The sequence below is a fragment of the Leiobunum rupestre genome, chromosome 1 (assembly GCF_980474605.1).
Source record: "Leiobunum rupestre chromosome 1, qqLeiRupe1.1.hap1, whole genome shotgun sequence".
NCBI classification, from domain to species: domain Eukaryota; kingdom Metazoa; phylum Arthropoda; class Arachnida; order Opiliones; family Sclerosomatidae; genus Leiobunum; species Leiobunum rupestre.
This window is the reverse complement of record NC_143384.1, coordinates 75457244-75564122: the sequence shown is the minus strand read 5'-3', so window position 1 is coordinate 75564122 and position 106879 is coordinate 75457244. Positions and strand designations below refer to the sequence as shown.

Here is a 106879-nt window from a genome sequence, read left to right as displayed (position 1 = left end):
GTAGTGTAACTTTATGAAAGTCAGAAATTTGTTAATTTGCATTAAACACCGCTGAAAAATCGAGGAGACAATGACGAAGAAGGTATTACACGATTTAATTTCACAGGATGAAAAATGCGTATTTTTTGAAAAACAAAGACATTTTATTTATCTACTTACAAACAAAATTTACAAGTACATTTCGAAAATACCAACTTCGGCTGCGATGCAGGCTTGGGCGCGAACAATCATATTGTCGAAGGCGGCTTGAATCATTTCCGGGGTTACTTCCCGGCAAGCGCTTACAATTCGTTGACGCAGCTCTTCCAGGGTTTCAACCGGAGTGGCGTACACCTTGTCCTTCACGAAGCCCCAAAGAAAAAAATCCAACGGAGTCAGATCGGGCGACCTTGCTGGCCAGTATACGGGACCGTTTCTCCCTATCCATCGTTGTGGAAATTCGTTGTTTAGGTTATCTCTCACGGCTCTGTGGTAATGAGGCGGGGCACCGTCTTGCTGAAACCACAGTCTAGCTCGTTGTTGTTCTAGCTCATTTATCAAGAAATCTAAATAACTCTGGCCATTTAGATTTTGCGGTAAGAATACTGGACCAATTAACCGGTTTCCAACAAGACCAATCCAAACATTCAAGCGCCCAAATTAAAATTGGTGACGGTGTTCATATCCCCAGTGTGGATTTGTGTCTTCCCAAAACATGATTATTTTGGTGATTGTAATTAGGCCCGTCTCTTGCAAACGAGGATTCATCCGAGAAAAGCATATGTTGCGGAGGAATTGTGGGTCGTCGTGCACGGAATTTAGCACCCATTTGCAAAAATCCAGCCGTTGTTGACCGTCTCCATCTCGTAAACCGTTGGGAAGCGTTGCTCTGTAAGGATGGTACTTATGCCTATGTAAAACTTCCCAAATGCGAGTTTTACTATAAGCCTATAACCTCTAAGTTTGAAACGCGCATAGCACCCTTTGTACCACCACTGGACGGGCGAAAAAGAAGAAATCTGGCGATAGTATCAGCATGGAAGAAGTAGAGATAAATTGAAGCTTCTTCCTTCCCCCTTTCTCTCTCTACGCACCTCTCTCTTACCAAGGCAGCTGGCATCATGCATTGCGGGACGCGTTACGTTTCTCTTTTCCGCCACCCGGTGGATTTAGCGCTGTACTTTCGCCAGTCGTTTGCTTGAACCAACACTGCCTTCGATTCAAACTTAGGGTTGATAGGCTTATGGTTTTTTGAAAGCCAAATCTTTACTCGCCGCGGCACAACTACTACGTGGGTATGCGGTAAAATAGGCTAAAACGGTGTTTTCAAAGTCCAAATACCGCTGACCAGGCCCACGAAATTGAGGTTGCACGTTACCATACTGGTGAAAGTCATTTACAGCTCGCCTTACAGTAGTTATGGATGTTCTTCTATCCGGATGTCGTTGCTCAAAGATCTCACTCACTCGTCGTAGATTTCTTCCACCTTCCGCGTAGTAAATGGCCACTATTTCCGGAAGATCAGCTGATTCAGCTCTGGAATATTGAGGCATGATTGTTAAGATTGATTACGACAATTATGTTACACAGTTTGTATTACAGTTATTTAAATACTAAATAAATTTAAGGTTTTTACTGACCTTTAAACCTGTGGTCTATTTATCTTCTCGCCTATCAGAGTTAAAATAGGTTTCGAATACGACTAGATGCAAACACAGGCCTATTAGATTAATAAACTAATAGGAAAAGTCAATAGCTAAATGAGCCAGATTGTGGTTCAAAAAGAGTGAAACTACTCATGACCCCCGAAATGTGAAATACTGTATTTCAAAAAGATGAATAGGGTGAAACGGTTCGGCACATTGGCCAGCAAGGTCGCCAGATCTTACGTAATTTAAATTGCCATTAATAATTTAATTAATTTAATTTCTTCGCCAATGCCTCCTCGATTTTTCAGCGTTGTTTATTGCATTAAACACCAGATTATCAAATTTCTGACTTTCTTAAAGTTACACTACTCTCCCAATGGAATTCAAAAAAAGTTATTTTAGCTTGCCCAACTTGTCACTTTTTCAAGTCGTATTTTGTCAGTGTAAAAGACGTCTATTTTTTTGGCGCCAACGCTATTTGTACGTTTTCGGTGACGCTCTACAATTTTGTCATTGACAATTTTCTTATAGCACCTAGCGGTTGAAATTTTAATTTTCACAAAACGTGAAAATAATTTGCGATTTAGATGCAATTTTGGTAGAAAGTGTCCCCCGGCACGTATAATGTACAGTACAAATTTCAACTTTCTGGAAAACATAGTTTTTGAAAATCATCACTTTTTCGAGCAAAGAAACACCCTGTATATATATATCATGTGGAACTAAAATGGTTAGAGTATTTTTTTAGAAGGCGACATGGAATCTGGTCAAGACCTAAAGCGTACTGAACGTCCTAGTACTTAAAGACTGACTGAGTCACCTTGACAGAGATATAGAGTTTGTCGATGATAAAATCAAAGATAAGTAAATTAAAGTAATGAATATCGAGATTTGTAGAAGAAGAATTTAAAATTAAAATTAAATTAGAGAAAGCGGTATTGGGACAGTTAGCAGATCCGAAGCTTGATTCCGTATTCGACCATTACCAAAGGTCCGGCTTAGGTTAGAAGGGGAGACATAATTTTACTTCTAAAACATGATGGACCTCATTGTTTTCAATGAAAGACATGATGGACGTCATGGTTTTCAATAATAAACATAAATTCTGTAAATTATGATCTTCCGCGGTTTTACGGGAAAATCACGGCCATCGACTACGTAATTGAGCCTTCCTTCGAAGATATGTACATGTATTATTTTCATGACCTTGACGGTTACTGTTTTCTTAAGATATAAACTAAATACTTCGGACAGGAATCCATACCTCTACTTGGAATGCTTATCGCAGCAGATTTTCGTCACGATGTGGCTGACGATTTTTTTTGACGTCACTATGTTAACTTAACAAACAACAACGTAAGAGGGGAGTGCGCGCAAAGGGGATTTTGTTTCTCGTAGGCGGGGCCAAAGCCGTCAGATTAATCATACCATACGCGATACGGCAGGATAAGCATTCCAAGTAAAAGTATGGATTCCTGCTTCTAATAATACTAATAAAAACAAGTCATTTACAAACAAGCTACCGTTGTAAAACCATTACGGAGGTGTCTAAACACTATACTGCTCATTTAAATCATTTTGGACATTTTATTAAGTTTGCCAAAGGACATATTATTTGCTTACTTTTACTTTTGGGTTGTTCTCTCAACTAATAAAATAAATGAAAGCAAACACACATTGATAATATCTTAGTTTAATATCATTGGTTAATAAAGGTAATTGGCCAATTGAAATCAATTCTTTCAAATTTGAAGCACATAATATTCCTTTACAATTTTGTTCATATTCCACGAGTTCTAAATATTTACAGAGATAACTTAACCATACACAAAAACAAACTAAGCTCCATCTAATTTTGGCGGTTCGTTTTCTTGGCCTTCATCTAGGACCTTTGCAGTCATGAACTTTTCTATTCTCTTGTACATGAATCTATCACGTGACCAGCAATATCTGCAGTAACACCAATAACCAAAGGTCACGGCTGTAAACGTGTACACTCCAATGTTGGCAGAATGTTTGACTCTGCTTGAAAACATGAAGCGAGCCAGACCAGTTACAAGGCCACTAGTTATTCCAATCATAAAAGAAGACTTAAAGCAAGGAATTTCATCCAATTTTCGAGAGAAGATTGACAGTGAGGATCTAGAGTTGTCATCCATTGATTACTTTAAATTTCTAGTAAAAAATTATAATTACGAAGGATTTAATCGGTGGATCTTGAAATTAATTTTACGCGTGAAAGTGCGTCTTTTTGTTTGCTCAAAGTTGTAAGTTTTTAATTTTCTACAAATTTGTTTAGGGTTTAGCTTTTTTATCCCTTTTCATAATGGACTAATCTACTTATTCGCTATTTTTTTGTTTTAAACCACCTTCGACCACATAAGCAATGTTGCTTGTGCGTGCTCAAGTAACAGGTGGCCGGGTTACAATGCGTAGGAGGGTGGTGGCAAGCCGTTCATGCCACGCGAGCCAACAGCTCCCTACACTAAATATTACCGTTAACCTCAGCAAGTTTTTTTGGGAAGGGGAAACCGAAGATCTCGGTGGAAAACCCCTTAAACCAGTGGGGAGATAACTTACAAACTCTACGCAGAAGGAGTGGTTCCGGATTTTCACCCAGTGCCACTAGCTGGGATCGAACCCGGCTCCTCTTGCTGCGAGGCTAAAGTGCTAACCACTCAGCCACCCCACCTTTATATTGAGGTAAGTCTAATACATGGATTAATTATGCGCAGGAATATTTCAGCTCATCTACAACGTCTGCGGCAAAGAAAACACTATAAAAATAGGTGTTTCTATAAAATCCGGGAGGTCACGTGTTTCTACGTCACAAGCTATACACTCTTTTTCGCGGTCTTTTCGACCCCTCTTTTTGGCCGCCCGCTAGTCGGCCAATACCTGGAACCACCGGTGGGGGTCTAGGCTCCGGTCTTTGGTCCCTGGATATGGAGAATAGGGGTTAAGGGGGGTAAACTCAACATGAACGCGCCCAGCAAAATTCCAAAAAAAAGTCTACAGTTATTGAAGATGGACATCACGCGCTCGAGTCGATCAAGATTTCGGAATTTGAAGTCCACGTTTGTATATTTGGGGTTATGTAATTTTTTTTTTTTTATACTTTGTATATTCGTTTCTATGCGAACGATTCTTTACCTTCCTGTAAGTGCCTGCGCAAAAGCCGGACTCGGCTTGGTAAGCCAAGTTCCAATTAGTGAAATAAATTAATTTTTCATAAAAATAAAAAATAATCCTTGTTATAAACTAGGCGGACTTGTTTCAAATATCCTTGGAGCAAAATTATTTGTTGGCAAAATAGCCGAAAGATGATCTAGGTGCTGAATTGTTTGCGCGTTAACTGTATTCCGTATTTCAATATTTAAAAGTAGTTATTAAAACTAATTACAAACGAAAAATGTCATCTGTATGCTTACCGTTAAAACAGTTTTTGAAATTTGGAATGAAGTTTACTTCAGATATTAGTAAGTTTACAAAGATAACTCTGGTAGTCTGGTTTAAGTAGCCAAGCAACTGCATACAGTCTTGACTTTCTACTAGTACAATTTAGATTTCATTTCACTCTTGATATGTAGTAGAACTCGTGATGGAGAGATAAATAATGCAAGCAATTGGCGCGTCTCGTAATCTGTCCTAAAAAGGATCTAGCGCCAAATTTTAAATTTTGAGGTTGGACTTTTTCCTGTAATTTTGTGGCGCGCTGAATTAGAATAAGAATTTGAAATCTGTTTCATTATATCTCATTTCTGTCATGAGATATAGCAACCTGCAAAACGTTAAAAATTGATAGCACAAAAGCATTTTTTTTATTTTCGGCTTTTGTCATTCATTTTCCTGCTAGATCAATTATGAAAACAGCTTGTTTCTAAATACTTTTGTACTTTGCATTCTCGGTTAAAGCACCAAATAATTATTTAAATAAAAAATGTCAAATATCTAGAAAACTACTCATTGTATGATTTTTTGCCAAAAAAACTTGTCAGAAGTCATGTGAGTAGGGACCCGCATTAACAGGGATGCACCTTCGTGGTAGTCCACCAGTGTGCTCATATTTACGTTTAAAATTTTTGCTTAAAAATCAATGATGTCTTCATAAATGTTTTAGGAGCAAGACGAGGTATGAGGCATTTTCCCAGATTTTATTACTACGATAAGATATACAAAAGAAAAAGCTGGGAAAGAGAAGATGGTGATGAAGTTTTACAAGGTCAAGAAATTAAAAGACAAAAGCAATTAAATTACCATCCTGGTTTAAATGTAAGTAATTTAAATTATAAATAGTTGACATAGTGACATTTAGTTTTGCGATCAGTTCCAAATAACTATGAAAGTAGATAACTAGGGGTCTTTTACAAAATGTTGAATTATTCCATAAATTGATTTTGTTAAGAGCATATTTCATTGAATGATAGTCTAGTCTAATGAGTATGTCTCTAGTAAAGTTGGATTGCGATAATTCAATTACTGTAATGAGAACATCTGGTCTGTGCTCGTTGATCTATAAATTACTCAAAAGCTTTTAAAGTGGTTCAAAAGGACTTAGATGATATTTTGTCAATAATATATCAAAAGTTTCTTCTTTTTTTTTGTTCCTATTTCAGTAAGAGCTAGGGCTATATAGCCTTAACCGCTCTGATCACATAACAGTGAGTAAAGTCACGATCAGGGTGTACAACAAATAACAATGATACAGTGATATGAATTCCAGAATTAGGTCAAGATAGGATATACAATTAAGAGGAGATAAGAACTAGTAAATTACAAAATAGTGAAGAGAGTTGCCAATTTTATAACTAAGAGTTTTCTAAATTTGACCTGGAAGTGGAGATAAGACCAACTCATCAGGAAGGGCATTCCATTCAGGTATAACCCTCCTAAAGAAAGAGTTTCGTAGTGTTTCTGTATTGGAATGTTTGACAAATAATTTTCGAGAATTACCACGGGTACAAGAATTAGCAAAGGAAAAATAGGATTGATTGGGATCAATTAGAATTTTGAATAGACAAGTCAGGTCTAGGTAAGTATGGCGCAAGGTCAGAGGGGACCATTTTAGTTTGGCGATATGTTGGTCGCGAGGTAAACAAGAAGATAATGAGGGATACGTGAAGCCCTAGCCTGTACATCATACAGTAATTTAACTTCTTGTGCTAAGTATGGATTCCAACCTGACTGGAAATTCCAATGGGGATCTAACATAACAGTCATAGAGTCAGGTTAACATTTCTGGACTAATACTAAACTTAGCTTTTATAGTGGCTAGAAGACTGGAAGCCTGACCACAGACCCGTGAGATGTGCTTGTGAAAGCTTAAGTCATTAGAAATTTGAACACTAAGGTCACAAGCCTCATTGACACGTTGAATATTGTGATTGAATAAAGTAAGGTGATGGCAAACTGTACGCCAGATTAGGCTCTTTGAATAGATAGGACAACAGATTTTGAATCATTAAATACAAGGCCATTAATATCCAATGACCTTAGGTCAGATTGTAGTAATAAAATATCTTTGTGTGATTTGATAGTATTAAAGATTTTAAGGTCATCCACAAACAAACAAAGGTGAGAGGAAATGTTATGGGGGATATCATTGATATAAAGAACAAAAAGTAGTGGTCCCAGAACACTACCCTGCAGTACACCACTGGTTACTGGTAAGGAATCACTGTCCCCAACTCTCACACGCTGAGAGCAATACAGTAGGTAGTTTTTCAGCCACAATATATATTATTATTTATACCAAAGGACTGTTGCAATTTGGCTAGCAAACTGTTATGGGGAACTGAATCAAATGCTTTTGCTATGTTCAAATGGACCACGTCTCGACGTTGATTGTTGTCAAATGCCACCATCCAAATATCTAGGGATGAGAGTAAGTTGGACTCAACTGATTTACCCAGGAGAAAGCCATGTTGAAATTCGCTGAGATAAGGGCTAACATGAGTTAACAGGGCTGCGCGGATGCATTTTTCTAAAACTGTCGATGTAAGACTAATTGGCCTATAACTTGCGGCATGAGATTTCTTGCCACGACCTTTATATATGTGAGTAATGTTAGCTCCATGGTCCATTCGCTTGGAAGAATACGCGTTTCTAAGGACAATGAAAATAAGTGTTGGCACATTTTTTTAGTTAACTATTAGGGAAACCATCCGGACCAAAAGCACTTTTGGTATCCATGGCCTTAAGGGCTTTATGAACATCAGTAAGAGTTGGTATAAAGTCCTTCATTTCGGAGGCATTGTAGTTTGGTAAGTTTGAAAGATCATTATGCATAGAATTAAAGCTTTTAGAGTTTCATTAGGACACCATTGGTGAGTTAATATTAAGTTTAGAAGGGGGAAAGGTAAATTTGTCGCTTGACAAATCTATAGAAAGCTTTTGGAGTTTTTTTAATGTTTTTGAATTTCCTGTGATGAGACTTAGCTATGGCACGCGATATCACCTTTTCTTTTTAAACGGGCTGAATACGATCGAATAGGCCAGAGTTGCTAGATCGTATTGCATGCTGTAATTTCTTCCATAGCCGCTCCTTTTTTCGAATGACTCGCTCTGTTGGTAAAGAAATCCACGGGAGATTAGTGTTATTGGTTTTGGTAGGAGAGTAAAGGGAAACAGTTTCAGAAACACATTTGAAAAGAGTGTCTATGAAGAACAGCCTAGCATCTACCAAGAGATTTTTCGTAGTAGTAGTCCAGTCCACCTTTGCAAGGTGGGCATTTAATAGTTCAAAATAGGCACATGTATAGTCAAAATCTCTATCAAAATTCTTGATAAGTAGTGGTATGAAGGTGGTAAAGAGAGTTGGGTTTGTGATTTCTAGTGTCACATGATCGCTGCTGCCAATAGGGGGCAGTGCCATGACCTCAGGTTAGACGTGTGCACGAGTAAGAACCACATCTAGAGTAATTGAGCTTAAGTTACTTGATTGCGAAAAATGAGGGGGAAAAAGTACATGCTGTTGCAGAAAATTGTCACTAAAAGCAGCTAGGAACATTTTTTCAGCACTTGAGTTAGGCGGTTTAAATGACAAGGTTGGCCAATCAATACCTAGAAGGTTATAGTCACCAAGAAGAATCACATCTCTGTGCCCTGAAGTTTTAATCATGGCAGAAATGTTATTAATTAATTGGAGGTCTTTTTCCTCAGAGTTACTGGGGGGGGTCGATACACACATAACAGCAGAATCCAAGTAGCACAGTCTTTAGGCTTAAAATCAATCCAGATTGACTCATCAAATATATTAGTTGGAAAAAGCTCATGAAAAATAGTTCCATCATGGAAATAAACAAGTACACTCCCACCATCCTGGCGCGAAAAATTCAGCACAATTTTGTTTATTTCCGTGATGGAACTATTTTTATTGATTTTTTTATTTTATGAACGTTTAATGTATTATTTTACTATATTTTAAATTAGTCTAAATTAAGATTTATTAATAGAAGGTAGACGATCCCTACGCATTATACTAATATTAAAAAATAAAAACCATTTTTGTTTAGTTAAAAGTAGTATTTGATTATTGTTATTGCTAAAGAGCCTACTTTTGTACATTTTCATAAATACATAAGGGATTTAAATGGTTTATTCAGACAACCCTGATATTTGCCACAGACCTCGACTGTTACACTGTTTACTTCATGTATGGTGCTTTTTTCTAGGTGAAGTTACAAAAAGATTTATCACTACGTGCTATGGTTAAGGGAAAAGTACTTGTTTCATGTGAGAAAGTAAATCCACGAAGAGATAATCCTTATGTAGAAAGATTTTATAATGAAAAGGAAACCGCGGTTCTATATAAAATGTACTACAATGTAATACCTAAGCCACAAGAAAAAAAATTTAAGTTGGTTGAATTAATTTAATTTGGAAATGTTCTTATTGTATTAAATATATTCATATTTAAATAAAAATTCTTAAAATAGTATTGCGTCAATGTAATATTTTTATAGTAATTTAAGTAACAAAAGTTAATGCATTAAGAGCAACTTAAGTCATATCAAGCACAGAGGATAAGTGGAAAAACATTTCTGGCAAGGGAGTGTTTTACAATGCAAAGAATTTTTTTAGTGGGGTTATTTTACAAGAAATACTTCAATCTATCATTGAAGGTGGAAGAAACTGGAAATTGAGCTATGGTGTAATGAGTGTAGAAATTTGTTTCTATCAACATTTTCTTGCCTACCTGTGTCATCAACCACTTGTATTGCTTTTTAACCCCAAGACCCATGTCCCAATAAAATATTTGACAAGGAATCCATTTGTGCACACCATTGTTTAATATTTTTTTAAATATTCTTATGAAAATGAGAAACCTGGTAACAGCATATTTTTATTCAAATCAGTTCATTAAGGTAACCTTTTTGAAAATCATCTTTACTGGAAATTTTTTGTGAACTAATACATTTGATAATGGTTTAGCTTTCATATTTGAATGATATGTATTAGATATTTATTGACAACTATAACGAATCTAACTTTTCGGGGTTGAAAATGTGTATTTGTGTATTTTTTTAAAGTTCTACCTTCAACAGTTGGGACTTAAAAAATATTTGAATTTGAAATGAAGCCGCAAATTTGGAAGGGCATTCAGGAGAGAAAGAGATGACGCTTTCTGATGGTTTGATGTCCGAGTACGCGAGGGTCAAGTGAAGACATATGTCGAGTCAAGTCCGGGCAGAGGTGTCAAGGAAAGTAGTAAGATTTCGGGATGTTTTTAATTTTAGTGCTTATGCGCAAAGTATATGCGGAAGAATGTTGTGGTTTTAATTAAATAAACCCATGTCCTATTAAATAAGTTATATGAAATAAAACGTTTTAACTATTTACCTACAAGAAAAACGAGCTAATTAAAGACTAGCCATCTGATTGAGCTGACAGGAAAAACTAGCCCTGACAGGATACTAACAAGTTTAGTACTATTACGCCACCTAGTGACAACTATGTTAAATTTTGGTTACATATGCCAAAGCTGTTATCACATACCAACAAAGAAATTAAAAACAAGGGCTCCTGCGAGTGCAGTAACTATTTTAATGTTATCTTTCAAGTGTATTGGTATTATTTGAACTTTGTATTTCTCATATTGCTCTATCCCCTTAGCTTATGTTAATTCTCTTAAACTTAAATACAATTAAAATTAAAATATTTTTTCCCCTGAAGAGCCTCATTTAAACAGATTAATGACTCCCAAATCCTAATCTATTCCCTGAAATTGGTGATCCCTCAGTTCCGAATTTGTTTCCGTCAATTCAATCCTTTAGCTCCCCATTTAATAGGGTACCAATAAGTTTCATATATTCACATATACTTGGGTAATTCTATCTAATATAAATATGATTCAACCTAAATCATTTTCCTAGTAGAAATCAGTACATTCTTGATAGGCTCGTGATAACAAAAGGGCCCATAGATGATATCTTTGGATGATACATTCTGTTGGACACATTTCTCATGATTGAAAATGTCACTAAGTGAGAATATGGATATTAAAGCGAGAAAGTGTTATTTGCATCCCCTGGGAATATGGAATAAACAGTAGTGAAAGTAACTAAACATTGCTAATTTGAATGACAAAGTAACTTCTTAATTCATAAAACTGTTAGCTACTGATATGACTAGTTTAATAAATTTGTCTTGCATTTTTTCAAATATTTTTATTTAAATAAAAAATTACAACTAATAAATTTTGATACAGGCACTATGATAAAAAAGCTATAGCTTATATAATATTTCAAACTTGAGATGTAATTTTGTGACTGATTTCAGTGTATTTAGTTAAAAGAACCTCCTGTTCTCAATCTTTGTTTAGCATCTTCTGTTAGCCGAGCTAAGAGGAATTGTTTATCCTTTCCTTCCAAAATTAGTTGATCCTTCAAAACATTTATCATATCTTTGTGAGCAGATGACACAGTTAAGTAGTAATATATCAGCAAACTGAAAACAAATTATGAATAAATTTTTTTTTAGTTTTCGGGTCAAATTCTATCGTATCCGCCAAAATAGACTGCTGTACTTTAATTTTGCCATTTGATACTTTATGGTGACAAAGAAGCTTAGTTGAGATAGGTTTTAAGCTGGATTAAGTTTGTACATTAATTAATATTAAATTTATTTTATATTGGCCTACTAAATGTACTTTAATTTTCACTCATAAAAGCGAGGCTTTTTCAAATCAAATAAATTTCATATATTAAGGTAATTGAACACGCATTTTCAGAAAGAATTATTACCATAATACAATTATAAGAGGAACTGCAAAGCTTGCACTTGCTATGAAGTTTAAGACATCCTTAACATGGGGATCATTAATAGATTCTACAGCTGCAGATACTGGCTCCCACATATTGTCATTATAGTTTCGAAATGGCCCACATCCTTTAGATGGTGAAAACCTAAAATATAATTTTTTTTGTAAAACTTTAAAAAAGCAGTAAACGTTATCGGTTGAAATTTTCATAATGAAAGGTTTTTCAACTATAATAAACCTACTTGGCTATGGTGTATCCAACTGGAATCACACTTGATACAAATGATAACATTAGTACTATCATGAAGAATGTGTTTGACCTAGACGCTCTGTAAGGAATTTGTGACGGAGAGCAATTCACCAAAAGCGTTAACTGAAATTAAAAAAAAGGTATTTTTTAAATTATTAATTGATTGAACATTTATACATAGTTTAACAAGCCATAGCCAACTAAATTGTACAAAGCCCTAGCTCGCTTAAATTTATCCTATTTATTTTGGACCCTTAAGATATCCCAATGAAGTCACAGCATCTGCTGCACTTCTCTAAAGCGCAGTTCATGGAGTTAAACAAGTATTGAAGAATCATAAATTTTTAAGCAAGTTTAAATTATTCTAAATGATATTATTGTAAATGACAATCATTGATATGTGAAGAATTCATGTTTCTTTATTATTATAAAAATAGTTGGTTTGATTATTAGTATATTAGCAAGAAGCAGGAAATAAAGTTAGGCATAGGAATCTGTAGTATTTTTTATTTTGTATTTTGAACAAAATTGGTTTTATTTCTAGCAATGGTACATTGCATAGCACCTAATTGCAATAGATCATACAAAACTGAAAAAAAGAAAGGAAATTTAGAAACCAGCTTCCATAAACTGCCAATTAAGGAAGATCTCAAAATATGTGTGGAATTATAATTAAATGTTATTAGGGAAGTTAAATTATTGGTTTCGTTGTCTAGGGGTTAAGGTTATATAATAATGGTTAAATTTAAATTGTTACATTGAAGAAATAAAATATATAGTTATAGAAGTAATTTAATTAATGATAATAAAAACATAAAGGCTGGTCAGGCCACAATTTAAAATATACACAAACAAAATAATTATATACAATGAAAAGAATATATTTACAACCGATAAAGGTCCATGGTGTTGCCCTTAATGTTGTTATCTATGTACTTTACCCTAAACTATGTCATGATCAAAAAAGGAGGGAGAACAAACAATAAACCACGCTTGGAATATGCTCAACAAGATCTAATCATTTATTCATTCTCATCCATACAAAACCAAAAACCTAAGTAAAGCAGACGACGCTTTCGTCCGACTGCCAGAAACAAAACTAAACGGCCAACTATGTGAAGTACCATATGATAATATTTAACACATGGCGTCCCAACGTCCACCGGCCGAAACAGTTGGCCCACACTACGGCAGTCCCGACGCGCACAAAAACTACTCCTAAGACATGGCGTCTTTTTAGTTCGGCGATTTTATCAATTCTGCCTTTTCCCTCGCTCGGGTCGGAGGTCTTAATCTCTACGAAGGTTATTGCAAAATTAGGTGAAACCTTCCCGGCGGGGAAAGTTTTGGACAACGGAAAACCCGCAAGGCAACGTCATAGTTAAGGGAGAGTAAAATCCGTTACAATTCTCCCCGACTTAATGTTGAACGTCCTGTGAAAATGTTGCTAGTCTACGAACAATGGAAGTTGAAGTCGCAACTTTATCTAGTGAAAACATTGACAACAAAGTTCTATTGACAAGTACGCCATTAATTACACACCCAATAAGAAAGGTCTTGTTTCCTGATAACAATGGAATTCTAATTTCATTTCTAAGGCAAGGTAGCACAGTTCATGATGAAAATATTGCAACTCCAGTTAAATTCAAGTCTGCATTCAACCAAAAAAGACAGGGTTAGAATAGAACCAACCATACCGGTTATAGCCACCTGGTTAAAACCGGTTTTAGCCACTTGAAAAAAATAGATTTTTTTGGCTTTTTTTTAAAACAAATTACAATATGAATATTTTAGTAAATTAATAGTTTTTATTTAGAAATTTAGTTTATTTTTTGTTTCATATTTAGAAACCGACCGGTTTACTTTTACCAGTTTTTCGGCGGGTTTAAAGTTCCAAAGTCCGCTGCCTCGCTTCTGTCGACGCGTCATACACAAAAACTAGGGGGAATTTCCCGAGGAAATCAAAAGAATTCAGTTATTTTATATAGTTATTTCGCTTTATTTGTTTAGTTTCTTATTTACGACAATAACTGCAGACAATTTCTACTTACATAAGTAAAAGGTACTGTTTAAATTTTAGCCGGTTATAACTGAAAAAACCGGTTATAGTCACTTAAAACCACTGGTCTGGATTTTTTCAAAAAAAGCCGGCTTTTTTCCAACCCTGAAAAAAGAATACCGCTGTCACCAATTAATGTGAGAGGATCAATCAGTAATGAAGACACCAACTTCGAAGTTGATATGATCCTGACTGAGGAGAACCCAGACAAGAGTCAAAATGAATCTTTTACTCAACTTCTATTGAATCCGAGGGCAGGTCACTTCTTAATCATAGTAAAATGATTAAATCAGGGTAATCAAGATTAAAAAATCTAATCATGATTTAAACAAGATTAATCATTCTAATCATGATCTAATCTTTTTAATCAGGATTTAATCATTTAAACGAGATTTAATCATTTTAATCACGATTTAATCATTTTAATCAATATAATCGGTCAAATCGCGAATTTATCATTAAAATCAAAACTAAAGTACGATTTAATCATACTAATCACGATATAAGTTTTTAATCCGGATTTAATCATTTCAAACAAATTTAATCATTTTAATCAGATTTAATCATGATTAAATCAGATTTAAACATTCTATACATGATTAAACGTGATTTAATCAACTTAATCGTGATTAAATTGGATTTAATCTTTTGAGGGGTGTGTCGTTAATCAAGGAAGTGACCTGCCCCTCGATTGAATCCAAGTATTTGTGTAAATCAAGATGCATCCATTGTACCTTCTGAGAAAACGTATTCTGACCAACTAAACTGAAGGCATTGTTCCAGCATGTTAACATGCAAACTACATTCTGTGATAAAGTTATGCTTTTAAAGTATTTTAAAATGTAAATGTAGTTCCTATTTTGCAAAATATGCAAAAAACGTACATCAATAATATTGCGCCTCAAAATATTATCTAACTACACAAAATAATATCTCAAAATTATTTTGTGTTTTATAGTTTATCCCCCAAGAAAAGAAACTTCCTTATTATTTCAAAACTTTATGGTTAATCCCTTACTCGGGACAAGTAGCTGCGCCATCTATTGGGAGAAAAACTAACTAGTAGAATATTTCTTAATGCCGCCTCTCCTTTGGGGAGTGCGCACGGGCTTTGCATAATTTAGTTGGCTATGAACTAAGGCACAGGTCATGATTCATTTATAGCATCTGGAAACTATACATGTATACACTTGGAATGTCTAAGGAAGATTATGGTGGCCCTGATGAAATGGGCGAGGTTAACAGAGAAGATTTCGCTTGTGGTGTGCTAAGCTAGACTTTGCTACTAGTATCAACTTTCAGCCTTTAAATTTTAACTGACAGCCTTTCTTCTTTTTTTAATAATAATAATTATGATAATAATGAAGGCTTTTTATTGTCTGAGAATTATTACATCAGACAGGGATATTCCCTTCAACAAAGCTGGTTTCCAAGAGGGTCCCAGTATTACATTATATTATTATATTATAACCATCTAATTACGCAAATTCTCCAAGATTGAGTTTCTTTTAATTGTCTGGCAAATCTGTTTTCCGAGTAAGTGCCTCTCATTTCCTTTCCGCAGTAGTTTCTTAGCAACAGCAGCCAGCGAATGAATTAGGAAAAACGCATAATGTTGTTCATTCTATGTAGTTTAAGCCAAGCGTATACAGATATAGTTTCCTGGTGCATTTATGAGATTTTATAGTGCAGTATGATGTGAAATAAAATGGTACATAGATGATATCACAAGCAATGAAAAAATTGTTTAAATATTTAAAAAATTAATCTGCAAGTGCAGTAAAAACCAAAATAACAAACCTTTTTCAAGTAAAAGAAAATGAGGTATTTTAGAACACAAATAGCAGGCAATAAGGGACTATAAAATGTTCCAAGCCTAAAAAAGTAAAAGAAACTATATACACCGTATTACTTTGGAATGGCACTAATGCATAAATAAAAATACATAAAAAAAAATTGCACATTGTAGAATTCTGGGGACATTGCTACGCAAAAGTTGCATTTTTAAAAAGTAACCCTTTGCACTCAAATAACTATATTAAAATACATACCAGCACAAGGTCTGAGAGTAAACTAAATCCAAAACATGTTTTGGAATGTCAAATTCCAATGGACCAACGACCTTCGCTAATTTGCATGAACATTTTGAGTACACCAATCTTTTAAAATAATAAAACATAAATGTATTATTGTTGTGTAGCTCTAGTAATTGAAAAATTTGATTTCACTTACCTTCTTGGATAATCAATTAGAAATATGGTAACAAAAACCACAATAAAATCAAGAATAACAAGTTTGTAGATTTGTTGACCAACGTATGTTTCCCAACACTTAATATTTTTGTTCTATTAAGTTAAATAAATGAGTGAAATCATTATAAAAATGGTAGTAAAAAAAATTACAATATCAAAATTAGAACTTTTATGTTTATTCCAAATTATTTGGTGGCTAATTAAATCTAAGTTATTCTTATTTCATGTTCTGACAAAGGCTTTTGGGCCGAAAGCTCAGTTTTTAGGTCCCTTTACAACCTAATTAAAATAGTTAAATCCATGCGTGTCTCTTCATTTTATAAAAGAATTATTTATTTCATAAAAATTACATAACATAAACTGTATAGCCACCATGTTAGATTACAAATTGATTGGAAAGTCATTTACCTCATTTTTATTGCATGGTACACACATTTCGGAATCCAAGTCATCACTGTCACAGCTAAATAATTGCTGATAGAATGACCACACTAATACACCCACTGAAGCAAGCTTCACAAAAACTGTCCTAAAAGTGTGAATTATGGTGGAAGAGCCCAAATATACAATATTCTTTTAACACTTTAACTAGCTAAGTGTGCGGAAAACTCACCTGACTAGTGTTATTTTTATCGTGAAGGAGACAGAATACTTCTCAAGTTTCGTAACAATATTGAAAATCATTGGAAGAAGGATATTTAACAAAGTTATTGTAATGGATGGCAAAAACTCCAGAAAAAAAATTAGTCTATCACTCTGAAAAAAAAACATGTAATCTTTTATGTTTTGCAGAGGTGGTATGTTCCTATCACAAGTAAGATTAAAGTAAAAGATACATAGGCAAATTTTATCAATTAAAACATAATTAACATTCTAACACTGACTCATGTATAAAACTTGCTATATTTGTCACCTCGAAGATATATAGTAACATAATAACAATAAGTATGACACTTGCTATTGCTTTAATGCTAATATTCTAACCGAACCTTTTTTGGCACTGATACTCTCTTCAAGCTGTGACTTGGACTCGCGACTTACCATTTTGGATGATTACTTTTTGATAAAAAATTTAAGCCTAATATCGGAGAGCACGTTCTGGAGTCGCGAGGTTCTTTGGCTTTGTTTTGAAGCCTGCGTGCGAATCATGCGTGATAAAAAACATGAGCTCGTGGCGCCGATAATTTTTTTTATTTTTTTCCATTTTAGCCTAAAATTCCGCCTATCTATCGGAAACCAGATATTTTGGCTTAGCGGAAGTCTCGCATATTTAGGACACTAGAGGGCTCGTGCTGAGAAAACAACTTGATTACGCAATAACAATGAAAATCAGTTTGGTTGTAAATCTCGTTAATTGTCATACTTATTGTTATTATGTTACTTAAGGTAATACTGAAGAAAACAAATTCTGAACTAAAAAATATAGCTTTTTGTCACTTTAAGCATTATTATAACTGGCTACCCTTTGGTTTTGATAATTAGATCAGAGGCAGCTGAAGGAGTGCAATTTGAACCAAGTGTCACTCTAAATGGGGTTACAAAAAGTGCTGGGCAACCACTTGGACACATCACAGCCCTGGTACCACACTGAATTACTCCTTTGCGGATAATATATTATTTTACCTGACCAGCTGAATTAAGCATTTCTGTGGATTTAATGCACACAAAATAGATGAGATAGCCAGCCCCTCCAAGTACGGCAACCACAATTGTGTGAACAAGGCAACGAGTAAGAAACACGAAAATTTTGGTTCTTTTTGACCACCGTGAAACTTCATCTTTTCTTCGTTTTTCAAATAGCGAACTCTAAAAATTAAACAATTGATATACTACTATATTTCTTATAGCAAATTTTTAAAGCTTATTATTATAAAGTTAAGAATTGCTTACCGTATTCTAAAAACAATTTAAATGTAATAAAAAAAGTTTTTATAGAATACCTCGTGTTGTTTTATTTCATCAAGAATGTTTTTTTTTTCTAATTACGGAAAGTGACTATCTTGAAATGATTTTTAGCATTACTCGCAATCCCACTCATGCTACCCTTCTTCTGAACTTGAAGCACACACTACCTTTTCCTTCCCCCCACTCATGCCAGGGGGAAAACTCGACCATTGCGCTTTGGATCGTGTCAACATAGTCAATCTCCAAAAGTATAAATAAATACATTCTTGGTTTCATATTACTTAAAGAAATTTCTTTCAGCATACTAACTTTAAGTTCTTGAGCAATACTTTGATGCTTCCTTGTGGCTGTTTTCCTTTCTTCAATACAGTAATCCCATCCACCAAAAACCAAATTACAATACTTCTGGATCTGACTTTCTGAAGTTTTAAGAGCTTCGTGAACACCTTCAGATGTGCTAAAAACATTTAAATTATCAGCTACATAATTAACCAAATTTGTAGCGCACATCTCAATGGTATTAGAATGAGATGTAGGTTAATACTTCCTAGGTTGGCTTTATTGATATTTTCAGGGTTCATACAACTAATGGCAACCCGATTTCCCTGATATTTCCCAGGTGCAAGATAACCACAATTATAACTAAGACTTATACAGTAGCTTATTTCATGATGGTCAATTAAGCTAAATTTCTTCCATATTATAAGTCACAAAAGAAGTAATAAAGTCAAGTATTATTATTTGTGCCAAAAGGTAGATACATTTTGTACAAGAAAACTTAATTTATTGATATAAATTTGTACTGAACCCTCATAAATTTCAATTATTTTCACAAAAAGATGGGAATTTACGTAATATTTCCCTGACTTTTCTATTTTCGACAATCTATTTCCCTGATATTTCCAGACTTTCAATGTTTTCCAGGTGTGTATGCTGAACCCTGTAATTTATTTTCTAAATAAATTAGGAGACTAATACACATTTTGGATGTCTTCAAATGATCTTTTTATGCAATGGTAAAATAACAATTTGCATCGATTAAGAGATGAGAAATAAATACAAAATGATGTTCACTACTTTCAATAAATTAAATTAAATTTTCAATTAATTTAAATCTTTTCCCAAAAGCAAGCTTGACTGTTCATCATGGTTTGTTTATTTTATTAGGTACTTATCTCAAATCTGACAGAAAAAAATTGTTAAGATAAAGACAGCTTGGTCTAGAGCAGAACAAAATTTAAGGATTTTAAATCCCTGACTTATCAGGTTACCCCTGACCTTTTTGGTAATATTCCTGTTAATTTGAATCATTTCATGTTTTCATAGGGAAAGGTACTAACTAAGTACTACTACTGTAAGTGAAACAATATTTTTTAAATATCACAAACTAAATTATATTTGATAAGAGCATACTGAGATCGTTTCTCCTCTCTCTGGAAAAGGTGCCAGGCATGAGCACACAAGAGCAGAGACTTCATTTTCTATGCGATGTAAAGTTTGTTGACTAAGAAAATCCTTGACTTACTTCCCTGACTTTTTACGATATTATTTAAATCCCTGAACTATCCCTTAATTTTTTCACCAAATTGTAAATCCCTGACTTGTGTTAAAATTTGTTTGTAAATTGTAAATAATAACTTTCAGACTATTCCAGCTTTAGACAATAAATAACTGAATAATTTCGCACTGCATGATATAGTTCTAGGTATAATACTTCCAACAGCACAAATTTTAGGCAGCAGTAATTGTTGCATTAGTTAGTTGAAAGATTAAATGATACTGCTAATTGTGTTTATACATAGAATTAAATACTCAAGAACGAATGGGAATAGGGGAGAGATCAATCGCAGCTTGCAGCACTAGGTGAAAACTAGGAATAACTTCATAAGTGTAATAGTGAGTGTAGAGCTGTTGGGTTGAGGGGCATGAAGGGCTTTGCCAGCACCTTTTGATACCATATGACTCAGCCACCTGAATTAAATGCATTATACGTTGCTAGCCTGTATCAGTGCCTTCAGCTTATTATATATTATTATTATTCTAAATGTGTTAAAATCTGAGTCACGTACGATTTACACTAAAGCACAATCATAAAAAAAAGCTTAAAGGAGTATGAAGTTCCATTTTTTTGCCACTAGGCTTAGCACAAACTAGGGGTGATTAGCGCTGGTCACGTTAAAAAGCTGACTTAAGAGTGTGTTAGTAGATGATTTTTCAATTTAATTTTATTCCCTTTAAATAGATTTAAATAAAAATACATACTAGATCACCATCATGACCAAGCAGACAAGGAAATATGTCAAAGTGACTAATATATAGGCAAGTGATAAATTGTAGCGTTTCAAAAAAAGCAGTGATGGAATTTTGTCTGAATAAAACCCAGGAAAAAGTGCTGTAATTTCTAGAAAACCCTATAAAAATGAAATTTAGGGATCATTATTAATAAATTTGCTAAAAATTTTGGCAAAATTGCACTACAGCCGCCTCATGTAATTTCGTGTTTTTTTTTGGTGGAGAATGTAGCACTTGACGCGTAGATTACGAAACTATTTTTTTTGGGCCGCAAATGATAATTAATTTAATTAACTTAATTTTAAAAATTTAGTAATTTTATTCAATTACCGTGTTTTTGTATTTTTTTGTGGCGGAGAATGTAGCACTTGACGCGTAGATTACGAAACTATTTTTTTTCGGGCCGCAAATGATAATTTAATTAATTAACTTAATTTTTAAAATTTAGAAATTTTGGCAAAATTGCACTACAGCCGCCTCATGTAATTTCGTGTTTTTTTTGGTGGAGAATGTAGCACTTGACGCGTAGATTACGAAACTATTTTTTTTGGGCCGCAAATGATAATTAATTTAATTAACTTAATTTTAAAAATTTAGTAATTTTATTCAATTACCGTGTTTTTGTATTTTTTTGTGGCGGAGAATGTAGCACTTGACGCGTAGATTACGAAACTATTTTTTTTCGGGCCGCAAATGATAATTTAATTAATTAACTTAATTTTTAAAATTTAGAAATTTTAGGGAATTACCGTGTGATTACTTCCAAAACACGTAAAAGACGTTACTAAACTCCCCGTATTGGCGCCTGACGCACTTTGAGATTCCCCGTATTGGCGCCTGACGGCGCCGCGCACTCACTTTGCTTAAGCGCTGGGGGCGCGCAGCGCCTCCTCAACCCCTTACTAAAAAAAGCGATGGGCCATCTATAACGCGACCTAGAGGACAGTACCAAGCCTTACGCATCAAGTATATACTTTTAATCTCAACCAGAAACAAAGTGGCCCAAAAATAGAAAACCCCTAGAAAATGAACAAAAACTGTAAAAGATTTGATAAAGTACGGGAATATCACTTTGTGGCCCAAAAATACAAAACACCGAGAAAATGAACAACAACTGTAATTGATTTTATACAAAAAGGGAATATCACGTGGAATTCATTAGGACACCGAAACTGTGGTGTTGGCGAACACACGACGGAAATAAGTGCAACGAAACACGTGAAAATGCCCAAAAATTAAAAATTTAAAATTACATTAAAAAATTAAATAATCATTTGCGGCCAAAATAAAAATTACCCTCGGCATCTACGTGACAAGGTCTATCAGGCGCAACCAAAATTAATATAAAATTCAATGAAAATGTGAAATTTTTAAAATTAAAAAAATTAAATTAAACAATTAAATGCTCATTTGCGGCCAAAATAAAAAATACCCTCGGCATCTACGTGACAAGGTCTATCAGGCGCAACCAAAATTAATATAAAATTCAATGAAAATGAGAAATTTTTAAAATTAAAAAATTAAATTAAACAATTAAATAATCATTTGCGGCCAAAATAAAAAATACCCTCGACATCTACGTGACAAGGTCTATCAGGCGCAACCAAAATTAATATCAAATTCAATGAGGCCGCTGTAGTACACTTCACCCAAAATGGGCAAGCAGTACTAAAACTGATTGAATTATCAGAATAAAAGCGTCTTCTATAAACAGAAATACATGAACAAAACTATCAGACCAATTTCTCTAACACAAGAGAAATAAAGTATTCTGTGTTCGAGCTGTGAGTGATTTGACACATGGTTAAAGTTTTACCCTTACTTGGTGGGGAACTGTTCCACCCATGATGCACTACTAGATTATATTGCTTACTGAGGAAGGGGGTCTGAAATTTTAATCGATTTTAAAAGCCCTCGCAGTATGGCTCAGAGTAAATCCCACAAAAAAGCAGTCAATTTTTTTGTTCATGTTATTTCTACTATTTATGTGTTGTCATAGATTTCAGTGCATATTTATATTAAGTATCCGTGCTATTTAAAAAAAATTCAAATAGCTCAGTTACAGTTATGCTAAAAACAACTAACCACAAAAATGTTATTATACTAAAGAAACCATGATTATGAAACATGTATTTGACAAAAATAAGGCATTTACATTTGAAAGGGCTAATTTTGTAAAACAATTTAAAAAAATTGCGAGGTGGCATCAAAGCTTTTAATTTGGCAGCTGGCATCCGGAGTAAAAAACCACCTACTGATAATTAACATCCTTTTTTTATTGGCTGACATCACGCTGACACATTAAAATTGTTTTAAAGCACCTCTCTGGGCCTTTTCTCTGTGCTTATAACTATTAACAATAATACTTTTGTCTTGTTCATTTATTTAGGTAAATGACTTACTGTTCCTTGTAAGAGGTCCTGAATTGTCTCTATAATAGTTGTACTATTTCTCACAGAAATTCTGTACAGTTCAGCGCATTCGTTGATACTATTATTGGAAATTGCGAGTATGTCAACAATTTCCCCAGTGACAGTCAAATCACTTTCATAATTTAATGGCGTCTCCAATTCATTTAAATTAACAATTTGTGGTAATACGATAAATGAGAGGACTAGTATACAAATGAATATATTTAAAAGTAGCAGCCATCTCAGGAAGATGAAGTATGAAACTACACCAGTTCCGTAACGGCCTAAAAATAAATAAATTTTAGTACTATGAAGTTCAGTTACCACAAGTGTGTGCATGAAAGATTCTCACCATACATAATTTCATATAAATACAAATTATAATTTATATGGATCTTTATTTACATATTTGATACAGCTAAATAGCTGATATTATAAATCCATAACAAACAATAATAATAGTCAGTTAGGCTAATACCCCAGGCACCTCCTTAGGCCCAAGTCATCGAATGACTTTTAATGCCATTATACTTGAAGTGGACAGGTTACAATGCTTAGGAGGGTGGTGGAAAGCCCTTCATGCCACTAGAGCCAACAGCTCCCTACACTCACTATTACTATCTAGACCAAGTTTTATGGAAAGGAGAGATCAAAGAACTCTGAGAAAACCCCTTTAACCAGGGGGAAAGAACTTGCAAACTTAACACAGCGGGATAACTTATCTCTCAGTAGCATAGAATAACTTAAATTTTAATCATCATCAACCTAAACAAAAACAATGGTGTTACTACAATCCACTTTAAAGGAATTAACAAAAAATCCAGGAGTAGATAGTTCTACATGGATATTGAAATTCTAACTGAAAGGGGCTCCAAAGTTCGGTGGCAAAAAAAAAAGAAAATTGAGCATGCTTTTCATTCCCCCAACCCCTCACTCGGCCTTGGCAGAGGCGGGCAGAGTCAACCGTAAATTTTGACCTTACTGAATTTACACAGATTTTGCCACCGAACTTTAGAGCCCCTTGAATAGAGCCTGAAAATCTTTACTGTTTGAGGGTAACAAATCTGCTTCCACCTAATTTAAGTTTTATATTTGCACATTGGTATGTTCTGTATGCAAATTGAACATTAGATTCTAGAAGTATCTCTACAAAATTGAAACTCATTTTAAACTATATATTTGAGCAGTCTATTTAGCTTTGGGGGTTAATTATATTAAAGAATTTACTGGTACCTTCTATAGTTTTCATCGATTGTGACCATATGAAAATCCTGCTTGTAAAATTTTTCCAAGTGTCATTTAATCTTCGTCGAGCCTGCAAATAAATTATAAATAAAAATCTAATTCTGGTAGTAATTATCAATGACATTACATTGAAACAGCTCTCATTAAATTAACAAACACCATGGAAATGATTATACACTACCAACTAGGACAAAATAGGATAAAATGAGTAGTTTACTAATTCCGAGTACCACTAAACTGTAGTCTGCTAACCTTTGTGTAAGTTGGGAACTAATATTATGTTTAGTTATACAGGGTGTCCCTAAAAAACGATCCCGAGCTATTTTTCCTAGGGATTTGATTATTTCAGATCCTATAGCATGCTTAGGCGGTCATTAGACAAAATGTCATCAAGGACATACAAAATCTATCGTGAGAACTGTTGGGTTTAGAGAATCTGGTTCCAATTAGAAAGGTGTGCGCCATCACATTTTATGTCCAAGTGGCTCTGAACCAATGTAAATTGAACGATAGAAAGCCAAGAACATAAACACCAAAACCAGAGGGTCATAAAAATGTCCAAGAGATCATGCTTAGGTAATAATCATTTAAAAAGTACTTGTGCTACAGCATCGACATTTTCGGGATAAATTCACTCTGATAAGATTATATGCTATTAAAATTTGGTTTACCTTGAACCATGTCTTTAAGGTCATTCAAAATTCGAAAACTGTTAAGTTTGGAAGGTTGGTTCCAATTAAAAGAGTGTTCGTCATAACTTTTTAGATCCAAATTAATTTTAATCGATCTAATCTGAGTTTAATTGAAATAAATTTTTATGTCAATAATTAGTTATTGAACATTTTTATTTATGATCTTGTTTATTGTTAATTTTCTGAGCTTTCTGTTGACCAATTTACATTGGTTTAGACTTTCGAGCTATTTGGGCATAAAATGCGAAGGCACACACCTGTTTAATTGGAACAGAGTCCCTAAGCCCAACGGTTCTCGAGATAGATTTTAAATGACCTGGAGGACATGGTTCAAGGTTATTGAGTTTTCTTTCATCTAATGACCCCCTGCTTGTGCTATTTGATCTGAAAATACCAATTCCTAGGAAAAATAGCTTTTCAATTATTAGCTTTGGATCGTTTTATTGGACACCCTGTATAGATTACCATTTACAATGTACAAATACCTTTTGCTTGTTCAATTCCAATGCAGATAATCCAGTGGCAGGGCTAACAGGAGTTTGCTGTAATCGAGTTCTGAAACAAACAAATGATAAAATTGAAAGATAAATTGGAAAAATTTAAAAATTATGGTTTGATTATCCTACAAATAAATGCATAGCCGAACTATGAATAAAGACACACTGGCTAACTGTTAGGTCAAAAGAAAAAGAATACATTGTTGGCATACTTAAACATACAGAAAAATTCAGTAAAACGCTTCATTATTATTTCTCCTATTCAACAGGTTACAGCTTCATTTAGTGTGGGTTTTAAATATATACATTATAACGGAGTGACACATTTGAATAAACATTTTTGAAAAGCTTTGGTATTTGTGGTAAGAGCGCTATAATAGATACTCATTTCAATTTTCAACAAACCTAGTTGCATGAGAGTGAAAATCTCTGCTCCAACAGCTTCGACTCCAACACTTACGCTTTACTGTTCTGTCATAAACAGAACTGCTAATCTGTGGTATATTGCCTTCATTATTAGGTTTACCAAGCAGGGCTGCTATTTGCTTGGCACTTTTCATTGTGAAAAATTTTGCTGCTCTTTTTTTGTCATTCCAAGCTTCTCTTGGCATCATATCACTCTGACCATTATTTCTGAAGTCATGATTATCTTCCTGGAAATTATGTGTATATTTCGAATTTAGATCCTCAGGTGCTGGTGTTCCATCTGGATATTTATTGTTGCAGCTGTTATCCAGTTCATTCAATGGGGATATGAAGTTGTCATTTTCAACTTCTTCATTTGATATAAAAGGATAATAATCATTGACTCCAAAAGATTTGTAAGTATTTTCCACACTTTTTCTTTTTTCTTTCCCTCTGTCTACTTGATCAATATTTCTATAATCATTTGAAGGAAGCCCAAATAATTTATTTCTGTTAGCACTAGAAGTTGAATTTCGTTCTGAATGATGGTGATTTTGGTAGTGAAGGTTATCATTTTGGCCATAATTTTGATCATTACCAGTATATGAAACAAATCCTGGAATATCTTCATTCTTGTCACCATCTGGGTAATTTATATTAGTGTTTCTGTCAACATAACTAAGGTCATCTGCACAGTCAACTCTGTATCCTGCATTTTGGTAAGATGAATGAGCTTTGTGGTTTGATTCCATATTTAGATCTTAAGGCTTTAAATTAAACAACATTAAAAGTGTAGCTTCTGCCTATTAGACTGCAACAAGAAATTAAGCCTAGCTGCCAAGTTCGTTTGAAAACACCCTATCAGATAACCCATAAAAAGTATATAACCACAAACAAGAAAGATAAATGGTGCAAGACACATATCAGTAAAATTAAATTTGACCTTTAAGCATAAGCTATTTGAAAATGAATATAAATTACCTAGGTGATAAGAAAAACAAGTAGTCTAATGGTTAAAGTACCAGATAAAAAATATCTTATCAGGTACAAAGAATAATATATTACACACATATATACTTATAGATATTATTTAAAATTTGACAGTTTAGTTCTAAAGGATAGCTTGGCAAAAGAAGATTGAAATAAATAACGGTAGGTCTTCGCTTCAAATAATGTTGTGCTATTTATCTCTTCATAAGAAGGTAGTTAGCTAGCAGCTTGCATCTGCTTATCTTGCTAAAATTGAAAACATTTGTTTAAGGATTTTGGCAAAAATAGCTTTCTGAAAACCAACCTTTAGGTAAAAAATCAGGTTTTACAATTTGTTTAAATTCAATTAGACATTAATTTAACAACTATCCCACATTGAGAGAATTAGTAATAATGTAAATATCAGGGATAAATGCAAACTCTGGCATTAAATATTCATGTACATACTCCGAAAATAAATATTCATACTCCCTGTATATTGTTAGAGTGTTTCAGGGAGGTAAGGCCTGATCCAAGGGGCAATGCAACTCTTGTATCTTGCTGATAATATCGATAATCTAAACAAATTTATGGTGTGACAATACAAACATTTTATAGGAAACCCATTGCCAAATTCGTTGAAATAATTACACAACTTGAATGGCATTACGGGAAATACTTTCTAGCACCAACCTCCTTTGACCTTTGAGATTATAATTGATATATTTTGAAAAATGCATTAAATTTATACATTATATTAATCATTTAATTTTTACAATTTTGTCCTAGTTTCTACAACTAAATCAAAGAGTATAAAAACTACGTAACCTAGAGATATAATGACGGTCGAAAGCAGTAAAGGAAGTTGTAGAGACCGGGGGGGAAGGCACTCAGTGAATTTGCACTTCAAATTTCGGTACCGCAGCGCCACTACGGCAGTATTTAGTACAATAAATAATAAAACCGGAGACAAATGGCAGTTACGGTGTTGCGGAGATGCTAAATTTGGCATTTTGGATATTTAATTGTCTAATATCTGTCAATTCAAAAAAGTGACAGTAATTGGTTACTGTTTCGTGATTTTTTTAGTTAGAATTTGTGGATTCGTTGTTTCGGTGTTTATTTTCAAAAAGTGAAGAATAAGGCGTTTGTTCTCTAACGTTGCCAAGTCTTAAAGGTAACCAATTCCTTAAGGAATTTTCAAGAATGTTGAACTAAATCAAAATGATTGCCACTTGAAACTGCCGTAGTGGCGCTGCGGTACCGAAATTTGAAGTGCAAATTCACTGAGTGACTTCCCCCCCGGTCGCTACAACTTCCTTTACTGCTTTCGACCGTCATTATATCTCTAGGTTACGTAGTTTTTATTCTCTTTGACTAAATGACCATAGAATATATGCGAGACTAAAAGATAGACCAAGTGTTAATCACTAATTTTTTTTGTAAAAAAATCAAAACCTATTTGATTTATATTTTATAAATGAACTACTTAGACCTTAAACTTGATGACTTAGGCCTAAGGTGGTGCCTTGGGTATTAGCCTAGCTGATTATTATTATTATTATTATTATTACTTTTATTAAATAACTAGTACTGTAAGTTATGTAATATTACTAAACAGACAGTTATAGAAATTTCCTACTCCTTACAAACTTGTATTTACGTATTATCGACTGCAAACAGATAATTAAAAGTAAAGTTCTTCTCTGTTGGGTCCCTGGCCATAAGGGGTATCAGGGCAATGAGAATGCTGACGCCTTGGCTAGGGAGGGTGCAAGGTCTGGGCTAATTGGACCGGAACCTGCAATCCCCATTTCCCCGGGTTAGACGAGTGACTTGGTTTCCAAGCATATGGCTGGTCGCCAACTCAAGCTTTGGCTTGAGATGAGTGGTCAAAGGCAGGCCAACTCAACAGACACTTAAGTCCCATAGGGGTTAACGATAACCCAATCTGTAGGGCATGCTCTACAGAGGAGGAAACCGAATCTCATGTACTCTGCAGCTGCGACTATTACGTCGCGCAGAAATTCGAGCATCTGGGTATGCATTGCTTGGAGACACAGGATGTCTCCAACATTTCAGCCAAGCAAATCCTTGACTTTGTCTCGGCAATAGGACTCTTTTAGAATCAGGGCTCTGGGGATGCACAATGGACCTTAGGTCGAAGTGCTTGGTTTAGCCACCCCGTTCAATAATAATAATAATAAAGCTGGATAAATTCATATGCTCTTTAGTGAAAGAACTGGTGGACACATTGCGGAAGAGAGCCTCAACCAAGAAGGCCACTACGCCATAGAAAGGCATATCGCGCTAGCATAAAATTTATATTATGCATTACCTAATTCTTCTTTTCTCAGCCATGGCAACAGGCATACTTGGAATAGCTAATAAATGTTGCCATTTATCTTGCTCACCACTGACACTATCAGTTTCATCACCAGCATCTGATGGTACCTAAGTAGTGAAAAAATAAGAAATTTCTTTATGACATTACTAAGAATACATTTATTTCTATTTTGAGAAAATAACAATACTGAGGCAATCTGCGGGCAAAGCTCCCACCCCCCGCATGAGAGGGGGGAGTAAAAAAGTTATTGGTGAGTGCTTCACTAGCGGCATAAGACATTGGTTTTAGGCCGATTTGATTTTTAGAGGGGGTATTCATGGTCTTACACTTTGAGCATGAGGGTTTAATCATCTAAGCGTAGTCATTATCCCCAAGTTAAAATAAATACATTCTTGACAATACCTTATTAAATAAATTATACTTACAGATATGTAATCTTCTGTTTCAGTTTGGTTAAAATCAGCTCCCGTTCTCTTTGTTAAGTACCTAAATGAATGAGAAGGCCTGACTGGTCTTGTGGATTTGGGTCGAACTTGTTTGCGATGACTAGCATTTGAAAGTTGCCTTCTGAGATTAATAACAATATGGTCCTTAGGATCCATACCAGGTCTTCGAGGTAATGTAACCGTATGCGCGATGGAAGGTGAAAGTGAAGACCATAAGTAACTAGAATCCGAATTGTCTCCTCTATTACTAGGCAATAATGTGCACACTGCTCTAATCCATTCCTTTTCCGTGTCACATTTTAACCTCAGAGTGTGACCCTTTTGAGCTTCTTCATAAGGTTCAGCAAAATGAACCTCAGCTTTTGGCTTTCGCCTTCTGCTTTCAGTCCCTAAACATAAAATATTAAATTACATTTACATCACAGTAAAGCACCCAGTTAAAAGATAAGCTAGAGCACATTTGGTTGTGGATCATTTCATGTTTCACACTGAACTAATGAAAATAAAATCGTTAGTCATACTGCAAGCTAGCCTTAGAGGGTCAGAAATATATATTAAATCCCCTAGAAATGCTGCTATAAGTCACCAGAATACAGCCTTTAAAGAGTCAAAATTTTAAATAAAACTGATTTATCTTTATTCGTTTATAGATAATACATATAGGTGATACCACAAAACATGAACCTGACCCTTACCAAAAAAAAAGTTGGATTTTAGTTGATATTAACTTGGTTTTAAGTTGGATCAAGTTGTCAGTATATTTCAATAAACTAGTTAAAGGGGTAATAAGTTGTTATAAAGTTGGCAGGAAAATCTTTTTCTTTAAGTTTGTAATTAGTTCGTTTTTAGTTGTCAGAAAGTTTGGTTTTAATTAATATTTAGTTTGTATTAACTTAAAACCAAGTTTAAGTAGTTCATAGGCAACTTATTTTTAGGCGAATAATTCCAAATTATAAAAGATCATATCTTTCTGTAGCATGTTTGAATATTTGGGACAGGGAAGGAGAGGTATTTGTTCAGTTTGGTGAAAACCACAGCGAATTATGCCGCTACTGTGTTGCCAAATGTTTTGGAGGTTAAATCCATTTTGACAATTTTTTTAAAAATTTTTACAAAGTTAAATATTTTATGATTTTCACTCTCTTGAGGTTAACGTTACGATGTAACTAAGATAACACGATAGGATTACAGTAAGCAAACAGTGGTTAATGAAAAAAGCAGTGGAGGGGGGTGTTCCCTGTCTTGAAAACGGTCCCCTAAAAGACAAAAACTTAGTTTTCTATAGTGTTGTCGTCTGAAACCCTGCGACGTCACCATTGTAATTTTCCTATTGATAAAAAACGGTAACTGTCATGGCGGCCACTATTAACACTACAGCTGTGACGTTACAAGTTTTCAAAATCGTATCAGACGACAACACTCTACAAGTTTTTCCAAGTTTCTTGCAGTTTTAATAATTTTTTAACTTATTTCTTATTTTTACTATTAGGAATGAAATTCTCAGATTCAATAACTTCTTTCTAACCAAAATATGGCTTGACAAACATAGTTAAATGACTTGATATTAACAAAAATTTGCACAATTTATGAGCCTAAGCCATTAATTTATTTATGTTAAAATATATTGTTGGCACCAAAAAATGGGTTGTCTTAAGACATGATATAGACTACCAAAAGGCGATGCCCATCACGCCAGGGTGGCATGAAAAATTAAGGGCAATTAACTTAGAACTGGCCAAGATGTAGTTAGTTCACAGGATAATTTTGCACGGTTTGGGAGGCACTTTAGAAATCCAGTCAGGGACTGAGGAGCGGACATAGGAATAAGACAACATGTAGGATAGAAAGCAAAATTTTTAAAACTGAAAAGTATGTATGGATCATGAATGAATTATTATTATTATTATTATTATTATTGAGTGGGGTGGCAAGCCAAACACTTCGACCTAAGGTCCATTGTGCATCCCCAAACTGGGTGACTTAAATAAGTCCTATTGCTGACATAAAGCTTAAAATCTGCCCGGCCGTGATATTAGAGACGTCATACGTCTCCAACCGATGCATACCCAAATGCTCAAACCTCTGGGCTGCATAGTAATCGCAGCTACAGAGTACATGTGAGGCAGTTTCCTCCTCAGCTAGACAAGATCTGCAAATCGGGTCATCACTGACCCCAATAAGGAATAGTAGGGAGGGAATTGCGAGGCGGCGTTAAATCCAACACCGTAGTGACAACTCGCCACTGCCGGGAGGGGGGCCATTGAAGAAAAGGGGGATGGTCGTGGTAGACTTTTTTACACTCGATCGGTAGATCGCGTCCTCTATTAATAAGAATATACATTTAAAATCGTTGGAAATCACGTGGTAAGTTTGTTCTGATTTTGTAATTGTTTCTGTCCTTGCCAAATTTTGTATTGTATTACATTGTGTTTTGTACCATTTCACCTGTACAAGATTGGAAGCATGCATATAATTCTATTACGGCTTTGTAGGCACAACATGTGATAATAAATAAATAAATAAATAAAGTTTGAATCTTTCATGATAATGGATCACACTTATTGTAAAATAAAAGTTAAGAAAATAACTAAGACCCAACAGAGAAAGAAAGATAAAGGTACCTTCCCATATCAGATTAATTTAATTAAAAAACCACTTGTTAAGGCGCTAAAACAATTTACATATTTCTACAAATAAATTATTTATACTTTGTTAAGTTTTCACGTTTTCTTCTATTTAATATTTATACATAAGTCTTGTCTTAATTTTCTCCTGGCTCTCCCGCGTTTTTCCAGAATCAGAATAAACACCGTCCAATAGATGGCTACACTGAATTCAGTTTTCCGTGTCACGTGTTAAAAGTCTACCACGATATCCCCCTTTATTTTAACGGCCCCCACAGGGAAGAGGAATTACACTGCCTAGCCAGTTCAGACCATTAATTTCCCCTCCTTACTATTCCTTCATGTATGGATAAACATTTGTATTAATGAAGATATCAATTCAGTTATAAATTTACTTGGGTTATTGAGTTCATAGGTAATATACAGTACTATTTTGAAGATAAAATATCCAGTAAATGTCAATGATCTCAAATTATCTATTGGTTAAATGAACAGAACTATTTAATGAAAAAAGTAGAGAGATGAATTTAGTTATGATGTTGTAAATATTTTTCACAAAACAGATATGGATTTTAAGGGTTGGGGAGAACCTTTAAAAGCAATTTGAGCCCACTAAAATAAGTAATTTTAATTTTAGGATTTTAAAGCAAGGTAGCTAAATCAATGAGAAACACGTGTTCTTAAGAATATTTAGAAAGTCGATTTGAGTTAAAATTAATTATAATAACATCTCCAAGGCTATGAAACTGATGTTAACTGTATGGCTAGTTACAGCATTATAGCCCTTCAGCTCCAATAAGAATTACATTGTAGGCCAACAGATTCAATAAAATAGTTTATTTACCCATATTATATATTTTATTCTGAAGAATGGACAATCGAATTTAAATAAAATATTATGAGCAGTTCAACCTTGATACTTATATAAATGTATTATATGTTATAAATATATTTTGTTTTAAGAGATGACGTGTTTTTAAAAAGAACTTGATAAATAACTACACAGTTAAAAGTTGCACACCACAAGATTTCGAAATATTCTCGGTATGCTCGCAACTCCAAGTGCCAGTGTGCCACAATGGTGCAACATTTCATAATAGATAAACTCGAAATTAGTATTATTTCATAGAAAATAGCTACTGCGTATCGTAGTTTAGCTACTACATATTTGAATGTTTTCAATTATTTGAAGTCACTTGTTGTAAAGTAGGACTCATGAAGGAAAATTTAAAAATACGATCTTTTGTCATAAATCTTACTGGAGGACTTAAATATAATGATCACTTTTAATTTGTAATTTTAAAACTAATGGCGTATTTGTATTTAAAGGTTTGTTCACTACAATTCTTATTTACTAATGTACGAAGTTATTTACGAATATATTTAGAGCAGTCTTAAACCGTTGAATATTTTTATCTTTACAGTATGAAACCTCTACAATGGAATCTTATTTCCTTATCTATAATTCTACTGTATCAGTGTATCTTAGGCCTATATGTCATGTCATTAAATGGGGAAAGTTAGACGTTTTAACTGAAGTTTTAATGTTTTGAGTGTTACCAAGTGGAATTTTTTAAGGTAATTATTGTTTATGAATATAAAGGAATAGCTCCTGTATTTAGCTATAGGTAATCCGAAAAGTTAAGGACCATTTGTTGTAAATGAATTGAAGAAGTGGAAAGTTTTTCGAATTTAAATGTAAATAGGTTCTGGGCTTGTTATTCTGTTCTTGATAACATGTAGAGGTATTGTTGTGCTCAAAAACCATAATTTATAGATATCTCAATTGATCTTAAGAAAGCTTAAGAATTGAATACTAGTATATTACTGGAATTAATGAATTCGTAAAAAAGCATAGCCAGAATACTTTCTTTAAAAGCCATTCCGGCTATTTTGAAGAATAGGTCCCTCTCCTATATATTTGTGTTGATTGTGCTACAATATAGTATTTTTCGCAAGGAATCTATTGCCGTTAAAATTATTTGTCGGAAATGAATACTTAAGAAGATATAGTTATTTCAAAATTATATGTAATTGGTCGCGTGCCTAGCGCCGGTGTGATCGGCAGAGATAAAACATTCATTCGCAAGCGCCTTCCCAACCTGCTAGCTCAGTTGCAAGAGCGCTGGATTGCGAGTTAAAAATTATTTATAATTAAGTAATAAATTTTTTCCCCTTATGTTACCTAATTGCTTGGAAATTTGCGTTGATTTAGGCAAAATTAATGCTGCAATCACTAAAACATTTCTTATAAATGTTTTGTTAACACTGTTTTATTTTAGGAGGTTTAGAGCAAAATTGTTAGTGGTTTGGTTGGGTTAATATCGGGTTGGACAATTCTTTAAGCGTAAGACTTGGTACTGTCCTCTAGGTTGCGTTATAGGCGGCCCATCGTGATAGCAAGAATGGGGTTGTGGTGGCGCCGTCAGGCGCCAATACGGGAAACACTTGAATACTCGGTGCAATGCTCAGAAACATAGGGAACAAAGGCTTAACTTTGAATTTTCATATTTTCACGAATAGTTGTTTCCGACAAAGAATTTTTGCACCATTGAATCCCTAGCATCTTAACCTTTTTCTTAAAAATAGAAAAATAAAAATTGGGTTCAGGGACCTATAATTAAAAAATCCCGGAGTAATTCTCTCAAGTAGCTAAACCCTCTGCTAACACTTCCCGATCCAGACTCAAAATGTTAGCTTTACAATAAATGGAATTATCTACCCCAGAGCAGATATAAGCACGCTCTGCTCTTCAAAGAGCTCCTGTAGTATCGGCTGACATTCAAAATGAGAGGAGCGTGAGCTCTAAATATGGTTTTCATCCATCTCTACCCCAGAGTAACTTTATACAGAAATATTATGCTAAGTTTCACTTTTCTCTAGTTCATCCTAAAAGCTTATCCCTTTTGGTCAAAGATTTTCTTTTTCTTTAAAATATTATTTAGCACTTTCGCCTCGCAGCAAGAGGAGCCGGGTTCGATCCCAGCTTGTGGCACTGGGTGAAAACTCGGAACAACTCCTTCTGCGTTGAGTTTGCAAATTCTTTCCCCACTGGTTTAAGGGGTTTTCCCCCGAGCTCTTCGGTTTCCCCTTCCATAAAAACTTGTTGAGGTTAACGGTAATAGTTAGTGTAGGGAGCTGTTGGCTCGATCGCGTGGCATGCAGGGCTTGCCACCACCCTCCTACGCATTGTAACCCGGCCACCTGAATTAAAGGCTTCAAAAGTCGCTTGATGACTTAGGCCTAAGGTGGTGCCTTGGGTATTAGCCTAGCTGATTATCCTTCTTTTGGTTAGCATTTTGGTATTATTTCTTGTACTCTGTAATTTTGTATGCAAGCTGAAAAAAGTCAAAAGTGAAATTGCATGGTTTTGTAGTTTTGTCTAATTATACGTCTGCTCAAAACGTTTCTGTTATCTTGTGAGATATATTCTATTTCGTAGCGTTGCTTCTAGAAAAGCTATAGCGGGCTTCATGAGCAGTTTTTCCATAGTGAATAAATAAGTACCAAAGAAACCGTGGCACCAGTTTAAAAATGTTAAATGCTATAGAAGTGCCATATTTAACGTAATTGTAAAAATTAAACCCCCTTTGTTTACTTTCCCAATGAAAAAAACTAATTGATAGTTGAAAGACCATCACTATTATTGTTTCAGTCAGGCCCAACAATTAGTATATTCAGAGGAAGAACTAGTGAGATCGTATTTCATTTCTTTCTCCAATAATGTTTAACTGCCCTAATACATGCATCTTCTGGTTTTCTTACCTCATTTTAGATAATCAGTGAACTACTTCCTCAGCATGTCTTGAACTTCCAGAAGTCAACATCAACAAAGTAGAACATGGCTTCAAATTATGATAATAATCCTAAATATTCCAAACGTTAGTGTACTTTCAATATATTCCCTGTTAAGTCTTATATTTAAACAGTGATCATGTACTGCGCAGTAAAATGCTGAAAAGGTAATTTACAGTGTATGTATGGAAATTGGTCTAATGTTGCTTTCTTATCTGTAAGGAAAAATCGTAATATTATATGGCAGTGAGCCCAGTTTGTTGACACAAAAAAGCTTCAAAATTGGTGGTTAAAAATAACCCTCTTCTCCCTCCATGTACTAGTACTAAGGGTTCATCTCCCTCTTTAAGATTTTTTTCCCTTAAGGAATCTGTCTTAAATATACTTTTCGAAATCTTTTCTTATGACTGAGATCCATCGATAGACAGTTCTTTAGCGGTTATGTTATTCAAAATATAGTTGAGCTTATAATTAATCTCCAATTTTTATTAATAATTGCAAGTTCAATCCTGTTGGTTGTTAGAAATATTTTTGTGTTTAGTCTATCTGCATCTCTATAAATAAACACCATTGGGTGTGCATAAATATGTGATGGTACAGTATGGTGGGTTTTATATTTATTTTCTAAATGATGGTTAGATATGCTATATATATATATATATATATATAGAACACTTCTTTCCTTCATATGTTTGACTATTATTTTACTTTAATCTGTGCCAAAATACCTTTCAAAAGAGAGTATTAGCATTAAATTTGACCATTCAAACTAATTTTCCAAATTACTTATACTGAGAATGTGCTCTGGTACCATCATCTCATATTTTATAGGGAAAGTGTGTTTGCTTTTTTGTCACACACCACATGTACACATGGTTAGTGTTAATGTAAAAAAAACAAATGAAAGTGAATAAAAAGAATGCAGGGATGGGTTTAAAATCGCGGCCTTCCCTTGTGTTTTTGCTTTTTTCTGAAATCTGAAATGTATGGTATTTTATTCATTATAGGTAATGATGGATATGATAACAGTGATGAATCTGATGGGTCTCATCACTCTTACATTGATCCAAGAGAATGGCACCAAGAAGAGAAGTATAATGTACCTGAACAAATTGAATTACCACTTGATGAAGCTTTCTCACTAAAAGAGAAATTCAGAGACAATGATCAAAAGCCCCAAATTCCAATGGACTTGGTTAAAGAGCTTCCGAGTAGAAATTTTGGTAAGAATTTAGAATTTTATATTACTAACAGAAACTCCCAAGGGACAAACCAACCATATCGGCCTCTGTGCTGAGCCGAACCTTTTTACACCCTCGGCCTCAGCCTTAGGGAATTATTGGAGCCTGGTTCGATCCTTGAGAAACACATTGATTTACTGTTTTAAATATTGTATATAATTGCACACTTACGTTGTCGTTAATAATTAATACGGTTATTAAAATTTTATGAATTAATTCGTCTTATACTTCAACACTCAAGCTTGTTACTGAAAGTAAACAGATAAATTTACTTAGACAAATTATTGAAAAAATTAAAAAAATAATATTTGTACGTATGTCCATGTTTCACGGGGGCATGTTCCCCTTTGCCCCCCCTGGCTACGCCACTGAGTTGTTTATTGAAAACATTTAGCATATAATAAAGCTATATTGATGGTAGTGTCTACTTGAATGTTAACGAGTTTTCAATATTCTAAAAGTTGAGTCTAAAGTCGTACGTACGTAATTGTCAATTTGGTCTGAAACTCATTTTATTCAGAAGTATATATAACTTCATTGAAGCGAAGCCAGCTAAGGTAACTTTCTGTCAACTTTAAAAGAGCTTTGAATGTGATGTAGTTTCTCAATAATTATTATGTTAAGTGTTAAAAATTTTCTCTTTTTCTATTGGCAAGTATACTTTAAATAACCGGTGGGCTGCATTCTTACTATCTAACACTAATACCATGTGTAACATACGTATGCCCAAAAAGCATTTTCATTAATGAAACCATGTTCATGGGATATGTTGTATATTACTTCACTTCTGGTGCATTTCTAACTCAAACAATATATTGTTGTTTAGCTTGTGCCTCGCGATCACATGATTTTTCAATTTCACAAGGAGATTAATCATTTTCTGTTTTGGGGCCCACTTGTTTTATGTTCCATGTGAAACAAGGCCTCATTGAAATTTTGTCTTTGGTAATGTTACAAAGAGGCACACTTATGTGTAATTATGTTACATATGCTTATACTAATTAATTGAAATCGCCGAGCAATGTAGCCTTTGTTTTCAGTGCTTTATCTTGGTATTCAGCAGTTATGTGCTCTTTTTTTTTTATAAGTAAAATGTTATAATGAAATAAATTTAGTCTGTAGATCATTACACCATTGATTTTCATGTTTAATTTTTAATACTGATTCTCGCTGGTAATTTCCAATTAGTATATGGTGTCACCTATCCTTGTGCTTGGATTTGAGTACCAAGCGGCATGTCCGTAATTCATGGCTAAGCTCTCTTATGCCCTTCTGGAAGTTCTGGTGGCTCAAAATAAATACTGATTTATTCTTTGAAATATTGCTCAAATTCACATTGTAAGTTTTTTTTAAATAGGTTTAACAGGTAATAATGCAACTGGTAACCCAAGAAATACCCTTTCAAGTGATCAGACCATTGGGACATTAAGAATAAAATCTGGCAACATAGCTTTGAGGCAGTCCCATGTCAATGAAGACCAGCTTTATAATGCAAGTGAACATTTTATATTAGCTCTTTATGTTATGACATCCACCTGATTTTGTTCACTAGTTTCATTCAGTTGAAGCAATGTAGGCTAGGAATGCAATTAAATTAATAAAATTTACTTAGCACATCTTTATCTTGAAAACTAAAAACGAAACCCATTTAGAACATGAAGTAAAAAAATTAAAGAAATTGGATTCATTTAAATGAAATAAGGCAATAGAGAGTAACCAGTTAAGAGCTTTTAAGAAATTTAGTTCCACAAAGAAATTTGAACAATGACGTAGACTGGAACCCTAGGATAAGTATGTGTGGAACTAGAACTCACCACAGGGTATCAAATTCATTCTTCGGTTTAAGCCAGGATACTAGAATTTGAGCTACTACACCTCATTTCCTGAGCTAACGTTTAACCATGGAGAAAAGAGGTTAGGGAGATGAATGGATTTTCGAAACTACCCGGCTTTTGATGCCGAACTCCCCCATACGGGTGGATGGGGCTTGAAAAAAAGAGGGAGTGCATCCAGGTAAAACTTTTTTCACGTGATATGGTTAGTTACCTGGCTATCTCTAGGCCATGCCATGGCCATGCTCTAACAGTTTGGGTTTTTGAAAACTCAGAGATTTCACAAACTACCATCTTTGTGCAAATATGCAGCATATTACCATGATATTACTTACATTTTAGCTCATGATTTAGGTAATTTTTTTTTTAAAAATGGGAAGATATTGCGGTTATAGAAATTGTAAAAGATACAGTACATCAAATAATCCGGGTGTTAAAACAATTAAATTTTATCCCTTACCAAAACCCAAGAGAAACCTTGAAAAGTGTATGGTATGGGTTTTGTCAATTAACCAAAGGGATATAACGACCCATTATGATGTAAAAGGTCATCACTATGCCGGTTCCAAACATTTTGTTGGTGAAAATGGACCAACTGAAGAATACCCCAATCCCATAAAAATGGAAAAGGTAGCACTTAGGATGTTAACTTTAGGTTTTCAAGGTCATTCAAATTTTATCTCGAGAACCTTTATGATTAAAAGAATGGTTCCAATTAGAAATGTGCTCTACGTTTAATTTTAAGTCTAACCAGCTTTGACCCGTCCTTATTTGACCAATGGAAAGCCGAGAAATGTTAGACCAAAAGCCATAAGGTCATGTGTGGTATTCTAATCAAGACACGACATTTAAGGGTTTATAAATTGAAAACTAACAGATCTAATGGATCAAAATTGTCGTGAAACTCTAAACTGTGTGGGGGAGTTTTATTTTGTGACATTAGTTCAAGGTCATTCAAAATTTAACTCGAGAACCATTAGGATTATGATTAGGAGAATGGGTCCAATTAGAAAAATACCCGCCAAGGTTTTTTAAGTCAAATTACCCTTTACCCGAGGTAAATAAACCAATAAAACTCCAAAATAAATGTTAAATAATTGATTTAAAGCGTACCATGTATTTTTATTAACTTTTTTTAGTTAAAATGTTTTAAACACAAAAGAAACTAAATAAGTAATTGAAATAAATAAGCAGCTAATAAACGAGTGCAAGCATGTGTAGTAGCCAATGGAGATTATTTTTGAACACTTCATAAAATAAGTCTAGAATTTAAGGAAGCTTGAAACATTACATTATCATTGTTATGTTCATTATTATTTGAAAGTTAATTTTCAATCTTCAGTTTTTTCATTATTTATTTAAATTATTTGTAAATAATTCTTACGTTTATTAGTTGCTTTTCTATTTCAATTACTTATTTAGTTTCTTTTGTGTTTAAAACATTTAAACTAAAAAAATCTATAATTAAATTAACGTTTATTTTGGAGTTTTTTATTGGTTTATTTACCTCGGGGAAAAGGTAATTTGACTTTAAAAACCTTGGCGGGCATTTTTCTAATTGGAACCATTCTCCTAATCCTAATGGTTCTCGAGATAAATTTTGAATGACCTTGAACTAATGTTTCAAGTTCATCATAAGTTAGAAATTTCGAACTCTTCCACTCAGTTTGGAGTGTCACGACAATTTTGATCCATTAGATCTGGTAGTTCTCGATTTATAAACCCTTAAATATTGTCTTGATTAGAATACCACACACGACCTTATGGTTTTTGGTCTAACATTTCTCGGCTTCCCATTGGTCAAATAAGGTCGGGTCAAAGCTGGTTAGACTTAAAATTAAACGTAGAACACATTTCTAATTGGAACCATTCTTTTAATCATAAAGGTTCTCGAGATAAAATTTGTATTCAAGGTCATTGAAATTTTCATAGTCATTTGTCCCCCTCCACCCTCTCTAACCTGCAAATTTCAAATTCTTACATAAAACACATTTTGAGTAATTGGTTTTGTATTGTTTTTTCAGTTAACACCCTGTATATATTAGAATCATGTAGCACCTATTCAAACTGTACCTTTTTTACAAACCTAACCCTATTTTTTTGGACCATACTTATTCACAAGGAGTAGATTACAACGATCAGCCAGTTATTGGTAATACACAACCCAATGTTACTGAAACTATTGAATGTCTCAAGGCTTCTCCTTTACTAGCCACCATAACTGAAACTTTGGGAACACTCCAGGCTTCCCCTTCGATATCCACCGCTGGTAGCGAAACTTTGGAAATATCGCAGGCTTCCCCTTCATAATCCTCTGCTATTGAAACTTCTGAAATACTACAGACTTCGCCTTTGATATGCAATGATGCTATTGAAACTGTAGTTATATCGCAAGCTTCGCCTTCGCTAGCATTTGCAATTGGACAAACTCCAAACCAAAAACTTTGTGCACCATTTAATTCACCTCCGGCAGTAATAGATGACTATACCACCGCTTATAACTACATCCCCTAAAAAGATTAGCCAAAGAATTTTTAGTTTCTAAATTAAATCATTTAGATGTGACTTGAAGTCGTCTCCAATACTCGCTAGTATACTTACAATTACTTTTTTGGGTCTCCTAATTTACGTTACCTTATATAGGTTAGAAGAATTACTAAGTATAGTGGGTAAGTTATCAATTAGAAATTTTTTGTCAAAACCAATACCTAAAAAGAAAAGTTATTATGAGTTAGTGAACGTATTTTTAGTTTTTTTTTTACCTTTTTCAATGTTATTTAGTTGTGTGTCTTTGACTGATTTTTAAAGTTACGTGTTTTATAAGTATGATCTATAATTATATTGAAATTAATAATAATAACTTCAATTGAGAGGAAATAAAAACATACTCAAATAGAAAAATACTCTGAACGCATGGCCTTGTAGATGTATATTGTTATATGGAAAGAGGGCGCGATGTAACTGCTACTGTTCATGTGACAAATATTTTACCTGGATACCCCTTTTTGCCGTCCCCCAATTCTCCCATCTTTGGGTGGAGAGCAGCATGGATGGGGAGCGAAGCACCCCACTTATTTCATCTCCCTACCCTCTTTTCTCCATGGTTTAACTAATAGCTTCCCAAGCGCATTTGCTTCATCTCACTTGTGTATCACTCATTGTTATTGTATATTCAGCCTTCATTCTAAATTAGATACTCAATCGCAATTGTAAAATCAAATACAATATCATGTCATGTCTAGATCCATGTAAAGTCTCAATTTGAGAAATAAATTCTTAAAAACACTTTGGTAAGCTTGAAGGTTAACTTACCAGTAAAAATATGAATTTGTTGATGTTTATGGCACTTATTACCATTATCCCATTGAGTGCTCTTCTCTAATTGTTCAGTTATACACATGTATATCAATTAATTTGTTTTTAAATATTTCTTAATAGGCACTGAAGAACGATGTTGAGGCTACACCAGAAGAAATTAAGGAAACTTTACGGAATATAAATCAGAGCTTAACATTAAAGAGAAATGTGAAAGCTCGGCTAAGTCGTGATTTGGATCAACGCAAACGTCACAATTTGTCATGTATGAAGAGATTGAAATACCGAATGGCCATGGTGAATTATTTATTTATTCTATTTATTGCCTCCCTTTACTTTTTCTTTCTTGTTGTGTATCCTCTTGTTTTTATGGCATTTTACTTGTCTAGCTGTTTAACTCATGTTGGAAGTAACCTTATGTATAAGCATAGAAATATAGTAATTTTGCTGATTACACCTGGTATTTCCAATTATTATAAACTATTTGCAACCATGGAAAATGTGTATTTTTATGTGAAAAAGGATTGAGTAATTTAATAGAAATATATGTTCCTATTTAGAAATTTCCTTTTTATTTGTCACTGTTCGGTCCCCTAAAGAGTCGCGTTGAGGTGGCTATCACCTTAAACCTGTCCAATAAAGATCATTTCTAATGAACTAGTGTTTAGGGTTTTTACCTCTCCGAGGGTACAACCCTAGGAGGGGTTTTACAATCACTGTGTCTGTCTGTGGGTCCGTTCGCCTGTCTGTCTGGCCTGCAAATGCGTACGCATTTTGGAGGGAAAGTGTAATCACTGCATACGCAGTTTCTTGAAATTACTGCTTTCAGTTTTTTGGAATTAGGGAAATGGTTTTTCCAAAAGAGCCCCCTTTTTGTCATTGGGTGTAGTAGAATTTTCTTTTGCAAATTGCCATTGTATGTGATGAATTTTTGACTTATGGGATGGAACGAGTGCTGAGGGTTACGGTATACATCTCAACGTCCAAATGGCTGGGTTTCCACCAAATATTCACAGTATACGTGTTTTAATCAATTTGAAGATACGCATTCGGTTTGTTGGGTAGAAGATGACGAATTGGTTCCAATGGTTGTACCAACAAAACTGAATGACGAACCAGATCAAAGGGATGTCCAACCTGAGTATCAGACAGAGTGGAGCCACGATAGGGTGTGTCAATATATATTATTACCACAATAACAAGCATTTACGTTCAAGAGCAGAAGTTGAAAATTACTTAAAAGACAATAATATTGCTGCAGATATTAATGCATTTGATTTTTCAAGAAAGTCTGTTGCAGAATCTTTAATGACAATCATGTCTGTAGAAGGTGAAGATGAACCGTTTGAAGCATATTGTACTGAGGTAGTACTTCCCAAGACTTTTGAAGAAGCCATTAACTCAAAGCAGGAGAATGAATGGCGAGCAGCTATGCAAGAGGAGGTCAATACGTTAACAGAACGTGAAGTTGCTGAGGTAGTTGAAAAACCACACCATCAGAAGATAGTAGGCTGTCGTTGGGTCTACGCTATCAAGAGAAACAGCTGGAATAAAATAATTAGATACAAGGCAAGACTGGTCGCTCAAGGATGTACCCAGATAGAGGGGATAGATTATGATGAAACTTTCTCCCCAGTAGTAAGCTTTAGTCTCGTACGTTTCTTTATCGCTGTCTTCGTCGTAACCCTTGGTTGGGTGCATCAACACTGGGATGTTAAGAACGCTTACGTATATGGGACCCTTGATCGAGATGTCTACATGAAGTTAATGCCTTAAGTTGAAGAGGTCTCTGTATGGTCTTTCACAGAGTGGCTGAATGTGGTATTTAGAGCTTGATAGAAGTTTCAGAGAACTGGGCCTTAGTAAATTGATGGGTACAAATTTTATCTATTATTTACCTTTAAAGGCATTGGTGTTGGAACGTTGGTTTTTATCTATTACATTTTTAAGCGTATTTACTACTTTCACGAAATGAGTCATTTTTGGTGGAACCTTTAAATTGTATAGGTCGTATTCTGTAGCTTATCCGGTTTGATTATAAATACCTCGAAATTTAGTTAACGGGTTTTCTTATCTACTTAAAATGTGTTATATAGTTGTATTTATGAGGTGGCATTGGTTTGACGTTTATTGATATATTTAGTCAAGTTGTTTTTTTTGTGCTTTGTTAATGGTAAGGTGGGTTTCGCTTCTTGCTTTTCTATTGGTGTTAGTGTTTTGATTGACTCTTGCTTGATTTCTAAAAATGTATTAATTTGTTGCCTGATTGCGTTATTATATTTTTCTATTGGTTATTTTTTGCTATGAAGCCTGATTTATTGGGATACTATTGTATATTTTCTATTCGTTAATTTTGCTCTGAAATCTGATCGATTGGGGTATCATTATATATTTTTTATTGGTATTTTTGCTTGAAAGCCTGATTGATTGGGTTATTATTATATATTTTTCTATTCGTTAAAATATTTTTTCACCGGTTGAAATTTCCAACTTAATCTGAGAGGCTAAATTGGGTTTTTAAGGAACATCGCTGAGATATGATTAATATAGTTTAACTATTAAATTGTTAGAATTAATCGTTTTTATTTACATTAATTACTAAATTGTTAATAAATTTAGAATTGTTTAATTTCTAATTAATATAATTTAAGTCAATATGAAAACCTGGTCTAAAGATGAATAAACTATTTTCTTTTGTGTTTTCTATATTTCCACCCTTACAAACAGTTTTCGTAATCTCGAACCAAATTAATTTTGCTGTAACACCAACGGGAATAAAGTTTAATAATTTATCGGGGGGTCTTGGTGAAATATATAAACTTTAAATTAGGTTTTATATTTTTTTTCAAAAAAGATGAAGCGCCCTCATAACAGTTTTGAATAAGCATAGTTATAGTGTTGTGAGACGACGCATGGGAAATGAACTAAATCCCCTCAGAGGAGAGGTAATATAACGGGCTTGGCCGACTTGTTTATGTTTACTTACAAGACTATATATACAAGTTAAGTGTTTATTTAATAGTGTGAAATGACCTAAAATATAATTATTTTTAGAGAACCCCTAGAGTACATACAGTAACTTGTTGGCTTGCTATCGGTTTGAACTGGTTTTGATGGAACCTCACAATGATGTCACTAGACAGTTTCAGCCCCTGTGAAACTCTAGATTACATGGGATTGTCTTAAATATAAGAACTTTCAAACATCTTAATTTCAACTGATGCCCTTTAAAAGAAAACATTGTTTATTTTTAGTTTTGGCAGAATACAAAACATGAAATTGAAGAAATGGTTCAGTCTTTGGATTTATGGCATTCACACTTAAAGACTATTCAAGGTCACTTTGGCTCTGGTGTTGCCTCTTACTTCTTCTTTTTGAGATGGCTTTTCTTCTTGAACGTTTTTGCTTTCATTATTCTACTGGCATTTGTTATTACTCCACAACTAGTTAATACTGTTTCCAGTAGTAATAGTATGAACAGTACCGCAAATGTCGCGAGATTTACGGGACAGGAGCTACTTACTGGAACAGTAAGTATTTTGAAAAGCATAGTACAAACAATAAAAACTGAACTCAGATTAGGTTAAGAAAACATGCACATTTGTTTAAATTCTTAAAACCCTCCTGTGGTAATATGATCTTCAGCAATATAAATATTTATCTTCTCGAAATCTTAAAGGGTTTTTTTGGGAAATCTCACTCAAAAATTATCCTGGAGATAATTCAGTTGTGTTCCACATTGTTCAGCCCTCTATATTTGTGACTTAAGTGAAAATTATCTAGGCATTTTTCGATTTGGATCAGCAAACCATAGCTTTGCAAATCATGTGGACCTATATAATCGTTTCTTAATGGAATGCAGTAAATTAATTAAGCCGTGTTATGTCTAAATTAATTATGTTAAAAAATGTGTTCATATAATAAAATCACTTGGAATTACATTGGGGCAGTTCTTTTTTAAAGTTATGTTCATGTACCATAGGATAAAAGGTGCAGGTTGTCCATACAATTTTGTGGGTTTCTTTGATATCACAGAGTAAAATAACTTTTTTTTGTCATTTTAAGGGATATTTTGACTACACAATTATGTATTATGGTTATTACACGAATGCAACTATAGGTGGATCCTTCAGTATGCCTGATGCTTATTTATTCGCCAACAGTGCCTATATTATATGCTGCATGGTCTTTCTTACATATAGGTAATGCCTATATCACAATTGTTTTGCATCTGTATTTGCTACGAACTTCAGGGTTTATAGAGTTACAAGGAAATATATTCTAAGTTTCAAAATGGAAAGGTAAATATCCTTCTATTTTGAAACTAAGTTTAAAATATTCCTTTATTTTATTGTATTTTTCACTGAAAATAAAAATTTCAAGTTTAAATTCACATTGCAGCCAAAAATAGTTTAAACTGTACTGTTAAAATTAAAAGCTTCAAAGGAAAACATGCTATCCTTATACTCTGTAATCCCTGTTAACTTTTGCGGAATTATTATTTTGCACCATTACCACACATTTATTGCATGAGGCAAATGAATGTCTATAGACGTGTTGAAAGTAGGTTGAGCTTCATCGTCTCTTGCCTTAAAATGAGTTTTATTTATCTCAATCTCTTACCAAAAATGTTGTACCAGTATTAACAAAAAAAGCATCAAGACTATTGAATCCGGTTAGCATTTTTGTACACCTTGCACAGTATTATAATGATATTTACATCGTTAAATTTTAGTGGTCTTAAATTATTCGGTTACATAATGCATTAAAGTGAGACACTTGGTACAATCTATTAATGAATGGCACGACATAATTGTGCTACTTATTGGCGCATTTTACGAAATACTCAAGTTCTCAATACAAAGCACACCTGTATGATTATTATTTCTTTCTTAGGTAAAGATTTATGCATTTATCATAGTTAGCCTAGGGTTCAACTTTATTGGGAGCCTGGTCATAGGGGGCATCGTGGAAATGAGGGCCAACACTCTGTCGACTGAGGGTGCAGAGGCTAGGTTCTTGGGTGCTGAACCTGCTATTCCAATTCCCAATGTCCTGGTTCATAGCCATGTGCATGGCACTATGACTGAGAGACAGGTCAAGCTTGGGCTTGAGACGGATGGTCAGAGGTAGGCCAAGGAGTTTATCCCAGGGCCTTCTAAGAAAATAGCAACTGAGTTGCTCTCACTCTCTAAGAGTAGTATCAGGGTGGTTACAGGCCTACTCTTAGGTCACTGCCAGCTAAATAGTCATCTGCATCTGATTGGCATCAGTGAGAGTCCTATGTTCAGGGCGTGCCTTGCAGAGGAGGAAACTTCCTCTCTTGTTATTTGATTATGTGGCTGAAAGGCTTGAGCATCTTGGTATGCACAGTTTGGAAATGAATGATCTCTACTCCTTTAAGGGGTTTTCCCCCGAGCTCTTCGGTTTCCCCTTCCATAAAAACTTGTTAAGGTTACGGTAATAGTTAGTGTACACAAATTGTGTTTCAGTATTTTGAGTTAAACATTAGCTTACATCTGAAAAGGTAATTTATTTCAAAACTTTCATCCAAGTTGTAAATTTTTGGTTTTGTAATGAAGTATAGTCTCAGACAACACTGACAGTGTCATAAATAGAGGGGCCCCAAAATCCTGGCTAGGTTACTGAACCTATAGTGGTGCTGCTGAAGAAATTGTCTAAAAAATCACTACTGCTTAAAATTTCTCATTTTCAGGGACTAATGTAATATCTTCCATGTATTTAATAAATTAATTTTTTTTGCCATTTTGCTTGTGTTTAACCAAACTTTACGAAATTAACAAACCAATTTATAATATTTCACTGTCATTACTATATTTTCAGCCTTGCTAAATCATACAGACTTAATTACATTGAGGCTTCTAGTGACATAAACAATAAGTTTTCAAACAAAGTTTTCTCAGCTTGGGATTACAGCATAGAACGTGAAAATGCAGCCAGACTCAAGTCACGCAGCATTTATAATGAACTAATGGTACGATGCATACATACACAATATACAATAGTTTTTTCAGTTTAAATTTATAAAATTCCATTTAGGAACTAATTGAAAGTGAAACTAAAGATAGTGATGGTAGATCTTTTGGAGAAAAATTTTATATTTATTTTTGGAGAGTATTTATAAATCTTGTTATTATTACGGCAATGGCTGGTCTTGGATATGTTGCTCATAAAATGCTCACAGAGAAGCAGTTTGACAGTGTAAGCGTAATAATGTACTCATGTTATTTAGGCTCCTAAGAACTTTGAATGGTAACATTGGCTGCTGCTGTCATGCTCTTACTTTTCAGAACATCAACAACATAAAATTTGCATGTAGCACAATCTGGAGTTTGCAAAACTAAGATATGACAGTTTTTGAAAAATACGTACTACTAAATTTGTATAATTACATTTCTATACTTAAAAGCGTTAAAATAAAAAGTTATACAATGAAAGAATATCCTAGTTTTGCAACCTCCCAGCCTTGCCTTAGTTCATGGTTCTAGGGGCTTAAATACATCCTACTAAATCATTGCGAAGGCTTTGTTGCTTTTTCTTCAAATTATGTTTTTTATTATTAGGTTACAATACCATTTTTAAAAGAAATTACTTTAGCAATTGCTATCAATACGGCACTTTTCATAGTTCCTATCATTTTTACTGTGATGTCCAGCTTTGAAAGCTACAGTTCTAAGCAAACGCAACTATACTTGAATATGGTTCGGTAAGTATATTTAGAATAGAATAAGTGTGATTTCATGAGGTTTATCATTTTAAATCCATTAGTTAGAGCCAATTTAAATATGAGCATGGAAACATAAAACAAGAACAAAAATTAATTTGTTATTTTATCCTTAAGCAAAACTGGTTTTTCAGAAGTTTTTCCTCTAAACATTATATCTTAATAATCTTATATTGCTGACATCAGCAGAGGCAAAGCATATCAGAGCTAAAAATTTAATGTTGAAAGTTAGATATTTTGAATTTAAAAAAGTTTTGGGACTTAAATTGAAAACTATGATCATTAGCTTTTACTCAAATATGAATGCAACCAATACTTAAATGAAATAAATTTATGAAAGAGATTTTACATTATTTTTAAGGTTGACCTTAAGCCTGTAGTATAATAGTCTCTAGAAGTTAGACATTTTGGGTCCAGTACACACATGACCCTTAAATTTCATTTGTGTATTTCATCACTGCTTAAAACATTTACCCTAATTTTCCCCCACCAAGAAAATTGTTATGTAAACACCACTAGTTCGGCTTTCAGGGACATATTACAAAGTTATTTTTCAACAAAATATTAATTGTTTAATTTTTTCATTAAAGGACAGTAATTATTCGAATAGTTGTGCTTGGTGTGGTTACATATGTATTGCTCGACAAAAATAATGAAAACAGAGATAAATTTAAAGTAAGTCTATCTTTACCATTATTGAATTTTTGTGCCTCACGACTTGTTTTGCCTCTAAAGAATAAATGAAGAAATTCATGAAAAATGAAATTTTATAACAATTATGTTCCATGATTTTCAATGCAAGTTTTAGTTCCAGTATAGTACAATCTAGTTGCCGACTATGGAAGAAAGTATAGGGTGGGGCTAGTGGAAGTAAACCTGTCCATAGATCAAATAAGCATTTATATAATGTGAAATATTTATTGGAACAAATTGGCACTAAAATTTTACTGTGCATTATCATGTTTCCATTCTGTTAAAGAAGTTATTTTACGAAGTTTGCATTTGGTTTGTTAAGTGTGTCAATTAAATTTTAATTACTTATTGGTTTGGTGTACTTTTATTCTAGTGTTGGGAAACAAAACTTGGACAAGAGTTGTATCGTCTTATTATTGTTGATTTAATTTGTGTATTCCTGTTTTCGACTGTGGTTATGGAACTCCTAAGAAGAATTAGTTTTGACAATGGTCTGAAATGTATTGGCAATCCAGAATTTGACATTGCTCAAAACACATTAGACCTAATATATACACAAACTCTGACATGGTAATTATATTTCTGTTTGAATAATTTTAATTAAATATCTATGCTATCAAAGAATTACAAACCTTTTTTTGTATTTTTAGGATTGGTTTTTTCTACTGTCCACTACTACCTTTAGTCACTCTAATTAAATTGGTCGTTATTTTTTATACAAAACGTTTGAGTGTGGTACAAAATTGCAGACCTTCGTTAAAACCTTGGAGAGTTGCTCATGTTCAAACTGTCTTCCTTACACTTACTTTTGTAAGTTTTGCTTTATCAGCTGCTGCAGTTGGCTACAGTATTCTAAAGTAAGTAAACAAAGAATGAAAATTTTAAGAACATTTTAGCGAATTATATTGGGCTCTCTCAGAGCTAGTACTCCAAAACATTTCAGGCCTATTCACACGAGACAAACTTTTTAGCCAAACATTGTTGGCGACTGTTGTTTTCGACTCTGGTTTGCGAAACAGATTGAGTTTTCATTAACATGCTCCATAAACTAACTGATATTTCACGCATGAACTGGTGAAGACAATGATTCAAAATAATTAAAAAAATACCTCTTTTACTACAAAGTCTGTAAATTCATATTAATAAAGGTATTTATTATTAATATCATTTAGTTTTGTGTAGTTAAGAGGATGTGTACGAAAGTTATGAATTTTTATATTTGAAGCTAAGGCTTGCTTAGAAAAAATGGCTGTTCTACAAAATTTAACCTTGGATTAAGAATATGTTATTGGGTAAAGCATTTACGCGTTTTGTAGGTTTCCAAAGATCTGAACCACACACTGTGCCATCTACTGGTTCGACTCGTTTTGGTGATACAAACAAAGCAGCGTGTTTTCCCACGTTTATGTTAAGCTTGAATATTGTACACCTACTGTAGTAGCCGAGATGCAAAAAAATGTATCAACGTTTTCCATGCAACGAAATCCTCCACTAAATTTTTTTATCCCTTCCATTACGAGGCAAAAGTATGAGGCTTATATGATTAATCCAAGATTTAACCAACAATTTAAAAAATACTTTCACCATTCACAACTTGTGTTGGCCAAAAATGTTGCCTTGTGTTATTTGACCTTTTTTTTAATTAATGAGTGAATAGATGGGTGAGAGATATGCCCATTCGTGCACTTCAACCAGTGGTGTGCATAGCTGCACGCCCCAATTTCGACTCTGGGCGAAATTGCACTACAACGGCCTCATGTAATTTCGTGTTTTTTTTTTAATTAATTAACTTAATTTTTAAAATTTAGAAATTTTAGGGAATTTCCATGTGATTACTTCCAAAACACGTAAAAGACGTTTCTAAACTCCCCGTATTGGCGCCTGACGGCGCCGCGCACTCACTTCGCTCTAGCGCTGGTTGCGCGCAGCGCCTCCCCAACCCCATACTAAAAAAAAGCGATGGGCCATCTATAACGCGACCTAGAGGACAGTACCAAGCCTTACGCATCAAGTATATACTTTTAATCTCAACCAGAAACAAAGTGGCCCAAAAATAGAAAACACCTAGAAAATGAACAAAAACTGTAAAAGATTTGATAAAGTACGGGAATATCGCTTTGTGGCCCAAAAATACAAAACACCGAGAAAATTAACAACAACTGTAATTGATTTTATACAAAAAGGGAATATCACGTGGAATTCATTGAGACACCGAAACTGTGGTGTCGGCGAACACATGACGGAAATAAGTACAACGAAACACGTGAAAATGCCCAAAAATTAGAAATTTAAAATTACATTAAAAAATTAAATAATCATTTGCGGCCAAAATAAAAATTGCCCTCGGCATCTACGCGACAAGGTCTATCAGGCGCAACCAAAATTAATATAAAATTCAAGGAAAATGAGAAATTTTTAAAATTAAAAAAATTAAATTAAACAATTAAATACTCATTTGCGGACCAAATAAAAAAATACCCTCGGCATCTACGTGACAAGGTCTATCAGGCGCAACCAAAATTAATATAAAATTCAATGAAAATGAGAAATTTTTAAAATTAAAAAATTAAGTTAAACAATTAAATAATCATTTGTGGCCAAAATAAAAAATACCCTCCAACTCTACGTGACAAGGGTCTATTAGGCGCAACCAAAATTAATATCAAATTCGATGAGGCCGCTGTAGTACACTTCACCCCGACTGGGGCTCATCTCAAAATGTTTACCAAAACGTTCAAATGCTCGTCTATCTCAATGTAAGGAAAAATATAGTACAGGCGCAGCTCAGATTCAGTTAAAACGACAGGGTTTGAAACGGTTCATCTCAGACTCGTGTTAAGTTTAATTTTTCATGTGGATTCACCTCAGTCTCATTTGTTTTTCATTTTTTTCCTCAACTCGAGCTCAATTTTCCTGAGTTAACAAATTTGGGTTCATCTTGGGCTCTTCTTACCTTAACAATTCGTTTAGGACTCGTCTCAGACTAGGGCTCAGAATAAATTTTAGGGGGCTTCTCTTTTGAGTCCTCAACCCAAATTGAAAACTTTGTTCAATAAGAAATCTTGTTTTGTCAAGATTGTAGGGTGACTAATTATCACTTCGATCAATTTTACTAAATTCGTTTCTCGGGATAGTAGTAATAAAAAATAACATTTGCAATAAACCAAACTCTTCATGAATGTATTTTAGTTAAAATAAACATTTCAACTGACCATACACATAATGCTTTTCCTTTCGTTAATAGACAAAAATGTAAATAGTTAATTTTGCATTTTTGCCCCTGTTAGGGAAAAAATAAGCGATCTCCTGAATTAAGGACATTGACTTGGGCCTAAGGTGGTGCCTTGGGTATAGTTCTCTTTATAAGTCTGTTTTTTCATGGAACTGCTCAAACATCATGTTATTCAATTCAGCTAGGAGCAACAAACACAAGGAGAGCGCAGCTAGTCTTTAAACACGCTAACGAATGGTTGTGTACGAATTTCATTGGATGAGCGTCACAAGCCTTTACGCTGAACGTTTTATGGGTGGGGGGAAGACAATTTCCGAATTTTCCCCTTCCAACGGCAGAAGGCGCTAAAGCGTCTAGCCAATGAAAAAAGTACAAAGAAAATACTCGACTTTTGATGGGTTGCGTTCTCCTTGTGTGGGGTGTTGTGTTTGTTGCTCATAGAATTCAGACAGTAACTTAGCAAGGATTTGGTTGACACATGCCATTTTTTTTTCCTGGAATGTGGAAATGTCTATCATCTTATAGCTATTAAAACTACACAATGTTAAATCTAGAAATTTTAATTCAAGGTTAAAACCTTCAGAAGATTGTGGACCTTTTCGTGGTATGGTTACTACTTACTCAGTAGTTTCAGGAATTTTAGAAGACTTAAAAGACTTTGCTATTATTGTTTCACCTGGTGCTGTTTCTGGATTGATATTATTCTTGGGGTAAGCACTATACAATATTTTGTAACTCTCTATATTTTGAGGTGAATAATTTTCTTGGCACAATTTTTTTCTGTTATAAGTTTGGAAGGGATATATTAACAGTAATTAAACTTAGTACATATCATGCATAAATTGTCATAATGCATCTACATTTTAACTTTTAAGAAAACAGTTTTTAATAAAAAAGCCAAATTATACAACAACATTAAAACCCTATGATATATATTAGACATCTACACATATTGCAATTAACTAATATTAAAATAGTTAGAGGTACTTAAAATTATTGTGATATACATTATATTCTATTCACTGTGACATCTAAATATGATAATAATATCATTATTTAAAATTTTCTGTGATTTTTTTATTTTAAGAGTTGTTGTGTACTACACACGTGCATCAGCTAAAGCACATGACGAAATGGTGAACCTATTAAGAGACCAACTTATCATGGTAAAAATGACAAAATATCTTAACATAAGGTCTCAATTAATTGTCATGTTTTTATCATTTAGGAAGGAAAAGACAAAGTGTTCCTTCTTCAACTTTTTGATACAGCCATGCAACATCGTTCAGCTTCAATTTCAGTTAATGATAACACACGTGACACAGTAACAAGTGAGTAATCAGTTTTCTCAACATTATTGAAAACATTTGAAATTCTGGTGCATTACAATTCACCCATGGGGCAAAAATTAGGTACACAGACACAAGGTTTTTTTTTATTTCTTGCGTGATAAGAAATTGAATTGCGCAAAATTCTTTTGGTGGAAATATGTATTTACTGAGATATTTAACATTTAAAATCAACGTGAAGCAAGCGTATATTACTATAAATCTGAAATATTCAACTTGTTTTGAGTGCAGTAGAACTAATGAAGGAAGGTATTAATATGAAAAACCAAATGAATGTAAAATTTAATAAATGGAACTGCCTCAGAACACACGACGACGAATATCCAGCATTCCCCTTATTGGCGGGTTTTTTTACCTTTTTTTACAGTTTGAGCAAAGTAATCAAATCTACCATGTCAGAACCCACTTATTTATAATTGTTGTTTGTTGAATATTTTAAATTGGTACCACCTCTTCCAGGCACTACACATACAATTGAATGGCCTCTGAATGGAATAATTACAGCCGTTTTTCAAAAAATAAAAGCTTAGTTAAGTCTTTACAGGCATACAAACTAGCCCTAACGCATTGTGCCTTGAAGATATTTAATGACACTTATATATAGTAACCAATACCAATGACCTGTGTTGTTGGTATTGGGTTTTCATCCTCAGTAGTTGCTCTTTCTTTCAAGCCTACAGAACCTAAATTTAGAATTTTTACCATATCTTAATTCTAGTTAAATTTACACAAACCACAAATTACTCATGAAAGCTCAATCTGCTTTTAAACTCAAAATGTATTTCTTTTATTTGATGTTTTACATAGAAGGAATCTTATTATCACCCAAGTTTGATGAAGGACCAAAGCCTGCAGACTCAGCGGTTTTTAACCAAACATACCGAGACTATCTTTTACCATCAGAAAGCAGCGCCAAAACTCCAGTAGAAAATACATCCAATTACGGTGTTAGATACATTCAAGCTGATGTTCCTGTAAATAGACGAGGATCTGCTGCTTCAAATGTTACGGAGCATCCAAACTTACCACAGCCTAAGCCTGGTTGGGGGAAAAATAGAGAAAAAACCCCTGAAGCTTGGATTATGGAAGAAAGGCGGGGCAGTGGGAAAAGCGCAAATTCAACACCAACCAGGGATGGTTCTCCATTTTCAGTGATACCGGAGCATGTACGTAGTGCAAGTCCGACTGGTTCTTGGGACCGGCGAAGGTCACAAACTCCAAGAAGAGGTCCCGTACCTGCACCATTAAACAGGCCAACACATCAACAGGGATTTCAATATTTATCACAAGACTCTCCAAGTTACAGCCCAACAAGGTCCAGAAATCCTACTCCACAAAGATTTTAATACTAATATTGGTTTATAATTGTTGTAATTTTATTTTAATTTAACATGTGTTTTTAATTTTGTACTTTTACTACTCAATGTGAAAATAATACTGATTAATAATGCAATAAAAAACTAGCATTTATAATACAAAACATTTAAAATTAATAGTTAATTTAAAGAAAATCAGACTAAGAGATTTCAAGCCAAAAATTATCCTTAAATGGAGGTATATTGTACTATCATTTTTTTGGAGCCAATGAAAATATGGAAGAGGAATAGAAACTAGCTTCCAGGAGCAAGTGCAACTTGCTTTAAAGTAACTGTTGGCTTCATAATTCTCACCTGGGGCTCGATTCTGAGCCTATCGTTAAGCTAGCGACAAAAATTATGGCGATAGGCGAAACGACAATCTGTAAGCGACAATTTCTTAACGGGAATGAAATTGGTATTCTAAGACGTGTCTCGTTACGGCAGTGTTATGAGAGAGACGCTAACGACAAATTTTTAGACACGTGCTTTCACTCTAGCTAGAGCCAATAGCGACTCGTTGTTTTATCAGTTCTTTCGTTTATCCTTCATAGCAGCAGACGGTATTAATGTTTTATTCTACAGAGTTTAGGCTTAAGCTGTAACCCTTGGTTACCACTAGCTCGCGCGACGACGCGTTTCTCGGCTTTGACACAAACCAGAGAGAATTTAGATAGGGAGATGAAGGTCCTGCCTTTAACCGTACCAAAAAACATGTCGCCCAATCAAACGGTCGCGTCGGGATTATCTGGCCAGATTAACTTCCTGTCATGTGACAGCTACGTTTTCTCCTAGATTCTTATTGGTTGCTTTTATTTTGATAACTGCAGCGCCATCTGGCAGCGGTAGAGAGAACGTTTGATCATTTTCATGTGCATTCTATGGAGCGAGCGAATTTAAATATTCTCTGAAATATATTCAAATTTACATATGAATTGGAAGATTTATTTTCTAAAGGTAAATATTCATTGCGTTTAAATATATTTCAACTTTTTCCAATTTTAATAACATAATTAAATGGTTATCTTATAGGCGAGTCAAATTTATTAAACCATCCAAGGCTTAAAAAAAGCCTTGGTGAGTTGTCTGCAAATATGGGTCTTGTAGTTCCAAACAAAACTCGACTAATAGACAGGTTAATGGAGCCCCCGGAGTCTTTTTCATAAAGTTTCCATCGGCAAAAAAGGAAACCGAAAAATGTCAAAGGTGGGTTCAGGCATGTAGTCGAGAAGACTTTACTTTATCCGATGTTTATCTATGAAAATGAAAACGACGAACGTTAGAACTTGAAGGTAAATTAAACTTAATTAAACTTAAAGCCTTATCAGGACTAGTCATAGAAGCGGTTAATGGCAATACCAGAATATCCGAAAAAATTGGTACATAATTTTATTTCAATTCAACTTGAAACATCATCACAGTTTTGAAAAATAAAAAATATATTAGTGATTATTTGTGAAACAAAATAATGCTTTCTTTTTAAGGTCGTTTTACAATACAAATTTGATTATGTAAACAAAATTATCCTAAATTAATCTTTACATAACACAAATTGTAAAATTTTTATATCACTAGAAATATCTTTTCGTTGTAACACTATTCTGATTCTTCACTCAATCATTATGAATAGGAACATTTGTTAGGAATACATATTGTAGTGGGAAATTTCATGAAGGTAAAAATTGTTGAAAAAGTTCCCAATCTGGGTCTCCATTTAAAATATTATACATTGAATTATCGTCAATTTAAATTGTGCTTTGAGATGAGCTTGAGCTGATATTTGTTTTAATTTCTGGAATGTGAATTTCATCCTTAGTTGGAGATCCTTTACTTATTTTGTTTTTCTTCAGAGGAGATTCTAGCTTTTCCTTCTGCGATTTGTCTTTCCAATATTTTCCACTACAGGCTATTTCTTTGGAGAGATGAGTTTCGTAGACTCTTTGGACTTTTCCATGATACTCTTTCATAACGCTTAATTAGCTTCGAGGGCTTCTTTGGTTTCATACTGATATTGCTCTAATATGTCCCAGACTAAACATTTTGCTCTAGTATTTACAAATGCATCCAAAATAATTGTTTCATTTAGCTTCTTGAAAGTATACTGTGGACAATGATATACAGCACCTAAATAAGTAATATCATAAAAAAAGCATTACGAAATATTTTATAATAAGAAACAAAATCAGAACCTTTTAAGATAAACACATGGCTGTTCAAGTTTGCTTAGGCCAGAGAGCCAAATTTCAAATTTGGTGCTTCTAACGTCTATCGTTTAACTCCGCCTCTTTAGGGAGGTTACAAAAGCATCATACCGGAAACCGACCTGGGGTTTGATTCTGAGGCTATCGTTAAGCTAGCGAAAAAAATTCTGGCGATAGGCGAAACGACAATCTGTAAGCGACAATTTCTTAATGGGAATGAAATTGGTATTCTAATACGCGCCTCTTTACGGCAGTGTTATGAGAGAGACGCTAACGACAGAAATTTTAAGTCCCGTGCTTTAGCTCTAGCTAGAGCCAATAGCGACGCGTCGTTTTATCAGTTGTTTCGTTCATCCTTCATAGCAGCAGACGGTACTAATGTTTTATTCTACAGAGGCATGGCCAACTTCGCGCGCTCACTACGCTCGCACCAGGCGGCCTACCCAAAAGATCAAAAATAGCGAAATTCGTTCTTTGCCGCTACGGAGGCGCGGGAGCCACCTCCGGACCTAACTATTAGCATAGAATCGAATGGAACGATTATGGTTTTTCGTTACTTTAAGGAATTTATTGAAAACTATTCGATATATTCGTCGATGTCAGAGGTAGAATAAACCTTTTTCCATGATTTACTACCCTTTTCAAAATTTTCTAATACATTTTTCCCACCGAGATCGATTATTTCCAAAAGTGCCACCGCTCAGTCGCGAGTGAAAATAACGTGTTTAGAATGGAATGTAAACAAACCGACATGTAGAATTTTTCATCAAACGTTTTGGTTTGGATTTTAAACTATTGGATGGCAAGTAGATAAACAATTAAACTGATATTTAAAGTGATGCAATTAAAATTTTAGTGTAATGAGCATAAAAAATACTTAATATTTTTATGAAATAATTTGTTTGACGTAAAAGTTAATAATTGCATTTTTTCATTAAATTTTAGACATATAGTTGGAATAATAGTGATAATGAACAAAAACATGAATGAACATTGGTAAAAAAGTATGAATACTGGTAGATATGAATGAACGCTGGTAAATATGATTATATGAATACTCGTGGATATGAATGAACACTGGTAAATATGAATACTGGTAGATATGAATGAACACTGGTAAATATGAATACTGGTAGATATGAATGAAAACTGGTAATTATGAATGGTAGATATGAAAGAATCCTGGAAAACAATGAAGTATCACTGGTGTATGGTGATCAAAATATGAAATCCATAATGAAAATGAAAGACCTTTACATTTTCAGAAGTTTTCTCGATTGAGGTTTGTAAACTAGTTCCTTTACTTTCTCAAATCAAATTGCCCTAGTTATGTTATCAACTATGGGTGGTATTATTTTGTCACAGATAAATTTGGCAGATATCGAGGCATGAGGGACATTAAAATTGCAATGCAAAATTGGACACCTGGTAAGTTTCGGCAACACGGGAGATTCAATATTTTCGCTAATTCTTGCTGATTCTCGAAAATAAGGAAATGCTGCCTCAATGAAACATTACAAAATCCTTATTTGGGTAACTTATACCTCCTCTGTCGGATGTTTTAATAAAGTCTAAAAGTTTTGAATTTGAGAAGGGTCCGGAAATGCACTCAAGACACAAGCTACAAAATTCAGCTTGCTCCATTTTCTGTACCACAAAACCAGCTACGTAAGCCAAACTTGCCAATTTTAAAGTGGTTCGTTGCTTGTCAGGCTCTGTACTCAACGCATTTGGTATCATATAAGTTTGATACTGTATAGCCACTCTACTCTAGAAGGTTGGGTAACGTGCCTTCGGAGGCCTTAGAGCGAACTATACAATAACTATCCTATTATAATAAGATACTAATATTTCTTAGATATTCCCACCAAGGGAAGAGAATGCAACCTAGCAGCCACTGGGGGAAAACTACAACTGATTAGCAGGCTAGCTGGGAGTTAACCACTCCCATACTAGTTTCTGACTGCTACTAACCACTGACTCTACAGCTCTGCCTCTATGCTCTTAAAAGCCCTATCTCTCTCTGTTACCTCCTTTTATACCAACTCTCACACTGGTGCCACCACCCGCACCCTTGGGAGTTAGGCCTAATAAGATAAGGGTTTGCCTGTTTGGCCTACTAGCAATATGACTGCCACTGACCAGGTTCGCTACAACTGTGGGAATACCGTAGGTATTGCCGTTTTTCCAGCGTTCGTAATTTAAGACCTTTACGGTAATCTGTTCCACAAAAATGTTAACTACATACAACGGTCAATTCTGATCTGTCATTTATTTGAAAAGTATCCCGAGATATTTTTTTAGCCACATGCCTCTCAACGCCCCATCAGAAGGAAACTCGTGGAAAGAAACTCCAGGTGTTTTGCCTTTTACAGATGGGTCATAGGGAACGCAACTCGAAGGCATTTTTGGGTAATTTATACAAAAATTATTGATATGTAACAACTTTAAATAATAATTGAAAAATGAAATAAATATCTTTTTACATAAATCTAATATCATTCAGCATTAAGTAATTATCAAGTGTTCGAATTTCCCGCAAAATTGTTTTAAAAGACAACAAATCTAAAATCCAATAAGGCTTAACTATTCATACAAACTATTTAAAAATTACCTAAGTAATGAAGTATTTTAGGGGTTATTTATGGAAATTGAACTTTTAAGTTATAACCTAAGTATAAAATAAATAAAATTTTCTGATATTTAAATAATTTCCAGTACTATGTACTCATTATGGTCAAGTTTCGCGCCATAGAAAACCATGTTATTTATATCGTAAAAGGAGCCGACTTTAAGGTCCGGAAGTAGCGCTCCCGACGGCCGTCGAAGACACTAAAAACCAAACTTTTATTTCGCGCCAATACATGGATTTGAAATTCTTTGGGTAGGCACGGCCAACTTTGATTTCTCGCGCATCTCTCGCGCTACAGCGGCCATCTCATTCGTTGACGTTCCTGTGTTAACCTATGAGCAAAAGATGTGTATGACGTCAGCGCCCCTAGCGGATTATTATTTTTAGTATAGTTTTTACATTGGGGACAATATAGCCACCGAGCGTGGCGCTGAACTCCTACACATTATAGTACAGTTTATAGGTGGAAAATCCTTGCTCGCGGAATTTCGACGAATGTGTTGGCCGTAGTAGCGCGAACAGCGCGTGATCAAAGTTGGCCGTGGGGTAGGCCGCCTGGTGCGAGCGTAGTGAGCGCGCGAAGTTGGCCATGACAGAGGTTAGGCTTAAGCTGTAAGCCTTGGTTACCACTAGCGCGCGCGGGATGACGCGTTTCTCGGCTTTGACACAAACATAACGTAAACCAAGCTTTAGACGTAGAAGAAGAACAAGTGTTCATTGTGAATAATATAAGAATAACTTGAGTTAATAAACGTACAAAAAATTCCTAGTTGAGTATTTGGTAAATATTTTCATCTTACTTCACCAAAATTCATTGGAACCGGAGCCGGATCCGATCAAAACGGCTCCGGCTCCGTGTTTTTTTGGGAGCCGGATCTGGAGCCGCGGCTCCGGCTCCCTAAAGTTTTAGATCGGCTCAAGCCGGCTCAATTTCTATAGAGCCGGCTCTTTCCATTTTTGCATCAAATAATGGAAATGTTTTGTAGTAGTCGTCTACTATTAGCGGTATGCTTTCCCAATTATTGCATATCAAACTGACGTGCATTTGTCTAAAATTTCAGAATGGACTGGTAAACGGTTTCAATCTAAAATTTCTGTAGGTGTTGCTATTTTTTTCTACATTTAGTCAGGGCATAAAATAAGTACAGGACACTGGACATTGTCCGATAACTTTGCAAAATCTTAGGGGGGTCATTGGACATTTGTCCGACAACTTTTTCAATAAACTTGGAATGTTCTTTTCTACAAAATTAAAATATAAACAATTATTTTGCAAAAAATATGAGGAAGTAATGAGTTACTGAAGTTGATACTTGATAGTCTATTCTGTAACTGTGAATCTGTGCTGTGGCCAGGGGCGTAGGAACCAGGGGGGCAAGGGGGGCAATGCCCCTCCCTAGAATTTTACTGGAAGTAGCAACTAATGTTATTGCCCCCTCCAACTTTTTGGTCAGTTGAAATCTTCGCAAGGCTCAAACTATCATTTTAAAAGCATATAAAGCTTATAAAACCTCAACTGTGTTAAAATTTCAGTCTTTTATGTATATAGTAGAAAAATGTACAAATGCATTCGGAGAAGCTACACTCCATTAAAAATTCAAAACCATTCTCCAGACCCCTTTTGGTTTCACTTTGCCCCCTCCAACTTCTAGAACGTTTAAAAAGTTTGTTATGGAAAGTTTAAAAGACAAAATGTTTGGTGTTTCTGCGTAATTTCATTTTTAAAAATGAGTTTTGTATTTCCTTATATTAAAATACCCATAATAAAATGATTATGGAGTATTCGTTCATTAGTTAATTTATTGTTTCAATTGTTTTTTTAACAGAATAGAGCCGGCTCCGGCTGATACGGTTGGCTCCGGCTCCGGCTCCTTAAAAATCTGGGAGCCGATGATTGGCTCCAGCTCCGGCTCTGGGTTTTTTAGGAGCCAACGTCGGCTCAAGAGCCAGAGCCGGCTCAGCTCCTTCCAAAGAGCCGGATCTGCGGAGCACTATTTCTGATAAACTCACTAAGCCTATCACAATGAGTATACGTGAGTTCTTTTTTACCGTAAATAAACGCTTAAATCTATACTCATCTTATTCAAATGCTTGAGCTCGATATCGTATTACTTTTTGATGTTATAAATCACGATTATTTTAAATTTCCTGTGCGAAATCTCAAATTTCATGTCTCAAAAATATGGCCATCTTTAAAAAATTGTCGCCCGTGGCTCTAACTACAACTTTTTTTTGTCGTTAGAATTAACGACAATTTTAGGTTTCTTCTGGCGACAATTTTCTTAACGAGAGCCTTAGAACAAGGAGGATTAAGGGAAGGGGAGTTGTATTGAGGCTCCTCTTAAGGCTGCATCCGTAGTCAGAGAGCGTGAGACCAGTGATGTCAAGTCGCTAAATTGAAATTTCCCTCACAGGGACTTAAAATTTCCCCTTTTGACCAAAATTTTCCCTAGTTTCTTTATTAGCCTTCAGAAAGTGATATTTAATACATAGCGCCTTCTAGGTAACCAATATTAAACTATACGCCCCAAATTTATCTTAAGGTTAAGATATACGTATAGCCCTAGTTCGGATTTTGGTCGCTGGGATGGCGCTACCTGTTTTGAAAATAAGAAAAACTATTTTCTATTTATCTGCCATCTATATATCTTGTATCTTGTCCCCACGAAACATAAGAAAGGCTATGAAATAGTACTTTTCTTGTAGTGAAAGTCAAAGCGTGAGTCTAATGGCAGGGGAATTTAGTTGTGGACCCCTGGTGAGACGTAAGGTCCGCCGAGAAAAACGGGGCTAATTCAAGGTGGAGGGAGGGACAAACAGTCGGGTTTTCTCTATAGAGCTCTACCACTTGTATAGGGGTCTACGTCACCAATGCTTTTTCGTATTGAGAAACCCGCTCAAAATGGCGACCATTACATTGCCAAAGCTAGGGAAAGCAGACGACGTTAAATATCTCTATTGTGATATTTTCAATATAGGACGATATTTTGAGATATTACTTTGGGTTTTTTCCTACGCTCCTATAGTTGAGTTCAAAATGATACTTTTATAAAAGTAATAATGGCTTCTAAATATTTTATAAGTCTAATCATATGTAACATAATTACTCATAAGTATGCCTCTGTATAATATTTCCATTGAAAAAAATTCAATGAGACCTTGTTTCACGCGGGACATACATTGAGCTGACCCAAAAATGCTTATAATCCTTGCGCTATTGAAAAGGTTACCATGGAAATGAAATCATGTGATCGCGAGTCACGAGCTAAACTTGACATTGGCAAAGCCAGAAACGCGCGAGGAATTCTCACTAACTTCCGTTTCCCATCAGTAAAGTTGATGACGCATATTTCGTCACTGAGTTGTAAGTGACGTAATACACGTCATATCCCGTGAACAAGGTTTCATTAACGAAAATGCTTTTATGGCATACTTATGAGTAATTATGTTACATATGGTCTAATATGCAAATATAGCCTAATAATACTGTAAAATGAAAACGGTAAAAATAAACAAGTGCGTATACTGGTAACATTTATTTAGTTGCAGAAATATATTACATTACGTTGACTACTTAGTTATTATTCAGAAAAGGAGTATGTTGAAAACCTAAAAACAAAAAAATAGTGAAGCAAATGACATTCAAGATTTACGCAGGGACGTAATTTATATAAAAATTCGGGGGGGCATAATGTCCTTGCCCCACCCCAATCACGTCCCGGTCTTTATGTCGGATTAGATATCAATAACCTTTTATACTTACCCAAAATGTTTCAGATTATCAGAAAAATATCACCAGGGCGCTTAAACAATACATTATTGTCGATGATACGTTTTGTTAAAATTTGGATGGCCCTGAAAAGGGCCGTTTTTTTTCTTTCGATCTACAAAGACTGGAATACGTCTGAAAAACTTCATTGGGAAAGTTGGCTATGTTATAAGATTACTTCTTTTTTGAGTTTTGAACCTGAGAAATTAGAACAGTTACGTCTATAAAAAATGCATTCTAGAGTTTCAATATCCGTACCTCCTGGTGCTTTCTTTTAGCTAATTTAGCGCTTTGTCCGAGCTGTTGTTTTCTAGGCGCCTCTTCTACATACGGAGCTTCTCGTATTTCCATATTTCTGGACAATCTAGGGTGCACCAATTCTGGCAGCAAGGCCTCTTTGTAAAATCGTTGCAGCTTTGGAATGACACTTTCACAGAAATTTGCGTCAAATTCGATTCTTTCTATATTGCATTGGCTTGGACTCCATAAAACGAAGTCGCAATATTTTCGGCCAGTGCAATATAATTGAAACTGAATCTACAGCAGAAACCAAATATAATTAGAAATTATTATTCTAATTAGAGAGCCGATAAATGCAATACTTGATAGAAATAGTCGTGTTTTCGTTTTAGGTGTAGCGATCCATCTGATTGTAATGATGCGCAAAACGAACTGCCTTTTGTTGGAGTAGGAGCGCCAGCATCCGAAAAACAGACCAACTAAAATATATAATCGTTATCTATTTAATTCGTAATATACTTATTTGTTTTTTATCCTATGTATATATACGGTCAAACCTTGTTTTATTATTCAGTCCAGAATAAAGAGTTCGTCATGTTAATCTAGTATTTTACTCTGACTAGTGTAAGCCTAGTAAAATCCTTCAGGTTATGGGCCCAGTTTACGGTTCAACACTGCGTCTGATTTGAGTTGTCTTTAGCTAGTTTGGTAGTTTAGTCTCCCCCCTCTCCAACTTGTTTTAAGCAACAGAATGGCTACTGGCGGAGATGCAAAACTATCAGTAACAAAGTTGAACAGTCTCAACTATCAGCTGTGGAAATTCAAAGTCAAAATGCTACTATCCCGTGATGATCTCTGGGACGTCGTTGACACAGTAAAACCCGTAAAAGAGGTTCCTGCTGACTGGGATAAGAAGGATAGACACGCCCAAGCCGTTATCGTACTAGCCGTGGAAGATGACCAATTAATCCACATCATAAACGGAAAGAGCGCCAGGGAAATGTGGAAGTCGCTTCAGAAACTTCACGAACAGTCTAATTTCACTAGCAAGTTGTTCCTGCTCCGGAGGTTGTATAAGATGCGCCTACTTGACGGCCAAGACATGCAACAACATATTACGTCTGTAATGGAGGCAGTAGAACGTCTACGTGGGATTGGAGAGACGTTACCGGATTCTAACGTTGCGGCCTTACTACTATGTGGTCTACCAGATTCCTACGACACCCTGATAACAGCTTTGGAATGTAGAGACGAAAAAGAACTCACTGTCGAGTATGTCAAAAGCAAGTTAATCGACGAATTCAATAGACGGCAGGAGAGCGCTTCAGGGCACGGGTCATCAAGGACGGAGACAGCGTTACATACTTCAGATAGTGGGAAGAGAATCGTCTTCAAACGAGAAACTGTGATTTGTAATTACTGCAAGAAACCAGGTCATTTTAAGCGTGACTGCAGAAAATTCAAGTCTGACCAGAGCAAATCGAGACCGAAAAGCGATACCCAGAAGAGTAACAGTGCTGTGCGAAATAAGGCGGAATCTTCCGTGGAAGCAAGAAGATAATACAACGCTTTCAAGGCTTCGTGCAAACCCTCTCAAGACGCTTGGTACGTGGACTCTGGTGCAACTAGTCATATGACTTGCGACCGGTCTTTTTTCGAGGAGATACAACCAAGAGAAGATATCATTCACCTTGCAGACGAATCAACTATCAAAGCTGTTGGTGTCGGAGACGGTACACTGCGGTGTATTGGACCAGAAGGGGATGTCCGGTACATTACGATCAGCAACGTTCTTCACGTCCCGGAGCTTGGTGGAAGTCTCTTATCTGTTCATCAACTTACGAAACTGGCCACAAGGTAACATTTGAAAATGATATTTGCAGTATCAGCGCGGGAGATGAAGTAGTAGCCACAGCCAGATCAGATGGGTCAATATTTCGAATCAAGATGACGAGTGTCTGCGTAGTGAAGAGCGCTGTAAGCAAGCAAAGTCTACACCTATGGCACAGACGAATGGGCCATCGCGACCCGGTAGCAGTGAAGGCTCTCTCTACGAAAGATCTCGTTGAGGGAATCAAATTAAAAGACGATCAGTTGCCTTTGATCTGTGAGTACTGCATAAAGGGGAAGATGGCGCAACTCCCGTTTCCAACATCTAAGACCAGAAGTAAACAGTCGCTTGATATAATTCACAGCGATGTGGTAGGACCGATGAAACAATCGACTCCCGGTGGCTGTCGGTACTTGGTAACTTTGATTGATGATTATTCGAGGTTTACTCAAGTCAATCTGATCAAGACTAAAGATGCAGTTACGCAGGTTTTTCTAGAGTATATAGCTGCCATGAAAAACAAATTTGGACGTAAACCCCAGGCGTTCAGAACAGACAACGGTGGCGAATATATATCAAGGGAGCTGGAAGATCATTTCCAGAAAGAAGGTATTATACAAGAAATGACTGTCCCTTACACTCCCCAGCAAAACGGTGTCGCTGAAAGAAAAAATCGTTCACTGGTCGATATGGCGAAAACAATGCTACTAGATGCCGGGCTGCACAATCGCTGGTGGGGAGAAGCTATCCTAACTGCGTGTTATCTTCAGAATCGTTTACCCAGTAGATCCATTGATAGAACCCCGTACGAGCTCTGGACTGGTTCAAAGCCACAAGTCGACCACATCCGAGTCTTTGGCAGTAAAGCGCATTCCTACGTTCCTAAAGTAAAGCGTATAAAGTGGGACGACAAGGCAGTAGAAGGAATCCTTGTAGGATACGGCCTGGCTACAAAAGGGTATAGAATATTAAATCCAAAGACTAATATGGTTCACTTTAGCAGGAGCGTCATTTTTGACGAGGGTGTGACTTCTGGAGTTGAAGACTGTGATGTAGACTTTTTGGTCCCGGTATCGTCGTCTAAACAAAAAGACGAAGTCGAAGAATTATTTGAAACTTCCCCCGGGGGTGTTCCGAATGTCATAGTACCCTCAGATGAAGTTGTCGTTCCGAACAGCGCCGCCGAAACTACAGATCGAAGATATCCAGTGAGGTCCAATCAAGGTAAACCGGCACAGAGATTTGGCTATAAAGCATCACTCGAACACATTCGAGAGCCTTCAACGTGGGAGGAAGTTGCCTGTCTACCTAGCAACGAAAAAGCCAAATGGACTGAAGCTGCCGAGGAAGAAATAAAATCTCTAAAAGAGCGTGGTACCTGGGATCTAACGGAGCTACCTCAAGGTCGTAAAGCGATTGGTTGTAAATGGGTCTTTAAAGTAAAATACAACCAAGTTGGCGAAGTAAACAAGTATAAAGCACGCCTCGTCGCTAAAGGGTATTCACAACGATACGGTGAGGACTTCGACGAGACGTATACTCCAGTCGCCAAACACGACACTTTCCGCATCCTTCTCGCTGTCGCTGCGTCCAAGGGAATGACCGTAAAGCACTTCGATGTCAAGACAGCGTTCCTGTACGGTGACATAGAAGAAGATCTCTATTTGTACCAACCACCAGGTTTCGTTACGAAGGGAGAAGAGCATTAAGTCTGTAAACTTCGGAAGAGCATATACGGACTGAAGCAGTCAGCGAGGGCGTGGAATAAAAAGGCCAACGAAAGTCTTATTCAAAAAGGTTTCGTTAGAAGTCAAGCTGATCCTGGACTTTATTGTAAGAAGGAAGACGACAATTCTTGGACTTATGTCCTCTTGTACGTTGATGATCTCCTGGTCGCAAGTACCGATGTTCAAACCATCGACGCCCTTCTCATCCAGCTGAACCACCATTTCGAGACAAAGGACCTGGGAGAAGTTACTTACTACCTGGGAGTTCAAATTGAACGTGATGTAGGCGGGAGCTTTTCTATTCATCAAACATCAAAGATCAGAAAAATGCTGAAAGATTTCGGCATGGAAGATTCAAAGTCATCAAAGACTCCAATGGATTTAGCATATCCAAAGCTGTTGGGCGACGAAGATGTTCTTCCGAGTAACAACGAGTATCCCAAAGCGATTGGCGTACTTCTGCATATAGCTACTGTATCCCGACCAGATATAGCTGCAAGCGTTTGCATGCTATGTAGAAGAGTCTCCAAGCCCCGAGAACGTGACTGGATAGCCGTCAAAAGAGTCATGCGGTATCTCAAAGGAAGCCAAGATGTACAACTACACCTACCATCGTCCGGAGAACTGGAACTTAAGGGATACGTAGATGCTGACTGGGCCGGCGACCACACAGATAGGAAGTCTACCAGTGGCTATCTATTTCAACTGGGTAAATCCACGATAGCTTGGTCAAGTCGCAAACAGACTACAGTTGCACTATCGTCAACGGAGGCTGAGTACGTGGCCGCTGCTTATGCTGCCCAGGAAGTTCTTTGGCTCCGACAGATTCTCGAAGACATGGGGTGCGGTTGTACAAGACCGACAGAGCTCTTCGAAGATAACCAGGGGTGTATTAAGATGTGCGAAAACGAGAAGTCGAGTTCCAGAACAAAACATATCGACGTGAAGTTCCACCTGTTACGAGATATGCAAGAAAGCGGAATAATCAGCGTCCACTACTGTTCAACTGATGACATGACGGCTGACGTACTGACGAAACCACTACCTAAGGAGAAACTGAAGTATCTCATGGGCAAAGCGGGAATTTCCGGACGCAGTCGAGAAGGGGTGTTGGAGTAGGAGCGCCAGCATCCGAAAAACAGACCAACTAAAATATATCATCGTTATCTATTTAATTCGTAATATACTTATTTGTTTTTTATCCTATGTATATATACGGTCAAACCTTGTTTTATTATTCAGTCCAGAATAAAGAGTTCGTCATGTTAATCTAGTATTTTACTCTGACTAGTGTAAGCCTAGTAAAATCCTTCAAGCCTAGTAAAATCCTTCAAGCCTAGTAAAATCCTTCAAGCCTAGTAAAATCCTTCAAGCCTAGTAAAATCCTTCAAGCCTAGTAAAATCCTTCAAGCCTAGTAAAATCCTTCAAGCCTAGTAAAATCCTTCAAGCCTAGTAAAATCCTTCAAGCCTAGTAAAATCCTTCAAGCCTAGTAAAATCCTTCAAGCCTAGTAAAATCCTTCAAGCCTAGTAAAATCCTTCAAGCCTAGTAAAATCTTTCAAGCCTAGTAAAATCTTTCAAGCCTAGTAAAATCCTTCAAGCCTAGTAAAATCCTTCAAGCCTAGTAAAATCCTTCAAGCCTAGTAAAATCCTTCAAGCCTAGTAAAATCCTTCAAGCCTAGTAAAATCTTTCAAGCCTAGTAAAATCTTTCAAGCCTAGTAAAATCTTTCAAGCCTAGTAAAATCTTTCAAGCCTAGTAAAATCTTTCAAGCCTAGTAAAATCCTTCACCTTTAACAGCAGCTAAAGTTTCAAAAGTGGTTTCTTCAGCTGTTTTGGGGCATTTAGCTTCCAAAAGACAATCATCTCCTACTAATCCATCGGGAGAAGCTGCGAGAAACCCATTTTGGTCAACGAAGAGACCAGACTTCTCAACAGGGTTTAAAGCTCGAAGCTTTCTATAGTTTTCGATGGCGTTTTTTTTTTTAAATGAACCATAAACTCCCTCATTCTGGGACTGCCACATAATTGCTTCTGCAGTTCTAATACTAGACCCCACTTTCCCACCGAAAACTAAAAGCCCTAAGATATGGCTATATTTCACAAAAGAAGCTTTCAGAATCGCCGGCGCCAACTACATCTGGCCAGAGAAAAAGGGTTGGGGACTTGTAATGTAAAACATGTATTGCTTTTATGATAAAACGGTTACTAATTATATGCATAAAAATTATATAAAACAAAATTAGCAGCCTCCGCCATTTGTAATATATTTAGATCGCGAAAGTAATATGACAAAGCATCCATTCATTTAGAGAATCTAGCCGGGAAGAAAGAAAAGTTAAAGGTTGCTCCCCGTCGTTTTTGGGCAAGGGGTTCAACAATGAGTGAGGTATGTCAAAGGGCTCGTCAGTCAAAGGTCGCACGAGCCGCGCGTACTGCAATTTATTTCTCATTTCCCCTCGTAAATCCCCCCCTTCGGTTCGAACGCCATCTTCACGAGCATACGTGAACTTTGAATACAATAGAGCATTGAATATATAATGAAATATAACGTAATTATAGCTTGGGGGCGAGCTGGCGTAGCCGGCGAGTCGTCCCCAAGGTATATATAGGTAACGAGCGTTTTAACATTAAAATCGATAAAACTCGATGCCTTCACGCTATGGGAAAGTTAACTTAAAAAGTAGATATTTTGGTGCTGAGGTACCCATAAGTTTAAGTAACTTTAAGACACCTGTACAGGTAAAACGGCTTGGTTTGTGATGAAACCTTTTTAAAGGGATTTTCGTTTATAGTTTAAATTAATTTCCTAGCCATATTATTTCTATTAAATTTGAAAAGAAAGGTTATAAATAATTTTTCAAGAATTTGGCTGATTTCAATTTACACCAGGTAGCGATAGCATCTAGGCTCAGAAAAAATTGACGTTGTTGCGCTAGCCTCTTTTGAAATGACTTTGGTCCATGAAAAATGAAATAAAATGGCGTCCATGCGATGCGTTAACTCGAGTTTCTTAAGCCTTGGTATTCTAGAAAATAAATGTGTCGAATAATAATAAGGGTCAGCGTGGTGAAGCGTGGTGTAGTGGTTATAGGCGTTAGTATTTTATAGCCATTACGTTCTAACGAGGTGGGTTGGATTTATTAAATATTTCCCCGGAGAATTACCTTGATAATACTCGGATAGAAGGTTTTCTAAAAACGAACAATACCTTTTTCGTCTTCTTTGTGATAGTGAAATCAAATATTTGTCGAATAGCACAAATGTTATGTTACGTATGACTGCGAGTAAATCAGTAAGTTTATTCCTGTTAATTTTTCTGTGAATCAAATGTATGGTAATAACAAAGAACTAGAAGCTAGTTAATTTGCTTACATGCAAAGTATGCGAGGTACCAAGTAACCTAGGAATTGGGTATAAACGTTTTGGCGAATCTTAAAGTATATGTTTTCAGTATGGTTTGCTACGTTGAACCCAGCAGAGTACGATTGGTTGGAACTTCATGATCATTTGCGATCTTTTTACCCGTTGAAAGAAAAATCTTTTGAAATTCCAGTTGGTGAATTACGCAATAACGATCTTGTTGCTGTAACACGAGTCGTGTTACACCAACGGGGGCCAACGCTCGATTCCAAATTTTCGATTTTTTTCTCTCCTCGCTTCCCTAAGCGCGTGACGTCAGAATCAGACCTCCGCGACTGCGGAAGATATTCACTACGTGCTACGGAATAGGAAATTAACTATTTAATACAAACGCCCCCCTTTTAAAGGATTATTAAATAATTAAAATAAAATAAATGTATTAAAGAATTAAAACAACTTTTAATGAAATGAAATAAGATAATGAAACTTTTTCTAAAATATAAAGCCTTGACTTGCACTCTCTCACTAACATGTTTGATACATATTTTACACTTCCAGATACATTTTACTTATACAACAATTACATCAACCCAAACACTTTAAATAATACACATCCGAATATTTTTATTTTAAAATTCTTTTGTACGGTATTTCGGTAAAATATATAAAAAAATGCATTTGTACATGAATTTCAGAACTTTTAAAAAAATCACTACGCAATATAATACTTGACATTTTTAGGAATAATTATTGTCATATCACAAAATTGTTATTTCAAAAAACAATCTAACATAAAAATTCGGTGGCTTTAAATTTATTTTGTACTCTACAGTATTTGGGTAAGAAGAGCAATACGTTCAAAAATTCATTTGTACATGAATTTCAGAACTTTTAAAAAAATCACTATGCAATATAACACTTGACATTTTTAGGAATAATTATCAGTCATATCACAGGATTGTTATTGCAAAAAACAATCTCACATAAAAAGTCTGTGGCTTTTAAAATTCTTTAGTACCTACTTTATAGTGTAAGAACAGAAATGCATTTAAAAGTTCATTTTTATATAAATTCGATATCTTTGTAAAAATAACTTTGCGTTTATAATACTTGAAATGTTTACGATTAATACTTAATGTCTTATCACTTAATTTTGCTATCACAAACGACAATCTCACATATAATAAGTCAGTGGCATTCAAAATTATTTTGAACTCTATTAGTATCAGTGTAAGAAGAAAAATATTTTTAAGTTTTATCCCTAAAGACAATTTCTTAAAAAATTCATAGGTAGGTCAATTTAAAAGCTGAAGTTTTAAACTCCTAAAATTTTTTCACAAATCTAATTAATTATTTTAGCCATTTTTTGGCACATTTTCTTTTTCCATCACTGGCTTCCGCATTTGTTATTTTAATTGAGCTCAAATGTTTAATTCGAATGAAAATTCTAAGTTTCACAAAGGTTTTAACAATTATTAAAGGGTATTTATTTTCAATTTCAAATATTTTATGACTAATATTTTTAACAATATTTTCTTCGTTAGACAAAGAAATGTTAGGTAATATTTTTTTAAAGGTGTCCTCGTAAATTTTGATTATTTGCATAAAGGCACTGGAAGGAATGACTAAACCTCCGTATGATAAGAAATTTGCCCAAGAGGGAATTTGATAATCATGATCTAGCTTATTTTTGTCTACTAAATCCAATTCTGGGTTGGCTTTATAATGTTTTTTTGCAACCCATCCACCAAAATATTCTAATCCATTTTCTTCACATTTCTTAAAATCACTATCATACATGTACTCTCGGGAATCAATCGTTGTGTTAATAATTTTACTTGAAGTAATTGAACATAAGGGTTTAGTTATATTTTTAGATGCTAAATTTTCATTGACTAGGACATAATTTTGTAACAAATTCGGAACGTCAGTTTCTATCTCTGCGGTTGTTAAGATATTATTTAAAAGATAAACATCATTGTGATTATTTTCTTTATCAGAAATATTTAAAACATTTGAGGCTAAATACTCCCCATGAATCTGATCTGTGGTATTGCTATGACAATTAAACACCCCTGGATTTTTTCCTAAATTAACCATTCTAATTCGGTATAATGCGTTAAGGGGTGTTGGGTGGTCATCTAGACCACCCCTTGAGCGAACTTGAGAAAAAAAAATTTCCAGACAATCCTGGTTTAATCTTTGCGTTAGGAGATATTTAATATCATAATTATATTTTAAATCATAAAATAACCCTTTGAGAGATCTACAGGAAGTTATAATACCCTTTTGAAAATTTTTAAGAAAAGACTTGGCTTTTCCATTTTTGTCTTTACATAACATATGGGTAATTAACAAAATCATTTCATCTAAAACCATTTCTTGATCTTTTATATGTATCCCAAAGCCACATTTATTAGGATTAGAACTATTTTCTACATAAGAGTTGAACACATCAAACCAATTGTTTACTTTTTACCTCTCCGAGGGGACAAAGTCCCCTAGGAGGGGTTATACAACGACCGTGTCTGTCTGTGGGTCGGTCTGTCTGTGGGTCTGTGGGTCTGTCAGGCCTGCGAACGCGTTCGCATTTTCGGTGCAAAGTGTAATCACTGCGTACGCAGTTTCTCGAGATCTCTGCGTTCGCAGTTGCTAGTAATTAGGGAACAAAGTCGAAAAACCGTGTTTGCAAAACCACCGTGGGACGGTGAGCGTTAACGGATTAATTTGCAGTCGGGGTTGGTTTGGTGGTTTTTTTTCGTCAACGCTCGCCGTCACGACAGGTTTAATTCAGTGGTTTGGATATTTCGCTATTGTAATGTTTATGTGTAGGGTGGTAATGTTGTGTTATTGTTATGACGTTTGTGGGTGTTGAGTTTGTGGTGTGTATGTACGGGTGGTATCTCTCCAACTCTTTCTTATTGACTTTTGGGACGGACCGAGTGCTGAGTGTAATGCTACCTCTCAACATCCAATGGCAGGGTTTCCACCAATTGTTCACGGTATTCGTCTTAGTATCAATTTGCGATCGCATCGGGCGGGTTTCGAACCCGAGACCGCCTGTTTGACAGGCGGACGTTCTACCACAGAACCACCGACACTTGTTACGCCTTGTTGAAAATTAGACCTTCAGCTTTATCGAAAGCGTATTTAATAGAGTATGAAATTTTGGTTTAATTGAAATAGAGCAAGATTTCGTGGAAGATTTAAATTATTGCATCGAAGAAATTCTAATTTAGCGATTCCTCATTTGATTAAAAACAAATGCGTCACCCAGGTTTCGAACCCGGGCCGTTCAGTTAGGCAGTAGAGCGCTCTACCACAGAACCAACGATAACTTCAAGCTATACTGCAAATAAGACAATCATTGTAAGCATAATAGTTAACAAAGTCTTGAATTTTTTTACGAATGAAATTGTGAAGGCCTAATGTGGTTTTTTTACGAAAAAATTATAAAGACTTAATCTTGTTTAATATAATAAGTTGCTTTATTTCAATTTGGTACTTTTGTTTAGGGTTTTTTTAATGAATGGAGTTAAAGATTTTTTTCTTCTATTATTTGACGTTTTATTTTTGCGGTTGTATATTTGTTTTATCTTTTATTCTTTTAAAATTATTTACTTCTTCCGCAAAATGGTTCATTTTTTGGAGGAACCTTTTTACTAATTTTTTGTGTATTAATGTTTTGAGAACCTTTACGTTTGGGAAAGGATAATTTTTGACGGAACCTTCAAAGTGTATACGTCGCATTTTAAAAAAATTTAATGGTCAAATCTTGTTTTAGCGCAGTCAGCAGATAAGATAAAGGGTAGAACCCGTTAGTTTTTTGTAATTTATTTAGTTTTTTCAGTCGTATATTCTTATCTATTAGGTTTAGCGTATTGGTTTTCAAGCTTAATAATTCATTTATTAACAACATATCGAGTTGGTCTGGTTTTCATCTCGTTCGTAATTTATTTTAAACGTTTTCTCGGCTGATTAAGATGTTTAATGCAGTTCATCAATTGGGTTCGTTTGTGTTTATTTATAAAGAACCCTAACTATTCCCTCTACGGTCATTTATTGATATACGTTTAGTCAAGTGGCTTTCTGTGCTTTGTGAATGGTAAGATTTTCGCTTCTTGTTAATAAGTTTTTTGGTGGTGTGGATATTTGGATATCTACGATTCCTAATGCAGTCATTGATATCCTGGGTGTGCGAGTCATTATATGATATTGGAAATTGGACGGTTTTGGTCTTTTTCATGCGGTATGTGTCACAACGTCAACAGGATGGTTCCGACAGTCTACGAGTCGTCCACTACCAGATATCTACGGTATCTTGATCGGGCGAACGTTGAAATAAAATGAGCGTTAACTATGCGGCAAGTATTTCGTAAGCGACAAAAATACAAATACCCTCTGTAGATATTTCTTTCATTAAAATTGGCTTCGTATTATATTTAACTGCTAAACTTGTACCGTAAATAGGGTTAAAGTCAATTGTGCATTGTTTTAGTACGTCTAACTCACTGTTGTAACTACTTAATTTTTAATATTCTGAATAAATTAATCTCGGTTGTTTCGTCTCAATTATTTTAATTCAAATTAAAATTTTATACCGGGCGGGATTGAACCGGGATTACGTTATTAGTAAATAACTCTGAATTGGGGAGATATAATTTAGAGGGTCATCTCGAGAAATTAATACCACTAGGGACAATGCTTCCGAGGAGAGGTATATTTTGGCTTGCCAACTTGTCCAATAAAAAAAGCGAGCTCCATGGTTTGATTTAACTCGTCAGATTCTAAATCCTCCTTAGCTTGACTTTTAATCATATAGAGAAGGGCTTTAGATACAGTGTTTGATATTAGTTGTGCAGCCAAAGAAACATTTTGCCTACCAGGCCCGACACATTCTAAATGTGACTTTTTTAACTTGGGGCACATTTTCATGTCACCTTTGTGGGCATTTAACAGCTTCTCCAATGGTTTTTTACCAATTTCGACATCTCCGCCGTCTAAAATGAACTCACCATCTAACAGCCAATTTCTAATTAATTTTAATGCGTGAGGTGCATCGGCAAAGCAATATACTTTTTTGTCAGGATTACTAGGATGATTAAAAAATGTATTGTTTATATTTATCCTTAATTCGTTCCACAAACCCATGTTGCCCCCTCCCATATCACTGACCATTGCAACTATTAAATAGCCTGCCTCGTATAGTTTAGAAATTATTTCAAACAATATTTTTTTAGTCATTTTCTGATCAAATCCAATATAAATTGGCTGCTTCCAATTAGAGAATAGACCTCTCACCATTGCCACCTGCATTTGACTCTGTAAGTTTTTCAAGTTCAGGCATATTCATCCCAGTACTTTTCATGATTCTCAAAATATCATCTAGTACTCCCTTTCCTAAATTAATTTTTGAAGCATATCCTCTTAAGGTTGACAAAGATGGCAACGGAATTTTAAGCTCTTTCCTTACAAACAAATATGCCCGTTTACTAAAATATCTCAATGTAAAAGCTTTAGTGAGATCGTCAGTGGACCAAACAACCATTTTTTTACCCATTATTTTTTTAACCTGACTTTCAGTAAACACAGTGCTAAGTATTTCGGAACATTTCCGGTTTAACAGATCTTATTTGCCTTTCTGAGTTTTCAAAAGCTTGAGTTCTTTTTTCAGTTGTTTGTTGGAAATTTCCAACATACGTTTTCCGGTTTTTAAAGAGTTAACTTCTTTGGTTTTCTTCATATATTTTTGCTTTATATTTGAATACCTTGTTTTCCAAATTTTAATTAGTTTTGTTCTTTTTCTGAAGATTCACAATCACAGCACTTGCGCTTCTTTGGTAAATTTTCAATGCGGTCAGCCAAAGGCTCAGGAACTATACCATTGTTAACAAAGTTTTCCTGCTCCGAATTTATTAAGTCAGAATTAATTGAAGTTGATGCTGAGTTTAAGACATCTACAGCAATTTTTTGTCTTTCTCGTTTTCGGGCTTGTGCTTACCTTTCATTTCTCGAAGAATCACAGTTTAAAACCTCAATGCCTAGGTTTTGGGATGGAACTGCAGTTTTCTTTAATGGCTTGCCATGTTTTTTGGTTTATAGTTTAGCAATTCTGCTTTGAGATTACGTTTATAATCTTCATCATTAAAATGAACGGAACAAATAACACTTGTAGATGGGTTAAAAACATCTTTTCTTCTACATTTGTTAATCCAAATAGTACGTCTTTCGTCTTTAGGAAAAGCATGATAAATTATGTGGCATTTTAGTGGATCCTTTTTTGTGGCAAACAAACTATTGTTGCACAGAGCTACAGCACATCTCATTCCTGGCATTGTGTTGTTTTATGCACCTCTATAACGAACCAATGAGGTTGGTGAATAATTTAATAATATAGAGTTAGGGCGGATTTAGACTATTTAATTAATAACTGCGCAATTGTTTACAAAGCCATTACTAACTAGTAGTATCACGACCCGTTAACTTTCGGGAGTGATCATCTTGCCATTTTATAACATTTTTTGATTTTCTACCCTCAGTATGACCATCTAGGGGCCGGCTAATAATATCATTTGGTATAAATGAATCGCGTCTATTCTGGCAGCCCCGTAATTCGTTTTTTCGAACCCTGAAAAGATAAGTTGTTTTTTTATTTCCGTATATAAAGCCAAGTCAGCTTTATTTTTGAGACAGTATGAAACAGAATTAGTATGAAAAAGAATTATTAGAAATATTATTGGAAAGATTAATTATTTATTTTTGAGATTATGATGTTTGTCAGATTACAGTTTAATTAATACCTTGTTATAATTTTCATTAACGTTTAGTGTTATCGATCAGTATGTTGCTATTTATTGATTTATTGAGTTATAGTTTAATGTTTAAATTATGGTGTGTGATTCGGGTTAACCAAGTTCATCTTAGTACCGTGTGTCGGACGTTGTGTGTGTTGGCGAATGCCGAGTGACTATCATAATGGTGTTGTGTTTTATGAAGAAGACTTTGTATATAGAAGATTGATAAGTACTTTCAAATTATTATTTTTAACATTAACTGATTCATCCGTATAAAATAAACCAAGTCCTCCAGCCCAAAATTAAACTCTCTTGTAAATATCCGGAAACTCAACTATCCAGAACTGTTTAATTTCAATCTGTTACCAACCCATCGGGCCTTATAGCGACAGCCATATCCTTAAGTGCCTCTGCAATATGCCATACGATGTTACCAAGTACAATAATAAAGAGTTACTATTTTTTAACTACTATTGGTTTCATTTACCTACTACGTAACAATAACGACTCTACGGATCCCGAACAAATAAATTCGATACATTCGGCACGGGGAAATAGTATTTAAATTTCCCTCGAGTTTAGTGCGTGGGTCAGATTCTCAAGGTTACATTTGGAACTTTTTGAATCTTCCCTCCCTTCCAATCTCCACGACTCCCCTAAAACCCCCCTGAAATTTATAGTGTCGTAATAGTAGGTAAAAATCCATGAAATTAGGGGCAAGAGCCAATCATTTCTTACCCATGATTAAACCAAAATCTACTTATTAAACCAAGGCTTCACAATAAATTCTTAATCCCAGGTGATACTATACAACAGTAAAAGACTAAAGAAACCTCAATGTTTAATTTTTTTCACTTTATGATAATCGTATATAGTATGAATAGCAAACATTACAGATAACAATTGGAAAATTATACGTACCAATAAAATTAATATCCACAAAAAAATATCCAAGCAAGCATACGCCGCCGCGGCCGCCGATAAAGAACTGGCAAAATACCAACGTATGGATGAACGGGACTATAGAGTTTCTGCTCGGCAGGTCGGAATATGACGTCACGAAATTTCCTCTCTTCGCCGCGAATTTTCCCGCACCGAAAAACCGGTAGCGTTGGCAAACCTATATTAGCGTAATCTCTAGCAACCTTGGTGTTACACAACATTACCATAACCAAGAACGTATATATGCATAAGAACGTTGAAAAAAAGGCATCGCTTGGGCCATGATTAAATCGGTTTCAAAATTACTCCACCCTAAAATCCGTGTGCAGCGCGCTTGAGCTAGAAATGGTTTTAACCGCACTCCGCGCGTGGTTTTTTTGGGCGGGGTTATTCTGTAACCAATTAAATCATGGCACCAGGCGCCAATTTGATCGTTCAACCAAGGATCATACATGTTAGATATACGAGTAGTAGTAAACTAAATATGAACCATTTTTTCCAAGATGGCCGCCAAGATGGCCGCCATAACCCTCCCCAAAACACCCCCAAATTTTTTTCCAAAAACCAGTTTTTCACCTTGGAAAAATTCAACAAAATATTTTTGTTTTCAATCTCAAATTTGTAGAGATAAACTAAATTTGAACATGTAAATCCAAGATGGCCGCCAATATGGCCGCCATAACCCCCCCCCCCAAACAACCCCCAAAATTTTTTCCAAAAACCAATTTTTGTCCTTGGAAAAAATCAACAAAATATTTTTGCCATTTTTTCCAAGATGCACCAGTTTTTCACCTTGGAAAAATTCAACAAAATATTTTTGTTTTCAATCTCAAATTTGTAGAGATAAACTAAATGTGAACCATTTTTTCCAAGATGGCCGCCATAACCCCCCCCAAAAACACCCCCAAAATATTTTCCAAAAACAAAATTTTTGTCCTTGGAAAAATCGAAAAACATATTTTTGTTTTCAATCTCAAATTTCACCTTGAAGATGGTCTTTGACCTCGACGCCTGACACCTGTCCACCACCCCTAAGCCTCGGTCTATCACCCCAACAAGTTGGGACACGATCGGACAAGGTCGGCCCGAGATATCGGCGGTAATATGTGACCCCCCGATTACGTCAACTTATTTACTTTTGGTGTCACTTTTTTCGTTTTTTCGCTTTTTCGCCGTTTAAAATGCTAATTAGTTATTTGCGAGATGGGGAAACCTTCGCTTTATAGCCTTGGCAACGTTTGGCCACACCCAATCACGTAATATCCAACTTACCCCTGTTGAAAATTAAACTTTATTTACTTTTGGAGATAAATAAATAATACAATAACGACATAATAAACAATCAATACATATTTTAAAAACACAACAAATTACAATGGCGCTGATTGGTCAATATTCGCCCGAGATATAGCCAATTTTGTTTATAATAAATAAAATAAAATGTATTTACTTTTGGAGATACATTGTTTTTAACATTTGCAATACAAAGGTGTAATTTTATCAGGGAAATTGGTTTTCAATAGTACTCCAATACATTCTAAAATAATATAATCAAATAAAAAATCCGAAAAACAATTATTTTAAAATAATAAATTAATTACATAAACAATCAACAAACATTTTAAAAACATTACAATGAACGTAATCGGGCGATATCCGCCAGAGATATAGTCGCTAATGTATTATGAAAAAATTCATTTTATTTAGCCATTCAAAAGTATAATGTTATCCACCTACAATAAAACGTATTACTTTACCAATATAAAAATAATTCTTACATTTTTGAAGATACAATGTTGTTTTTATTGATACTTTTTACTAGTGTTCGCAATTGTTTATTCATTATCCACAAATTTTCCGATTTATTTTAAAAAAAGATGGGAAAAAATATCATTTTAACTTATTTATGTTTTTACGCAACAAAGCTTTTATTTGAATAAAAGTGGTATTTATTTAAATAATTGGCTTATTCATTTTCAATTATTTAAACATTTTGCAATTTTTATTAAACTATTGGTTATTTAAATAAATATTGAAATATAGCCGAGCTTATTTTATTCATGGATAAAAATTAATCGACTGCCGAGCACTAACTTTTGCAACTCAAAAGACTATAATTTTACCCAAAGGGATGTCTGGTTAATTTTTAATAGTAAAATAATATATTCTAAAGTTGGAAAAACATTTTTAAGTTACGTAATCAATAAGAATTCCAAAACCCATTTATTTAAAATAAATAAAAAATAATTAACTTTTTTAAATTAAAAATAGCAACATTGTAAATAGAATTTTCTCTGACTATACACAGTAAACGAACGGGTATTTATTGGTGGCTAAATTTAAACAAAATTAAGTTTAATAATTTTAATTATTTTCAAAATTAAACATTACTTACTTTGATTGATAATTTTAACTTTATGTTGAACAGCGTTACCAGAAGCATGCTCTATGAAATTCTGCCGGATTGCGAGCGATATCTTTAAATTCATAAATAAAAACTACCTCTAGGATATAACTGGTTCAACATTCTATTGCATTAGCCTTGTAGAAGTAATTTGATACCCACCCCTTAATTATCGTCACGTGTAAACGTTATCAACTACAATTACAGCCTTGTAAAACAATTCATTCTCCTTACACAATTCTTTATTTTGTTCAGCACTCATTTTTTTCGACTGTCGTCAACAGATTTTATTCTGTTATGTGTCAAAAGTAATGAAATAGGCAAAAATCCATAAAAATCAAAATCTTTGGTATTTGTTCATAGAGTGCCGGTTTTAAATAAAATTATTTTTTTAATCATCACACTAACATCATTATCGAAAGCACGTGCCAGTTCTATTATTCCCGCCCATTATTTCGTTTTCCATGAAACCTAACGATCGTTTTGTCGTTATAAAATACCAACTAGCTTGTGAAAATGATAATTTGACTAATCTAAGTTATATATATATTATATTTGCTGTTGCCAATAACTAAGTCTTTAAATCAATCTTGTGACGTATACGCTAAAATGTAAAATAATAATAGATGGCTGTATGTATTAAAAATGCAACATACATACATACATTTTTGTAACGAAATTTTCCATTATTTAATATTTGTACCCAATTAAATTAATTATAAATATAATTAAAATGAAGCATAAGCAAGCGACAATAAAAACCATTGACTGTACGCTTAATAAAGAAACCATTCAAATTAAAAATACAGCCCTCTAGAAATTATAATAGTGGTAATAATAAATGTAATTATAAATGTATTTCATAGTTTACACATAATATAGGTTGTTTACATTAAAAGACGGGAGATAAATAACTCCATATGTCATCTTCAAAACTTATTGTAGCCTATTGAACCAGAAAACGTACAAATACAATAAACAGACTAAGATACGATCTGAACGATGTATTCTTAATTTGTTACGTTTATTCAATACACGAAGAGAAACGTTCACGAATGCAAATTTTTTCACGTGGACAAATACATGAAATTAAGTTTTAATACGCTTATAGTAGTTAAGATGCCTAAAAATTCCAGATAATAAGACGTACGTAAATTCTGGTACCTTACAATATTCATTTACCTAATTTTAAGTTTAATTTACGCTTAGATTTATCTTTGTTGTCAACTTATTTCAGAAAATTCAAACTGATCCCAGTTTTTTACAAACTCAGTGAAATATTTCATGCTTCATATTTATAATTTTTAAAGCTTTTAAATAATTTTGTGTGGCAATATAAATTTAGTTTGAGGTCGATGCTATCAATTGTTAATAAAAATTATGCGTTATTGAGTTTTTATTACTAAACTTGGAGAGACTTATTTTATCAATAATTATATTCATCAAACAATCCTAGAAGGGATGATCTGATTTAGAAAGAATTGGTCATATATACCCAGTTAATTTTTTAATCGGAATTGTATTTATACATTGTTGTTTTCTTGTAATAAAATTATATTAACTCTATTTTAACAAATTCTATATATAATCATATATACCAACATTTTTTAACTGTTGGTTAAATATTTATTTAATTATTTTACATAAATTAAATTATAAACATTAAGTTGTGTTAGTTGGTTGAACCGAACCCATGACATCCTCTTTCCGTTTCTTTAAATTTCTGTTTAATAACAAGAAATAGTATATTATGTCAAAACTTTAGGTAAAGTCTTGGTTAAACATACTTCACACTCTACTACTGATGGATAAAATATTCTCTCACAAATCAATTGCGCTATTTTATCACCTCTTAAAATTTTATAATCAACTTTCCCATGATTGATTAAAACAATACCAATTGGTACAGGATAGTCTATGTCAATAACTCCGGCTAAAACATCAATTCCGTAATGAAGGGCCAAACCACTGCGAGGAGCTTTTTAAACATGGTAAATTAAGAACTGATTTCTTAAATTTTTACAACATTATGAAAAATTTTACCAATACGACCATAGGTGTTTTCGGGAAGTAAAATTTTTAAATCTGTTTCTATTAACATCCTGTTTCCAGAAACCAATATATAATCATATGCAGATTTTAAATCTAAGCCTGCTGAAAATATGGTTGCGCGAACTGGATCGAAAGCATTCTTTGATATTTTTACAAATTTTATTTCCATTTAAATCTAGTTCACTTTTATGTAAGAAAAATGTTCAAACTCTTGTCTTATTTGAACTACGTCCCCGGAACGAAACAAATTTGTCAGTCAGTGTGCTTTCCTACCATGGAAATGTCACCTTTTTATACAGAATGTGACTGTATGTGTAATACTATTAACCGTAATTTTTTTAATCTGACAACGCCCTATTTTTATAGAAAAGAATACGCATATCTAAAAAAGATAATTAACATTTAACTATACTTAACGTATAATATATCCAAGGTTAGGTTTATAATTTAAAAATAAGTATAGTTCATTTTTGTTTTATATTTGAAATCAGTCTTTTAATATGTTTAAAGGATATGTATTTACGAGAATGATGTATTATAATTTACGTTTGATATTAAGTTAGAAGGTTACACCTATTATTTATAATTATAAGAAATTAATTATTTTTGAGACATAGTTATTTGATTAATCATTTCTAGAAATGTTTTTTAAATATGTGACAGTATTAAAAAACTGTAACTTGACACAAATTTGATCAATATTTTTAACTCTCAGCATTCTAATTTAAATTCTTTACTAATTTATATATTTATATTTATCTCACAAAATAAATAAAACGAGAATTTATCTTCAATTAGTTAATAGCAAGATATTTTTGGTTAAAACAGTTATAAGTAAATAGATATATTACCTCATTTTTTAGTCAAGAAGAAAAACTACGAAATAATGTAATTATAATTATTTTTAATTATATCGTTATAATATTTCTAGTTTTTTACAACCATTATTTTTTTCATATTCCTAATAATATCTTTATTGGATGGTTTATTTTGTACAGATTTTTGGAATTGATTAATTTTTAAAATCTTTATAAATTGTATAATGATTTTATTCGAGTAAAATTTTATTTATTTTAATCTTATTGAGTGGTTTGTACTAGGATGGTATTCGTTACCTATAGACTTTCTGTGGTCGCCTACAAATTTTGTCTTTGGCAAAGTAAATATTATTAAATATTATAAAAAATTGTATCTTCAAAAGTAAATTGTTATTGAATTTTGTTTGAAAGAAATCTTACGTAGGAAAATAATAACAGTGGATTTTATAGAAAAAAGATTTATTTACATGTTTTAAATCATTTTACAAGTTTTTTCAAGATTTTGCAATACTTCAATAGAAGTTTCCGCATTGTTGGGGATTAAAATTTGATTATTTTTACAATATTCTTCAAAATAAATAAGTGCTTCCAGCTGATTATCGCTCGGCATTTTCAAATCGTTTGTAAGCACAGGGTTAGACTCCATTAAAGAATTCAACGTTTCTTCAGCCATGTTAAGAATATTCGAATCTATACTTTCTTCTTTACTAGTTGGTTCAACATTTGAGTTCGAAGGTTGAATCTTACCGTCGATTACTAAATCATCGTACCATTCTTGATTTTTTACGTTAAACTCGTTCAAATAATCAATAATTTGATCGTCTAATAGTTCATCTTCGAGTGTGTATTTCTGGTGTTTTGAATTTAAACAATCACACACTCTTTTATTAGTGAGTGTTTTATTCGAAAAACTACATGTTAAATGGTTCATTAAATGTTGCTTAAAAATTCTCCTGTCTAGAAATAGATCTTGACAAATCCAACATTTTTCCTTAAAGGTAAATCCCTCCATACTTTTAAACGCGGGCTTTAGACATGGCATGTCAAAATAACACGAATTATCAACGAGTGAATCGCATTTAAATTCTGGTTTCCCCATAAATAACTAAATTTTTTTAACTTTTAAAGAGGGCGATTTTTGAGACATCTTGCGTTTTCCCATTTCAACTGTGATATAATAAAAAAATTTACTCGCAATTAGGTTTTACAGTGATATTATACAACTCAACAAATAACTTATATTTTGAAAAATATTAAATTCCTCAAGGTTAGCAGGTTTGTGTATTGATGGGGGAAAGCACATTCCAACGATACGAACAGCCTTTTTAATATATAAAAAGTACATGTATTTACGATAAATTTGTATTATAATTAACGTTTAATAAGGATGAAAATAATTACAAAATATAAATTATTTTTGAAACATAATTATTTGATTAATCATTTCTAAAGGTGATTTTAAATATACTATATTATGAAAAAAGATTTTACCTTGACTTATTTTTATATAAATTGAAATCTTCGGGGTTTTTAATTTATGATAATACTAATATCTACACATACAGCATTTGTATAAAAAACTTGAATTTTACCTTTAATCATTAGAAATATATTCGCCGTGTAAACGAGAGAGTTGAATATTAAGAAATACAGTTTTTCTTCAATTTTGGAGATAAAAGTATGTTATTTAGTAATTTTAATATTCTTTAATTATATTTTTTTAATTATTTCTTCATTTTATACAGTGGACGAGAGTTCTTGCAAAAATTTGTTAGAAAGAGGTTCTGTTAAAGTACAAAAAGATGGTTTTATTTGTTGTCCTTATTGTTTTGGATATACTGAGTCGTTAGAAACCTATGGTGGACTCCTATATTATTGTTGGAATAAACAATGTCCATTTTACTACCAACCTGTTGTTTTTAGACAAGGCAATTGTTTATCAATGAGAATTCCATCGGATGCATTATTAATCTTTCCTCAACATTTAATTTGTATAATATGTGGTGTAAGAGGAAATATAAGACGTTCGAGAGATACAGATTGTATTGAATCCGAATATAGTTCGGTATGTATTTATCCTCAATCTAAAACAAACACTGTGTATAAAATGAAATAAATCTTTTTTTTATAAATATTTCTTGTATTATATAGAGAAAAGTTACATAAACAACAGAGCAATACAAAATAAAATTTAATTTTTTGAAAAAAAACCGTTTTTTAATTCACATTAAATATATACAACGTTTGTTAGAGTAACCAGTTTTTTTCTCTTTATAACGGGGCTCTGTGGAATGTCTCCTGGCAAAACGTGATCTGCGTTTATAATTTTATTGATTAATTCAATCTGGCGCGGAGATGCGAAAGTTCTTACTTACTTCTACAAGGCTAATGCAATTGAACCTGTTCTATCCTAGAGGTAATTTTAATTTATGAATTTAAAGATATATAGATATTTTTTATAGTTCACAATGCGGCAGAATTTCATAGAGCGTGCTTCTGGTAACGCTGTTCAACATAAAGTTAAAATTATCAATCAAAGTAAGTAATGTTTAATTTTGAAAATAATTAAAATTATTAAACTTAATTTTGTTTAAATTTAGCCACCGTTAAACACCCGTTCGTTCACTGTGTATAGTCAGAGAAAATTCTATTTACAATGTTGCTATTTTTTAATTTAAAAAAGTTAATTATTTTTTATTTATTTTAAATAAATGGTTTTTGGAATTTTTATTGATTACGTAACTTAAAAATGTTTTTCCAACTTTAGAATATATTATTTTACTATTAAAAATTAACCAGACATCCGTTTGGGTAAAATTATAGTCTTTTGGATTGCAAAAGTTAGTGCTCGGCAGTCGATTAATTTTTATCCATGAATAAAATAAGCTCGGCTATATTTCAATATTTATTTAAATAACCAATAGTTTAATAAAAATTGCAAAATGTTTACATAATTGAAAGTGAATAAGCCTATTATTTAAATAAAAACAAACAATTACTTAAATAAATACCACTTTTATTCAAATAAAAGCTTTGTTGCGTAAAAACATAAATAAGTTAAAATGATATTTTTTTTTCCCATCTTTTTTTAAAATAAATCGGAAAATTTGTGGATAATGAATAAACAATTGCGAACACTAGTAAAAAGTATCAATAAAAACAACATTGTATCTTCAAAAATGTAAGAATTATTTTTATATTGGTAAAGTAATACGTTTTATTGTAGGTGGATAACATTATACTTTTGAATGGCTAAATAAAATGAATTTTTTTCATAATACATTAGCGACTATATCTCTGGCGGATATCGCCCGATTAAGTTCATTGTAATGTTTTTAAAATGTTTGTTGATTGTTTATGTAATTAATTTATTATTTTAAAATAATTGTTTTTCGGATTTTTTATTTGATTATATTATTTTAGAATGTATTGGAGTACTATTGAAAACCAATTTCCCTGATAAAATTACACCTTTGTATTGCAAATGTTAAAAACAATGTATCTCCAAAAGTAAATACATTTTATTTTATTTATTATAAACAAAATTGGCTATATCTCGGGCGAATATTGACCAATCAGCGCCATTGTAATTTGTTGTGTTTTTAAAATATGTATTGATTGTTTATTATGTCGTTATTGTATTATTTATTAATCTCCAAAAGTAAATAAAGTTTCATTTCAACAGGGGTAAAACATAAGTTATTGGTCGGATATTGACCAATCAGGCCTAATGCAATTTGTTGTGTTTTAAAATATGTATTTTATTTCGACAGGGTAAGTTAAATTGTATTTTATTTCGACCGGGGTTATACATAAGGGGCTATATCTCGGGCGGATATTGACCAGCCCCATTGTAATTTGTTTTAAAATGTGTATACATAGTTTGCACCGAAGGGAGGGGCCTATGGTCTCCAAGGAAACTGGGAGGGCGATCAAAAATTCAAACCATTTCGCGCGTAGCTACTAAATAGGTAGCCATTTTGTTGGTAATCTCGTCAAAGCGACAAAACGTACGAAAATTAGATTTATGCTTTCAAATGTTAAATGGGCCCTAAACAAAGTCAGATAAGATTCTAAGGCCGGGTTATTTAAATAAAATATCAAATTACGACAGAAATATCTACGAAAAGAAGTTGACAAAGCTTATCAAAGTTAGGCCTTTGCGGTCATCCTTTTTACAATTACCTTCGCTATCGAATAAAATAAACAATTTTCGCTCTCCCTTGGTAATTGAACTACTCGAACAATTTTTAACCAGGCAGATAACCATTTTTAACGTGAAACTAATTTCTTAATCATTTGAAAATAATTAAAATCCGCAAACAGACGATTGAAACTGTTAACCCTCCCGTTTTACTAAGAAATCTACACCGGCAAAATGGCGGCATAGAACCGTTCATTCTAGCTCAAATTAAATATTTATTCTTGGTTCTTATATCTATACTTGGAACTGCGTCATTGATGACGTAGGGATGCAAACTATGTATTGATTGTTTATTTATTTATTTCCAAAAAGTAAATAAAGTTTAATTTTCAACAGGGGTAAGTTGGATATTACGTGATTGGGTGTGGCCAAACGTTGCCAAGGCTATAAAGCGAAGGTTTCCCCATCTCGCAAATAACTAATTAGCATTTTAAATGGCGAAAAAACGAAAAAAGTGACACCAAAAGTAAATAAGTTGACGTAATCGGGGGGTTACATATTACCGCCCATATCTCGGGCCGACCTTGTCCGATCGTGTTTTTGGAAAATATTTTGGGGGTGTTTTTGGGGGGGTTATGGCGGCCATCTTGGCGGCCATCTTGGAAAAAATGGCAAAAATATTTTGTTGATTTTTTCCAAGGACAAAAATTGGTTTTTGGAAAAAATTTTGGGGGTTGTTTTGGGGGGGGGGGGTTATGGCGGCCATATTGGCGGCCATCTTGGATTTAGATGTTCAAATTTAGTTTATCTCTACAAATTTGAGATTGAAAACAAAAATATTTTGTTGAATTTTTCCAAGGTGAAAAACTGGTTTTTGAAAAAAAAATTGGGGGTGTTTTGGGGGGGGGGGGTTATGGCGGCCATCTTGGCGGCCATCTTGAAAAAATGGTTCATATTTAGTTTACTACTACTCATATATCTAACATGTATGATCCTTGGTTGAACGATCAAATTGGCGCCTGGTGCCATGATTTAATTGGTTACAGAATAACCCCGCCCAAAAAAACCACGCGCGGAGTGCGGTTAAAACCATTTCTAGCTCAAGCGCGCTGCACACGGATTTTAGGGTGGAGTAATTTTGAAACCGATTTAATCATGGCCCAAGCGATGCCTTTTGTTCAACGTTCTTAAGATCAGAAGCGTCAGTTCGACCACCATTATGGAGTCAGGAAACTGACGGAACTACAAGAAGGGGACAGAGTATGGATAACGGATCTACGTAGAGAAGGAGTAGTTGCGGAGAAAGCCGCCGAGCCACGTTCATACGTAGTCGAGTCGAATACACAAAACCTAAGTAGAAATCGAATACATCATTGATCCGATACCTATCATCGGGCCTCCCGTTAGACGAGCCATCAACTCTGTTCCAGTGGTCCAACCGCCGAGTCCACCAACTATCCCTCGTCGCCTTGGAGAGGTTCCAGAACGTGTCCAAGGTGACGTAATTACTCCACAGTCTCGCGACCACCTGCCTCTGGATCAAATCGACAACAGAATTCAGGGTCCACCAGAACAGACAAATCAGCGACTGTAACAAGATCGGGAAGGATCTTGAAACCGATGGTTAAACTAAACTTGTGAATTGAGGGACTTAGGAAACTTAAAAGGGGGATGTAATATTAGGGCTATAATTATCTAATATAGCCAAATAGGTTAACTAAACAATGATTATTTTTAACGTTCTTTTTTATTGACATGACGTCATACTTCTAGTATAAAAGCCGGAGAATTATTTTCAGGGCATCAGTCTCCTTATGTAAAGCCGCGTACAACTATTGTAAATAAATCTTGTTTTATTGTAATCTTCTTTGTATCATTCATACAAAACAAGAACATATGAGCCCTTGTAAAAACATTCTCTTGGTCGGAGTAGTGGCGTACTTCTTTGATATAAAGTGGCTGGAGACCAGTTTATTTCAAGTCGGTCAGTTCTCGATAACTCACTATCCAAATACGGCCAAATATTCTTCTAATATATACTGTTGTCAAAATTAAGACAGAAAAGGTTTCTTACTGCGATATTAATGGGTTTACATTGAAAAGCAGCTGTCATTGGACTAGTGCCATATATTTGTCTAACCCATGTGACTGTGGGACCGGAGAATATAAGAGCCCTTGTAAAAACATTCTCTTGGTCGGAGTAGTGGCGTACTTCTTTGATATCAAGTGGCTGGAGACCTGTTTATTTCAAGTCCGTCAGTTCTGATAATCCACTGTCCAAATACGGCCAAATATTCTTCTACTATATACTTTTGTCAAAATCAAGACAGAAAAGGTTTCTTACTGCGATATTAATGGGTTTACATTGAAAAGCAGCTGTTATTGGACTGGTGCCATATATTTGTCTAACCCATGTGACTGTGGGAACGGAGAATATAAGAGCCCTTGTAAAAACATTCTCTTGGTCGGAGTAGTGGCGTACTTCTTTGATATAAAGTGGCTGGAGACCAGTTTATTTCAAGTCGGTCAGTTCTCGATAACTCACTATCCAAATAAGGCCAAATATTCTTCTACTATATACTGTTGTCAAAATCAAGACAGAAAAGGTTTCTTACTGCGATATTAATGGGTTTACATTGAAAAGCAGCTGTCATTGGACTGGTGCCATATATTTGTTTAACCCATGTGACTGTGGGAACGGAGAATATAAGAGCCCTTGTAAAAACATTCTCTTGGTCGGAGTAGTGGCGTACTTCTTTGATATCAAGTGGCTGGAGACCTGTTTATTTCAAGTCGGTCAGTTCTCGATAATTCACTGTCCAAATACGGCCAAATATTCGTTTACTATACACCAGTTGGGTAAGCAACAGAAAAAATGTGTATAGAATTGAGCGATGGCAGAAATTAGAATTCTTATGAGCTTAAAAAATTGATACACTATTTCCTGTGAGAAAAACCTTTCTAGAAAAATTTGTGATAATTCCTTATTACAACTGTTTGTTTTGTCTTTTGACTGTCTGAATTTTTAATTCCCACCATCAGGGAAGCAAACTAAAGAAATTTATCAATTACACGGCAACATGAAAAGCGTTGTCTTTTATTTTACAGACTCTCCCATTGGAGTTTAACAGAGGCTTTTATTGGGACATATGTGCGATTTTAACAATCAAAATATGTATTTTAGTGTTCGTTTAAAATGTTACATGCCTTCCTTTAGTTATATTAATAATTCCAAGGTGCCTTTCGTTTCATTTCTAAAAATTGTTCTAATGAAAAAATCCAGTTCAAGACAATACTTTAAGTAAAGTAATAAAAATAAAATTTAGCTTAGCTAATGCTTTATGTCAACTAGCTAATTATAAAGCCTTAGTGTATAAATGCAGGATTTCCTTTTAATTCTGGCTGAAAGTCAGTGGGTTTGTTGAATAACGAGGGGGCACAAAAATATTTATTAAATCTGGTACAATGTTATAATTAAGTTTTTATTAATATATTAATAATTCTATCCCTAGTTATTCATGAATTATAGGAAAAAGCTCAGCTACGCTGAGGGAAAAGGAGATATAAAGGTAACCCTGGGCATTTTACTGCGGCTAAGAAGGGACAGGTATTAGAGAAGATAATTAAGTGGCATCGTACCAAGGGACATTGTCCTAAGTAGAATCGTACCTAGTCGCATCGCCCTAAATGGTATAGTACCTAGTGACATCGCACTAAACGGAATCGTACCTAGTGGCATCGCCCTTAAGTGGCATTGTACCTAATCGGGTACTGAAATCTGGTGTGTATTGAGAGGGGAGTTTTGCTTTTCAGCCTATATATAACGGCCTTTACATACTAAGTAGGAAAACTTTACCCGTATTTCAAAATTAAATTTTAGTTATGGTAGTGTTATTACTATTTACATGTTTCATTTAAATACAAAATATATCCCCATAAAATAAATCGAGAATTCTATATTATAACGTTAAAAATATATAGTCCCACTAGTAGTGACATTTTCAACATTGCCTTGCGTCATCACAATAGCTTTATTAGTGCATAACATTTTTAGGAAAAATTATTTCTCAGTGGTAGAGTAAAATTGGTAACGTCACCGTAAGATTATCCCTGGAACTCTAATAATAATAATAATAATAATCAGCTAGGCTAATACCCAAGGCACCACCTTAGGCCTAAGTCGTCAAGCGACTTTTGAAGCCTCTAGAGTGCCGACGTGCCATACCCATAGACATAATAAAGAAATAGACACCTTACGTGGAGTTTGATTTGCCAAAAATATACGGGAGCGATAACTAGCAGACAACCGGTATTTGTTCCGTATTCCTGTGGTACCACGTTTAAGCGACGCCTGTCGATTAGGCGAGAAAATACAAAATCATCACGTGACACGTCACATATGTTCGTGTTTGTAATCTTTTAGGTACTCTGACGTGATTCGCGAATTTTTTGGCTGTGAGAATTTAAAATAAGGTAAATTTTTATTATAATTTTTAAATAAGTCAATTAATTCTTTCAAAACCCAAATAAAAAGTAGCAGATGATCTTATAATTAAAAACAAAAAATTCTAATTGCGAAATGATATTTTGTCAAAGGCTTAAGTAACTATCCGGTTTGTTGTGGTTATGGCTTGTTATGGGAATATTCTGAGATTCTAAATTGTAAACAAAAGTAAATGGAATTTTGATGAAAAGGATGATTCTACCTTGGATTAATAATGATTCTACTAAAGGTATGTAGCTATTGCCCTTGAAATAAAATTAGCTTTGTCAATTTAAGTCTGATGGCTTGACCCTTCATTTTTAGATTTTTGTCCTTCGCTAATTTGTGGAGTCTGAGCTTGCAATATAAATTAATAACTTTCTTAATGATGATGTTCGATTCCAACTTCAGGATCAAACATGTTCGTGGTGATCTGGTAAGATGTCCATGCCAACAATATTTCGTAATACAGCAAGTTCTAACAAGACTACATTTATTTTATAGAGAGAGGAATATCTCTTCATAACAACTAAACAAAATTGGCTTAAAACCAAGGAGATCTTACTCAAATTATAATAACATAATTAAACCTACACGAAATGATCCTTGGTCAAAATTTAAAGGTGAGAAGTTAGCATCACCGGTTTTTTCTATTTCACTTTCAACTGGATGTAATTTCTTTAAATTAAATAAAAAAATTATTTAGACTTTTGTTACTTGTTTTAATTCTATGGAAACCAAACCAGAGCTGGAATGGCTTTTGGTGTGACCCACCTTTTGCCATTTACAATTTGTATATCCCGTTCTAAAAAGTGATCATTACAAATTAAATCATGATTTGAATGTGTCGCGATTTACAGCAATTGTCCATTGAGAAAGTATTGTAGGTTTCGTTATAAAAAGATTTTAAATAAGAATGAATATTCATCGAAATAATATGATAATTTAATCCTACTTATGGAATGAAACCTTTTCCGGTATTGTTTTACTTGTTATTGCAATGCGTAAAAACACTAAAATTAACCTTTTTTTACCAAATAAAAACAAGATTTTTAGTAGAAAACACTTTTTCTATAACTTTTTAATAAAAAAATCACCAAAACGAATTATGAAACATGTTAGCTAACATAAAAGTACTACCCGTTTATCAAATTCACCCCTAAAGTTTTTGCGTCTGATTTTAAACCGGATAAATATTCCTAAGCGTTAAGTACTATATTGCCTAGGCCAAGCGCTCACTACTCCTTGTAACGTCTCTGTCCTGGCTTCCACAAGCCTTTGCTTCGTAACGGAGACAATGCCTTGTGGAAGGCAGGACGGATACGAAACAGAGAGCCAGTGGGCGCCTAGTCCAAAGCGCCACTTAAGTTTAGTGGCGCTTTATAAGTAGGATTAAACTATAATATTATTTCAATGAATATTCATTCTTATTTAAAATCTTTTTATAACGAAACCTACAATACTTTCTCAATGGACAATTGCTGTAAATCGCGACACATTCAAATCATGATTTAATTTGTAATGATCACTTGTTAGAACGGGATATACAAATTGTAAATGGCAAAAGGTGGGTCACACCAAAAGCCATTCCAACTCTGGTTTGGTTTCCATAGAATTAAAACAAGTAAAAATAGTCAAAATAAGTTTTTTATTTAATTTAAAGAAATTACATCCAGTTGAAAGTGAAATAGAAAAAACCGGTGATGCTAATTTCTCACCTTTAAATTTTGACCAAGGATCATTTCGTGTAGGTTTAATTATGCAGGGCCGGCTCAAGAAATATTTTTCACCCGGGCGAGGGGGATTTTTGGCGCCCCTGTTATTTTGTAACTAAATTAAACTACCCCCCCCCCTCTAAAAACATTAAGGCCCTCAAGGGGTCGGAGTGTGCAATAACTGGTGGCTTTACCGGGGAGTCGGGGTCCGGCTCTTGTAACCCATAAGGGCGGTGGCGCACTGGGAGATGTTAGCTCTGATCAAATGGTCCTATCTCCACCTCCGACTTTGGCCAGGTTTGGCTGGAAACTGAGCTTCGACTGAGGCTAACGGAGAGGGTCCGTTTAAACTAGCCGCCTCGGCGGATTGGGTAGCCTGCTGTGGGGCGGCGGGCCTCAGTCTGAGGGCACGTTGGTCCTGTTTCCCGCCTTTTGGAGTCACACCGCGATCTCCGTGGCCAGCTGTGCCGGGTTATGTGGACCGCTGTGTCCCGTCGTTCCCCTTTAGGAGCTCTCTACAAAGGGTATGACTCTTTACCTACGTAGGTAGGGTTTCGGAAGGAGTCACTATAGCATCCACTCTTAATCGCACGGCTGTAGTGAGAATTGGTCCGCCCATTGCTGCACCTTCTGCTGGGCTGAGTGGCTTGCGTCAAAGGTCCGACCATCAGTAGTAATGTACTACTACCCGAAGGGCTATCGACTTCCCGTAATCGTTGTACACCCTAACTGTAATGATTACGTATTCTTCTGCAATCCTTTGTACTCATTTGTAATCCCGTTATCATTTGTAATCTTCGTACTCAAATGTAATCACCGTAATCATTATGAAATAACGCGTACTCATCTGTAATCACTTGTAATCATTTGTAAAGTGCGTAATAATCTGTAATCACGCTTATTCTTTGGAATTATCCCGTACTCAATTACTCATCTGTAACAATTTTAAAGTTTTGGGTTGCCTGTGTACTCATCGTAATCATTATGTTCTCATCATAATCATTCTGTACTCATCGTAATCATCTGAACTCATTAATTATTACGTAATCGGTGTACAGGCAAATTCTTACTGGCTAGACCCACGCTACTACCCATGCTGGATTTGTCACCTGTCCGGGCTTGGGGACGCTGGCGTAGGGCACTATGATGATAGGCCTCCCGTGGTATGGCCCCTGTTGCTAGGTACACCGGGCTAAAAATTCTGACACACTTCTATTCTTGTAGTATCGCCCAACCACTTTTTCTTCTTCATATAATATACCCTGGTTTATAATTAAAATACCAGGGAAATGCTTTATCCGTCAGAACTAAGCACCGTAATTTTATGGTTTATTTACTATTTTAAAATAAATAGTCGCAAAAAAACGATCATCGACGATGTTGGACATTTTGTTTGGGAAAACGGTTTGTATTTCTAATTAGTTAAAGATTTTTCAAATTATGTTATGCTTTCATTAAAATTTTTATAAAGAAATCCAATTCTTGGTAAACTAAAAAGGCGCACAACTCAATTTTGGCGCCCCTCTCAAAACGGCCCTTAAGCCGCCCCTGTAATTATGTTATTATAATTTGAGTAAGATCTCCTTGGTTTTAAGCCAATTTTGTTTAGTTGTTATGAAGAGATATTCCTCTCTCTATAAAATAAATGTAGTCTTGTTAGAACTTGCTGTATTACGAAATATTGTTGGCATGGACATCTTACCAGATCACCACGAACATGTTTGATCCTGAAGTTGGAATCGAACATCATCATTAAGAAAGTTATTAATTTATATTGCAAGCTCAGACTCCACAAATTAGCGAAGGACAAAAATCTAGAAATGAAGGGTCAAGCCATCAGACTTAAATTGTCAAAGCTAATTTTTTTTCAAGGACAATAGCTACATACCTTTAGTAGAATCATTATTAATCCAAGGTAGAATCATCCTTTTCATCAAAATTCCATTTACTTTTGTTTACAATTTAGAATCTCAGAATATTCCCATAACAAGCCATAACCACAAGTTCCACAACAAACCGGATAGTTACTTAAGCCTTTGACAAAATATCATTTCGCAAATAGAATTTTTTGTTTTTAATTATAAGATCATCTGCTGCTTTTTATTTGGGTTTTGAAAGAATTAATTGACTTATTTAAAAATTATAATAAAAATTTACCTTATTTTAAATTCTCACAGCCAAAATATTCGCGAATCACGTCAGAGTACCTAAAAGATTACAAACACGAACATGTGTGACGTGTCACCTGATGATTTTGTATTTTCTCGCCTAATCGACAGGCGTCACTTAAACGTGGTACCACAGGAATACGGAACAAATACCGGCTGTCTGCTAGTTATCGCTCCCGTATTTACCCCGTAGAATCTTGGGTCTATTTCTTTATTATGTCTATGGCCATACCTTAATTGGAAAATGGTAAGGCTTTTGAAATTTACACCTTACGTCATCCAGCGCGCACTGGCCCTCGAATCAACGTTTTTATTATATTATAAATTATTTTCAATCCTAATTCAAAATAGGAGTGTACTAACTAAAATTTAATTTTGAAATACGGGTAAAGTTTGCCTACTTAGTATGTAAAGGCCGTTATATATAGGCTGAAAAGCAAAACTCCCTTCTCAATACACACCAGATTTCAGTACCCGATTAGGTACAATGCCACTTAGGGCGATGCCACTAGGTACGATTCCGTTTAGTGCGATGTCACTAGGTACTATACCATTTAGGGCGATGCGACTAGGTACGATTCTACTTAGGACAATGTCCCTTGGTACGATGCCACTTAATTAGATGTTATTAGGTGGGATGCCAGTTAGGGCGTTTTCAATTGATACTATCTTCTCTAATACCTGTCCCTTCTTAGCCGCAGTAAAATGCCCATGGTTACCTATATATCTCCTTTTTCCTCAGCGTAGCTGAGCTTTTTCCTATAATTAATGAATAACTAGGGATATAATTATTCAAAAATTATAAAAATGGTATAAAAAAATAGATCTTAAAAAACTGAAGGGAAGTAATTTCGCTTTTTTTCGATTTACGATTACTATCAAACCAAAATTTTTAAAATAAAAAGTACGAAAATTAATAAAATCGAATTACATGAAAGTTAATCATTTATTTTAAAAATTTAAAAAATACTTCACTCTAGTATCACAAACTACACCATTCGTGAAATTTTCAATAAAATTTAATTTATCGTTAAGTTTTTAAACGTGAATTAGTAACTAAGTTGGTACTTCGTTAATTTAATTATTGTGACGAAACAAAATATTCAATTGAAAAAATCAACGTTACATTTAGTAGTGTGCATTTGAAACTTGTGTGCAAAATAGCGACACTTAAGTGTAATATTTTCTATTCAAAATATTAACTTGAAAGTACCGGATTTTGAAAATTCTATGTATATCTTAACCTTAATACATTTCATTGCTTTATATGTAATAGAATAGTTAGCTGAAAAACAGTACGTTATTACACAAAATAACGATTTTTTTACGAGTCGTCGATAATAAACGAAAAAGTGGAAAGCAAAATGGCAGGGGTGCCAGGTTAATAGAAAAAAGCTTTCTTGCAAAGATTACTCTCTTTTAATATTTCATAAAATTAAATCAATTATTTTAAATATTGTGATTATTTAGATTAGTAGCTTCACTTTAAAATCACCCTACGTCGAATTTCCCTAGTTTTCGCAAATTTTTAGTCTGATTTCCCTTTTCCCTTTTTGGATTTTTAGGGGTAAAAATTTCCCTAGATCTGGGAAATTTACCTCGACTTACCATCACTGCGTGAGACGCCCAGTGGGTGGGAGCGGGAAGATAACGTATGTAAAATACCGGCTCGCGTTCCTGTTTTGAGCGCCCTCTAGTTCAAAACAACTGTTGAAGGTTATTTCGGTTTTTATTTTGAGAATTTTGCTGCTTCGGTGTTTCGTCGTGAATACGCTAAAAATGTATGTCGACTAGATTTACTTAGTAAATAAAATTCGAATTTTTTTATCACGCGAAGATTAATATCATATAACTAAAGTAAGAGCATTTTCCATATAAAAAAATATTTTGAGTTTTGCAAATTGTTTACTAATTTACGGCATTAGAAAAGCAAACCAAAGTAGCCGAATTCTCAAAATAAAAACCGAAATAACCTTCAACAGTTGTTTTGAACTAGAGGGCGCTCAAAACAGGAACGCTAGCCGGTATTTTACATACATTTTCCTCCCACTCCCACCCACTGGTCGTCTCACGCGCTCTGACTACGGATGCAGCCATAAGAGGCGCCTCAATACCACTCCCCTTCCCTTAATCCTCCTTGCTTAGAATTGCATTTTTTCTCGCTAGCGACAATTTTCAAAGTTAACGAGGATTTTCTCCCGTTAACTTCCTTACATAGAAATCTCATAGGTAACTAGAATGCTGCCGCCTACGGCCGGGCTTGTCGCCAGGTCATATTTAATCACATGGTACCTTTCATTCAATGAAGGCAATTTAGTGACTACGTAACGCCCACGGCCCCCTGCTACGCCCGACGCGTAATCTATCATGGAATAAATTTGGAAGCTGCAGACAGTGTTTCCACATTGCGGGAATAAATCCCGTTTTCGGGGAAAACTGACTAGGAGCGCTGCAAAATATTCGAAAGCGGGAAAAAGGGAAAAAAGCGGGGAAAATCACTCAGAACGGGAAATTTCGCGGGAAAAGTTAACGGTAGAGAAAACTATATATTCTTTTATGCGCGTATTTCAAGTGAATCGCCGTTACCGTACTGCAAGCCAGAGAACTGGTTTTGGGTGAAAGATATACAGTAGAGCAACGTGCAGTACGTCTATGGCGGCTGCCTGTGGAGGAAATCGTGGGAGGGATCCTTGATTGATGGGGAAAAACGCACGTAAAATAGTGTAAAGTGCATGCTTATTTCTAGACCTTTTCGTTTATCGTACTTATTTTTAGACCTTTTCTGAACTCGCTAGATTCACTGCCCAAGGTTGTTCACTGCGTACTCGAATCAGCTCTTGATCTAATTAGAATCGTCTGCTACGGCCCGGCTGGTTCGTTACCCCGAGGATCCTATCCTTGGTTACCCGTATCACGGCCCACTGCGCATGCGCTCGCGTTCTCTCGCCCCATAGCGGCCCGCTCAATCAGCCCAAAATAGAGAATGCCATTTGTGGCCGCTACGTAGGCTGGAGCGCTATAATCTGACCCCTCTTTAACATTGAATCCTACGGAGATATGTTGTTTTTTGATTTATTATGAAAAAGATTAAGAATTAATAGGCATTTTCAAGGAAATGAAAGGTAAATCAACTCTTTTTATACGTTTTAATCACTTTTTCAAAATTTTTACGTTTGTTTTTCCCGCTGAAAATAATATTTTAAAATCACCAGATGTCAGATGCTCTCGCTACTGAGTCAGCTGTTACTATAAAAGATAATTTTTTTTTAGGAATCTTGGAAGTTGGACAACGTGTGGTTAATGGTTATAGTCGAAGAAAAGGGACTGAAACCATGCTGCTGCGAAGGAAAAGGATAGTCACAATTTTCGCTTATTACTCATAGTAAATATTTTAATATCTGATAAATTGATATTTCACATTTTGAGAAACTTCCTCGATTGAGTTTTAAAAGTAAGTTCTTTAACTTTCTCATAACGAGCTGAAATTGTCCGTGTTATATTTTCAACTATAGGTGGAATTATTTTGCCACAGATAAATTTTGCAGAAGTTGAAGCATGGGTGTCATTGAAATTACACTGTAAAAGAGGACATTTTGATAGTTTTGGCAATAGGTAAGGTTCAATTTTGTTACAAATTCCAGGAGTTTCTCGTAAATATGGAACCGCTCCCTCTATGAAGTTCAAAACAATTGAGATAGTCATGACAAACTTTTGATTTGGGTATTTTAAACCGCCTCTGTCTGATAGTTTAATTAAATCCAGGAGTGGAGAATTTGAGCACGGTGCTGAGATATTTTTCAAACATAGGTCACAAAATTCGGCTTTCTCCATTTTTTCTACCACAAAACCCCCAAGGTATGCCAGACTTGCTAATTTTAAAGTAGTTCGTTGTGTGGATGGATTTTCCTCAAGTAAATCCAATATGCTAGTAACTGTAGTTGGTAATGTACTTTCTGTTATTATACTTTCTTCCTCTTCAATATTTTCAGATTTAAAAGCTGCCATGCCAATGAAACTTTCTGGTGCAACGTTTGCGGATGTACTTCTTTTAGATTTGAGAGTTCCCTTGTGTAAGATGTTTTCAATATTAAAAATTGTAGCTCTCGCATCTAGCATATCATTTCCACCGGCATTCTGACGAAGTATACTGAAAAACATTTCAATAGCATCACTTGTCAGCCCTCTAGTTAACACATATGGGAAACCAGATTCTAGGAGGTAGTTAACGCAAGCTACTGTGGATAGGGAAGTTAGCGTGACTGCGTGGAATGTTTCATTGGTGAAAAAGCATGGTTGTTTGTTGAACTGAATTTCTTCTATATAATTTACAAATTCATTTTGAAGCCACTCAAGACGTTCATCGTCCATAGATAAAAACGGAGCTTTGTCTGTGTTGCGAGATTGGATATTGTGCTGTCGATTGCAGATATTATGTATATCAAACCACTTTCTAACAGCCTTCATGTATTCAATAGTTGGTCCTGCGTGTTTGAATTTATAGGCCTGAGGATGACAGTCACTATGTTTCTGGAGATATTCGAGAGCTGCAATTACTGGTGATGAGAAAATAATAACTGCCCGTTTTACATTTTGTTTTTCAATGTTTGTTGGATAGACACATTTCCTGGTAAGATTTCTTACTGCTTTAATATTTTCACCCTTTTGTAGCTCAAATAAGTTCTTAACATATTTTCCAGATATATCATTGGAATCGTCATTGCTCTTTGCATCCAAAAATTTGTTCCGCAAATTTTTAATGACATGGCTCGGATCGAAACTTAAGAACAACACTCTTTCTTTGTCCAAAGGGTGGGGAATTTCTGGATGAATTTGTGAACTTCCAGAAGTTCCACAAAAACCTACGCATCATAGCAACATGATTGTCAACACTCACTCTCATAATGAAAAAGCCACATTCTTCCACATCTTTGATAACAGAATGAGTTAAATCATATAAATCTTGCCCCGTCAGTTGTTTGGAAAAGAAGAATGCCCCAGGTATTGTGAATGTTGTTGAAATTCCGCTTATTATAAAACATAAAAGTTGGTTTGCGACAATGGGGTCTTTGGAAGGCTCAGAGTTACTGGCGCTAGTAATTGTCTGGTTTGCGGAAATGTGTTTTGAGGTGTCTTTTAAACCAAATATTCTATCAATTTTTTTGTCAAAAAGTAGTTGTGCCTTGATTGCCATTTCATCAATAATTAGTGATACAAATCTATATTTGGGATCCAACTTGTTTGCTTCTGCAATAAGGCGCTCTTTTATAAGTGATGTTACCCCAGTTTCTCCGTTGATTCCGCCCAAATAACGTTTAAGAGTACTCTTTGAAGGCAATCGTAAGTAGCCAGATTTTAGTGGATGTCTGTAACCCTTGGGAGAAGTTATTTGCCAAAGTGTACATAGCCGAACAGTATTGATGTTCCATGTTGGTCTCTTTTCTTTGTAGTTGTTAATCAAATTGAGCAAAAACAATGCCTTGTCCTCATCTTCTTCAGCGTCATTGATAATAGTTTGAAGTTTTTGAAAAGGTTCTTTTGTGTACTGTCTGATTTTGATGTTTGAAGAATCAATTTTGTCTTGTAGGGTTTGAAGTTTTTTATTTTGTCGCCATATTTTTGCGTGTAGATTTCTAATATTTCTTTTCATTATTTCCAAATTTGGTAGTGTTGTAGTGCTGCAGTGAGTAGGCTCCGAGATATTTTGAGCTTCTCCACTGGTGTAGCTGCAGCTTGGAACTTTGTCAATGAGATAACTAGTTTCTTTGGAAGCTTCAGTTTGACTAGGTACGGGTAAACCATCATCTGAGCGTAGAGTTTTATTTGGTGGTCCTACCTCGATGTTATTTCTATTTTTGGATAATTTTCTTTTCTTTTGCTGCTTAGGTAGCATATAAGATGGATAGCCAGGAAATACAGACGGTACTGCATTTTTTTCAGGCAAGAAAATGACGAACATTATTTACATTTTTGAGGGGCTACTATGTGATTTTTAGGGTGGGCTAATTTTTAATTTCAGGTCACTTTATCCCACCCCCAAGGGCCTAGAAATGCCAGTGCATTTATAACCGAATTGTGTACAGGTTCTCTGAAAATGTCAATCCCCCCAATTGTCATTTAAAGATGAACTCTGTACCTTTACGATAATCTGTGTCACTAAAGTGTAAACTGCATACTACACTTGATGGTGATGTGTCATTTATTTTGAAATTATCACGTGATATGATTTTCAGCCATCTTTCTCGCAGAGTTTCATCACTGGGGAACTCATGGAAAGAAACTTCAGGAGTTTTACCACTTTTAGATTTGCAATAAGGAATGCAACACGAAGGCATTTTAATCTAGTTAATTAATGTTATTTGTAACTAAATTGTCAAATAAAAGTTGTTTAATTTATAATTACCTGGAATCTGTATTATTACGCTTCAATAGTTTGTATAATATAGTAAATCCATTGCCTTACTGAAAAGTGTTTCAAACAGTGTACATCTTAGAAAATGTTTATAATAAAAATTAACAATTTACGCCTAAATAAACATTTTATTTTCTCTAAATTTGGTTATATGTATGGGGAAAATGGCTACAAGGTAAAGTTGTAACTTAAACTATCTAGGGTTAACTTTCTTGCTAAACAATTTGAAAAATACTTAACTGAAACCTAATTTTTAAGTTACAAATGGAAACATAACTTTAAATTATAATTTAAACATGAAAAAGATTAGCTTTAACAATATTTAGGTACTTTTTAGCAGCACATACTTATCAATTGTTTGAGCTTCCCGCCATAGAGAATGATGTTAAATCGGTTCTAAAAAGACGCGTTTTTAGGGTTGGGACGAAGCGCCCTCAGTGGACGACGATGACACTAATTCCCAAACTTTTGATTCGCGCCAATGCATTGATTTGAAATTCTTTGAGCGGGCCGCTATGGGGCGAGAGAACGCTAGCGCATGCGCAGTGGGCCGTGCCCGTATCCTTGCCGTTACGAACGTACGGGCCTGCAGACGATGCCTTCGACAACTAAGCTCGGGAAATTCGCATAGGATTATCATGGGTTTTTCTTCGATTATTTCGCTTTTGAGTTCTTAATTGCTTTACAAAAATAATGTAAATATGACGGTAAATATATCAAGTTTTTAATATTTTTAAATGTGGAATATTTTGAGCGATTTGGAAGTAATTAGCTCAATTTCTTTCGTTGGTGCGCTTTGAAAACATTAAGCCTAGGTCAATCTGCTTGGAAGCCACCGCGTTTAACGCGTTAATAATTGTAAATAAGGTTTTGCCAAAACTTGAACGACGTAAAGCAACTGCGTATCAATCCTTGCTAGTATTGTGTGTGATTACGCTGGGTTATTATTTAGGGCTCTGGGTTTTTTATATTGAGATCTGAAATGTATTTACTTATTCGCTGGGGGCGCGCGGCGCCTCCCCAACCCCATACTAAAAAAAGCTATGGGCCATCTATAACGCAACCTAGAGGACAGCACCAAGCCTGACGCATCAAGTATCGTCAACCCGATATTAATCCAACCTAATAATATAAATAACCTAACCCATTATCCCCGCCAAAACCCCTAAAATGCATTGAAATACGGCGAAAATACCTGAAATAAAAAAGAAAGTTAGTATGTTTTGCATTTCCACATTTTCTTTTTCGTCATCAGCGCCACGTTATCCACAACGCACTAAAATCTAGGAATTTAAAGAATCGTCCTAGGGAAAATTCACTGCAAAAGGCCAATGTTTAAACAAGGAGGATTAAGGGAAGGGGAGTTGTATTGAGGCTCCTCTTATGGCTGCATCCGTAGTCAGAGAGCGTGAGACGCCCAGTGGGTGGGAGCGGGAGGAAAATGTATGTAAAATACCGGCTCGCGTTCCTGTTTTGAGCGCCCTCTAGTTAAAAAAACTGTTGAAAGTTATTTCGGTTTTTATTTTGAGAATTCGGCTGCTTTGGTGTTTGTTTTTCTAATGCCGTAAATTAGTAAACAATTTGCAAAACTCAAAATATTTTTTATATGGAAAATGCTCTTACTTTAGTTATATGATATTAATCTTCGCGTGATAAAAAAATTCGAATTTTATTTACTAAGTAAATCTAGTCGACATACATTTTTAGCGTATTCACGACGAAACACCGAAGCAGCAAAATTCTCAAAATAAAAACCGAAATAACTTTCAACAATTGTTTTGAACTAGAGGGCGCTCAAAACAGGAACGCGAGCCGGTATTTTACATACGTTTTCCTCCCGCTCCCACCCACTGGGCGTCTCACGCTCTCTGACTACGGATGCAGCCATAAGAGGAGCCTCAATACAACTCCCCTTCCCTTAATCCTCCTTGGTTTAAAAATGCATATCTTTGTTAATATTCATTTTCGCCAAAATAAAATGAAAATTATAGTAATCTTGCCCTCTATCAAAAAAAAATATATAAAAAATCGGGTGGGGGGCAGCTATTCTACACTTAACCCAAAATTGCTGGCAAATAACAATTTTATATTTATCATATCTTTCTAAATAATAAATTGCGGTTAAAACTTTTCGCATTACTGTAATCCTTGACAAATAATAAACAAAAAACAATAACAAAACCCAAAAAGCCGTAAACACATTTTCGGTTTGCACACGTTTTAAAAATTTAGTAATATCTTGTCGTTAAATCTAATTCGTCATCAGTCCTACCTCATCCAACAAGTACAAAAATCTCGAAATATGTCGTATTTTCCTAGGTAAAAATTGCTGGCAAGTCACAATTTTAAATTTATCATAACTTTCTAAATAATAAATTGCGGTTAAAACTTTTTGCATTATTGTAATCCTTGACAAATAATACATCTAAAAAAATAAACAAAACCAAAAAAAAACAAAAGTACCTATTGTTAAAAATAGCCAATTTGTTATTTGTTAAATCTTATCTAGTAAGTGATTCGGTAGAAGAAAGCATTAATTTTTAAATGCACTGTAGAAATTCTTAGGTTTGTGGCTAGGCCTATAACTTGTCCAAAAACAATAATTCCTCTTTTATAATAGTCAAATCACTTTGAAGATATCGCTGTAGTTGTTATTTTAGAACCTTTTATTGGTTCTCTGTTGGAATGACTGTCATTATTTTACCCTCTTTATTTGTAAGATTTTGATGGAAGCCCTGTAAGTGAATTATTGGTGCGTATCAAATTTGTTGCCTTGGTCTCATTCATTCTATGAACCTTTTCCCCTGATACTCTGGGAAATTATAAACAGTACACTAACTTTCATTAAAACATTAAGTTAACTTGGCGAGAAATACCTTCTAACCAACCTCTTATATCTGTAACTCTGTATTTTCCCACCTCCAATCATAAATAGATGGCTTAAATTGTTTTTCAAAAGTCGATCCTATTTTAGAGTTAAGTGGACTAGTTTGGAGCCTTTCAAATTAGTTGAAAATCAAGGTTTTTTTTGTCAAATTAAGTATTCAATAACCACAAAAATTGTATCTATCGGAATGTGGCATTTAACATGCATGCAGAATTTTGTAAAAATACAAAAAAATTTACTACAAATGAAAATATAGTAATCATAAATTTTACCAAATGTTTTAATAACAAAGAATTGAAATGATAAGAATGTTACTAAAATTTTTTTTAAATCAATTTATTTGATAAGATGCTAGACCAAAATCGTTTTTTAATAGCATTTAAGGAGTTCCTTGTATTTCAAGAATTAACTTTAATAGTGAAATTAGACCTGATCTAGTAAAAAAGTAGGGAGATGTCACT

At 34.5% G+C, this 106879-nt stretch overlaps 4 protein-coding genes and 1 long non-coding RNA gene across 11 annotated transcripts; 3 read left to right on the top strand and 2 right to left on the bottom strand.

The window, feature by feature from the left end:
• Window positions 1–3305: 3305 nt before the first annotated feature.
• On the bottom strand, window positions 3306–5194 carry l(3)87Df (cytochrome c oxidase assembly factor COX20 lethal (3) 87Df). The gene is made up of 2 exons (XM_090171819.1): window positions 5060–5194; window positions 3306–3803 (listed from the first exon to the last, which is right to left on the bottom strand). Exon 2 carries the CDS (start codon window positions 3785–3787, stop codon window positions 3467–3469), a length of 321 nt encoding a protein of 106 aa, XP_090027945.1. The 5' UTR covers window positions 3788–3803; window positions 5060–5194; the 3' UTR covers window positions 3306–3466.
• Window positions 4920–9540, top strand: mRpL27 (mitochondrial ribosomal protein L27). The gene is made up of 3 exons (XM_090171808.1): window positions 4920–5107; window positions 5749–5900; window positions 9302–9540. Exons 1-3 carry the CDS (start codon window positions 5041–5043, stop codon window positions 9503–9505), a joined length of 423 nt encoding a protein of 140 aa, XP_090027934.1. The 5' UTR covers window positions 4920–5040; the 3' UTR covers window positions 9506–9540.
• Window positions 9541–11296: 1756 nt separating this feature from the next.
• On the bottom strand, window positions 11297–33341 carry LOC149966624 (transmembrane channel-like protein 7). 3 transcript variants are annotated; one of them, XM_090153577.1, is made up of 17 exons: window positions 33128–33341; window positions 29639–30048; window positions 29205–29320; window positions 25481–25550; window positions 24292–24373; window positions 23050–23342; window positions 20618–20766; window positions 18665–18812; window positions 18074–18256; window positions 17064–17206; window positions 16859–16979; window positions 16431–16543; window positions 16250–16357; window positions 15999–16074; window positions 12132–12262; window positions 11873–12034; window positions 11307–11576 (listed from the first exon to the last, which is right to left on the bottom strand). In XM_090153577.1, the coding sequence occupies exons 1-17, from the start codon at window positions 33129–33131 to the stop codon at window positions 11414–11416; spliced, it is 2472 nt and encodes an 823-aa protein (XP_090009703.1). In that variant the 5' UTR covers window positions 33132–33341; the 3' UTR covers window positions 11307–11413. The 3 variants fall into 3 exon arrangements, with proteins under 3 accessions (XP_090009698.1, XP_090009703.1, XP_090009710.1); XM_090153572.1 differs by lacking the exons at window positions 29205–29320; window positions 29639–30048; window positions 33128–33341 and adding an exon at window positions 25898–26716 and having other exon boundaries at window positions 11297–11576; XM_090153584.1 differs by lacking the exons at window positions 11307–11576; window positions 11873–12034; window positions 15999–16074; ... (1 more) ...; window positions 29639–30048; window positions 33128–33341 and adding an exon at window positions 25898–26716 and having other exon boundaries at window positions 12150–12262.
• Window positions 27007–29310, top strand: LOC149966625 (uncharacterized). The gene is made up of 3 exons (XR_016472236.1): window positions 27007–27049; window positions 29101–29166; window positions 29224–29310. It is a non-coding gene; the product is annotated as an uncharacterized LOC149966625 (long non-coding RNA).
• On the top strand, window positions 29421–56375 carry LOC149966623 (transmembrane channel-like protein 5). 5 transcript variants are annotated; one of them, XM_090153553.1, is made up of 17 exons: window positions 33785–33861; window positions 36059–36164; window positions 37086–37301; window positions 38677–38810; window positions 42590–42763; window positions 45721–45996; window positions 46532–46668; window positions 48311–48461; window positions 48527–48688; window positions 49051–49193; window positions 49802–49886; window positions 50278–50474; window positions 50555–50761; window positions 53706–53846; window positions 54224–54302; window positions 54365–54467; window positions 55293–56370. In XM_090153553.1, exons 2-17 carry the CDS (start codon window positions 36125–36127, stop codon window positions 55829–55831), a joined length of 2784 nt encoding a protein of 927 aa, XP_090009679.1. In that variant the 5' UTR covers window positions 33785–33861; window positions 36059–36124; the 3' UTR covers window positions 55832–56370. The 5 variants fall into 5 exon arrangements, with proteins under 5 accessions (XP_090009688.1, XP_090009679.1, XP_090009683.1 ...); XM_090153562.1 differs by lacking the exons at window positions 33785–33861; window positions 36059–36164 and adding an exon at window positions 29421–29463 and having other exon boundaries at window positions 55293–56371; XM_090153557.1 differs by lacking the exon at window positions 33785–33861 and having other exon boundaries at window positions 36036–36164; window positions 55296–56375.
• The last annotated feature ends 50504 nt before the right edge of the window (window positions 56376–106879 follow it).

What these genes read in the sequence shown, in the direction of transcription:
- LOC149966623 (XM_090153553.1), top strand. Translation starts at nt 36,125, where the DNA reads ATGGCTTCAAATTATGATAATAATCCTAAATATTCCAAAC. An exon ending in GCATTTATAATGAACTAATG is followed by an intron (nt 48,462 to 48,526) that starts GTACGATGCATA and finishes AATTCCATTTAG; the next exon opens with GAACTAATTGAAAGTGAAAC. An exon ending in CAGAGAAGCAGTTTGACAGT is followed by an intron (nt 48,689 to 49,050) that starts GTAAGCGTAATA and finishes TTTTATTATTAG; the next exon opens with GTTACAATACCATTTTTAAA.
- LOC149966624 (XM_090153572.1), bottom strand. Translation starts at nt 26,649, where the DNA reads ATGGAATCAAACCACAAAGCTCATTCATCTTACCAAAATGCAGGATAC. An exon ending in ATCGATGAAAACTATAGAAG is followed by an intron (nt 23,343 to 24,291) that starts GTACCAGTAAAT and finishes ATTTATTTTTAG; the next exon opens with GCCGTTACGGAACTGGTGTA. An exon ending in CCTCTTATAATTGTATTATG is followed by an intron (nt 11,577 to 11,872) that starts GTAATAATTCTT and finishes ATTTGTTTTCAG; the next exon opens with TTTGCTGATATATTACTACT.
- mRpL27 (XM_090171808.1), top strand. Translation starts at nt 5,041, where the DNA reads ATGTCATCTGTATGCTTACCGTTAAAACAGTTTTTGAAATTTGGAATG. An exon ending in GAAGTTTACTTCAGATATTA is followed by an intron (nt 5,108 to 5,748) that starts GTAAGTTTACAA and finishes TAAATGTTTTAG; the next exon opens with GAGCAAGACGAGGTATGAGG. An exon ending in ATTACCATCCTGGTTTAAAT is followed by an intron (nt 5,901 to 9,301) that starts GTAAGTAATTTA and finishes GCTTTTTTCTAG; the next exon opens with GTGAAGTTACAAAAAGATTT.